The 144,179-nt window shown below is 37.2% G+C and overlaps 4 protein-coding genes across 5 annotated transcripts in view; 1 reads left to right on the plus strand and 3 right to left on the minus strand.

Moving 5' to 3' along the window:
* Nucleotides 1–7,266: 7,266 nt before the first annotated feature.
* Nucleotides 7,267–14,181, minus strand: TCF24 (transcription factor 24; the record flags this gene model as incomplete). The annotated part of the gene is made up of 3 exons (XM_082858332.1): nt 14,101–14,181; nt 13,085–13,497; nt 7,267–7,380 (listed from the first exon to the last, which is right to left on the minus strand). The coding sequence occupies exons 2-3, from the start codon at nt 13,472–13,474 to the stop codon at nt 7,267–7,269; spliced, it is 504 nt and encodes a 167-aa protein (XP_082714458.1). The 5' UTR covers nt 13,475–13,497; nt 14,101–14,181.
* A 220-nt stretch (nt 14,182–14,401) lies between these two features.
* Nucleotides 14,402–53,572, minus strand: PPP1R42 (protein phosphatase 1 regulatory subunit 42; the record flags this gene model as incomplete). Its single annotated transcript, XM_082859004.1, is given in 11 exon segments — nt 14,402–14,756; nt 14,949–15,278; nt 15,870–15,901; nt 15,903–15,948; nt 22,426–22,585; nt 29,274–29,405; nt 31,281–31,398; nt 47,654–47,770; nt 49,633–49,771; nt 51,177–51,343; nt 53,282–53,572. Coding segments are annotated over 11 exon segments (1,725 nt in total). The 5' UTR covers nt 53,411–53,572.
* Nucleotides 53,573–77,801: 24,229 nt separating this feature from the next.
* Nucleotides 77,802–93,873, minus strand: COPS5 (COP9 signalosome subunit 5). Of its 2 annotated transcripts, none has more exons than XM_082858671.1 (8): nt 93,667–93,873; nt 91,094–91,328; nt 89,997–90,125; nt 89,264–89,329; nt 88,646–88,731; nt 83,372–83,483; nt 79,698–79,846; nt 77,802–78,006 (listed from the first exon to the last, which is right to left on the minus strand). In XM_082858671.1, the coding sequence occupies exons 1-8, from the start codon at nt 93,807–93,809 to the stop codon at nt 77,922–77,924; spliced, it is 1,005 nt and encodes a 334-aa protein (XP_082714797.1). In that variant the 5' UTR covers nt 93,810–93,873; the 3' UTR covers nt 77,802–77,921. The 2 variants fall into 2 exon arrangements, with proteins under 2 accessions (XP_082714797.1, XP_082714798.1); XM_082858672.1 differs by having other exon boundaries at nt 93,659–93,787.
* Nucleotides 93,874–97,865: 3,992 nt separating this feature from the next.
* Nucleotides 97,866–144,179, plus strand: part of CSPP1 (centrosome and spindle pole associated protein 1) — a 115,319-nt gene continuing 69,005 nt past the window's right edge. Inside the window, exons 1-11 of the mRNA XM_082858650.1 lie at nt 97,866–97,974; nt 107,514–107,622; nt 109,070–109,169; nt 118,178–118,281; nt 124,437–124,517; nt 125,512–125,954; nt 132,489–132,587; nt 133,728–133,798; nt 139,909–140,002; nt 141,036–141,093; nt 143,033–143,241. Coding sequence (XP_082714776.1) covers nt 107,524–107,622; nt 109,070–109,169; nt 118,178–118,281; nt 124,437–124,517; nt 125,512–125,954; nt 132,489–132,587; nt 133,728–133,798; nt 139,909–140,002; nt 141,036–141,093; nt 143,033–143,241 — 1,358 coding nt within the window. The 5' untranslated portion in view covers nt 97,866–97,974; nt 107,514–107,523. The remainder of the gene's footprint in view (nt 97,975–107,513; nt 107,623–109,069; nt 109,170–118,177; nt 118,282–124,436; nt 124,518–125,511; nt 125,955–132,488; nt 132,588–133,727; nt 133,799–139,908; nt 140,003–141,035; nt 141,094–143,032; nt 143,242–144,179) is intronic.

Here is a 144,179-nt window from a genome sequence, read left to right on the forward strand (position 1 = left end):
GTAGGGGTTTCATAAGCCAAGTTAAGGGTTTAAACCTGCTCTTACATGATGGGGAACCACTGAATGGTTTTGCACAAGTAAATACATTACATCTTCAGGTTTGCATTTTTGATAGGTTACTTGGGTGCAGACAATACAGAAGGCAGGGAAAACTTCTAAGTTTACAGAGTGTGGGTGAAAGGTGATGAATACCTGCAATAATTATTCTCACAGACTTTTGTGAATGTACGTATATTATTAGTGAAATTCTTCAATGTGGAATTGCTAAGTCAGAACGTGTACACATAAAATATTGAGAGATACTGCAAAATTGTATTTAAAAAGCTTGTATACTCCAACAGTGCTATAATCCTCACTTCCCCACCCTCACCAAAAATGGGTATTTTACCTTTGTGTCATTCTTTTATTTCACATTTCTCCATTTAATATTAAAGGGAAAAAAAGGCAGGAGGATAAAAATTACGAAGATTAATTTTCATTAAAAACATACATGCTCAAGCATTATGGTTAAAACAAGTTAACTCTAGTATGCCAGAAAAATTAGTCATCATCACTTACCCATTTACCCCCCCAGTTTTATTGAGATATTATTGGCATATAACACTGTATAAGTTTAAGGGGTACAACATAATGATTTGATGTATATCAAGATGATTCCTACAAGTTTAGTTAACATCCATCACCTCACATAGTTATATATTGTTTCTTGCGATGAGAACTTTTAAGATCTACTCTCTTAGCAACTTTCAAATACACAATACAGTCTTGTTAACTATATTTACCATGCTCTCTATTACATCCCCAGGACTTATTTATAACTGGACAGTTTGTATCATTCTGATAGGTGAAATATGTTATTTCATTGCTTTTTAAATTTATATTTCTTATCATAGGTGAGTTGTGTGTCTTTTCATAAAGATATTGGCTGTTTGATTTCTTTTTATGAACCACTTACTCATATCATTTGTGGAATTTTCTACTGAATTGCTCGTCTTTTTAAATTCTGAGAGCTGCTTTTATATAGAGGAAATTACTACTGTGACTATCATCTGTTGTGACTTTTTTCTCTAGGTTTTTTTATTGTTTGTTTGTTTTTGTCTTTTCACCTTGTTTACGTTTTTTTCTTTTGTTTTATGAATTTATTTTATTATAGTCAAAATTACCCAGCTTTTCCTTTATGGCTTCTTGTGTTTTTGTGTCACGTTTCACCTTGCCATCTTTAACCTTCTTCTAACATCTACCCAGCCAGAGAAGACAAACCTGTCTTGCTTTGAGCTGCTGACATGTATTTTCTTAGCTATTATTTCACATCAACTTTGTGAGCCTAGGGGAAGAAAGAGATAAGGCAAGGGAAGTTTATTGAGGGCAAACACTAGTGCTTATTACAGTGAGTGATTGGCCTTGGCCTGAAGTCAGGTCTCTTTTCCAAGGCAGTCTCTCCTGTATGTCCCAGAACATCACACTTGTAGCCTGATGGGACACGGGTGGAACAGGCCTCCTCTTTCTGAAAGGAGGATATGGAAAGCTTCCTGCTTCCTACCTTTCTTCCGTCCCTTGACTCTCCTGTCTCTGCCGTTGCACCCCACTTTTTTTCTCTTGTTTATTGCCCACATTTCAAGAGGACTCTGGTCTAGGGGCCTACAGTCAGCAGGAGGTGCAGATGTGCTACACACAGAATAGAGACAGTCTTGCATGGGCCTTTAAAAATTATATAACTTAATTTTAAAAATTTGACCCACATGATATACCCATCTATGTAAAGTATTAAGATGCCTTATAATAGCACACATTTAAAGTTTTTTAATTGAGTGATTTCAGAACTTATTTGAAAATAAGGTTTAAAATCAGTTCTTATTTAGACCTCACATTGTTTTAAATGGCCCCCAGTTTTCAATGGCCATAAAAACAGAGACAAGTGATTTAAGCCCATCCCCAGACCTCCCCATGGACATAGTTCTTGGTCCTGAGAGGGCAGGAATGCGTGTTTCTTCAGGAACATTCATGTGCACAGGAAATGACTATTGACATAATCTTTAAGCCTAATAGTTAAGATTATTCTTCAGTTTATAATTTAAAAGCTTCTGACAGCTAAATGCTATGGTATAATTTATAATGAAAGAGTTTGAGTGATTGAGGTATATTTCACTGAGCTGGTTTCTCTTATGAGTTGAAACTAAGACTTGTGTAAACATAGGAAGGGAAGCCTTTCCCGGGTTTATGCAGTCGGGCAAGAATATTTAATGTCCCTCATTCCCAACTGTGCTGCAGTACCATCTGTGCTGTACTCAAAGTTTATAGGAAGCAAATCTATAGGATTTAAGGGGCATTTATTTTTTTCAGTAAAACAGTCATGTATAAGACCACGAGCCACCAGTATGTAACAAAATAAAAGTACATATTAATTTTCTTTGAGATATGCAATTTTATACTATTCCCCTAGTGCTCCTTTCAAACATTTGGAATCTTAGCTTTTGTATATTTTTGGTTACAATAACAAGAAAAACAAAACTAAGAAATCAAAAGTGTGTACCATGGAGAAAGACAGCAATAGTACACTACTAGCGGTAAGTCATCTGGGAAACTGTAGATATCACATCATGCATCAATGATTTTTTTTTAAAAAAAGAGTTTGTCATCAGATTAAGACAGAATCTGCCAATGCTGGAAGAGTTGAAGTTCATAGGTTTTCAAATAAATTACATGATTGATATAATTTGCAATGAGCTATACAGAGTTGGGAAAGAGCATTTAGATTAAACCCCTCTCTCAAAATAAGGTACCTACTACATGAATTTGGATCAGAAGCAATCTGTTTGACTTATCATTTCTTCTCCCTGCCAGCTAAGAATACAATTTTATATAAAGCCAGGAAGCAATTTGTCTTAAAAGATGCCAAATACAGTTCATGTGTTGATTTCTAAGGGAATTATGTTGGCCACGGTGGAGATGTTTTGTCTGTATTGGATTATTTCCTCAGAGTGGCACTATTGACACACCGAGGACTAAAGAAGAAGATTAAATACTGCTGGAAAATATATATAGAATTAACTCTATACCTCTCCCCCCCCCCCTAAACGAACAAACAAACCAAACCAAAAAAGAGATCTTACTAGAGCTTGCATAATTTCTCTCTGATAATAACTGGTTAGTTGCTTTTGTGAATATAAAATGAGGTCTTTTGAAAGAAGGATAAATTACTGAATAATTTAGCCTAAAAAGCAATTTCAACTAAAATACTGTGTATTTCAGTGAGGACAATCAGCATTTATTTATTTATTTATTTTGTACAGCTTCTTCTAAGTTTAAATAAAATCTCCATGAATAGATAAGAAAATTACTGTTTAGGATATCTGTAACTCTGCAGATTGAAGTAGTTGGGTCAAAAAACCCTTATCAAAATGTAAAATCAGTATTTTTTTTATCACCAAGTAACATGTGAAACAGATATCCTCACCTTTGTTCTATCCCAAACACCCACCTCCACCGTGGGACTTTTACTTTCCACTTCATTTCTTTTTGTTATTAAGTTTTTTTTTTTTTTTTTTCTATTGCGGTACGCGGGCCTCTCACTGCTGTGGCCTCTCCCGTTGCGCAGCACAGGCTCCGGACGCGCAGGCTCAGCGGCCATGGCTCACAGGCCCATCTGCTCCGCGGCACGTGGGATCTTCCCAGACCGGGGCACGAACCCGTGTCCCCTGCATCGGTAGGCGGACCGTCGACCACTGCACCACCAGGGAAGCCCAAGTTTGTTTTTTAAAACAGTTAACGTATATACTTTCTTTTTTCCATTTTTATTTATTTATTTCACATCTTTATTGGAGTATAAATGCTTCACAATGTTGTGTTAGTTTCTGTTGTATAACAAAGTGAATCAGCCATATGTACACATATACCCCCATATCCCCACCCTCTTGCGTCTCCCTCCCACCCTCCCTATCCCACCCCTCTAGGTGGTCACAAAGCACCCAGCTGATCTCCCTGTGCTATGCAGCAGCTTCCCACTAGCCATCCATTTTACATTTGGTGGTGTGTACATGTCCATGCCACTCTCTAACTTCATCCCAGCTTCCCCGTCCCCTCCACCCGTGCCCTCAAGTCCGGTCTCTACGTCTGTGTCTCTGTTCCTGCCCTGCCACTAGGTTCATCAGTACTGCTTTTTAAAATCCCATATATATGCATTAGCATACAGTATTTGTTTTTCTTTTTCTGACTTACTTCACTCTGTATGACAGATTCTAGGTCCATCCATCTCACTACAAATGACTCAATTTCGTTCCTTTTTATGGCTGAGTAATATTCCATTGTATATATGTGCCACATTTTCTTTATCCTTTCAACTGTTGATGGACATTTAGGTCACTTCCATGTCCTGGCTATTGTAAATAGTGCTGCAATGAACATTGTGGTACATGACTCTTTTTGAATTATGGTTTTCTCAGGGTATATGCCCAGTAGTGGGATTGCTGGGTCATATGGTAGTTCTATTTTTGAGTTTTTTAATGTAGCTTTACTGATATATAACTGACATACAATAAACTGCACTACAAGTATTTTTACAACCAGGAAAAGAAACAATATTTTAAAGTCTGTTGGAACTAGTTCTGCTTCTAAAAAGGTATTTCCTTATTCCCCCAAATTATCACTATAGAGGAATTGTAAATGTTTTTTTTGTGACTATTACTGAGAGAGGTGAATGAACTGACAGAAATTTAAGTGAGAACTTCCCTTGCAGATTATGGGATAATACTGTGATCCAAATATACCCCCCTCCCCGCCCTATTATATATACTCCACTAAGGACAGCATGCTGAAGAAGCTAATACCAAGTAGGTATCTATCTTCTAGAAAGATTTTCAAGTGTACCTTCATTATTTGTTAAATGACCATAGAGACAAATATAAATTTAGCAGACTAAATTACTTTTCAAATTAGTGCTTTATTTTATCTTATCCTTTATCTTGACCATGCACCATTAATCAAAACAGCATGCTCCTTGGAAACTTTGGGTGAAAATATGCAATTTCACCTCAGATTTCCCAACCTACCAAAAGCTGTTAGCGTATTTAGCAATTTAATAAAATGTTATGAAAACCTATGACAGAAATATAGTTCTTTGGCATTAAAACATTTGTAACTGGACAAGAAGAAATAAAAAGTAATACTGTTTAAGACAATGACTAATGATTTAACAGGAGGATTTAGAAAAGTCTGATAATTCAACAATAGTCTTAATTTTTCCCCAGTTAAATGCTTTAACAACTATAACCAAATAGATTATTAGCGATAAAACCATTTTTTTCTGAAATTCTTGCTAGCACATTTAGTGTTTACAGTTCAGTTCCAGGTAACTTTAAAGAAGTTCTGATTTCATACCTTAAGATAAAAGATTATTCTTAGCACTTTTTATTCCAATAACTTATGATAGTGAATGGCTGAATCCATCTCATTTTACTTTTTATTCCTTTCAATGGTATATGAGTAGGTAAATATACTCACAAATATTTAAATATACAAACATTTTTGCTACATATTAATATGTAGACAGCTTTCATTGTATGGCTTTTCTTTTAAAGACATGCTTTGGTCACATTACAAGGAGTATATTCACATTAAAATAATAAAAATTACAAACTAACTGTAAGACATGAGTCAAAACATGATCATCCTCGAATCAACTGAATGATAGTTTTTGCCTTCAGAAAGTCTTTTACTTCATTTCACTGCCAAAAGCTGGAGTTAAACGGAGGAGAAAATGAAATGGTGGTTCTGCTGCTATCTTAATTCAACCAAGTCCATTCATACACATTTCTATTTAATAATCTTGGATGAAACCCAGCAACTTTAAAACTGTGGGTTATCGAGAAATGAATGAACTTTACACCTGGACAGTGGACTAGTAAAGAGTGAGGAGGAAAACAAGAAAGGGAGATAAAAGGGAATCTAAATCAGCAAAGACATGACAAAAGAGACTGATGATTTCTTTTTTTCCAGGTGTCTCTGTTGCACCCTGTTGTTCTGAGATTCAGTGTGTTCCCTGACAAATGTCTCCACTTCGTAGCTAGGACCCCCAGGCTCCTGGCGAAACTGAAAGCACTGGTTCAGTCAGGCATAACAGCTGCTCCCTGGGCACTTCATGTGCAGGGTAGTGGGAGAGGCCCATAGCAGAGGGCTTTCCTTGCTTGTAGGTCCAAATCAGGGCATCCTGTATCACAGGATGGCCACTCTGTGTCCTCAGACCCCCTCAAGGTACAGATCAGCGCCAGAATTCCCAAGTCAGACAGGATTTCTCCCATTTCATAAGGGCCAAGTAGGTAGACTGTGAACAGCAACTGACATGGGGAGAAGGGACCTGGCCAAAGCTGTGACTGTGAAGGTTACGGGGGTTCGCTGGAGGCCCCTAACAGGCCTGAATGTGCCACTCTCTCTACAGGGCTACAGCTGCACCTGTTTACCTAGTCCGGGACCTCAAAGAGAGTGGGGTGGATATGGAGTGACCAGGGGGGAGGGTGACAAACCCTGCTGCCCAGTGACACCCGTCTGCTGTTCACACAGGGCTGCAGGGTTTCCCAATGCCTTCCACAATTTGGAAACATAATAAGATATTTAATAATACTCTAGGAAGGTGGCCAAGCCCTGGCCTAGGAAGCAAACCATTTCTAATACTCCAAGTTTTCTAAGAGGGAAAAATAGTTATAGAAGTTGCTGCATTGTCATATTACCTCAACAGTCTTTTCACACATATTCAGCTAAAACTGAATAAATGATCTCAAGCCTTCCAAGTGGAACGGCTTCTTAGACCAATATTAAGCACAGACTGGTTTTCACAAAAGTGAAATACTGGTGTTTTACAAACCCAGCTTTTATTTTTTTTAAACCAGGAAGATTGTATACATAGATATTAGCTTTTCAGTTTGTAACAGATATACTACAGAAAATGTGTGTATTCTTTGGATACATACACAATTCTTTGCTTTCCTATGTCTCTTTCTTTTTTTCCATTAGTTTCTCCTGCACTATATAGTAGTGACTCTCTCACACTGAATAGATAAGCTGTGTGTTTTACATTATTATTATTACATTATTTACCAGACTGATTATTTCATTCCACATTTATTTAGATTAGATAAATCTGAACATCCAACTATGGATTCACATGTAAACTTTCAGAAATGATGTTTGTTAGGTCTGATGTAATAAATATAGAACTATTTCATATCATTTAAAAACAACGACATCACTTTCTACCAGCCTCCCTCAGGGGAGAGCCTAAGGCTGTGAGTGTGTTGGAATATTGTCATGATTTATTTTTTCTCCAGAGACAGAATGCTTCAGAAACTGACCAGTAGCACCAATGTACAATCTTGATCGCATGGGCCATTTCTGAAAAAGAATATTTAAACAAGAATCCAAAAGTTAGTATCTGTGACAGATATAGTGTATAATAGTAATATTAAAAATTCCAAATACCTCAATGCAAATGCAATATCATGTAGCTAGTAACAATGATAATTATGAAGTCTAAGTGATGACACAAAAAAAGTTAATAATAAAAGTAAATAATGCTAATAATAAAATTATTAGTGCTAATAATAAAAGTAAAAACATACCCAGACTTTGGTTATAATTATATGAAATAATACGTGTGCATGTGGACCAGAACTGCAAAAAATCATGGAGAATGAATATATTTAAATGTAGGAAAATATATCTACCCACAATGTTTTAATGTTAAACTAAACCTAAAACAAAATTAAGCCTAAAACAAGATCCCTGGCTTTAAAAATATTTTTAAAAGTTATATGTAGGACTTCCCTGGTGGTGTAGTGGTTAAGAATCCATCTGCCAATGCAGGGCACACAGGTTCATCCCTGGTCCAGGAAGATCCAACATGCCACGGAGCAACTAAGCCCGTGCGCCACAACTACTGAGTCTGCTCTAGAGACTGCGAGCCACCGCTACTGAGCCCGTGTGCCACAACTACTGAAGCTTGCAGGCCTAGAGCCCGTGCTCCGCAATAAGAGAAGCCACCACAATGAGAAGCCCGCGCACCGCAACGAAGAGTAGCCCCCGAGTGCTGCAACTAGAGAAAACCCGCGCGCAGCAACAAAGACCCAACGCAGCCAAAAATAAATAAAAATTTTTAAAAATACTAAAAAAAAAAGTTATATGTGTTAAGTATTATGCATCTACATTTGTCAAAGGACTACAAGGAAAAGTGACTAATTCGACTATCTAAACATTTTATCTAGCTAAAAGCAATATCTTGAAGTTGCACATATTAGAATGTGTGGTGTTACATAGCTAGAACATCCAGGTTAAACGACTGCTTGTACTGGCATCACACAGCTCTAACCTTTCAGTAATCATCACATTTGTATTCTGATTGTGTCTTTTCTAAATTTACCTTTAAAATGGACAGCCTCTCAAACAATACAATCAATTTCCAAACAGGCACAATGATGAAAAAATATACTACATAGGTAGTACTTTTAAGATGGACTTTCTTTTTTTTTAAGAGAGGAGGGTCATATAATTTTAGTTCTAAGGTCCTTGGAATACTAATCAGAGAAATAGTGCTTTTTTTTTTTTTTTAATACAAAGATAAGTCCTTAGACAAAAAGAGTGCAACCTTTAGGTCAGCAGTGGGGTCCCACACTCTCCAGAGAGTAAATGATGCTGTGAGCAGCAGGCTCTTTTCACCAGCAAACATTCATGGGCAGACTGCTGGTTACACAGCACCATGAAATGTTCTTAAATGCCTCGCAGATGATCCACGGTGCTCAAACAGAGGTACAATTATTAACAATCCAAAGTCCGTAAGAGCTCTGGGTTTTCAACACAAGTTGCATATTAGAATCACATGGGAGCTTTAAAAAATACTGATGGCCAAGTCACACTCCAGGCCACTTAAATCAGAATGGACCTCTTTGGAGAAGTATAAGGTAGAGTCAGTTCTTATCTGGAATAATATAAGCCTTCCTTATACTTCCGAATACAGTTACTGTCACCTAAACTGGGATTCCAGATGTAGAATGTACCCACAGGAATAATAAGTAGGCATGTGATTTTTATTTCTCCAGATAGGATAAGTGAATTTAAGAGTCCTAAATTCAGATTATTCTGCTGGGAATCTACACTTTAACACAGATTAAATATAACATCTGTGTTACTTGGAATTTAAATGATCCATTCCTATATAATCTTCCTATAAACAAACTTGTATTTTATGTTTGATACAGTAATAAGACTGACACTGTGTTACTTATTTTTGCAAATCCATTTCAGGTTTTGTTTTTTTAAATCATAGATGTGAATTCTTGTACTTTCTGGGCATATCATGTTGATCCTATTCTTGGGATCCCTGCTACCAGTTGGTAACATTAAGTGTTTTAGAAACTAGCCTGGGATTTTTTTATATGTTTGGATTTGGCATTGTTAGATCAGATTTAAGGCCTGCATTATACTGAAAAATCTAGTGTCATGGTATTATGTATTGAATGTTTGTGTTCCCCCAAATTCATTTGTTGACGCTCTAATGCCCAACGTGATGATATTTGGGGAGGTAATTTTGGTTAGATGAGGTCATGAGGGTGGGTCTCTCATGATAGGGTTAGTGGCCTTTTAAGAAGGGGGAGAGCTCCCCTTCTTTGAGAAAGAGTTATGTCGGCCAGCTGCAAGACAGGAAGAGAGCTCTCACTAGGAAGTGAATTGGCCAGCACCTTGATCTTGGACTTTCCAGCCTCCAGAACTGTGAGAAAACAAATTTCTGTTGTTTAATCCACCTAGTCTATGGTATTTTGTTATTGCAGCCTGAGCAGACTAATATTCACATGTAGCAAATAGTGTAGCGTAGCGCATAGGTCATCAATTTCAAGTGCAGAATTTTAGGCATATTATAAACCAGTGCTTTTCAATCTTTTACATTCCTGCCACATTTTCATGAGCATAAAAATCTCATGCTCAAACCTCAAATGTAATGTGAGAATTCTACATTTGAAAATGTAGATAATAATTTGAGAATGTGAATTAAACACATCTAAGTATAAATAAAATAAAAATACTGCTGAATGCTCCCTGTTAGTTCTCTCTGCTACCTGGGTTCCACTGTACTGAGAATCACTCTAAATCATGCAACCAAGAGTGGAGACAAGTGAAGGCATCTGTTTTTTACAGCCTTGCTAGTATGTAAGTAATTTATGAAGCAAATCTAAAAATGTATATGTGGATTTTTGCTTGATTTTTCATGGACTTAATAAAACTTCCCTTTTTAATAACTTTGTGTCCCTGGATTTTCAAAACGTTTTCAAATGATTTTATTCAAATGAATTTAATGTAGATACATAAATAGTTTTAAGAGTCAGAAATAAAAATATAAATACAATATTGGTTAGGTTGCATGTCAGCCTCATGCCAAAAAAGCCAGGTGACTGATTTACATTTTACTTCTCAATGGTCTGTTTTAGCATTGTGTAGATTAACACAATCCTGACCTCTACTTTACCTAATAAGTCATACTTAAAATTATGTAGTTTCATTAGCTTAGAACAATCTAGCAAACTCATACAATTAACCAGAACTGAACCTGAAACTGAAGACTAAAAATATATTCCTGGTTTTTGGAGTTAAATGACTCCAAAATAACAAAACTTTGTATTTATTTTTTGAAATTATTGTTTATCTGTATTATCAACAATGATTCTCCAGGGGTAATGCAATTAATAAAGCCATCTGTGCTTTTCTTTCAATGTAAGTATCTGAGATATACCCCTGTTCCCTTGGAGAAGCACTGCCCTTTCAGACACTGGTGCTGATCAGAACTGCTCACATCCCAAAGGGATAAAAACTGCTGTTTTAGGCTATGCCCTGGGATTCCAGTCTCTTAAACCTTCCAGTTTCATTTGAGGTACTCATAATGTAAATTCCCAACAATGCTAACAGTGCTAAATCCCCACTACTGATAATAAGAACTGATGATTCAAAATTATGGCCTTGAAATAGTTGTTAATGGATCTTTGATCAAAGTAAAGACCCCCTTACGTTGTAAGGCAGAAAAAGTCATTTTGGAACACTCTTTAACTATGTAAACCAAAAAGTACAAATAATCAGAATATCTTTATTTCTTTGGCATTAGATTAATCAATGATAGACTTAATTTTTAAGCATTTTGGTAGTCTCTGTAAAATAATGTGTCACAGGCAGTTTCAATTATGTATGTAAAATCTCTTTCCTCTGCACCTCCACTGCATATGGTTATAGCCTCTCTTATGGCACATACTACATTCTCTCTTATAATACTGTTATTTATATTTCTGTCTTTGTCTCTATTATATGCTCATTTAGGGCAGGGATCGAGTCTTACCCTTAATTGCATTCACTCTCTTAACAGTGCTTTGCACAAAGCAGGCACTCAGTAAATGATTTTAAAATAGACTAGTCACTTGTTCAACCATCATCAATTTCATTTTTAAGAGGTAATCTTTGGCTTTCTTTCATTATCCCTAGAATTGTCTTTTAAAATAAAAATAATTGATTCAGAGGACAAATGAGATTTAATTTTTCTTTAAAGAGTTATATGACTACAAAAATATTTGGTACAGGAGTCAGGGCAAAAAAACTCTTGTTAAGCTTATTGTTACATGAAAATTATGGTTTTAACATTACTCATTCAAAAAAGCACTGCAAGAAACTAAGGTGAAAAACAACTGGATTTCTCATCTGATTTCTCTCTCCCACAAAGAGGCATTTAACAGATGTCTTTTGTATTAAAGCCTACTTAATGTTAAAATAAACTTCCTTAGAGTATAATGTCAAGTCAAAAGAAATCTAATATTAATGATATATTTGAATAGCAATCTAATGTACCTAATATCAATCTAATGTTAACATATTAGTAGCATCTAATATCAATAGTAATACAAAACCCCTTAATTAATAACGAATAACTTTCCAGCTGAGGTTATACAACACATGAATGGAATGGAATAATCTACCATAATTATGAATAAATGATATCTCAAATTTTTATACTTAATATTTGAACTAGTTTGAGTCTATCATCATGTTGATTAAATGTGCAAAGTAAATTTTATTAAACCTTACCACAGAATTTTAAGTTCAGTAAATATTAGAGGATGTACTTTACCCTCAATTGATACTGATTATTCAATAATTTATTGAACATTGATATCCATTTTGAACAGAAAACCTGATCAATGTAAGATTTGAAAACAATCAAATCTAGGAGAAAAGGATGATGAGAGTCTAAATACTGCAATATAGGTAATGAATCATAATAATATATACCGTATTAAACAAAAACCCTGACCACTCTACCTATATGTAATGAAAAAATACAAGAGGAAGTCTCTTGGATAATTTTGTACATTATGTAATTTGAATATTTAATCAGAACACAACATATATGCTAACTTATTATGAAAATCACATAAACTCATTATAGTTTTTCTAACATTCTTGGTGGTTGTCTAGTCCATGATCGTTAACCTTCATTAAAACGGACTGAACATTTACTGTGTGGGGACGCAGAATCGTCTCCTTTTGTTTTTACCAGCTTTACAAAAAATTTTCAACATTGGTTTCCTAGCATTAGTTAGGGGCAGATACTTCCGTCACCCCGTTTAATTCCTGAAACTTTTCAAATATTTGATAAACACCACAATGGTAACAATGATGTAAGCTTAAAACCCTCAAAGGCTCATAAATGTAACTCGGACACTAAAAATGATCAGGACGTGCAACCAAGCACCCCACCAGGCACCCGCAAGAAACTTCTCATCTAGGAAAGGAATCCTGTAGGTTGCATCCTATAAGGGGCTTGAGACTCCCCTACCCAAGCCAGCCCGGGTTTAAACCCTCTACCTGCAAACCGTCAAGGAGCAGCCTTGTGCAGTGTGGACCTCGCTACGGGTGCCTTCGCGGGCCAAGGTCGCTCTCCTGATCTGTTCCCCGCCTCACCCTGAAGGAGGGGTGAGAGCTGGGCGGTATCTGCCCAGGCGGGGGCAGACCCCGCGGTCAAGGTGCCATGCTCCCGGCCTCCGCTCCGCAGTGCGCCCTGCCCGCCTACCTTGACAGGGTGTAGGTAACCATCCCCGCGCAGGGCGCCCAGTCCGGGATCCGCCGGTGCGTCGGCGTCGTCCTGCAGGCTGCGAGTGAGGTGCGCGATGTAGGTGGTGGCCAGTAGCAGCACGTCCAGCTTGGACAGCTTGGTGTCCGGCGGCACCGACGGCAGCGTGCGCTGCAGCTCCAGGAAGGCGTGCCGCAGAGTCTGCACGCGGCTGCGCTCCCGCGCCGCGTTTGCAGCCGCCGGCCTCCCGCCCCCCGAGCGCGCGCCGCCGCCTGGGCCCGCCGGCCCCGGTCCGGTCCGTCCCTGGCTCGAGTCTCGGGTGGCGGCTACCGGTGGCGCGGGCTCGTTGCTGGCGATCAGGTGGCTGCCTGCGGGGCCGCCGCTGTCCATAGCGGCTTCCGGCGCCGCGCGCCCTGCAAAGGACGGAAGGCGCGGTGAGGCCGGGGCGCCGGTCGAGTTTAACCCGGGGAGGCGCAGCCCTCCCGCTCCCCCTGCGCGCCGTGCCCGGCCGTCCGACATGGCTCCAGGCGATCTCAGAGTTGGGCACCTTTTGACTGGGGCGCTTTTGCCTCCCGGCGTCTGGGGAGAGTGGTGGGGACCGAGTGTTCCTGGGCTGCTTGGAAGGATGAGGAGGAGCGCGGTGCCGGCTTTACTTTCCGCCGACAAATTAATCGGAAGGGCTACGCTACCGCGGAAAAAGATTTCGGAAGCACAGCTCCGGTTCGGAACTTGTTAGCGCTTCTGGAACGCTATCCCGCCTGTCCAGCAGTAAAGATGCAGCTGGTCAACTCGTGGAGCGTGGCGGGAAGCCCTGCCTCGCCAGGGCCAGCCGTGCCCACGCCGGCCGCCCTCGCACCATCAGCTCCCGAGGCCCGGGGACCTGAGGGGCGACGGCAGGAGCTCAGTGCAGTTTCTGCCGGAGAAGCGGGGGACCGGTGGCCTCTCCCGGGACTAAGGCACCCGCTACCCCTCCAAGCCCGGGAGCAGCGCGGCGGGGGTCGGACCGGGGCCCTCACCTTTCCTGGAGCGGCCGTACGAGGTTCGGCTCCGCTGCGAGAGCAGGCGAGGAGCGTCGAGCTGGGTCTGCGTGGCCAGGACCGCGCCGGTCACTCCATCCTCGTCCAGCCGAAGGCTACGGCCGCTTCCAGCCTGGGCCGGACGCGCCTTTTATGCGGGCTCCTGCGAGGCGAGGCGTGCGTGCTGGCCAAGCTCGGCGTGGGATGACCGCAGAAGGACCAGCTGACGTCCGCAGGCACCTGAGGTGCCGTGCAGGGGACTCAGTCCTCTCCGAGCAGCCCGTCCGCCTCGGGAGAGTCATTAATGCAACCGTCCGGCGGGGAGGGGCCGGGCCAGAGGGGGCGGGGCGTCTTCTTGGCCCCGCCCCTCCGCGTCCAGGTTCTCCCCGGGGCGGGACTCCGAGAGCCGCACGTCCAGCGCCCGCGGGGTTGGCGGCCGGCTGGGCCAGAGCCGCGGTCTGGGCTGTAGGACCCCAACGCGGCCTCGCAACTTAGCTCGTCTCGCCGCCGCCCTTCCGCCTCGGGCCCAGTCTGAGCTCCGGCACCTTCCAGGCCGGCGCCGAGCCGAGGCGGGAACGCGGCCGTTTTGTTGAGCGTGACGTAACTTTCTGTGAGGAACTGTGGAGTGTGCCGCCTCGAGGCGCTCACCTTTCACTCTACCACAAGGTAAATGTCTCCCGCTGCCCTAACTGCTTAAAGCGTAGTCCCTCCACCCTCGGGATTCCGTGACCAGTTTACTGAGCCGCCCAGAGATAAACTGCACTTAGCTCGAGCGCGCCCACTGTCTGTGGTACCTTAGGAAGTTCCCCCAGTCGCGGTCGCTTCTCCCCGAGGTTCCGGCGCCTCACCCGTCCCCCAGGGGCCCCCGCTTTGTTTCTCTATTTGGACGGATTTGGAGTTTCCCTGCGGGGAACTCGCCTGAAGTGTTTAGCCCTCGTGGCCCCCCCGGGGAGCGGGGACGGCGGCCGTGCGGGGAGGGGCTCTCTCCGGCCTCCTTGAGAAAAGGGGGCGCTGCCCCGCGAGGCCCATTCCCAGCCGCCCAGGAAGCCTGGGCCCTGGACGCCCCCCCGACCCTCTGTGGCTTCCGCCCGTTTGGACCCATCGCCTTCAGAAGTGAGGTCTGAGCGGACGCCCCGTATTTCCCAGCGACGTGATTAGTCCATCCTTGAAAACAGTGCCTGCGTGGGGAAGAGCAGGACGTTAAAACACCTTCTTTGCGGTCAAGACTGAATATCGAATTTAAAATAGCATTAATGAAACCGCTCTTCTATACCTGACATAATTTCATCCTTTACCATAGATTTTAAAATTGGAGCTACAGACTAGTGCATAGTAATGGTGGCACTTATTGTATTTGAGTGTAGAATTCCACACACTTTAAGTATACTAGTGAATCAAAAGAATCCTCAGGTTTTCATCTCAATTCCCATTCAGTAACTGTAGTTCGATTTACACTTTAGAAAGAAGCACACCAAAATACTATTGGTTCAAAAAAGGATTACTTTCTTTTGGTGAATGAGAAAGCACACCTTTATTTCCCCTGTGAATTGTATGTAATGAGGAATAAAGCAGTTGGAAAGCACTGTTTCGGATTCTATAAAGAAGCAAATCAAACAAGAACTCAAAAGGTTCTTATGTAATGAGATGCCATAAAGCTACAAACCACAAAGGATGATGTTGCCTAGTAATACTATAAAGGTAAAGAGTCACACGTTTCAGATCGCTTAAGGCTGAATTTACTGGTGTTTTACAAACACATTTTCTTTTACTTTTGAGTTATGAAGAAGGTGAGGTTCACATACATCGTTTTTTGTCAGCAAGCTTTCAGATTCCTTCAAAGAGAGATTCCTGTATTGACAGAGAAAAAACAAAACAAAACAGCGTTTAAATTATTTCAAAAATGAAGGTTATCCACAACAGGTAGCAAACATATATAATCTAGGACACAATAACAATAGTGAGGGCTAACGATTAGTTACTAAACTGTGCATCTTCTCAGGCTTGAAAGGAAGCAGAAACAAAGATTTTTTCCCCCTGAGGAAGGGAAGAATGTGGAAAATCTATGAGTTGGGAGCGATGTGGAAATAAGAATACTGGAGGGAAGGTGGGCCGACTAGGGTAGGCAAATTAGGTGCTCAGGGCTCCTTATGTTTTGCACCCTGGCACCTCACACACCTCACCCTAGCCTAGCCTGCTAGAGTCTCCTGCTGCTTTAGGAGGTGGGGTGGAGGTGCAGGCACAGCAGAGGCACTTCACTGCTAACAATGCCTGGCCAGTTGCCTGCTGAGTTGCCCAACAGTCAAGTTCCAAAGAAAGGACTGATGTAACAAGACCAGCCACTGCAGGCCACCCCCCTTGTCCTATCTGCTGCCACTCTAAGCAGCATCTCCGAATCCTCTGATGACTCTAGAGTAGTCCTAATTCCTGCAAGAAACCAGTATTTGCAATTAAATTCAAAATGGAAGATGAAAATCTTCAAATTTTCCACATTACATAAATTAGTAACAGGTACCTTATTTAGCACTTCTTAAGTGCTATAGTGCTTTACAAAAAGCACTTTATTTTCTCATTTTGTCTTTACAAAAACCCTTTGAGGACTTTACATTTACAGTCAAGAAAAATAAAGCTCAGAGGGTTGAAGTAACTTGTCCAAGGTCATATAGATAGTAAGTGGCAGAGACAGGAGTCAAGCCAGGCAGATTGACCCTAGCACTTGTGCTTTTTACCATACTATTCTATTTACTATTTGTAGGGTGTTTCATTATTTGCAAAACATTTTTTTTGTATCTGCTATCTCAATAACTTGACTCCCTATGAACAATCCAAATACTATTTTTATAGTATGTCTTTCTTTGGAGTTCTTGTCTAATCTGGTTTTAGAGTGCCGTTGATTTTATTTCACTGAGCGTGATGTAGGTCTTAAAATCATACTTATCTTTTTTCTAAATGTGTCAAATAGTTTGGCATCTTATCTTTATATTGTAAAATAATCACACATACCAGTGAAGAAAATATATTGTTTTGTTATATATCTATATCAATGGGTTTTATAGAGTTGGTGCTTTTTTTCACCTGTCAGCTACTTCCCTCATTGTTTAATTAAGGTATAATTTACAGACTTAAATTCACTCTTTTGAGTGTATAGTTCAGCAGTTTTGAAAAACACTAACAGTCATGTAACTGCTACCACAATAAAGATATGCAACATTTCATCACCCCCCCCCCAAAATTCCCTTGTGTTGACCCTTTGTAGTCAACCCCAGGTCCTCAGCAACTACCGATATTTTCTCTCTATAGTTTTGCCTTTGCCAGAATGTCATGGAATCATACAGTGTGTAGCCTTTTAAGTCTGTCTTCTTTATTTTATTTTTTTAACATCTTTATTGGAGTATAATTGCTTTATACTGTTGTGTTAGTTGCTCCTGTATAACAAAGTGAATCAGCTATACGTATACCTATATCCCCATATCCTCTCCCTCTGCGTCTCCCTCCCACCCTCCCTATCCCACCCCTCTAGGTGGTCACAAAGCGCCGAGCTGATCTCCCTGAAGTCTGGCTTCTTTTGCTTAGCATAATGCTTTTGAGGTCCATCCATGTTGTGTCATGTATTGCTAGTTCATTCCTTTTTAATACTGAGTAGTAGTATTCCATTGGATGGATGTACCACAGTTTGTTTATCCATTCCCTAGTTGAGAGACCTTTGGGTCGTTTCCAATTTTCGGTGATTATGAGTAAGCCACTGAAAACATTAGGGCTCAGATTTTTGTGTGAGTATAGGTTTTCATTCCACCTGGGGAAATACCTAGGAGTGGGACTGCTGAATGTGGTGTGTGTTTAACTTTGTGAGAATATGTCAAACTATTTTCCAAATTGGCTGAAATATTTTTTGCATTCCCACCAGTAGTGTGTGAGAGTTCCAGTTGCTCCATATCCTTGCTAGCATTACTTGATTTTTTTCTTCTTATTCACTTTAATGGACATTTTTAAAGAAAAAGACTTGATCCAATATTTAAAACATTTTAAAAATCAGATGATTTCACAATCTAGATATCTTGCTTGCTAGCTAGTCTCATTTCTCGCCTTCAACATGTCTGCCTGGCTATACTGTTTTGGAGCTGAGTAGCTGCAGGCTGCAGTTGCCTTTAGTTGCACATGTGCTCTCCAGTTTACCTCAGTCACATTCTCACCTGCTTCCCTTACTTTATCTGCCTGTACTTGAGGGTGTTTTTGAGACCCCCTTGCAGTGTAGTTAAGAGCTTGGCTTTTGCAGTCAATGACCTGGATACAGGTCCCAGCTCTGCCTCACGGCAATCCTGTGACTTTGGGCCCCTCTGACTGGGCTTCTGCAACACTCATTTTCCCCATGTATAAAATGGGGCTGATAGTATTCTTATCTCAAAGGGTCCTACTGTGTTTTATAATTTGTTTGGGTAATGAAGACTAAGCTTTCAAAGTAGACATTTTAAAATGGAAAATAACTAATACAATTTTTATAACTTAGATCTTACATAACTCTTGTTCACAGAGTAAGCCATTGACAGAGTTGAGACTAGAAGTCACAAAAGTGAGCTTACACTGTTCTAAAGAAACACTGTGTCGCTCACCACTATTGCTTTTTTTTGAGGGAGGTGGGGGTTGTCCTAATTTCAAAGGGTTCTTTGAGAACTGCAAACCAGAATCTTAATGTTATATCTACGTTACTGATACATAAATTTATTTTGCATATAAAAGTTAATTAGAGGTTAGGTTGAATACAGCAAAACTGAAGACATTTAGAGCTTTGCAGATGAGTTTATATAAGATCATTCCAGAGTTTTCATGACTAAAAGTCTTATCTAAGTTTTAAAAAATTCTTCTTGAAGCACATAGGAGATCTGTTGTTACAACTGTTCAAACATAACCTTAACAGTGGTAAAAACAAATTATTTGTACTGTTTTTAAAGGTCATTTTTTAACTCAAAGAAACGTAATGCTTCCATATTCTAACTAAAGGTAGTAGGTATTTTATAAATAGTTAAATAACATACAGTGAACATTTCCTATGAATTATGGGTCCCAGGGATTCACATTCCTTAAAGGTATCTGAAGCTAAGGACATTCTAACCCATATAGAAAGTTATTATTTTTACATTAAGAAAAGAGATGGATTGACTCTATTGACATCGCTTAGGCTTGAAAGATAGTTAATCAAGTAACAGTTTTCTTTTTTCGTTGTACAGTGCTGTATTCTCAGTGGATCTTATTTACAATATATAACTGCATTTAATGTCTATTTTTAAATTACTAAGGCTCAAGTACCTCCTAGCATGTTTGAAAAGAGAGGAAACATCTGTCAGAAGTATTTACTGTGACAAACATAGAAAGAAGCAATATGTGCACATTTTTTGTTTAATACATATGTTATTTTTAATTGAACAGTGAAGGCATTTGTTCAGAATCAGCCTTTAAATAAAAAATAGTGTTGAACTAATCTTTAATTAAAGTGTACGTTGATAGTATCAAGTTCAGTTTGAGGGTCAAAAGCAACGTCAATGAGTCTGACTTTTTCCTCCCTGTAGGGAAAGCAGGCTTGTGTAAATATACATGAGCACAGACTGCATGCATTTATAAAGGAGGTGGAAAACATTCCCCTGTCATTGGACAGATTTTGCTTCACTGTGTTCCACATAGGATACAGGCACAGCTTTCAGTGTGTAAACCGTAAAGGAGTGTGGGGCACATACTTTTAGCGTTTTGGAAGAAGCCTCTAAGCTCCTTTCCACCTCTAAACAGGCTCCCCACCTCGAATCTTAAATATAGACTGTAGGGGACTCTTCTGCTGATGCCAGCTCATTATCCTCCTTCAAGTAATTAAGGGAAGGAATTGGTTTAATCAACATTTTTAGAAACTAAAAATCTGTTCTTTACATTTGGGCCGCATATTTTGTTTTTAATACTTTACTAACCTTCTAATTTTATCCTCATTGTCTCTTAGCCTTACACTAAATTAGTAAAATGTTAGCAATAGGCATACCCTAACAATCTATTATCAAGAGCTTAATGAAATTCCGTAATATATTTGGTCATCTTTTATTAAAGAGAGGTAGAACTGATATTCCCATTTAATAAGATTTAGATCATTTGTGATACCAAAACAATATTTTGGCATGTCCTCAATGAAAATGTTACATGAGGAAATAAAAAATATTTAAAAGAAAATGTTTATGTAATACTTTTTCGCATTATAAAACTTAGGAATCAGGATTGAACATAATAAACTTCACTGATAGTGGCAGAAGCAGGGCATTCTTTATATTATTCTCACAGGAACCCCTCTATTCTGCTGGTTTCTTTAGGGTAGCCTATCTTAGTAGTACTTAGCAGTTAAAAATGCATTTAGCTCTGTGTTTAGTGTTCCTAGTTAGGAAAATGAGCATATAGTGATTTGTCAGTGCAGTCCAAGTGACTAGAGTTTTGCTTGGGGCTATAGAATATGTGGTATGTGCCATAGCTCGCCACTGATCTAACAGTGTGTGTGACAATGTACAGATTTACCAATATTGTTTTCTGAGGCTCTGTTCATTTTTATTATTTTCTTTTCCACCTTGATGATATACTAGCAAGACCTTTCAAAATGCTTGGCAAAGAAACAAGACTCAAGAACGCTGTTGTGGAATTGACGTGAGTTATGTAAATCTTTAAGAAACTAGGGCTTCCCTGGTGGCGCAGCGGTTGAGAGTCCGCCTGCCGATGCAGGGGACACGGGTTCATGCCCCGGTCCGGGAAGATCCGACATGCCGCGGAGTGGCTAGGCCCGTGAGCCATGGCCGCTGAGCCTGCGCGTCCGGAGCCTGTGCTCCGCAACGGGAGAGGCCGCAACAGTGAGAGGCCCGCATACCGCAAAAAAAAAAAAAGAAACTGTTGGGGTGCTATGAACAAACTGGCTATGGTTTTGATGGCAGTGATAATGGACATAATCAGTAAGGCAAATTCTCAGACAGCCTCTGTTTTTTATGTGTGTGAATGGAGAGGAGGCAAGACCAAAACTACGACTCCTTATATATCCTATCGCCTCTCCCCAGATAAAGCGTTTTCCAGACTCATAGGACTCTCTCTCCCTTAAGCCTCTCCTGGCAAGCCTAAGCCACTCTTCAGGGAATGGGGGTAGGGTAGTGCAGCACTGTTGTTCATGGGTCTTCTTCAGGAGGGCTCCATTAAGGAATGCTAAATCACCATCCCTTGACTGGACCCTGCAGAGAGGGTCTCGTGACAAACCCACGTGATCTTCATCAGGCAGTTCTGGAAAAAGGAAATCTATTCCAGAGTACATCCACTGGCTCTGATTGCTTTCTCAATGAAATACACTATTGCCCTTTATTATATTGTAGTGACTACTATGGTATGATTGGAAAGATCAATAGAGCAATCATTGTATTGATTATAAATGAAGAAAAGTTGAATGGATAATTTGTAGGATGTATGAGGATCTGGTTTATAACGCCCATAGCATTTATCGCAGTATATAGTAGCGGTATCACATTTGACTCTCACACTAACTTGTTGCAAGATCTTTGAGATCAGGACTATCTCATTTGAGTTTTTATTATATTGAGTATTGTCTGGCATATAGCAGGTGGCTGTTAGTTTTATGAATAAAGGAAGTTATTTTCTGGTATGATTTATCTTTACATCAGAGAAATAACATCTTTTTTAAAGATAAAAAAAGCAATTTTCTTCTCATTAGGAGACTCAGAGCTGATTCATAATGAGCTAAATTATGTATATACTCAAGGTTTAGAATAGTGATTCTTAAACTATTTTTTGGATCATAAATCTCTTTGAGAATCTAATGAAACTTCTAATGTATCCTTCAGGGACACCAGATTAAGAACCTTTGGTTTGGAGAAGTGGTGAAAGTAGCCTATCTCTGCAGTGCTCTGGCTTCTCCTCCTTTCTGCCACCAGATGCCCTGCTGTAGCCATCTACTCACTAATGGACCACCCATTATCATCTGGGCCTTGGGCTCCTTTGATATGATCCCTGCTCATTCAGACATCTTTACATGCTGCTTCTGGGACTTTCCTGAGTCACCTGCCCTACCTCAGTAGGTGTATCTAGTCTGTGACTCCCAGCTCTTCCTGAATCAACCCTTCCACTGCAACTTTATGACTGTTTGGGCCGATGAACAATAAACTCTTTTTTTTTGGTGCTTGGTCAAGAAGAATTGAGAACAGAGAACGAGGAGACAGACAGAGGGGCTCTCTTCCTCTGTGCTGTTGACAGTGAGGGTGTCCCATCCTCCCCCCAAAAGAAAAATCACACACAAAAATATTTGAAAGAACCTACCCCATGTCTTCAATAATTTTAGGGTTATCTTCTTGGGAGCTTTCTGGAGATGCATTTCCATTTGCAAGGCATCTTTGTGTATCAGAGAAAAAAACTAATTTTGGCTTACCCATCTGTGGGTAATAAACAGGAACTATGTGATACATTGTTTCAAAGTTACCTGTAACATACAAAGAATTAAAAGCATTCTGCTTTGAAACTAATAACTAAATTGCAAACATGGCATAGAAAAGCATTAGACTATCTAAAATTATGTTTTATGAAATGGAATTAGATGAGGTTATATAGACCCACAGCAAAACCAATAAAAAATTAATATCCAAGATAAAAATATCACAGACTTTCATACATGAGAACCTACACAGCAAAATTTATGGTCAACTCTCAGAGACAAAATGGGTATACCAACATTAATATAAATATTAACTGCCCTTGCATTTTGCTGTTATGAGTTTATTTTTTCAGTGTGTTTAACCTCTAGGGAGTAGATTAGTCAATTATAGTTTTTGTAATATGTTCATACCTTTATTTCCAAACTTAACATTCCACATCATTTCCCTGTTTAAAGATCCTCCTTCCTTTCCAGCAATGATTTCCTTTCAAGTGGAGACTGCCTTATTTGCCTCTAATTCCCAGGGCCTAGCATAGTCTTGGGCACATCTAAGATGCTCAACAAATGTTTATTAAATGACTAAATGAATATTTCCATCAAAGCACTACAAAAATAAATGCTGAATAAAACAAAACCAGTTCAACCAAAAAAAAAAAAAATGCTGAAGGGCATTCAGATATTTTGAATTTTGTTAAAGTGTTTGACTTTGCTTCTAATTTTGAGCTATATAGTTGTGTGACTATATTTAAGACAAGATTGTTTTATTGTAACATCCTTGAAGTCTGAGGTAATTTTACCATATAGAGCTCCAAATTTATAGGGCTACCAAAAATATGTAGTCAGGAAATACAAAGATGACTATCTTCCTAAGAATTCCTGTTCACTTATAATGTATTTGGTTGTACAGAGGTATCTTTAAATGGTTCGTCTTAGCTCTTCTAAAGACCTGAAGGTATATTGTAGATTTAAAAATATACACAGTATATCTTCTAGACTTTAAGTCATTCTTTCCATTTCTCCTGAATGGCAATAACAGACACTTTACATAAAGACTATAGTGTAAGCTATTGGCCACATACCTAAGGACAGAGTTATTGCGTGTTAAATACGTGTATCCAGGGATATCACAGGTTGTAAGCCTGGGAAGCTCAGAACTGTACCATTTGTTTGGATGGGGTTGGCAAATGTGTGTAGGTGGTGAGGAAGAAGGACATCTATAGATGGCCAAGAGAGGATAACTGAGTACTCCTGAGGAAAACTCACATAATTTCTATTACAGCTAGTCAGCTTTCAATTTCAGTTTAATTTTAATTTAATTGACCTTACAGTCTATTTTTCAATGTAGTAAATCATATAATCTATTTGAATACTTTTTTTTTTTTTTTTTTTTTTTGCCGTACGCGGGCCTCTCACTGTTGTGGCCTCTCCCGTTGCGGAGCACAGGCTCCGGACGCGCAGGCTCAGCGGCCATGGCTCACAGGCCTAGCCACTCCGCGGCATGTGGGATCTTCCCAGACCGGGGCACGAACCCGTATCCCCTGCATTGGCAGGTGGACTCTCAACCACTGCACCACCAGGGAAGCCCCTATTTGAATACTTTTAAAATTTCAAAGTTCTTTCATAATATAGTCTCATTTTTCTCCCTAGTTCCTTTTTTGTTTATAAAAATTATATGTTTACATATCACATATTTACACATTTGCAGATTTTTCTAAATTCCCACTAAACTGAAGTGAATTTCTACGTAGAGCAGACATTATTATCGTTGGGTCCAAGCATGATTTAGCCAGTCATCAGTAGAGTGGTCACTAGAAGCCAAAGCTGTTTGATGAAGTCAGATAACTGATTAATCACTGTCTCCCTGCTATCTTTGTGACCTTAGACAAGTTATTTCATCTTTCTAAAACTCAGCTTTCTCAGCTGCAAAATGGATATAATAATTATCTTTCCCACAAGTTAAAATGATTAAAGCAGTAGTGCGCATAAATATCTGAAATGTTTGGCACAATAAATATTAGCTCTCTTTTCTTCCCTTGCCCCCTCTTCTTGGCTTCCTAGACTGGAGTGCTTTCCATTTTAAATTATTAATGATTATCATGATAGCAACTACAACAAGGTATGAAATGATGCTTCTGTACTATATAACATTCTGTATGGCTTTTAAAAAAAATTGTGGTAGAAACACTTAACATGAAATCTACCCTGTTTATTTTTTAAGTGTACAATAAATACATTATTGTTGACTCTAGGTGCAACTTTGTACAGCAGACCTCTAGAGTTTATTCATCTTGCTTGACTGAAACTTTATGCCTGTTGATTAGTACCTCCCCATTTCTCCCACCACCGGTAGCCCTGGGCAGCCACCATTCCACTCTTTGATTCTATGAATTAGACTATTTTAGATACCTCATATATGTGGAATTATGCAATATTTGTCCTTCTGTGACTGGCTTATTTCATTCAGCATAATGTCCTCAAGGTTCATCCACATGGTTTCATATTACAGAATTTCCCTTTTTTAAGGCTGAATAGTATTCCATTGTTTGTATATACCTTATTTTCTTTATCCACTCATCTGTCAGTGGACATTTAGGTTTCTACATCTTGGTTATTGTGAATAGTACTGCAGTGAACATAGGAGGGTTAACATGTCTTCAAGATCCTGATTTCAGTTCTTTTGGATAAATAGTCAGAAGTGGGATTGCTGGATCATACGGTTATTCTATTTTAAAATACTGAGGCACTGCCATACTGTTTTTCACATTGGTTGCACCATTTTGCATTCCCACCGACAGTGTGCAAGGGTTCCAATTTTATCCATGTCCTCACCAACATTTTTTTTTTTGTCATTTGATAATAGCCATCCTGACAGGTATAAGGAAGTATCTCATTGTGTTTTTTTTAAAAATATTTATTTATTTATTTGGCTTTGCTGCGTCTTAGTTGCGGCATGCGGGATCTTTGATCTTCGTTGTGGCGTGCAGGATTTTTAGTTGCGGCATGCAGGATGTTTTTTTTAGTTGCAGCATGTGAACTCTTAGTTGTGGCACGTGGGATCTAGTTCCCTGACCAGGGATTGAACCAGGCCCCCTGCATTGGGAGTACAGAGTCTTAGCCACTGGACCACCAGGGAAGTCCCATCATTGTGTTTTTGATTTGACTTTCCCTGTTGATTAGTGACATTGAGCGTTTAAAAAATATACCTGTTGGCCATTTGTAGGTCTTCTTTGGAGATATGTCTATTGGAAATGCTGTTGGGAAAATGGCGCCAATTAACTTGCTTGACAAAGTGTTGCCACAAACCTTCAATTTGTATAAAATGCATTATCTGTGAAGCGCAATAAAGTAAAGCACAATGAAACAAGGTGTGCCTGAAATCACTTTATTTATTTATTGAAATACAGTTGATGTACAATATCTTGCTAGCTTCAGGAGTACCATGTAGTAATTTGACATTTGTATCATTGTGAAATGATGACCACCATAAGCCTAGTAACCATATGTCCTTGTGCAAAGTTATTATAATATTGTTGACCATATGCTTTGTGTTGTATATTACGTCCCTGTGGCTTATTCATTTTATAACTGGAGGTTTACCTCTTAATCCCCTTCACCTTTTTCATCCCGCTTCCCCGGCAACCACTGCTTCTCTGTTTCTATGAGTCTGTTTTTGTTTTGTTTTCTTTGTTTCATTTTTTCAATTCCACATATAAGTGAGATCATTCAGTGTTGGTCTTTCTCTTTCTGACTTATTTTACTTAGCATAATACCCTCTATATCCATCCATGTTGTCACAAATGGTAAGATTTTATTTTTATTTTTAATGGCTGAGTAATATTCCATTGTATATATCACAAATCTTCTCTATCCGTTCCTCTATTGAAGGATACTTAGGTTGCTTCCATATCTTGGTTATTGTAAATAATGCTGCAGTGGACATTGGTGTGTGTATATCTTTTTGAATTAATGTTTTTGTTTCCTTTGGGTAGATACCCAGAAGTGAAATTGCTAGATCATATGACAGTTCTATTTTTAATTTTTTGAGGAACTTCTGTACTGTTTACCATGATGGCTGCACCAATTTACAATTGTACCAGCAGTGCACCAGGGTTTCCTTTTCGCCACATCCTTGCCAACACTTCTTATTTGTTGTCTTTTTGATAATTGCCCTTCTGATAGGTGTAAGGTGGTATCTCATTGTGGTTTTGATTTGCATTACCCTGATGATTAGTGATGTTGAGCATCTTTTCATGTGTCTCTTGACCATCTGTATGTCTTCTTTGGAAAAATGTCTATTCAGGTCCTCTGCCCATTTTTTAATTGGGTTATTTGTTTTTCTGATACTGAGCTGTATGAGTTCTTTGTGTATTTTGGATATTAACCCCTTATCAGTCCTATCATTTGCAATTTTCTTCTCCCATTCAGTAGGCTGTCTTTTCACTATGTTGGTAGTCTCCTTCGCTATGCAAAAGCTTTTGAGTTTGATGTAATCCCATTTGTTTGTTTTTGCTTTTGTTTCCCTTGCCTGAGGAGACAGATCCAAAAAAATATTGCTAAGACCAGTGTCAAAGAGCTCACTGCCTATGTTTTCTTCTAGGAGTTTTATGGTTTTAGCTCTTACGTTTAAGCCTTTAATCCATTTTGAGTTTATTTTTGTATATGGTGTGAGAAACTGGTCCAGTTTGATTCTTTTGCATGTAGCTGTCTAGTCTTCCTCACACCATTTAATGAAGAGGTTGTCTTTTCCCCATTGCATATTCTTGCCTCCTTTGTTGTAGATTAATTGGCTATATAGGCGTTGGTTTATGTCTGGTCTCTCTATTCTGTTCCATTGATCTGTCTATTTTTGTGCCAGTACCATACTGTTTTGGTTACTGTAGCTTTGTAGTATACAGTAGTATACCCTTGAATGACACAGGTTTGAACTCCTCAAGTCCACTTTTATGTGGAGTTTTTTCTATAGTATATACTACAGTATTACACAATCTGAGGTTGGTTGAATCCTTGGATGCGGAACGAAGGATATGGAGGGCTGACTGTAAAGTTACATGCAGATTTTTGACTTTGGGGAGGGTCGGCACCCCTAACCCCCTCACTATTCAAGGGTCAACTGTAGTTTGAAATCAGGGAGTGTGATCCCTTTGGCTTTGTTCTTTCTCAACATTGCTTTGGTGGTACTTTGGCATCTTTGGGGTAATACTGAAAATATGCAAGTCCTTATCCTGAGTCTAGTTTTGCTCTTCACAGCCAGCCAGGTATAAGCAGAGGAGGAGAAATGCCTCCTGTCCATTTTATAGGTTTTAGATGTTGAGAAGTTCATATTGCCAACACAATATCATCACTCATGTGAATATTGTCAGCTTAAAAAGTCCAATTCTCTGAAATAATGTTAACAATTCATATTCAGGGGATACAATATGGCAAAATCATCAGAGCTTTCCATCTCTGCTTCTCTTCACCTCAACCTCCTAGTCCTAGAGTGATAGAGCTCCTAGGATATGCTATCTATGCATAAAGCCTCACTACACTGTTTTGGTTTCCGTTTCCCTGTTCCCCTGGTCTCACCTCTTTCTGTGTCTCCATCCCCTGTTAGCTGTGGAATTAGAAGACCATTAGCGTTCAAACACTGTCACGGAACAGAGCAAGGGCCTCATTTCAGCCTTGTGGACTATAGAATCTGTGAAGAGTGAATTCTAGGATACTCCCCAGTATGCTAAAGATGATTGTTACACATCATACTTAGCTACATTTAGTTTCATTAGTTAGGCAGGGGAGGTTGGTGTGTCCTTGTAACACAACCTTAGACATATTATAATCAAAATATTCAAATGTTGGGGTGTGTACTTAAGAAAGAGGACAGGCCACAGAGTATACGGAACATATGTGGTTGTGATACATTTTTAGTTTTTATCCTGATGAAAAATGTGATTTTTGCACTTTTGCTAAACAAATATACTTGTGAATTGTTTCACAAGTTACATAGCTGATTGTTGTTTCACCATTTATATAACTAGTGTCATGCACTTTTGCCAGATATAAAATTATACACTTTTCCCCACCCTCATGGCTCTCTGTTTATATAGCTGACATAGTTATACTCAATATGAACTAAACATAGCTTTTTTCATATATGGTAACTACCATTTTCATATATAAACATTATAGGAAAAATTTCCTAGGAATTGTAAACAAGTTAAAAAAAGCCCATAAAAATCTAAACAAACCCCCATTATTTTTTTGTTTGTTTATAGATTTATATTTTATTTATTGAATCAGTGATAAATAGTAATAGCTACAACTGTGATCTAAAAATCTAACAAACTAGAATTAACGTTGGGTACATTTCACCATATTTGTTCCATTTGCTTTACCTTAAATAGAAATAGTTTATATAAAAATTTATCTACTTTTAAATAAACACACTCTTTTTCTTATTTTTTCAGTGCTAGTTCATAACAACATTGTTTTTAAGACTTTTTGATAATGCAAAGCTTAATTTTTAATTTTGTAACAAGGATTCTAATATTAATGTGAACACAAAATCTTAAAACACACAATTTCAGAATTCAAAAATTACAAATATTCTCCATTCCATTCTATAGTTATGTGCCTTGGAGCACTTATATACACATGCATGTACCCACAAATACACCTTATTTCTGGTATTTTTTTTTGTTGAGTAGAATATTCTCTTTGCTAGTAGAAGTGATTAACTAATGAATGACAGTCTACTTACTTATGTGTGAGTTACTTATATCCTCGTTCTTACTGTTCCTTTTTTTGCTGATTTTCTTGGCATCTTTGGATGCTTTCCAATTCATTAGGAATTGTCTTTCCATATTTTTAATTTCTTTTCCATCAAGGAATTCTAGAGAAAATATATATGTTAAAAAATGTAGTATATAAATGCTATAAATGTTATGTATCAATACAGCATGAACATTATAAATACAATATATAAATATTATGTATACACATACAATATATATACCTCTGGTTTAGGACACATGAACAGCTACACGATAGGCTGAAATAAATTTATTTTTAAAATACCTTATTTACACAGCTTCTGTTTTTGTTGAGCTTTTATTTATTTTTAATTATTTTTTCTGATTTCAAAAAGAATATGTGCATATTATAAACAACTGAAACATGATGGAAAAAACATAAAAAGGCTCTGTAATTGCTATCCATATCTCTCCTTCCCATCACTAGCAAAGGTAATCATTATAAACAATTTGATGTATGGTCACCCTTCTTGGATCATAAAGTATTTTAAAAAACAAAAACGTCATATTCAACAAAAATTAAATATTATCTATTCATTTAAATAATTCTATGATTATTCATAGGAAAAAGTAAAATATATTTTGTTAATTTCATTAAGAAGTTTTATATATGTAACATGGTATTTTAAAAATACATACATTAATAATGCTTATTATATCCTAAGATATAGGATATAATAGGAATAATCGCATAGCTGGCCTCTTCGTTCTATGAAGTGAGATTTCAGTTATCTTTACATTTTGTTTCTTTAAAAAGTTTTGAAAATTGAGCATATTAAATAAGTTTGTGTGTTGTAAGATTTGGAAAATTCAAAGAAATGGAGAAAACAAAACATTGCCTGTATTCCACAACCAGAAATAATTACTGACAACCACGGATAACACTTTAGTATATTTCTTAGCATTGTTTTGTTTTCTAGATGTGTATTGTGTGTATATGTGTGTATTATATAAAAATGGAATTCTCTATTTATACAGTATCACATTTTACTTTTTAATATTGTATTGTGAGCATTTTACCACGTCTTTCTTTAAACACAATTTTTAATGACTGATAGTGTTCCAAGTACAAATATACGAGTAATTTACCTTTAAAAATATACATGACTGTTATTCCTGTGTATTCTCTGTTTCCTACTCTTGGCTGGTGGGGTAGAGGGTAGGTAAGGTGTGACTCTCACATATGTGTTTTGAAAAATCGTCTTGGATGTTTCTGATATACCTTCTGTCATCCCCTCTTTCCCCCAAGAGAACCACTGTACTAGCATTATGATTAACCAAGTTTACTATAGCTATGAGCTTTGAAGTGGTTTTGCCATACGTTAGTTTTTATACTCAAGTACAGCATGTCATAGAAACACTCTCACAAATCTCCTCTGTGAGAGGGCAGTGATTATCTCTCTGATACTGTATAACTTGGTACCTATTGAAGAGCATTGGTCCATTTCCCCTTATATAGTGCGGATTCAGGAATGTTATTATTTGTACGGATCTCATAAAGGGACTCCCCACCTTCTCCCCTTTAAAATGAAAGGAACTCCTGTATGTTCTTAAGGTGCCATTTGGCAAGTGTCAAGCAATGAAAACCTTGATCAGTTTTATCTACGGAACCAAGAGTCTCCAGATCTTCAGAGGATTTGTGCCAGTGAAAATTTGGCAAATGGCCAGCAAGTTCTACACATTTATGACTAACCATTTTTGTTGGTAACAGCCACATTTTCTTTTTAAAGAAAGAGTGTCTGATGTCTTAATTATTTCTGAACAGCAGATCTTTTTCATGTTTTATTTCTCAATTTTAACTTTTGCTTTTATTAAAATATCAAATTTAAAGTTGACCATTTTTGTAGATCCAGATGTCATATTCATATTTCTGAAGGCTTGCTGATAAATTAACTAAAGAGTTAACCAGCTCTCTTTCTCTAAGAAAATCATATTAATATAATATAAACATGTACCCAGTGATTTGGACACCAATATTAGTCTATCTCTGTATTTCGGTTTGAGACAAACAGGATTTCTGTTTAGATCCATTTTCCACAGCTTCGTCAACTTGTTCAGTAAACACTCCAAATCCTATCGTTAGAGAAGAAAAAAGCAAGACACAGGTATTTCATATTATCAATATTTCTTTCATGTCAGTTAACTGTTTTAAAAGGTAATTACTGTTTTCCATGGAGTTCTAGCTCAGTGCCAGGTACTTAGGTTACAATAAATGTTTATTTGATAAAATAGTCTATACTAATAATAGAGAGGACTAAAGATGAGGCAAAAAGTAGGGTCCTGAGTTGGGGGACCACAGAACTCTACTGTCACACTCCCTTAAATGGACCCAACCTGCAGCTCAGAAACCACTTTGCCTCTGGCTATCCATGCTACAGAAGATGCCCTGTTCTTAGTGGAGCTTATGGAAGTTTACAGATTAAGGCCATTATGGAGTAGTAAGTAAGCAGTCCATTGACATTACAAGCAATATTTATTGTTGCTTTTTCTTTTTAAAAAATCTGTTAAAAAAATATCAAAGGGGAAAATAGGAGGAAAAAAAAAAAACTTGTGTGCTTATCACCCAAAGATCACTTTTAATATGTTATGTATCCTTCTAGTTTTCTTTTTGAGCATAGGGATTTCCTTTTTAATTGTCATCATACTGTAGGTACAGTTTTGTTTTATGTACATCATAAACATTTGCATGTTTTAATAGCTCATAAGAAAATCAGCTTATTGATATTTAAAGGAATAATTAAGTTATTCCATGGTTGAAAATCCAAATAAATGTGAGAAAAACAGATTGATCGCCTTTAAGAACCAGCTGTCTCAGTTTGCCCTCTTCACCTCCTCTCTCTCCCTATTTGAATTTTTTTTCAATCCAATATCTCTGTCTCCAATGCCTTGTTTTTCTCTCATTCCTTTTCTTGCTTTCTCCCCTTCCTCATTTTTTATGTGTATATTTTACTTTATCTACTATTTTTTTAAAAATTAATTAATTTATTTATTTTTGGCTGCGTTGGGTCTTTGTTGGTGTGCGCGGGCTTTCTCTAGTTGTGGCGAGCAGGGGCTGCTCTTCGTTGCGGTGCGCGGGCTTCTCATTGCAGTGGCTTCTCTTATTGCAGAGCACAGGGTCTAGGCATGTGGACTTGTAGTTGTGGCATGTGGGCTCAGTAGTTGTGGCTCGCAGGCTCTAGATCGCAGGCTCAGTAGTTGTGGCACATGGGCTTTGTTGCTCCACGGCATGTGGGATCCTCCTGGACCAGGGCTCGAACCCGTGTCCCCTGCATTGGCAGGCGATTCTTAACCACTGCGCCAGCAGGGAAGTCCCTTAGCTACTATTTAATGGAAGTGAAATATACTTTATACTTTATTTCTTATATCAATATATGCCCCAAACTTAATCTGTAAAGAATTACTCAAAACAAGTAATGGAAAAACTTTTTCTACTCTATAGCCCATGATTGATTTGTAAAAATTCAGTGGCCACAGGCAGAAAAATAAGAAAAGGAAAAATACCTTCAGTAGGGCAAAAACATTACTTTAAAGCAAATGTTTTGCTAATATTAATAATAAATACTGATAATAACTAATTCTGTGGAGAGCTTTCTGGTTGTCAGAGCACTGCCGTATATGTGATGTTGTACACATCCAGGAGGATTGCATTTCTTTAGAATATGGGTATGAGGATTTCAAAGTTAGTAAAAGTTCCAGAGGATAGCAGCAGACAAACACCTATGATTCTTTTATCTGTTTTCCTCAAGCCAAGACCAAACTTATCATAGGGTATAAGGGAAAATTGGGAAATAAAAGTTATGGATTAATTCATACATATTCTTAATTGCAAAACTGAAAGTAATTGATAATGCATTGCCTGGTATTTTTATTCCCCATAGCATTTCCTCACCTGCAAAGCTTGATACCATTCAGCTTTGTATATCCATTTAATTTAACTATTTATACCTTCCATCTTATTCTTTGCTTGATCCATGTTTACTGTTGCTTAGATATTTCATTTTTCCACTTTTGGAAATTTTTCTTATGATAAGACTGCATTTACTCTTTAGGTTTTAGAAAATTTTTTTTTCTTACTATGAAGCTTTGACAGCAGTTCCCTTCTATATATTAAAAATCCTTCCCAAACTTTCATATCCAGGAGGTAACAAATATGGAACATCCAGATATGTGCCTGCATCTACATGAAGAAATGCTGTCTTTTGGGGAATAATTAGAAGAACAGCCAGATGTCCAGAACCCACTGCAGAGCACTTTAATCTTGCTGAGACCAATGTCTTCGTATATAAAATGGTGGCTCGAGTTCTGCCTACTTCATTATTCATCAGATATTGAGTCAAGGGCTAAGTTCTGTGCTAGACTCTAATGTATTCAAATAAATAATTTATGTGAAAAATATAAGGACTTGTTTTAAAAATATACAGGCAACCCTAAACTTTCTGACATTGCTTCTTACTATTTGACCTTAGGCAAGTCTGTATCCTCATTTATAAAGTAAGGATAATTAGGATTAGTTGTGGGATATAAAGTGCGTGGAACAAAGCAGGTAAAGAATACATGTGTTAATTCTCTTCCTCTTTGCCTGCTCTGCCACCCCTCAGTTAATTCCCTTTCTCTTAATTTTGGTCAGCAGAGAGCAAAAATTGTTGTAAGGGAGAATAAGCTTCTGATCCACTGACAAGTAATTGACTTCGTAAAAGAAAGCTCTCTTCAGAAGTTGTAACTTCATCCTTCAGTCCTGGGCCCTGGATTATGCCCTCTTCACAGCATTTGTTCCACAGCTTTTGATACAGCCATAATTATTTTATGTGAGAGTTTCACTGTATTTCTCTTGGTTTAAAAAACTCTAAGGGGGCTTCCCTGGTGGCGCAGTGGTTGAGAGTCCGCCTGCTGATGCAGGGGGCACGGGTTCGTGCCCCGGTCCGGGAAGATCCCACATGCCGCGGAGCGGCTGGGCCCGTGAGCCATGGCCGCTGAGCCTGCGCGTCCGGAGCTTGTGCTCCGCAACGCGAGAGGCCACAACAGTGAGGGGCCCGCGTACCGCAAAAAAAAAAAAAAAAAACTCTAAGGATGGAATTGTGCATTGCATCTTTGTACATCGTTGAATATGATGCCCATCATCCAAAAGTTAATAATAGCAGTAAGAGAACTTTAAATTTATATAGATAAAAAGAATCCTGTAGATTTTTGTTAATTGTTCCTCACTTGATGAATTATCCTCAACATACTCCTTCCAGTGTATGTTTATTTAAGACTAAACTAATCCTGTGCTGCAATATGATTACTCTTTGGATACGCTCTGGTTGTTCATTGCCTTCCTGTCTTTAATAAAATGCTTTCACTTTCCTGCCCTTCAATAAGTTACTAAAGGGAGCAGACACTTTTCTGGACAGTCTCTGTATGATAAATGATCATGTCACGCTATCACTTAGAGGAGTGCTGCAAAATACTAAAGAGCCAATTCTATTTCCCATGCAGGGTTGGTGCCTCAGCTCCTGTATAGGAGCCTGCTGCACTGGCAGTGCTCTCTCTACAATTAATGATGGCTGCTGATGAACCTGTATTGGACCAGAGTGCTCCAATCTTTATCGGAAACGTCTAGCCCAACTGTCCTAACTAAATCTAAAGACAGCCATTTGTCATCCCCCTGACTGCCTGTCATCATCTGCCTGGGAAAATCTATAATTTTTGGCTTGTTCCTGACTAAACTGTGGAGTGAATAAATTTATCTTTGGATTACTCTGCTTGTCAGGATCAATATTGAGCAGAGGTTGAATAAATTAGAAACTGGAAAAACATGACAGGCTGTAGTGGTTTGTTCATTTGTGTCTTATAAATCAAATATTTAGTTTATTTAAGAGGCAAGCGCGTCAAATTTTTGATTTCCACCATTCATTCTAAGATGCTTTACCTCATGATAAATGGTCATCAGAAAACCAATGAAGTAAATCACTGATATATCTGACTGTGAGATGAACTTTTCAGATCATTTTATTGATTTAGCAAACTTTGCAGAAATAAAAACTATAGGTAAAGATTAAAATTTTTTTCTTTCAAGTTTTTATACATTTTTGCAACCATGATATTTGACCTAATAGTGTCAGCAAGATATATAATGTTGGCCCTAGAAAAGTTCATGGCTCATCAAGCTACTTGTAGAACTCCAAGTTTTATTATAGTTATTAAAGAATTTAATATTTTAATACATTGCTGCATGCTTATTTAAAGGAGTTACAGAAAAAAAAGGAAAGAAATGTTAATCAAAAATAAATATCATTGAAACTAGAGCCGTAGAGTTAAAGAAGGGAGTTTCTAAAGTATGGAGTATTTGACTTACAACCTTTTTTTCTCCTCCTCAGTGATTGGTTTTGCCACCAGTTTTATTGGGGAGAACTGAGTCATCAAGCACAGAGTTTTCTCAGTTATCTGCCTTTGGTCTCACACTTCCTCTTCCATTCTCTTTCCGATTTTTATTAACAAAGGAAAAGTCCCACCTCTTTTCCCAAACTAATCAGTTCTCTCTATCCCTTCCCCTCTCCACAGGCCTCCTCCTCTTGGGATCATCTTTCTCTTGCATTTCCATTTCCAGTCTATCCCTCACCTCTGACTTTTATCCTCTTACATACCATCACTACACTTCTTGAGTCCAGACCAGTTCTTCTCAAACTTTTATGTCCTTACAAATCACCTAGAGATCTTGTTTAAATGCAGGTTTTGATTTATTAGGTCTGGGGCAGAAGCTGAGACTCTGCATTTCTGATGCTGATGCTGCTGGTTCTAAGACCACATTTGGAGTTATAAGAGTCTAGGTCACTGCCTCTGCTTCCTCAGTCACTGGGCATTCCTGCAGCCTGGTGCTTTTGGTCAGGCACTGCTAACATTATCATTGAGCTACACATTGACAATTTCGGACTCTTTTTTTTTTTTGGCCGCACCGCACTGCATGTGGGATCTTAGTTCCTTGACCAGATACCGACCCAGCACCCCCTGCTTTGGGAGTGTGGAGTTTTAACCACTGGAGCACCAGGGAACTCCCCGGACTTTCTTAGTCTCATTCTTTGGAGCAACTTACCCTATTGACCGCACCCTTTATGACTTTTCTTGCAGGCTCCCTGGATCCTGCATGAATCTTTGACCCACAAATAACAAACCTCTGGCCCTAGAAATCCCCAGTATATAAACAGGCTGCTTCCTAAAAGTTGCTTTTGAGAATGGAGAACACATCTTGTTAAAAAAAAACAGTGCTATGCCTGGTGGACTGTTGCCTGAATCAGCCCATAAAAATATTTAGTCAAGAAAAAGCCCAAAGAATATCTGTGCAGTGATAGTGCAATAAAACCTCCCTGTAATTTACCACCATGTTTCCCCAGCAGTGGAGCACCCTCTGGGGACAGAAGTAGGTGTCCCTGCAGCAGACCGTCAGGGATCAGTTCTCTTGCATCCTTTTCTATAATCTACACTTATTCCTTTCAAACAGTGTTTTTCTTCCATGGACCACAGAAGAATGTAAAGTCATGGTTAGAAAAACTTTTTTCTCCTGTAACCCACCACCTTCTCCATTTATAAGCAGACCCTTTACAGAAAAAGGATGGCCAGATTGATGGAAATAGTAAAACATCTATTACACCAAGGAAGGAAGGGTCATCTGTATGTGAGAGGAAGAACCAGATTTTGTGGGAAGCCACATTGAGCATTTTATCATACACTGTCTCCTCCCCTATCTAGGCAATCTCATCCATGATGACAGTTTCAGTGGGCACTTAACCAATATGCTGAAGACTCCCACATTCTTCTGTCCACTGAGCTCTGGCGTCATATAACCAATTGTCTTACTGATATTTTCTCTAGAACAGTTCAAAGACACCTCAGATTCTATGTGACCAAAACTCATGATCTCTCTCTCGCCTAAACCTGACTCTTGAGTTCCCTATTTTCCATTGTTCAAGGCAAAGCTATGGAACCATTCTTGACCTCTCCCTCTTCCACACTCCCTATATCCAACTCACCATCAAGTCTTGTCCACTTTACTTCCTAAACAGATTTCCAGTCTGTCGGCTCACTTCATTTTTACCTGTTCAAGTTTCCACCATCTCTCACTTCCTAACCAGCCTGGCCTCTTTCAGTCTATTCTCCACACTGTATCCACACTGATCTTTTTAAAATGCTAATCTATAATTACATCACCCCTGGCTTAAACACCTTCAGTGGCTCCCTACTGTTCTTGGATAAAGACAAAACTCTATCATGGCCTATGCAGCTCATCTGCCCACCAGCCTCTATTTGCGCTATGCTCCATCTTTACTGTCTCTGCTTCTCTTTCCTCATCTTTGTCATACTCTTACCTGCCCCAGGGCCTTTGCACATGTTATTCTCTTTACCTGGTAAGCCCTTCTGTTCTCTCAGAGGTCAGCTCAGCAATACCTTCCTAAGGGAAGCCTTCACTGGGCTCCCTAAGGCAAATCCCCCAGTTACAGGCTTTCAGAGCAACATACTTCTCCTTTGTTTCACTTGCCACGGATGCAATTTTACTTTTGTTTTGGGGTAATTACGTGCTTAACGTTTCTCTTCCTCTCAATGCCGAGAGCTCTTTGAGTCCATGGACTGTATCTGTTTTTTGTTGTTGTTGTTGTTGTTGCGGTACGCGGGCCTCTCACTGTTGTGGCCTCTCCCGTTGCGGATCACAGGCTCCGGACGCGCAGGCTCAGCGGCCATGGCTCACGGGCCCAGCCGCCCCGCGGCATGTGGGATCTTCCCGGGCCGGTGCACGCACCCGTGTCCCCTGCATTGGCAGGTGGACTCTCAACCACTGCGCCACCAGGGAAGCCCTGTATCTGCTTTTTGCTCACTATTGTCTCCCCCATTGTCTAGGAAGTGCTGCCACGTGGTAGGTGTTTTGAATGAATGAAGAAGAAGAAATAGTGAATGCATATATGATTGAATGGTTTAGAAGCAGGATAAGAATTTTAAACAAGAAATTATATGGAACTGTTTTGAAAAATTTGCTGGTTAGAGGTGCTGCAGACATAGAGAAAGAGAGGAAAGACAGGATTTATCTTCTATTTTTTTCCTCTACTCCTCTGCCATTCTCACCTTCTCCTCCCCCACCCCAAGTCTCTGCCCTGGACTTTGGACTAGGGAATAGGAGAGATGATGGCAGGGTTAGAGGATCTTGGGGGAAGGAGTCCTTGGCAGCTGTGAGTCTGTAGAAGTGAGAGGGAAGGGAATGAAATCCCAAACAGCAGGAAGGACAGAAGCCACTTGGCCCAGCTTCTTCCAGGTCCTTATGCAACCATCCTAAGTGATTATTATTTTTTTCATTTTTTTCTTTTTTCATGTATTTTCTGTAGATGCATATGAGGAACCTACAATGGCTATTTAAAGGCAGCTGGTCTAAGTGCTAAAAACCTTTGGTAATTATAGTGGTTTTGTTAGAATTCTCTAATGACGTCCACTTCTTTTTCCCCATGGCACAAAGCTGTCTGTTGTTGAAGACTCTTAGTTAGGATGGATGTCAGCGACTTTATGTATGGCACATTGAGCTTTCTCTCCCATGGCACAGGGTTTGATGTCAGCAGCTTTTGGGCAACTTCAATCAATGAGTATAAAGAATGGAAAATTTAAATCCAAAAAATGGAGACACTGATCCCAGGAATAGATACAGAGAAATAAGTTAATATTCTGATGCTAACATTCATGTCCTTTGACTAAGCCTTCAGAGGATGATTTAAAATGGACCACAAAAGCACATTTCCGATGACTCCTAGGCAAGTCTATATTCAGGCCTCCAAGAAGCTGTGTCTAGGCATTTTTAATTGCTTGTGTCTTCTTGCTGGAAGTAAAAGAACTTCAGATTTCATCCTCACTCCCTGAATATCTTTTCTCTATGGGAGGGAAAAGCAACTTTTGGCTTATCCCAGCCTCTGGAACTTGCTAAATGGTTTGCATTCCTTCCCCAGATAGTTGAATATTTTAAATTGTTCTTGTATTCATTCATTTTATAAACATGTAGTAGGTGTGTACTATGTGCCAGGCACTGGGCTGAGCTCTAGGGAATCCTGAAATCAACAAAAATTCCTTGCTCTTAAAGGCTCTCAGTCTAATGGGGGATATGGTGATATACAATAACAATGATATTAACCATTTGTTCCTTACCAGCCATTCACTGTTTTTTAAATTATGTTCTTTTTTTTTAATCAAAGCAATACAATCAACACAGTTAAAGAATCAAATAAGACCATAGGGTTTATAACAAAAAGTAAAGAGTACCTTTGGGCTTAAAACAAAACCACATTCAACTTCTTCAGCTGTTTCTTTCTTTCTTTTTTTTAAAAAAACATACATTTTATTTATTTTTATTTATTTTTGGCTGCATCAGGTCTTAGCAGCAGCAGGCGGGATCTTCCTTGAGGCATGCGGGATCTTTCGTTGCGGCACGTGGGCTTCTTTCTAGTCATGGCGTGCGCTTTTTCTCTTCTCTAGTTGTGGCATGCAGGCTCCAGGGCGCGTGGGCTCTGTAGTTGTGGCGTGCGGGTTCCAGAGCCCATGGGCTCTGTAGTTTGCGGCATGCAGGGTCGGGTCTCTAGTTAAGGTGCGCGAGCTCAGTAGTTGTGGTGGGCATGCTTAGTTGCCCCATCTTAGTTCCCCAACCAGGGATCGAACCCACGTTCCCTGCATTGCAAGGCGTATTCTTTACACTGGACCACCAGGGAAGTCCCCCTTCAGCTATTTCTATGCACACTTACCTCCACATTGCTAAATAACAACTGCTGTTTATTGATTTTTAAATCTTAGGTATTTACTGAATTCCTACTATGGAAGATGATGATTTAGTTTTCATAAGTATTACTCCAACCCCTACGACTCTTCCCTTCCTCCATCCTGTCAACAGAGTCATACTTAAATTAATAAGATTAATATCCATTGACCATATTACTAAGATCACTTAAGTATTGTTCAGAGCTAAACCACATAATGCACTATGGTTGTTTCTTATTTTCCCTAGAGTTAAAAATTGGTTGGTTATTTATTTGCTTAGTTTTCTATGTATTTATCACCAATTCAGCCTGAGGCAGCCTGGGCTAGTAGATGTTTTCCTAGGACATTCCTTCACTTCAAATTCCCTTCAGATTCTTTCTGGGAATTTCCTTAACCTTTCTTCTGTTTCCTAGATCCCATGTCTTCCCTCTTCCTATTTTCCTCTCCTGTTTAGGTGGAACACATTTTCCAAGAGCTGCCTAAAAAACGTATGTGGGACATAAATTTTTTTGAAACCTTGCATTTTTTAAATGTTTCATACCTCCATAATTGCTTGAAAAATTGACTGAATTTATAATTCTAGATAGAGAATATTTTTAACTCAAAAATTTGAAGACATTATTCTACTATCTTCCAGATTGAAAAGTCTGATGATTCTGATTCCATTTTGATTTCTGATTCTTTGCATTATGATCCTCTTTTCCTCTGTAGAAGCCTTTAGGAGCTCTTTACTCCTGGTGTTCTAAAAACTTTTAAGGATAGACCTGGGTGTGAGTCAGTTTTCATCCACTGTGCTGGCATTTGGGAGACTGTTTCAATCTGGAAACTCATGTCCTTTGGTTCTGGAGAATTTTTCTAATATTAAAATTAACTATTGAATTATAATTTACATATAACAAAATACATTTATTTAAATGACCAAACCATGTACATCCATACAATGACCACCAATCAAGAAAGAACATTTTCGGGCTTCCCTGGTGGCACAGTGGTTAAGAATCCACCGGCCAATGCAGGGGACATGGGTTCGAGCCCTGGCCTGGGAAGATCCCACATGCCGTGGAGCAACTAAGCGCATGCACCACAACTACTGAGCCTGCGCTCTAGAACCCATGAGCCACAACTACTGAAGCCTGCGTGCCTAGAGCCCGTGCTCTGCAACAAGAGAAGCCATGACAATGAGAAGTCCACGCACTGCAACGAAGAGTAGCCCCCACTTGCCGCAACTAGAGAAAGCCCACGCACAGCAATGAAGACCCAACACAGCCAAAAATAAAAATAAATAAATTAATTAATTAAAAAAAAAACATTTTCATCATCCCAAAAGATTCACTTATGGCCCTTTCCAGTCAGCCTCTTACCATTCCCATCAGGCAGCCATTGATCTGCTGTTACCATATACATTTGTTTTTACTTTTCAAGAGTTTCATATAAATGGGGTCATACTGCATGTACTCTTTTTTTTGTATGGCTTATTTCACTCAGTATAATCGGATTTTTATCAGTGTTGTTGTGTGCATCAGTAGTTTATTCTTTTTTATTGCTGAGTGATATCCCATTGTATGGAACACAGTTTGTTTCTCCATTCCCGTTTGAGGAAGATTTGGTTGTTTCCAAAATTACAGATAAAGTTACTATAAATATTTGCATACAGGTATTTGTGTGAACATAGGTTTTCATTTCACTTGGGTAAATACCTAAGAATGGGATTGCTGAGTCATATGGTAAGTGCATTTTTAACTCTATAAGAAACTGTTAAACTGTTTCCCAAAAAGGTTGTACCATTTTACATTTTCCTCAGCAATGAATGAGGGTTCCAGTTGCCCCACATCCTCATCCAAAATTGATGCTGCCAGTCTCTTTATTTTTAGCCATTCTAGTGGGTCTGTAGTGGTATCTCATCTTTGTTTTAATTTGTATTTCCCTGATGAATAATGATACTGAGTATCTTTTTTTTGTTTATTGACCATTAGTATATGCTCTTTTGTAAGTTTTTGTTGAAATCTTTAGCCCATTTTTAATGTGTTGCTTGTCTTCTTACCATAGAGTTGTAAAAGTTTTTAAAAATATATTTTGGATAAAAATTGTTTGTCAGGTACATGATAGCTAATATTTTCTCTCTGTGGTTCACTGTTTCATTAATAATGTCTTTCAAAAGGCAGGTTTTAAATTTTGATGAAGTCCAGTTTATCAATTTTTTATAAGTCATGTTTTTTGTGTTCTTTTAAAGAACTCAAATGTATGTTTTTTTTCTAGAACTTTTATTTTTTAGCAGTTAAATTTGGATATGTTATATTTTGAGTAAGTTTTTGTATATAGTATGAAGGGTGAAGGCTCACTATTTGGATGTCCAGTTGTTCCACCAGCATTTGTTGAAAAGATTATCCTTCCCTCATTGAATTATCTTAGAACCTCTGTAAAAAAAAAAATCAGTTGAACATAGGTATAGATTTATTTATAAAGTCTTTAATTTGTTTCCTTGATCTCTGTATCCATCGTATGCCAATACCATACTGTCTTGATTATTATAATGTTGAAGTCATGAAATCAGGTAGTGTAAGTTCTCCAACATTAATTCTTTTTACCAATATTGTTTTGGTATTTTAGGTCCTTTGCATTATCATGTAAATTTTAGAATCAGTTTGTCAATTAAAAAAAAATCTGCTGGGATTTTGACTGGGATTATGTTGAATGTATACATTAATTTGGAAAGAATTAGCACCTTAATAATATAGAGTCTTCCAGTCCATGAAAATGTTATTTCTCTTCATTTATTTAGGTCTTCTTTAATTTCTCCCAGTATTTTATAGTTTTTATTCTATAGCTCTTGCATGTATTTTCGTAAATTTATTACTGAGTATTTAATCTTTCTTGACATAAATTGTAAATGGTATTTTTAAAAAATGTCATTTTCCAGTTGTTCACTGCTAGTATGTGAGAATTGTTTTTTTGCATATTGACCTTGTATCCTATGACATTACTAAATTTGTAAGTTCTAATAGCTTTTTGTAGATTTGTGATTTTAAATATATATCCTATCATGTAGTCAGCAGATAAAGATAGTTTTACTTCTTCCATTCCAAACTGACTGTTGTTTCATTTTCTTGCCTATTGCGCTGGCTAAGCCTTCTATAGAGCACAGTAAACATCCTTGCTTTACTCCCTGTCTTGAGGGGGAAAGAATCCAGTCTTTAATCATCAAGTATGATATTTTTGTTGATTTTACATGAATGCCAATTATCAGGTTAAGTTCCCTTCTATTTATAATTTGTTGAACTTTTAAAAATGCATTTTGTGCATCTATTGAGATGATCATAGAATATTTCTCCTTTAATCTTTTTGGTGCATCACATTGATTTTTTAAAATATTTATTTATTTATTTGGTTGCACCAGGTCTTAGTTGAGGCAGGCGGGCTCCTTAGTTGCAGTATGTGGACTCCTTAGTTATGGCAGGTGGGCTCCCTAGTTGTGGCATGCAAACTCTTAGTTGTGGCATGCATGTGGGATCTAGTTCCCTGACCAGGGATCGAACCCAGGCTCACTGCATTGGGAGCGTGAAGTCTTATCCACTGTGCCACCAGGGAAGTCCCCGTCACGTTGATTTTTTGAATGTCAAACCAATCTTTGATTTCTGGGATAAATCTCACTTGGTCATTATGGATAATCTTTTTATATATTGCTGGACTTTTTTTAAAACTTAATTTATTTTTGGCTGCATTGGGTCTTTGTTGCTGCGCGTGGGCTTTCTCTAGTTGCGGCGAGTGGGGGCTCCTCTTCCTTGCGGTGTGCGGGCTTCTCATTGCAGTGACTTCTCTTGTTGCAGAGCACGGGCTCCTGGCGCGCGGGCTTCAGTAGTTGTGGCAGGCAGGCTCAGTAGTTGTGGCTCGTGGGCTCAGTGGTTGTGGCTCGTGGGCTCTAGAGCTCAGGCTCAGTAGTTATGGTGCATGGGCTTAGTTGCTCCGCAGCATGTGGGATCTTCCCAGACCAGGGCTCGAACCTGTGTCCCCTGCATTGGCAGCTGGATTCTTCACTACTGCGCCACCAGGGAAGTCCTATATTGCTGGATTTTATTTGATAATATTTTGGTAGGGACTTGTGAATCTATGTTCATGAGGGATATTGCTTTTATTTATTTTATTCATTGTAGTTTTCTTGCAATAGTGTTGGGGATAGGATGATGCTAGCATGATAACAGGAGTTGAGAAGTATTCCCTGCTTATCTATTTTTCTGAAGTAGTTTTTGTAATTTTGATATAATTTCCTTTTTAAGTATATGATAGAATACAGCAATGGAGCCATCTGGGCTTGGAGTTTTCTTTGTGGCAATGTTTTTACTTATAAATATGATTTATTTAATAGATTTATTTAATATGATTTATTTAATAGACACAGAGCTGTGATTTTTGAACCACAGCCTCTCTGGTTCAACTTCTTAACAAATTAAACGTGTCCCCTCTAACTTTGTTTTTAAGGTGTTTTAGCCTTTTAATTTTCCCTTCTCTTGTCCTTTAGTTTATATACTGACATTTCAGGTATGGGGAAGTATTTCATGAAAAGCCTGAAATTTCTCAATCCATAACATGGAAAGAAGTTTCTAACAGGTATGTGGGGCTTTGGTTACAAGAAAAAACAATGCAAACACCTGTTAAATACTCTGTTCTGAAATATGCAGAAAACACAGTTGACCAGACCTAATCTCACTATTGCCAGATTCAGTGCATTTCTATTAACCTCTTATCTGCCCTCATGTCAGCTACTCAACAGCATTCAAGTCAAGTGGCCATTCCCTCTTCCTTAAACCTCCTTTTTCTCTTGTCTTCTCCTACATCATTGACTCCTACTAGTGCCTTCTCATCTAAATGATCTCTAAATATTGGAGTGGCCTCATTTATTCTTTATCTTTGTCTGTCACCCTGTCCCAAGGCTCTAAATATCATTTAAATGCTGTTGACTCCCAAACTTTCCAATCTTGCTTTTCCTTTGAACTCCAGATGCCTACTTTACATGTGCATTTCAATATCAAATAGGCTTCTCAATAGAAGGAATTCTTTTATTCCTTCCCTTGTATCCCCCAACTTGTAAAGGCTACCACTGTCTCCTTAGTTCCTCACACAAAAACCTTGATTCTTGTTTTCTTTATTCCTACACATCCTACTAATCAGCAGATTCCATGAGTTCAATCTAAATATGCCTTCAATCCATCCACTCCTTTTTATCTCCAAGCAGCCGTCTTCTCTTAATCTTTGCTGTAGTCTCCCAACTGATCTCTTTGCTGTCATTCTTGTAACCCATTCTTCACATAGCTGATAGGGAAATCTTTAAAAAATATAATCTTTCCAGTGACTTTCTGTTGCACTTAGAATATAGTAAACTTCATGACCATGGCCTAAAAGGACCTTTATTCTAAGTGCAGTGACTTTCTGTTGCACTTAGAATATAGTCAATTTCATGACCATGGCCCCTATACCTTCCTTTCTAATCTCACGTTAACTTGGCCTTAGAGAATCATTGTAGGCAAAATAGCTTGGTTTTAATGTCATTCAGAAAAACTTCCTTTGGGAGTATTTATACGCTAGCATTTTTGTCCTGTTAAACTCTCCTCTTCTATTCAGAGTTTAAAGCATAATAGAATAAGACTTTAAAAGTAATGACAATAACTACATTGAATCTTGGTAATTATGATAATTAACAACTAACCAGATCTTTCAAGATATATTCAGCACTCATTACTGAACATTTGCCAAGCATTGTGCTTAGAACCTGGCCTTCAAAAACATTTAGGGAAAATACCTATCTTGCAGATTTGGGAGACCGGATTTCTCCACCATTCTCTCCCCAGGAAAGGTGAGCTGCTGTCTTTAGCCACTCTGTTCCCATTTCCCATGGGGTGAATGTTGAACACTGTGCACATCCCAGGTCCTCTCTACTTAATCAAATACCTAAACTCCAGGCTCTGTCACTTTGAATAGGATCATATATATAGTATACAGTATCTTATATAAGACTACCCATCTATCACAGTATGGATACAAATACTGTGAAATCATAGGAAAATTAAATAATTCTGATGAATACAAAATGCCCAGTGAAAAAGCATAGAAGAGCAGTCTAAAATTTAAAATATTTTGAATGCAGAATTTATCCCGTGAACTTCTTAATTCCTTCATGTTGTAAGTCGAAATGACTAATTGAGTCATGCTTCCTTATTTCTTTTTATTTTAAATATCTACCATGATTGTTTAATGGCATTTTGGATATTTGGGGGAATTCATTTGTAGTAGAATAATATTTCTTTTCATAATTATCTACTGCTTACAGTAGTTATGAGATGAGCCAGGTAATAGTCCTGAATTTGTAAACAAGACCAGGGGTAACTTTTTTAGGGTCAGATGATAGCTGTCTGAAAGTGGTTTTGAAATAAGAGCTCTGTTTATGGGAGAAAGAAGCCTATTCTTCCTTCTATGGTCCTATGTAAAGAAATTATGTCACAGGGCTTCCCTGATGGCGCAGTGGTTAAGAATCTGCCTGCCAATGCAGGGGATACAGGTTCGAGCTCTGGTCCAGGAAGATCCCATGTGCCATGGAGCAACTAAGCCTGTGCGCTGCAACTGCTGAGCCCGCGTGCCACAATTACTGAAGCCTGTGCACCTAGAGCCCGTGCTCTGCAACAAGAGAAGCCACCACAATGAGAAGACTGCACACCGCAATGAAGAGTAGCCCCCGCACGCTGCAACTAGAGAAGAGCCCATACGCAGCAACGAAGACCCAACACAGCCAATAATAAATAAATAAATAAATTTATTTTTTTAAAAAATTATATAATAGCCCACCTCATTGCCAAACCAGAAACTATGAGGTTTTGGCAATGGTTCAGCTCACAGATGACTGTTTCCAGGAAGCCTTCCCTAGCCCCAAGCTAAGTTAGTGATACCACAATACTTATGAAAACAGAATCACGTTGTAGTCTTATCACTTGTTGACCATGGGTTTTTTTTAATCTCTGGGACTCTACTCTTTCTTCCTCTGTTCTTTCAATACATGGAGTAGTATAGTGCGTGGCAAATGTCTAGGTGCCCAATACATGTTTGAATGAATGAGTAATGGAATGAATTTGGCATGATATGGCATAACATGACATGAATATAGCTAGTGCAAATTAGAATAAATGAAAGATCCAGGTGTTCCCCAAGGAGGAGCAGCTGGGAGAGAGTTCAAGTCTAGTCACAGTTACTAGAAACTCATTCGCTGGGAGAGCAGAGTTAAGGGGCAAGAAATCTAGTCTCCAGAGGGAAACATTTGATAGAAAAATAATATAGAGTGGAAAAAGTATATACTTCCTTCTCAGAGAAACATTTTTCTGTTGGTGAGGGATAGAGGCATTGGGGTATGGAAGAGAAAACCAGGTAAGACACAGAATTATGCAAATAAATGCATTAAGAAGTAAAGATTCATAAACTTGTTTTAGGACAAATTCAGAGTTGTTTTAAAATTAATACATTTTATAGTTATTTAGCAAAATAAGTATTTTCAATCACAATTTCATGTAAATATTAAAGAATTTTTCCTTTACCTTACCTTCACATGCAGAAGTTGGTTGTCAACTGCTATGAGCTGATTAAGATTCTCCAGTATTTCTAAGTCTCTTACATCATCAATATTATTATTGCTGATATTCAATATAGAGAGGGGTTTCTGTAAGAAAGGTAACTACATTAGGGTTAATAAATAGTCTAATTAAATACTATATATAGAAACCAGAAATCCTAATCTGTGAAAAATTAAAAATTTATCAGTTCAGGCTGTTTTGCTCTTTAGGCAAGAAAATAAAAATCCTTGGAGATTTTGTTTTTATGTCATACGTTTTTTCAGATGGAATTTTTAGAGCTATATAGTAATTGTAATGTAACTTACTATTTTTGTCTAAAGTTCCTTTGTAAGTCCAATTTCTCTTCCAAGATATAAGAGAAATTTATAGAAAGAAGCCAAGAAAGAAGCAAAGAGAGAACAAAGCTATCCCAATAAGCAAATGATAACACAATATAGAAAAAATGCTTATTTCAGTTCAAGCAAATTATCATTTTGTGTTAAATATCACTAAGATTAGGGAGAAATAATTTTTGTTTGTTTGTTTGGGGGTTGTTTTGGCCACACTGTGTGGCATGTGGGATCTTAGTTCCCAACCAGGGCTCGAACCCGCGCGCCATGCATTGGAAGCGTGGCATCTAACCACTGGACCGCCAGGGAAGTCCCTGGGAGAAATAGTTTTTATCTTTATTTTTCTAAATAGGAAACATGACCAAGAATTGAAAGAATATCTGATTTTTATTTTTATGTCTATCTCTCCATATAGTTTTCTCTTGGTAATCCATATGTTCAGAAACCAGTTAAAATAATAATTATCTAATTAACAAGAAGTTCAACATCAGCCGTTAATGAGAACATAAATATACAACAGAGCAATACTAAATCAGAGCCATCTTAAAATCTAAGGCCTGGGATTCTCTACCAAGATGGAGACTACCCACCCAGGTGTCCACACATGGCTAACCTTTAGAGAAGATACTTCCTGATACTTTTTAAGACCTGCTGTACAGCTTAAGAAGTATACCTTATATTTAGAATTTCAGAATCTGCTTGAATCTGCAAAAATGGGCAAGCAAAAACGTTTTCGGTCATAATCTGTAATAAAACTATCCATCTCCACAGTGGCATGAGTCTGCTTGGTTCAGCTGAGGTTGAGCTGAGACACAGTTGTTTCTATGGGATAGTAGGGAGGGTAGGACAGAAATCAGATCACTCCTTTCTTTTTCAATTTATAGCACTACCCCTCAATTGTTATAAATTTTGTTAAAAAAACCTTCTATTGCCCTCTGTTTTTGGGCCCTCTGAAGTAAAACCAATGAAATCTGTTCCATTTACATCCCTTGCTCCAGAATTGGAAGTAGCATATCCTATCAAATCTCATTTTGAGGATTGGCACCCTCTGGCTCCCTGCTTCTCAACTCATTGTGACACCTCTATGTGATTTGACCTGTTGTCAGGTGACAGCTGGAATCTCTTATCTCTGTTCCCAGTTCTACCTGCTTTGGATGAGGCAGAGCTGTACGTAATGCAACCTACAATCAAATCAGAATCCAGGGAGAAAATGACTTATCATTATAATGATTCTCTAGGTTGTTTAAATTTTTCCAAATAACTGTGCTTTCCTCTTTCCTGAGGCTTTTTTCCTAAAATTTTAAGTTTTGAGTCATCATGATCACACCAAGGTCAAAATAGGAATGAGTTAACATCTGTATTAGAACTTCATACTTTATATAGCCTTTTCGCATCCTTCTTTTGATCCTTCCAGTTACCCTAGGGGCAGGAATTATTATTCCCATTTTATAGCTGCTGAGTCTCTGAGAAATTATTTAGGAAAAATTAGTTTTAGCTCTCAAATTCTCAACTGGCCATATAAACATGCAGAGTATTACAACGTCCAGATATACCTTCCTTTTTTCACTATAAGCATTGATCACTATATTCTTTGTCAGAATACTCAAATTTGGCCTTACTGCCAGAGAATGAAGAGTTCTTGGATCAAACAGGAGCTTTTCTCCAAGGGGAAGCCTCTGACTCTCAACATGAAGCTCTCTTAGTCCTTCTAAGCCTTCTAAGCCTTCTATGACAGCAATGTAGTTGCCTCCCAGATATCTGCAAAATATAAACCATTTTTTTAAATTTATTTTTTTATACAGCAGGTTCTTATTAGTCATCCATTTTATACACCTCAGTGTATACATGTCAATCCCAATCTCCCAGTTCATCACACCACCACCACCATACCCTGTAAACCATTTTAAAATAGACATTCTGAGAGCATCATGGTCTAGAAGTGATAAAAACATAATAACAAAATCATGGAGCTGTGTGAAAATTATACAGTTGACCATTGAACATTGTTGGGGTGTGTGTGGTTAGGGGCGCTGACCTCCATGCAGTGGAAAATCTGCATAAAACTTATAGTGGGGACTCTGTATCTCTGGTTACTTTGCATCTGCAGATTCCACCAACTGTGGATCATGGCTCGTGTAGTCCTGTATTATTTACTATTGGAAAAAATCCATGTGTAAGTGGATCTGCACAGTTCAAACCTATGTTGGTCACGGGTCAACTGTACGTGCAGAATGTTCTCTTTATATTGAATCAATGAAAAGTTTATTTATTTGATTCTTACACTTAATTAAGTCTGAGAAATATTTATTTTTTTGAAGTGAGAGAAATAGTCCTGTCTACCAGTGCTCCTGTTGTGTTGAAGTGCATAGAATCACCTGGGTCATAGGTTTAAAAATGAAGATTTCTGAGCTTAACCTCCAGAGATTCTGATTTGGTTACCTAGGTTGGAACCCAGCAATCTGCATTTTTTAATTGACATATAGTTGATTTACAATATTGTTTTAGTTTCAGGTGTACAGCAAAGTGATTCAGTTATGTATATATATATTTTTCAGATTATTTTTCCATTATGGGTTATTATAAGATATTGAATATAATTCCCTGTGTTACACAGTAAAGCCTTGTTGCTGATCTGTTTTGTATAGCAATCTGAATTTTTAATAAGCATCTCCCACCCCAGTTATTTTCCCCATTCTGAGGCCCTTGACCTGCTTTTTGAGAATCACTGATCGTTCCTCCAATCTGGGGAAATTGGGTCCACTGGGCCTCATTGTTTAATTAAAATCATCATAGGTAGTAAATGCCTTTTACAATCAAATCTATATCAACGTTATCAGTTCTATGACCCTGCCTTTTTGAGATGTGTGATTCTAAAAGGTACAGAACTCATTTGGGTTCCATGGAAACTTTTTTCACCAGTTGAGCCTAAATAAGCAGGTTTCAGGTATGTATCCCTATAAGCCCTTAAGACAACTCACCCTCCTTCAAAAGAAGTTATCAGGGTTAATAAAACACAAATTGTCAAGTATTACATGTATAACAGTCTATTTAGTACTAATAATACTGCAAAAGAATAAAAATGAGGCAGATAAAGGAAATGCATGAATGCAAAAATATTACTGTAATGATGACAATTACATTACTTAGAAATAAAAGCACTTACAGTTTTTCCAGTTTCTTTAATGACCCGAGGTTCTCTATACATGAAATACAATTGTTTTGTAGGTATAAGTGGGTCAGATTTGTGGCATAATTCAGGTTAGTGATTTGACTAATACAGTTATCATACAAATATAAAACGCTAAGATTTTTGCAAAGAGAGAGGTCTTCCTAAAAGAAAAATAAAAACAGGTGATAATTTCTCCTGAAAACTTGTGTTTTTAAGAAAGTTTTTCACTTAATCATTCTACACATTTCGTTAAGGTTAATATAAAAGAATAGAATTCCTCTGTTCTTAGCACAGTCAAAACGAGACTAGAATGATTACAAAATTAGTTCTAGGTTTTAGTATTCTGTAACCTTATCAATAAAATTGTGCTTGTTAGGAAAGATTTTCTCAGGGCAAGCAGTTTTCCTTGGAAGCAATTAGGCTCCTCTGGAAGTTGAAGCATCTAAAAAATAATTGCTTCAACATTATGAATCAGGGCTTAATCTTTCTGTAGGATTGGAAATAAATTGGAAATAAATTGGAAATAAACTGAAAAACCACTGGAAGTCATCTAGATATTCAAGAACAATGGATTAATAGAGAAACTATGATAATGCTATTGAAGGGAATACCTTATAACCATTAATTATCCTTTAATTTCTTTAGTAATATCTTGTAGATCTCATAATAAAATAAAAACAGTATATTCAACATGACCCATTATTGTAAAATTATGTGAATACATTCCTAGAAAAAAGACTGAAAGGACATCACCTAAATGTTAATAGTGGTTTTCTCTGCACGGACGGATTACAAGTCAATTTCTTTCTTTTTATATTTATTTTATATGTATTTATATGTGTTTTTTAAATGAACACCACTTACTTTTGAGGTAAGAAAATAAAGGTATTTTAAAAAGTCTGTCATTTCTTGTGTGGTGGTAGAGTTAGTCTAGAGTAAGTAGGCAAGAGGTAAAGTGAAATTCTGCTCAAAAATATCTCAGCTTTCATTAAGTCAACAAGATTTTTAAAATACAGCCACATCTTAGGAACTGGTTGAATTATTTTAACCAGTTTGCTTTCCTCCTAACAGAGGTCCTCTACATTGAAGGAGCACTGATTGTGAGGAGCCAAAAGTACATTAAATAGAAGCTCTCTGGAGAAAGCTGTCTGTGGTGGTATGATGAGGCAGAGTTCTCTGGGCAATAAAAAGGAAACATGAGGTTTGGGCAGTTAGGGAAAAGGCTCACTTGGAAACTGGAAAGGAATATAGAATGGGAGCTGAAGAAGGTCTCTGCAAAAAAAAAAAACCCTGACTGTCTTAATTGACAATTTTGCCTGGAGCTTTTGTGTTTTTTTCATTCATTCATTCGTTCAGTAAATATTTATTAAAGCACTTAATATGAGTCGGGCACTGTACTGGATAGGGGATTTAGAGTGATGTGAAAAAAAAAAGACATGATCCCTGCCCTCATGTAGCTTATGCTTCCAAGAAAATTTTGCTTATCTGTAGTCTTTAGCATTTTATTGTAGACAATGGATACCAATACAAATGGCCTAAAAGGGTTATTGCTGCCTTTAAAATTTCCCAAATTATAGCCAAAAACTAGCTTAGCACAGAGAAAATTAGCTTAGCACAGAGTATATATCCAAGTTAACATAATCTTGTCTGATATAACTGACATGGTATAACCTACATTTATATAACCAGTCAAATTATGTGCAAAAAAGATGTCACTGTTCATGTTTTGAAATATGGTACTTACATATAATTCTTAATATTTTGATATGTTAAAAATTCATATTCCAAGGCTTTGGAATTATCCAAAACTAATTATCTTTGAAATTATTCCAGCATATACTTCTAAATCTAGTTTGCTACACTATAAAGAATTTTAGGGGAACATATGTATTTAACACATATATTTAACAATTACAATGGTGTATTTTATAGAGGCTTAATTTTTAAAGTTTAACATCACAAGCAGGAAACTAAAATAAAAACATAATATAAAGCTGACTAATCAAAATATAGTTAAAAAGAAAGTATGCCCTGATACCAGTTTCTAAACTTTACATTGTTAATTATATAAAAAGAGGAAATAATTTCACAGTTCTTACAATTGCATCTATATTTTTAGCTGAAAAATTTATATGAGTTATTTTCTTCAGGTATTGTAAAGTGGTTTCTTCTTTTCGGGATTTAAGATTGCTCTTTTTGGCAATTAGATCCAAGGTCAGTCGAACCATGATTTCTCTATAAATCAAACTCTTGGCAATAGCTCTCTTCTGGTACCATGTTAAGAAGCAGGTTTAGGTATTTTTTTATGCCCAACTTTCTAAAAATTAAAGAAAAAAAGTATTATGTACATAGCAATTTATTATTATTATTATTCTTTTTTCTTTTTTTTTTTTTTTGCGGTACGCGGGCCTCTGACTGTTGTGGCCTCTCCCGTTGCGGAGCACAGGCTCCGGACGCGCAGGCTCAGCGGCCATGGCTCACGGGCCCAGCCGCTCTGCGGCATGTGGGCTCTTCCCGGACCGGGGCACGAACCCGTGTCTCCTGCATCGGTAGGCAGACTCCCAACCACTGCGCCACCAGGGAAGCCCTAGGAAAAATTATTTTGACTCATTCTGTAATTTTCTTACATAAAACTGTTTGATAAACTAGTTCATAGACATTTTTAGGGATATTTAGGTTTTTTCTAAGTTTATAGCCTTAATTATTTTCATAAAAATATTTAAAACACCAAAATTGATTAAATCACTATACACATTCACTTTTACTTTTAAATCTTTTGCTCTCCCTAGTGTTGACTTGTTATTGTGGGCATCTCTTAAAGGATTATTTTTCTTTGAGTTGAAAATGACCTCAGTATCATTTAGTGTTCTCACATGAAGAAACTAAGGCCCAGAGATCTGTCTCAAACCACTCAAGTTAGTGACAGTTGAAAATGAGACCAAGTGTTCATATTTATTAGTCTCCCAAGTCAGAACACATGGTATGCAAACCTTGAGCATATTCACAGGACAGTGGTGAAAATACTTAAAAATGGAGCTGGCCTTGACATTTTATGTTACTACAACTGTAATCCAGAAGGAGGCAACATAATGCAGTGTTTCTCAATCCAGACTGCCTGGGTTCAAATTTTGGCTCCACTGCTCACTGGTTAGGCAATCTTGGGCATGTTACCTCAGGTTCTTATAAAAGTAGGATAATGGTACCTACTTGCAAGGGATATTGTGAGGATTACATGAGATAATCATGTACAGAGTACCTGGTATATAGGTCAATAAATGTTTGCTGTCATTATGCTACAATTGTTTTGTTCACAGATAACTGTTCATTATTTCACCTGGAATATATTAAGGCTGCTGAATAAGGAAAACATGCTATTAATAAAATATTGCTTTATGTAAGATATCCATAAGTTTGAGATAACCCATTGTTTTCAATCATCCAGAAAGTATAGCTATTTAAGTGATAAATATCCGAGTTTCCCCAATTGTGTTTTATATTCTCTTATTCAATATGTAACCAAAAATACAGTTTAAAATTAAGCATTTTTACTCCAATGTATCTGGAATTTCACCAACCAAACACCTCAATTTGTGTGGTATTCTGGACGTGAAATAAATGCTTAGGAGGAAAAAATGAATTCACTGAAAGATAAATTTGTGTTCTCACTCATTGACATATAATTACCCAGGCTATATTATATAAAATACCCACAATAAAGTATTTTAAGATATAGAATGTATCCTTAGGCTCTTCAGAATGCAAGATATAATCTACAGAATAAAATTATGAAATCTTCATAGATTTTTGAAATTTCCATAAATTCATTATCTTTATAATAAAAATTTAAGCTTATTGTTTACAGATGAAATTTCAAACATGACAAAATAATATTCTGAACAAAGTTTCTAGTTAAGTATAAGTAGCTTTTCTTAATCTGACCTTAAAAATATTTCATGATAAAGAATAACACCACACCCATGAATCCATAGGTCAGCTGAAAATATAAAACATTACAAATACATTTGAACCCCTCTATATCTTTCTCTTGCTCCATTCTCAAATTTAGGGTTTATTCTAAATTTAGACATCCCTATTCATGTCTTTATACTTTTGCTATAGATATGTGTGTATCTAAACAATACATGGTATCGTTTTTTACATTTTTACAGTCATAAATGGTATTATTTTGATTCCAACTTTCTTTTTTAAAAATATTTTGGTTGTGAGAATCATCAGAGTTGATGTGTATTAGCTCTAGGAAATATGCACTGCTGTATAAAATCCTATTGTAAGAAATGTATTTCTTCTGATGATAGATTTTTTTGTGTTTTAATTCTTTGCTTTTGCAGTGTTGCTTTTATGGTTCTTGTATATACAACATCTTTAGCACATGTGCAAGAGCTTCTTTAAGGTTTAAAACTAAGGATGGCTTTTCCTGACATTTTCAGCGTTACTGTATATTGCCAAATTGTTCTCCAAAAAATTTTACCACTGGCAGTTACGAGAGTTTCTGTTGCTCTACAATGTGGTTTACACCACTGTCAACCTTGATATTTGCAGTTTTTAACTTTTTGCCAATCTGATGGGTGTGATATATCTCATTGTTTTTCTTTTCTTAGAGATTTTTATTTATAAAAATGAAACAAAAATGGATTTGAATTTGCCATTCGATGAGAGTCTTTTCCTGTTATTGACCATGTGGAATTCCTTTTCTGTTAATTGTGGTTTCTTATATTTTGCCTATTTTTCCTTTTGGGTTCTGTTTCTATAAATAATTTTTAGATATGTGTGTATTTCTATCAGATACTAATATTTTATTGATTTTATAGTAGCAAATATCTATTTCCAAGCTGTAGCTTGTCTTTTCTCCTTGATTTTTCAGTTTGGTTTTAATGGCATCTTATAAAAAGTGGAAGCCGTATTTTTTAATATAGTAAAATGTATCAAGAAATTTTTTGCTCATGTTTTAAGCTTTTTGTAGCTTATTACGTAACTCCTTCCCTATCCTAATTTTAAGAGAAAGACCTATATTTTCTTCTAAATATATTAAAGTTTTGCTTTGCACGTTTTGGTCTTAATCTAGAATTGATTAATGTATAAGAAGTGAGATAGAGACTTAATTTTATTTTTTTCTTATGGAGAACCAATTATCCCAGCATATATGCATGGTTCATTTCTCTTCTATCGATTTATGTATCTATCCCCAGGTCAACCCTGTCTAAATTAGTACAGCTTAATAATATCGCTCCACCTTGGTTAGTCTTGGTTCTTAACTCTTTTTTATTTTCCAATTTTTTTATTGTGGTAAAATATAAAATTTACCATCTTAACCATGTTATAAGTGTACAGTTCAGTTTTACTAAGTACATTTATAATATTATACAACCATTGCCACAATCTATCTCCAGTATTCTTTTCACCTTGCAAAACTGAAATTCTATCCCTGTTAAACAATAATTCTCCATTCTCCCTCCTCCCCCCGGCCCAGGTAACCACCATTCTATTTTGTCTCTATGATTTTGATGACTCTAAGAACCTCATATAAGTAGAATAATATTTTATTTTTGTGACTAAGTTTATTTCACTTAGCATAATATGCTCAAGGTTCATCCTTATTGTAGCATAAGTCAGAATTTCCTTCCTTTTTATGATTGAATAATATTCCATTGTATGTATTTACCAGATTTTGCTTACCATTCACCCATCTGTGGATATTTGGGTTGCTTCCATGTTTTAGCTATTGTGAATAATGCTGCTGTGAACATGGTGTACAAATATCTCTTCGAGACTGTGTTTTCAATTCTTTTTGGTATATATACAGAAGCAGAATTGCTGGGTCTTATGGTAATTCTACTTCTAATTTTCTGAGTAACTGCTATATTGTTTTCCACAGTGGCTTTACCATTTTACATTCCAACCAACAGTGCACAAATGTTCCAATAACTCCACATCCTTGCTAACACTTGTTATTATCTGTATTTTTGATAGTAGCCATCCTAATGGGCATGATGTGGTATCTCATTGTGGTTTTGATATGCATTTCCCTAATGATTAGTGATGTTGAGCATCTTTTCATGTGCTTATTGGCCATTTGTATATCTTCTTTGAAGAAATGTGTATTCAAGTCCTTTGCCCGTTTTTTAATCAGGTTGTTTTCTTGTTAAGTTGTAGACCCCTATCAAGTGTATGATTTGCAAATATTTTCAAGTTCTTTGCCCACTTGAGGTTTAAGAGTTCTCTATATATTCTGGATATCAATCCCTTATCAGATATATGACTTGCAAATATTTTTTCCCATTCTCTGTATTGTCTTTTTATTCTGTTGATAGCACAAATTTAAAAAATTTTCATGAACTATAATTTGCCTATTTTTAATTTTGCTGCCTGTGTCAATGATGTCATTTCTAAGAAATCATTGCCAAATCCAGTACTGTGAAGCTTTTGCTCTGTGTTTTCTTGTAAGAGTTTTACAGTTTTAGGCCTTACATTAGGGTCTTTGATCCATTTTGAGTTAATCTGTGTATATGGTGTTAAATAAGGGTCCAACTTCATTCTTTGCATGTGGATATCCAGCTTTCCCAGCCTCATTTGTTGAAAAGACTGTCCTTTCCCCATTGAATGGTCTTGACATCCGTGTCAAAAATCATTTGACTGTATATGTCAGGTTTATTTCTACGCTTTCTGTTTTATTCCACTGGTTTATATCTCTGTCTTTATGCCAGTACCATGCTGTTTTGATTACTATAGCTTTGTAGTAATCAGGAAGTACAAGTCCTCTAGCTTTGTTCTTCTTTTTCAAAATTGTTTTGGATATTTGGATCTCTTGAGATTCCTTATGAATTTTAGGATACATTTTTCTATTTCTGCAAAAAAACAAAACAAAAAAAACCAAACCCATCTTTGGGATTTAGATAAGACTTGCATTGAATCTGTAGATCACTTTGGGTATTATTGACATCTTAAACAATATTAAGTCTTCCAGTCCCTGAAGAGGGGATATGTTTTATTTATGTCTTCTTTAAAATTTTTCAACAGTGTTTTGTAGTTTTCAGTGAATAAATCTTTCACCTCTTTGGTTAGTTCCTAGGTGTTTCATTCTTTTTGGTGCTACCGAAAATGGAATTTTTAAAAAATTTCCTTTTCAGGTTGTTCATTGTTTGTGTATAGACACACAACTGGTATTTGTTTGTTGACTTTGTATCCTGATACTTTGCTGGATTCACTTATTGGTTCTAACATTTTTGTGTGTGTGTATGTAGTCTTTAGAGTTTCTACATATAAGATCATATCATCTGCAAACAGAGATAATTTTACTTCTTTCTTTCCATTTTGGATGCCTTTTATTTCTTTTTCCTGCCAAATATTTCTGGCTAGAACTTCCAGTGTGATGTTGAACAGAAGTGGTGAAAGTGAGCATTCTTGCCTTAGAGGAAATGCTTTCAGTCTTTCACCATTAAGTCTGATGTTCACTTTGGGTTTTTCATATATAGCTTTTATTATGTTGAGGTAGTTTCCTTCTATTACTAGGTAGTTGAGTGTTTTTATTGTGAAAATTCAGGTTGTTGAATTTTGTAAAATGTTTTTTCTGCATTATGTGTTTTTTTCCTTTCATTCTGTTAATGTAGTATGTTATGTTCATCAGTTTTTACATGTTGACCATCCTTGTATTCTAGGAATAAAACTCACTTATTCATGGTGTATAATCTTTTTAATATGCTGCTGAATTTGGTTTGGTAGTGTTTTGTTGAGGATTTTAGCGTCAGTGTTTATAAGGGATATTGGTCTATAGTTTCCTTTTGTTGTAGTCTTTGTCTGGCTTTGGTATCACAGTAATGCTGCCCTCACAGAATGAGTAAGAATGTGTTTGTTTCTCTTCAAAGTTTGGAAAAGTTGGAGAAGGATTGGTGTTTTTCATAAAATGTTTCATAGAATTCACCAGTGAAGCCATCAGAGCCAAGGCTTTTCTTTGTTGGGAGGTTTTGGATTACTGATTCAATTTCCTTCCTAGTTGTAAGTCTATTCAGAGTTTTTATTTCTTTTTTAAAATAAATTTATTTATTTATTTTTATTTTTGGCTGCGTTGGGTCTTCATTGCTCTGCGTGGGCTTTCTCTAGTTGCAGTGAGCAGGGGCCACTCTTCATTGCAGTGCGCAGGCCTCTCATTGTGGTGGCTTCTCTTGTTGCGGAACACGGACTCCAGGCGCGCAGGCCTCAGCAGTTGTGGCACACGGGCTCTGTAGTCGTGGCTTGCGGGCTCTAGAGCACAGGCTCAGCAGCCATGGCACACGGGCTTAGCTGCTCTGCGGCATGTGGGATCTTCCAAGACCAGGGCTCGAACCCGTGTCCCCTGCACTGGCAGGCGGACTCCCGACTACTGCTCCACCAGGGAAGCCCCAGATTTTTTATTTCTTCATGATTTAGTGTTGGTAGGCTTTGTGTTTCTAGGAATTTTCCCATTTCATCTAGTAATCCAAATTTTGGCATACAATTGTTCATAGTACTTGCATAATCCTTTTCATTTCTGTAGAATTGGTAGTAACATCCCTGCTTTCATTTCTCATTTTAGTTATTTGCGTCTTCTTTTTTTCTTAGTCCATCTAGCTAAGACTTTGTCAATTTTGTTGATCTTTTCAAAGAACCAGCTTTTGGTTTCATTGGTTTTCTCTCTATTATATTCTCTATTTCATTTATTTATGCTCTAGTCTTTATTATTTTCTTCTTTCTGCTAGCCTTGGCTTAGTTATTTTTCTAGTTCCTTAAGTTGTAAAGTTAGCTTGTTGATTTGAGATCTTTCTTGTTTTTTCTGTCAGCATTTATAGCTATAAATTTCCCTCTTAGAATTGCTTTTCCTGTGTCCCATAAGTTTTGGTATGTTGTGTTGTCATTTTCACTCATCTCTCAGAATTTTCTAATTTCTCTTGTGATTTATTGTTTGATCCATAAATGCGTTGCTTATTGTTAATTTTCCAATTTTCTTTTTGTTACTGATCTTTAACTTTATCCCATTGTGGTTGGAGAAGATACTTCGTATTATATCTATCTTTTAAAATCTATTGAAATTTAATTTGTGGCCTAAGGTATGGTTTATCCTGGAAAATGTCTCATGTGCATTTCAGAAGAATGTGCTTGCTGTTGTTGTTGGGTAGAACGTCCTGTATATATCTGTTAGACCTAGTTTCTTTTTTGTGTTGTTTAAGACCTCTATTTCCTTACTTTTGTTTGGTTGTTTTATCCATTATTGAGAATAGAATATTGAAGTCTACAATTATTACTGTAGAACTGTAATAATTTCTCTCTTCAGTTGTCAGTTTTTGCTTCATATATTGTGTTTTGATGGTTTTTCATTAGGTGCATAAATGTTTATCTCTGTCATCTTGTTACTTATTTTCTATATGTCTTATACTGTTTTTGCTCCTCATTTTCTGTCTTCCTGTCTTATTTTTGTTGAGTTGATTTTTTGCAGTGAAACTAAATTCTTTTCTCATTTCCTTTTGTGTATATTCCAGAGCTATTTTCTGTGTGGTTACTATGGGGTTACATTTACATGTGGTTACATTTACCATCCTAAAGTTATATCATTCTAATTTGATTTATGCCAGTTTAACCTAAATAACACATAAAACTTTGTGTCTTTAATAGCTCTGTCCCCACCTTTTTGGTTGTTGATCTCACAAAATTACATCTTTATACATTGTGTACCCAAAAATATAAACTAACAATTCTTTTAAATGCATTAGTCACTTAAATTATTTAACAAAATGTGGAGTTACAAACGAAAGTTACAATACTACCAGATTTTAGACTCATTGCTTTTTAAATGTATTAGTCTGTTAAATCACGTAGAAAAACAGAAAGTGGAATTACTAACCATTTTTACAAAAATACTAGCTTTTGTAGTTCCCCTTGTTTTTACATTTGTTGAGATCTTTATTTCTTCTTGTGGCTTCAACTTACTATCTAGTGTTCTTTCATTTTACCTTGCTGGACTCCCTTGAGCGTTATTGCAGGGCAAGTCTAGTGTAATGAACTCTCTCAGCTTTTGTTTCTCTGGCAATGTCTTTATTTTTGCCTCACTTTTGGAGGACAGTTTTGTCGATATTGGATTCTTTGTTGGCAGGTTGTTTTCTTTAGCACTTTGAATATATTGGCTCACTGTCTTCTGACCTGAAAGTTTCTGATGAATAACGTGCTGATAATCTTATTAAGGATTCCTTATATGTGATGAGTTATTTCTTGCTGCTTTCAAGATTCTTTGTCTTTTGAAAATTTGATTGTAATGTGTCTCAGTGTGGGTCTCTTTGAGTACATTTTACTTGGAGTTCATTGAGCTTCTTGCATGTTTAGAGTTATGTTTTTCATCAAGTTAGGGAAGTTTCGGCCATTATTTCTTCAAATATTCTCTCCTCCCTCTCTCTCTCTCTCTCTCCCTCCTCCCCTCCTCCCTCCCTCCTTTCTGGGACTCCCACAGTGCATATGTTGGTCTGCTTGATGCTGTCTCACAGGTTCCTTAGGCTCTGTTCATTTTTCTTCAATACTTTTCAGCTCCAGAATTTCTCTTTAGTATTTATATGTTTATTGATATTTCCATTTTGTTCATACATTATTTTCTTGACTTTCTCTACTGCTTTAGATTTTTGAGCATCTTTTAGACAGTTGTTTTAAAGTCTTTGTCTAGTATATCTGCCACTGGGTCTTTTTCAGGGACAATTTCTGATTATGTAGTTTTTTTTTTTTTTTAATAAACTTTAAAAAAATACTTAGGCTGCGCTGGGTCTTAGTTGTGGCATGCGGGATCTTTGTTGTGGCATGTGGGATCCTTTAGTTGCAACATATGAACGCTTAGTTGCAGCATGCATATGGGATCTAGTTCCCCCACCAGGTTCTGAACCCGGGCTCCCCACGTTGGGAACATGGAGTCTTACCCACTGGACCACCAGGGAAGTCCCTGATTATGTATTTTTGAATAGACCATACTTTCCCATTTCTTTGTATGCCTTGGTTTTTGTTGTTGTTGTTGTTGTGGAAAACTGGACATTTTAATTTAATAATGTGGTAGCTCTGAAAATCAGATTCTCCTCCTTCCCCAGAATTTGCTGTTTTTGGTTATTGTTTTTTTGTTTTTTTTAATTGTTACAGGCTATCTCTGTGCTGGGGATCAGCCTGAGGTATAAACTTAAGGTCTTCTCAGGTCTTTTCGAAGTCTGAACCTTTCTTTTGGCATGTACAGGTCACTTTCTGTTTTTCCCTTTATGTGGAGCTGCTTTTGAATGCCCTAGTGTTTAATGTCTGGTTTCCAAAAGGGGAAAAAGAGAAAAGTAAAGGAAGAGGGGGGAAATAATGGGCAGTAACCCTTTACATCCTTCTGGAAGTCACTTCAGCCAGAGGGAGTGGGGCTTGCAACAGTGGGGAGAGGTACAGCCTCTTTGTCTGCATCTCTGTGATCAGAAGCAGCAATGAATGATAAGCGGGCAGATCCTCAATATTTGGTGGATAGTGCTTTTTGCCCACTTGGCTCCTGTAAGCTGTGTGCAAGATGCTCCAGAAGTCCCTGCACAGCTTCCTGCCACAAGGTTGGGTGTGGGGGATGGGCAGCTATTGCAGAGGTAAGATCTGAAACTGACCAACATGAACCACAGCTTATGCAGTCTATTGCCTAAGCCTTCCCCTGGAAGTTGTAAGCATTCAGCAGACTCCAGCATTCTAAAATAGTTAACAGCAGACAGGTTCTGCCAGTGCAGCTGTTGTTTAGGTGGGGAGACAGATGCTCCCTATTCTGGCATATTCCCAGAATCCTCTCCTCCCTGACTCTTCCATATACATTTTAAAATCAACTTGTCATGTTCCATGAAAAATCCTGTCAGAATTTTGTTAGGAATTGCATTGAATTTATAAATAATTTGTGAAGCACTAACATCTCTCTAATACTGAGTTATCATTTCCATCACTATGGTATGTCTCTCCTTTTTTGGAGTGCTTCTTTAATGACTTTCAGTAGTTTTATAATTTTCTCCTAATTAAGGCCATGCATAATGGTTTTTTTTAGAGTCATTTTTAGGGATCATATATTTTTGTTTATATTGCAAATGTCATTCTTTTAGGAATTACATTCTCTGTAGCTAATGTGTCGAAATGCAATATTTTAAAATTATTTAAATATTTAAAGTATTTTAAAAATATTTCTTTGGCCCATATTTTAAAATTTTAGATACTTTTCTAGAAATTTCAAATATATTTTTTACACGATAACTGTGGTAAAAATGCACATCGTAAAAAGGTTATACATCCCAGGGTTTCTCCCTTACAGCTGAGGCAGGAGATTGCTGTGCAGGTGGCCATGCAGGAGCAAGCCTATACTATGAAGGAAGCAATGCCCTTTGGGAGTAACTTTTACTAATGGGAGACAGGAACCATGAATGATTTATTCTCCCTTCTTTCCCCCATAGACTTTTAAGAGACACAGCCATTTCAAAAGGTCCCTCTGAAAACATGCTGCAGACTTCTGCCTTACACATTCTCTTATATTTGCTCTCCTTCCATCTCTGTCTCATTCCTTTTTTCCCTCTCTCTTCCTTCCCTGAGATTACAGCCTCCCAAAAAGTGTTATCACATGAGTTTTTCCTTCAGGCTCTGTTTTCTAACCTGGGCTAAAACAGAAATTTTAGATCATCTGAATCCTCATGAATGACCATGCTATAAATGGACTTTGTCTCTAGGTTCCAGTGCACAAATTGGTGTCTGTATAGAAGTAAATTTCTCTCAGACAACTAGAAAAGGAAAGAGGCTAATGTAATATATAAGTGAAGTATTTATTAAACTAGGGGAAGGCCAATGGACCTCATCAACAAGCTATAGGCAAACTTTCCAGGGGTTTGAATGTGGAAAGGGAGAGAATTGAACCCATAACACACAATGATAGAGACTGTTAACTCAAAAGAATGTGCATTATAGCAATCAAATCCACAAGAAAGGAGTTGGTTTCATCAAAACACCACCATTCATGTTGTTAATAGAATATTAAACTTTATTGGTACTATAGTTTGTTTCAGAGATATTATAAGCTTCAGGAGTTTAAACTGAAATAATTATGTCAACACTTGTGAGATGTCCTTGATTTTCTTTTAAAAGTGGTTCATTATTTTCTAAAGTTTGGGAAACTGCTTTTCCATAATTTTTGCCTACTACGTATCTCTGTACTCTCAGGGCTCCATTTGCTAGGATGTCTCTAGCTCTCCAGATCGCTAGTGGGGACAGCTTAGAGCTGCTATACAAGTGCTTTGGAAATCCATTTTAGTAGACCCCTTGGCTTTCATCATTTGGGGCTCCTACTGGCTAGATGCGGGGGACCTTTCCGAATTCAGTTTGTATATTTCCCTTAGGTAGCCCCAAACCCAGTGGCTTACAGATGCTCTAAATCGCCGGCTGTGAGGCTTTCCTCTTTTCAAACCCACAAATCCCGCTTCCTCAGCTTCTTGGCTACCACTCCACCCGTGTCTCCCTCCCCTAGAGCTGTTTCCCAACCTTGCCTGATTCTAGCCCTTTGTTTAAAATACAGACTTTCAGACTTTTTCTGGAAATTCTTGATGCCAGGAGATCTTACTGGCAGGTAAGTTTGAGAAACATGGCTGTAGGGTTTCCTCGGTTCCCACACTTCTCCCTTGAGGGCATCTCACCGTTCGCGGGATGAGCCGGGTCAGTAACTCAGGTTTGGTAAATTTCGCGGGTGCCCGGCCTCCTCGGCAGCAGGTGCGGTTGCTGGGCGACCAGACAGACGCGTCTGGTCGGCCGCGGCTCACAGGAAATCTCGCGAGGTCTCCGGAAGCGCTCTCCTCTGTGTCCTAGCCCGGGCCCAGCGCTCTGTGTCTTGGCGGCCGGGGGTTGATGGGAGCCCCTAGGCAGGGTACGAGTGGAGGTTGGTTAGGGGGATGAGGCCGTAAGGCATCGGTCACATTAGCGTTTTCGTAGACCAACCAGTAGCCAGAACAATTTTTGGCAGGTCACCATTTCCCCCTACTGGATTATCCTTGCCATCAGCTTTGAATGTTTTAGTGCCCAGTTACCACGTTTTCCCAATAATAGGGCAGGAAACGAATTGTCTGAATCAAATTCAGACATACTTCACCTTTCCTCTGATAAAATCCAAACTCCTTAGGGTGGCATTCCAGTCCGGTTATAATGACCAGCCTCACTGCTTGCCTCTTTCCCTCTTCAGTATTTACAATCTGGCACTTGGCCCAGTACTAAAAAAATTTTACCCTCTCTCTCCTGCTGCTCAGGGTAGCAATAGGACACACCTTTCCTCCTTAATATTTGTTTTCCCTTTTAAGATTCAAGGACTCAGCTTGGAATTGGTGCATTTTTTCTGAAGCCTTCCTAGGTCATGTTAAGTGATGCTTTTTTCTGCCCCCCAAACAACTGGGATATGGTAACTTCTTTAGCATAGCACTTAACACACTACTGTCTGTTTGTTACCCATATCTCCAATAAGATGGTAAATTCTTTGAGGGTAAGGATTATGTCTTTTACCTTGCTATTCCCAGGACCTGGCAAAGTGCTTTGTACATTAGCAGTCACTCCCAAACATTTAGAAAATATATAGTTTACAAATGAAGGAGAACAACAGTAGAACAAGTGGAAAGGCTTGTCATTAGGGGTACGGTAAAGTGAGCAATCTGAATTAAGGGACAGTACAAACCGGAAAACCGTAATAGCTCTGATCTTTAGGGTGGGGGCACTCTGGAAAATCATAGCTGTTCCTTGAACAAAGAAGTGTCAGAGTAGGAGATTTTTAGAATTACAAAGAGGCTTAGAGCCCACGTGGACAGTCCAATGTGCCATTTTGCAGATAAGGAAATTCTCAGGCCTAGAAAGAGAAAAGAAATATGCTGAAGGTGACACCTGAGGTAGCAGAGAGAGAATTTACCCTTGAGCCCCTAATTTCAAGCACAGGTCCCCCTTCCTTATATCTCACTGATTGTTGCAGTAAGAGTAGCCTAGAAAGAGGGACAGGGGCATGGGGACAGATATCCTAACCCCATTCAGGACACTGTTGCTAATGTCTAGTTGTGAAGCAGTGTTGGCCTGTATTAGGGTGAAGGCAAAGAAAATGACAAGGGATGAACAAATTTAGGAGGCATCTTGAAGCATGATTTAATAAAGAGAGATTGGATAGGATAAAGGGAGGGAGAAGTTGAAGATAATTCCTGGGTGTTAAGTAGAATAAAGGAACAATACTGGAGAAATTGGAGAGGGAGGCAAGTAATTTGGGGGGAAGTGAATGAATTTCCATTTACACATGTTAAACTTGAGGTGAGATAGGTTTAATAGTTTCCAGAATAGAACTAATCATTGAAACCATAGGGTCATAAATGGTGGTGAGGAAGAAAGTGGGGAAAAGAGAAATAGTAAGTTAATAACTATGCCAACTAGTTTGGATGGAAGAGGGAAGCAAAGCTAGTTAAGATATCAGAGAAAGATTTATCAGAGGTGAGATTTGTTCTGAGAAGAACAAATAATAATTCAGTGATTTAGAAACCAGTAAATTAGATTCAGGTACTAGGGAATGAAAGAATTTAAGAAGAGTACCTAACAGAATAAACAGCTACAGAAGGATATGACAAAGTAAAAGAATGATCAAAACAATATGGTTAAAACACTACAGCACAAATCAGGTGCCCGTCTTATCTATTTTAAAGGTCATTCATTTGGGAACAATAGATCCAGCACTATATGCAGGGCCATCCTATTGCTCTGTGTAGCTGTCATTTAACTTGCTGCTAACATTACTTTACTGGAAACATGTTTAGCAATGCCTCATTGAAAACCAGTTGCTCTGTTAATCTTTGTTTTATAACAGTTTCATATGTCATTGTAAAGAGGAGTATGATCTCATTTGTGGTAAAATTATATACATATTTAAATGTCTGAAAGGATATATGTCTATGTCTATACATGTATAGGTTTAGATGTAGAGCTGTAGATCTATACCTGTATCTATATCCCAAAATATTTAATAGTGGCGGGATTATGACTGTTTATTTTTCCTTCTTTTTTTTTTTTTTTTGTGGTACGTGGGCCTCTCACTGCTGTGGCCCCTCCCGTTGCGGAGCACAGGCTCCGGATGTGCAGGCTCAGCGGCCATGGCTCACGGGCCCAGCCACTCCGCGGCATGTGGGATCTTCCCGGACCAGGGCATGAACCCGTGTCCCCTGCATTGGCAGGCGGACTCTCAACCACTGCGCCACCAGGGAGCCCTATTTTTCCTTCTTTTTTAGTAATCAGGTTTTTAAGAATGATAACATTGTATTCTGAAAGTTCATTTCGGATTCTGCTGTTTGTAGAATTGAAAATCTCTTTGTGACAGCTAGTTTTTAAAATACTTTAAAACGGTTGAATTGCTAATTAATTTTTTAATGCAACAAGTTTGAGACAGTATTTTCTCATTAAGATGTGAAATATAATTCCTGTCTAGTGACACACAGTGTTAAACAGTCATCTGTGTATTTTCTAATATGGCAGAAATCTGGCAAACTGCAAGAAATACTTGTCTTCAGTGCCACATCTGTAAGTTCAGCATATAATACTCTTTAAGATTTACACTTTGACAGATGTTGAGAAATTTGTATTTGTTAAAAAAAAATGTGAGGCCTTGAGAATAATTTTAAAAGACACTCGTTGGAAGAATATGCTAAAGAGCACATTTTCTGAAGCCTCCAGTAGTTTCCAAGTAACTTTAGACAGAAACACATTTTTTATTTAGAATATTGTTCTGTGTATCTTTGTCAATTAGTATGTTTCCTGACCTTCTAGAGTACATACTACACAGAAAACACTTTAATTATTCCTTTCATTGAAAAACCAACAAATTAAAGGGCCCAGATATGTATATCATCACATAACTCCATACAGAAATATGATCATTTATTGGAGTTAGCTCCTCTTTTTGTTTTGACCTTGTAGACTGGTAAATATTAGTAAGTATGGTAGGCAGACTTCCAACATGGTGTCAATGATTTCACCTCTTGGGATTCATGCCCTTGTGTGAACCCCTCCCCTTCAGTGTGGAATAGATTTAGTGACTTGTTGTAAGCAATAGAATAAGGCAAAGTTGATGAGATACCATTTCTGCGATTTGATTACAAAAGATTCTGTCTTGCTAGCAAACTCTCTATTGCATTTTTTGGCGTGCACTCTTTGATAGAGCAAGCTGTCACTTAGTAGAGCTCCATGTGGCAAGGAACTGAGGATGGTCTCTAGCCAACAGCTAGTAAGGAACTGAGACTCTCAGTCCAATGAGAAACTAAATGTCAACAACTACTGTTTAAGCTTGGAAGTCAGTCCTTCCCCAGTTGAGCTTTCAGATGAGACCTATTCCACACCTTTATTACAGCCTCATGAGGGACCCTAAAGCAGAGAACTCAAATTCCTGACCCATAAAATCTGTGAAATAATAAATGTGTGTTACTTGAAGCCACTAAGTTTTGGGGTAATTTTTTATGCAATAATAACTAACTAATACAGGGGACAATGGAAAACCTTTTTAAGGAGGGAAATTTTACTTAGAAATTTGGGACATGATTCCCATTTTCATAGGACCTTCTGAGGGGAAGCTCAGAGGAGAGAAATGAAGGTGATGATAGGAGGTTGTAGCTTAGCTGGAACAAAAGATTTTAAAATAAGTATCCATTTATAAAAGCTCTAAGTTGTAGAGTCTACAAAGGAAGCCTTTTGTTCAGGAATGAGGCAGTTTCCATCCAAGGCTTGATTACTCTTGATTTCTGTAACCTAGTCATGATCGTTAAATTGAGAGCTTCATGGGTTTTTAATGGCTTGATGTACACAATATGGGCACCAATAATAAATAATTTCTTTAAAACTTAACTTAGTAATTAAATGATTACTTAAACAATTTATGTCATTTATTATATAATGTATTCTATAAATGTAAATGATGATTATACAGGTTTTGTATAAAACAATCCAAGGTATTTCTCATGAGTTCCAGACCTATGCATGCAACCAGCTGCTGGACATTCATTCCACTTGAATATGAATGTCCTAGAGGGAAAAAACCCTGCACCTGTCAAGAACTGAACTCGTTTCTATCCTGCACAAATGTGATCTGCCTCCTCTAGTTCCTGTCTTGCCCACAGTTCTGCCCTGCTACTCAGAGTAGAGCCTGAGTACTCTCTCATATACTAGTGCCCCCACGTTGGGTCACATCAAGTCCACTTAATCTCAGAAGCGACTGTCAAATCCAGCAGTCTCTCCATGCTCCCATCAGTACCTAAGAATGGCCATGAAAGGACTTGGACAAGTTCTATTAATTTTTTAAAAGTTCTATTTTAGTACACAAAATTTTCTCAAGTTGTATTTTTAAAGTTCTATTAGATGTGACTGTAAATTAAAGGATCTAGGCTGAAAATCAGTTTCATTACCTGAAAGTAACATTTATGTCTAAATATATTTTAGAGTAAAATTGTTTTCTGAAAAGTATTTTTGTAAACATTGCCACAGATATTCTAATTGATTATTCAGGAATGAAGATTTCTGAAAAATCTATCGTCAGTAGAGCCTAACACTTTAGTTTGAGTCTTTGAGGAAGCATTTGCAAGAAAGGGACTTATAATTTTGGAAAAAGTTTAGATTAGGTTTCAGGAACGGATCATTACTTATGTTTTAGGGATTTTAAAAAAAATTGTCTTTCGAAACAAGGGTGGGGAACCTCTGTCTTCTAATAGAGATCCAAGACACTGCTTAAGTTTATCAGGCCAATAATAAGTTCAGCAAAAGTTTAATTAGTTGGTGATGGATTGAAGCTAAGAGTGAAACTCAGCTATGTAATACACTATAGTCTTATATTTTGCAAAACAATTTGTTAAAATCAGTGAAAACATCTTGTATATTTGTATTTAACTGCTTTATTTTTTTGGCTCCTGTCTGTTTTTTGGTTAGCTTGTTTGAAAAGAGTTCCATTCTTTCATGCTTGTTTTTGAAAATGGCTGGTGTTTTTTTTTACTACTGTGTATAGCCATTTGCATATTTCTGCGGTTGTGATCCTTGATTGAAAAATTTAAAAAAAACTTTTCACTCTTGTTTTAAATCTGTTAAGAAGTTTGTGAAAAGATTTTCATTTTATCGTAATCTTATGGTGAAACAAGTCAGCTTCCCATAAAAAGGGATAAACATTTAATTTTGTTATCCTAAAAACACATATTGTTAATGTTTCTTAAAAGCAAATTGAAATGTCCATTGCATTTATTTCTTCATTGAACAGATATTTACCAACTGCCTACCATGTGCCATTGTTCAAGGTGCTAAGGATGCCGAAGGTATTCTGATCAAGTCCCCATCCCTGTGGCACTTACCATCCAGGAAGGGGAGACAGATAGTGAAAAAGTAAACAATTCAATGGTCAAGATGATTTCAGGTTGTGGTACATTCTGTGAAGGAAATGAATAGGATAAAATGACTGTATAACTGGGGTATAGAAGTAAGGAAGAAGGAGGGAAGGAGAGAGGTGTTTTCTTTAGATGAGAGAGACAGGCTAGGCCTCTCTGAAAGCAGAATTTGAGCTGAGACTTGAAGAATGAACAGCTTAAAGAGCCAGGCCTTTGAGAGCCTGTGAGGAAGTGTTCCAGGCCCGGGAAGCAGCCAGTGTGAGGGCTCGGAGTTGGGAAAGAGCTGGATGAGCATAAGGACCCCAGGACACTGTGGCTGGAGCAGTGTGGAGGGGGAGAACAGAATGAGAGGAAAGCAGGAAATAGATCAGCCTTTAGGCCACAGTGATAAATTTGGATTTTGGTTTATAGCAGCATTTAGGTCATAAGGCAGAAGGCAAATTTTTCTTTTGTTAGTGAGAAAAATTATATTACATTTAGAGTTTGAAGGAAAGAACAGTGGCCACTTATTATTATAAGTTGAAATTCAAAGTCTTGGTTGAAATGTAATGTTCTTTTTTTTTTTTGCGGTTCGCGGGCCTCTCACTGTTGTGGCCTCTCCCGTTGCGGAGCACAGGCTCCGGACGCGCAGGCTCAGCGGCCATGGCTCACGGGCCTAGCCACTCCACAGCATGTGGGATCTTCCTGGACCGGGACACGAACCCGTGTCCCCTGAATCGGCAGGCGGACTCTCAACCACTGCGCCACCAGGGAAGCCCTGTTCTTCTTTTTTTTTAATGTAATGTTCTTCTAGTGTGATATTAATGTGATGAATATAGTATCATCAAAGGTGTTCTTAGAAATCTGGTAGCAGGAGCCACCAGAAAATATTACATTAGAAAATAAAATTTCTACTTGTGCTCCCAAATCTCTAATTTAATAGAGCTTTTGTTTCAGTTTTGCTCTTTACTGAAATAGGTAAAACACTTTTTAAATTGAGTTACAGTTGATGTACAGTATTATATAAGTTACAGGTATACAATATAACAAATTTTAAAGGTTATATTCCATTTATAGTTATTATAAAATATTAGCTATATTCCCTGTGTTGTATATCATGTAGCTTATTTTATACATAATAGTTTGTACCTCTTAATCCCCTATCCTTCATTACCCCTTCCCCCTTCCCTCTCCCCACTGGTAACCACTAGTTTGTTCTCTATATCTGTGAGTCTGCTTTTTGTTTTATTCGCTAGTCTGTTGTATTTTTTAGATTTCACATACAAGTGATATCACACAGTATTTCTCTATCTGACTTATTTCTCTTAGCATAACACCCTCCAAGTCCATCCATGTTGTTGCAAATGACAAAGTTTCATTGGTTTTAATGGCTGAGTTGTATTCCATTGTGTGTGTATGTATGTATATATCTAAATGTACACATACAAACACCACATCTTCTTTATCCATTCACCTGTTGATTGATAGATAGGTCACTTCCATATTGTATTGCCAATTACATATTGGCAATTGTAAATAATGCCACTATGAACATTGGGGTGCAATTAGTGTTTTTGTTTTTTTCAGATATGTACACAGGAGTGGAATTGCTGGGTTATATAGTAGTTCTGTTTATTTTTTATTTTTTAAATATTTATTTATTTATTTTTGGCTGCGTTGGGTCTTCGTTGCTGTGCGTGGGCTTTCTCTAGTTGTGGCGAGCGGGGGCTACTCTTTGTTGCAGTGTGCGGGCTTCTCATTGTGGTGGCTTCTTTTGTTGCGGAGCATGGGCTCAGTAGTTGTGGCTCGTGGGCTCTAGCAGGCTCAGTAGTTGTGGCGCACAGGCTTATCTGCTCCACTGCATGTGGGATCTTCCCAGACCAGGGCTCAAACCTGCGTCCCCTGCATTGGCAGGCACATTCTTAACCAGTGTACCACCAGGGAAGCCCTGTTTTTTTTTAAAAATAATTTCAGTTATTTTTATTTTCTTTATTTTTTTTGGCTGTGTTGGGTCTTAGTTGTGGCACGCAAGATCTTTGTTGAGGCATGTGGGCTCTTTGTTGTGGCATGTGGGTTTCCTCTCTGTAGTTGTGGCGTGAGGGCTCCAGGGCATGTGGGCCCTGTAGTTTGCAGCATGTGGGCTCTCTCGTTGAGGCGTGCAAGCTCAGAAGTTGTGGTGTGCGGGCTTAGTTGCCCCGTGGCATGTGGGATCCTAGTTCCCCGACCAGGGATTGCACCCGTGTCCCCTGTATTGGAAGGCAGACTCCTTACCACTGGACCACCGGGGAAGTCCTGGTAGTTCTGTTTTTAGCTTTTTGAGAAATCTCCATACTGTTTTCCACAGTAGGGTAAAGCACTTGTTAATAAACTATTTTTAGATCTTGGGATAACTAGAAGTCCATGGTGTTGATGTCTGCCTAAATAAATTACCATTGCAACAGGCCACAGTTCCTTAGTTTTAAGTAATGTAGTGTTTTACCTTGAATATTAAGACCAGTTAGAAAGTTTAAAAATAATCTCCCCTAGAAAGTGGTATTTGTGTATAATTCTCACATCAGTGGCATATCAAGTTAACTTCTCTGAAGGTATAGAACTTTTCAGATGACTGTAATTATTCAACACGGTATGCCCTCATACGTAAGATCATAAATTAGTTTTTTATTTAGTCTAATTTTTGTTACTTTATTTAAGCCCAGAATCTTAATAGCCTCAATTATATTAGAAACACATGCAAGAAATGATAGAAGGATTACATATGAGTTGAAGTAAAAGATTAAAGCTAAATACATACATGTTTTAAAGGACTTATTTAGTGTTGTCAATCATGCAAAGAGTAAATTGAAGTTTATTCAAATAATAAATCGAGCATGGAGTATAAAGTCGAAAATTCTAGGAACAAAAATGAATCATTTAAATAAAACATTTATTTGCAGATGAGCTTGTAGAAACTAAATTTTCAGGAAGGTAAGTAGTTTGTTATGCTTTGTAATGGTAAGCAAATTCATAGTTATATGATAGATATTTATAACCCTCTATAACCTAACATAAAAGTCACAAAGCTCTGTTCTTGACAATATATTTCTTTATGCATATGCCTCTTAGGTTATGAAAAGTACAACTGTAGTTCATCAAAATGTGCCCCAAGGCACAATACCATTTTACTCAGTCATTAGAAAGTTTAGCATAATTGCCTAGTATAATCCAAAGAAAATATGAGTACTGACATCAGGGACTCTCCAATTTGTTACGCAATTGTTCCATAATTTTTGGCACCAAGATAATCCACATTTGAAAAAGCAATTAATCATTGGTGTTAGTTATCAAGCTATGATTTTAGCTGTTTCCTCCCAAATTTGACCTGAAATGACAGAGTTCCTTATTTTATTTTTGTAATATTCTGATTTCTGAGATCAAAAGTTTAAATATGCCAGTCTGGTTACAGTTGACCTGAGTTTTGTGTAACTAATTTTCTAAAATAAGTAGATCACAACTTTTTACTTATAAAGATAAATGGTATTTCTTCCAGTAATATTTGGATAAAAGGTTTAGAAATTTTTAGAAACTTACAGACTGATTACCTCAGAACAAATTACTTGAAGTCCTTAAACTAGCACTTGGCCCTAAGAAGGTAAATTTATTTGCTGCTAAAGATATTTGCTGTATTGAAAATTGACCAGAATGAGAGAACACAAAACTAGATTTTTAATTTTCAAATGCAGTGACATAGACACATCAATTATTAAACAGTGAATGAAATAATTACCCCGTCGTAATTTGAACATAATCAACTTTTATTTTATATCATATGGATGAGCAAAACCAGAGCCATCATTCCATGTAGTATATTTTTATATCTTCAAAAAACAAAAAAAAATTGCTCACCCATGTATGTATCTTTGGAGTTTATAGTTAAAACAATCCAGAAATTTAGAAAGAAACCTTGGAAACTCAACAGTCTGTGTTCAGTTCATTTCAGTCAGCTACATGTGGATACAATGCAGACTTAGCAATATAAAAGAACTCTTCTCTGCATGCATGACTTACGCATCTGTACCTCATCACTCATAGAACAGTTTTTGGAAACTCTGAACCTCTGCAGTATGTAGCATTCCAACTCCCAAACAGTTCCTCTGATTCGTTGTAAAGTTACTTATGTTCCTGCAATCTTCTGTGTTTATTTTCAAGTGGCTGCACTATAGGGCAGTTTATTATTCTATTATGCAATGCAGTGATTTTTCAAAATCCTGAATACCAGGTAGTCATACTAATTTGTGACAACAATCTTCAGACTTGATCCCTCAAATGGAGCACGTGATGTTTGGTCTCAGAGCCAATTTTCCAAATTCAGAAACAATGGAGCACAAATGGTTTCTCTGCCCCTGTTGGCTCTTTGTTCTTGGCAGTACTACTGATTTCAAAATAACAACTTGTGTGGTGTCTTATTGTTAATCAATAAATAAAATGTGTGAATGACATACTTATATAACTGGACAGTATAACCTAAAAATGATACTAAATGCATAAATTCTCAACAATATATAGCAAAGTTAATGTTGTTGATTTGTTTGGAACTGGGACCTTGAGATATTAAAACAATCTGGAAAAGCTGGAACATCCTTGATTCTGGGATCTCGCTGTACCTTTATCTGGTCCCAATCCTCAACCCATATCCACTGACTTCTCTATCTCTGCTCCAGCCTGTGCTTCTGGCTCCAGTTTTATTACTTGGACATTGGGATTAAGTTTTTGATGATGATTGACATTTCCTGTATATTATCACCATAGAGCTTGAGAAATTATCTCTGAAAAAATTTGAAGCTGAACAAAAACCAGACTTCACTTAGAAAATGGCCTTTTCAGCTCCTGAATAGCTCAAGGCTGTAAGATAACACTTTGCAGGAAAAAGCAATGCCAATTCATGAGTTAGTTTCTGAATGATGGCTGCAAATTGACCCTTGATTTCCTAAAATCTCAGTATTATGAATTAGAGCACTTATATCAAAAGTGATCATGACAATACATTAAAACTTAAAGATATACTTTAAAAATATTTATAAAGGTTCTTGCTTTTAATAAAGTAACTGCATTTACAATAGAATGCAAATACTCTTTTGTGGGGCTATTTTTGCGTGGGCTGGACTGTTAAGCAGAGGGGACGTTGTTGGTTGCTCTGTAGTATCCATTTAGCCTTAGTGTGTAGTAGTCATGAATTTTGGGTGTTACTGACCCCACTCCCAGCTCCAGGAGTTACCCTTAATTGGTCTAAGCCAGTCACTATATATATATAATCCTAGGAGTGGGCTCATGACCCAAGTTAGACCAATCAGAGTGAAGTAAGAACCTTACTTTGAAAACCATGAGCAGCTTTTTCCCTGTGACTGGATGGTGTGGTGTACAGCCAATGTGGAGGAATCCAGCTTGAGGTTTAGGTCAACATGTGGAGGGCAGAGCTGTGAGAACCATTACTGGAAGCTTAATCCAACTATGCCTAAGCCAAATAAGTGTTTGGACTCTGAAGTTAGGTGAACCAACAAATTCTCTTTGTTTAAGCAACTGTTTTTGTTTGTTTTTGTCATTACTTGCAACCAAGGCATCATAACCGAAATACTGAGTCCAGTGAAGTTAGGACTGACAAGTTTTCTTTTTCTGGCAATTCCCTGTTGTTAGCATAGGCATTTTCCATCACACCAAGATATCTTAATTGATTAGATCACCAATGTCAAATTAAATGTGGATAACAGTCAAGTCTTGGAATGAAAACTGCTAGTATGTTTTCATGGTAACTTCAGTGACTCACTCTTTCATGTCAAAACTTCAATCCTTCAATCATGTCTGTCAGAGAAACCTCAATGAGCTTGTTATTGTTCCTAATTGAATGGCTCGGTATGAGCTGGTATCACTGAAGGCTGTGGCAGTAAACACAGCTTTTAGCTGCTCACTGGAGGCAGTCATGATTTTTTTTAAAAAGGCCTAAAAATGGAGGTGAGGTTGAGCCATCTGAAATTGGGATGCCTGCTTTTATTTAAAGGGATATAAAATGAGACCAGAAACGCTACTATATCATCAGCTGTCTGAGAAAGTATTTGGATACTAATGTTAACTGGCATCCTTATCTTACCAAAGACCCCTCTTTGCTAAATCTAATCAAAAACTTTTAGACTTTGTTTTCCTTGACCTCTGGGCCACATGTGAAGTCACCTCTTGTGGTCTCCTCTTCCTCTGACCATTTTAAATTTGATGTTTGCCATATCTTGGGCCCTCTTCTCAGTCTTTATTTCCACAAAGCATCTCATCTGATCTCATCCAGCCCTCGACCACAGCTTTCTTAACAGAGTGCTCTTAGAAATATCCGTCTAGTACATTTCTGTTGTTTAAAACTCTTTTAACTCCCTATTGCTGTTAGGATAAAGTCCAAAAGGCCCCTGCAGAATCTATGCTCATCTTAATGAATAAAGTCATCTCTTGTCTCTCCCCACGTACTACTCAACACTCTCAGATCTAAATGAATCTCAGTTCTTGAAGGTTCTAAGTTCTTGCTCTCTGCCTCAGGCCTTCCACATATCGCTGTACTCTTTGTTTAGAAAGTAATAGCTTCTCTTACGCTTTTTCTGGCTAGTCTTCCTATCTTTCAAATTTCAGCTTAACGTCAGGTCACTTGCTTCAGGAAGCCTACCTGGGTAACTCCTCTCTGGGGTAAGTGTTCCTCCTGAGAGTTCCCCAGCACACTTTATTTCTCCCTTCACAGCAGTATACTCAGGTTCTTGTTAACTTAGCCACCACTGGAAGTTCTGTGAGGACAGTGGCCAGGTCTGTCTTGTTCAGAATATCTCGAGAGTAAAACCGGGCCTGGTACAGTAAAGGCACTTGGTGAATATTTGAATGACTAGATACCTGTGCTAGGCTCTGTCTCAAATTTAAGTTATTTGATTTTCAGGAAAATAATTTATGGTGTGACAGTGTTTCACAGGAACTTAAAAATGTTACATTAAATTGTATTTTTACTAACAGACTATCAAAAGAAGGTTTAGGCAAATTGAAAAGTGGCTCTGATAATATGGCAGTGAAATGCTGCAATCTTTTGACTAATTTATATAGGCAAGACTTTAAAAAACAGAAAGGTTCTAACAATATTTCTTTCTCTCATATTTAAGAACATTAAAGGATACTAGAAAAATAATGTAACCCTCCCACAAACAATGAAAGAACCATTTTATTTTAAAGAATTTTATTATAGAATGTTAATATTTAGGATACTTCAGAGCACCTTATTCCTCTAATCAGATTTTTGGTAACTGGTTTCAAAGTGTTACTTGAGTATTTTTCTCATACTGGCTTTCAGGCAAAAGTACTACTTAGTGATTTTTTAAGAGATGTTAATTTGATTAAACAGTTTATCCTTAATAACCTGAGACATCAATCCATGGATAGCTTCTATGGTAGTTTTACAGCTGGAAAGAAAAAAACACATCACATAATGTCACAAGAACTGAGAACTATTTCAAACATGCAAATCCCCCCTCCCCCATTTCCATCCTTGCACCCAAATAATGATTTTTGGTCCTATTCATACTCCGCAAAATATACTATACCAATTTATAGTTTACTCTTTATGGTATACTATAGTGATTTTTAGCCTTCTGCATGTCTTTTGATCATTTCACTACTTACTAACACCTTCCCAAGAGAATGACAATGTAAAATTTGATATAATTCATAACAGTTAATTTTGTTATTTGTCAGAAGGTTTGGGAAAAGTTCTGTTTTAGAAGGTTACCGAAATTATTTATAGTTTATAATTATAGATTGATTCCAATGTTACATTAAAATCTGCTATTCCTTGTTGTTCATTACTTAGAATAATTTTTAAAAATGATTTTAATGAATCTTATGCTTTTTTTCCTGAAATAATCACAAACATCCTTCAAACAATTCAAAGCCACAGTTAGGTTAGTGGGTGAAGGACTTACATTTTAAAACTGATAAAAAGACAAAAACAAAAAAACACAATAAAAACCCACCAAAATTCAGAAGAGATGCAATTCTTGTAAAGTTATCCCCAGAAGGAAAATTTTCTACTTTTGTACTACTACTTTTCTCCTTCCTACTTTTCTTCTTATATAACTACATTCCCACAGTGAAATTTTTGCTTCATAAGAAATCGAGATGTAAATGCAGATAAAATTAGACACTAAAAAATCAGACACATGTAAAGACAGATGAGCAAAATGACATACTCAGAGCAAGTATCAAAAGTAAGACCTAATGCCAAAGAAAAATGTAATTTTTATCCAGGCTACTACCTCTATACCTTTTAAAAACCCATGGAGAAGAAGGGAATGAGATCATTCTAACCCAAGATGGCTTCTACTCCTAATACACTTTGCACCCTCCCTTCTCTCTTTTCTTTCCTATCAACTAGTCCAGTTTTTCTTAAAATGGATACCAAGGTACTGGTTTACATAGATGTCAACATAGTCTTCCTTTCCTCTCTACCCCTAATTATCACATTAAAATTCAAATTTTTGTGAAAGTAAATGTTATTTAGTAGTCTTCCCAATCCTGTATGCATCTAAAGGACCACATAATTATTTCATGAGTTATCAGAGAACACAGCCCAACTTTGTTCCTAACAAATTCTTGTAGTGAAATTTGGGATACTCAATTACTGTATAAAGGATTATTTCAGAAAAATAAGAGATACAATCACTTCTCTGATATTTAGGGGTTTAAAACTTTATAAAAATTTGAAATTTGATAAACTTAAATCCTAGTTTAATCCTTCAGATGATGATTAGGTTAGAATAGCTGAGGACATCCTTTTGCCATGTTTTGTTTTTGTTTTTGTTTAAAGATCCAGCAATGGATTGGTTTTCTTTCTTACACTTTCTAGCTGAACTTGGAAAAGGTGACTGCAAGTTTTTCATAACATTACCTAGACCCTTAACAGCCTTTAATGTACCTACTGTCTCCTAAATTTTCAAAGTCAAAACCTGCATTTGAGAACTCTTAAAGGTCCAAATAAGTTAATATTCAGGTACAATTGTAAGTTATAAGTTTAACCGTAAGGAATTTGAATCCTGTTATTTGAAAATCTTGAAAGAAAAAAAGTTAGAGGTAGGAATAGATTTGCTTAACTTACCTGTCTCGTGTAGCTTTGGCAAGTTTGTCTTCTGACTTTCGGTCATGTGTTTCTAGACCCAACATGAAACTCCCTCGTCCCAGCTGGGCTTCTGACTGTTCTAATTTTTCAGACAAATCAAAGACCTGACCAGTGGTATAGTCTGCATTCTGTGGGGAAAATGATATTGTGTCAATGTATGATACTAGTCTATCATTAAAAAAGTATGTAAATTTTCTTCCATATAGAACGTTTCATTTACAAATAATTCCACTATGAAATCTAAGTGGATAGTCAGTGAAGGAAGAAGTCAAATTATACTTGCAAAAACTGATTCCAAAGCTCAGGCAGTTCAAGTGTAGAGTTTTTCACCTTTTATAATTTCAAGATTAAATTTGGAATTGTTCTTTTTGACTGCTTAAATCTAATATTTGTTATTATGAGAGGCTTTGAAGTACACAGATCTGACTCCAGGTTCTGGCCTGCTGCAGATTAGCTGGGGGGCCTTGGGAGAACTCCTTTACTTTTCTGTGCCTTCAAGTCTTCTTGTGAAAATGGGGGAGGAAGGTGATAATTTCTATCTTAAAGCTATGTGAAGTGATGTATATAAAGCTCGTAGGACTGTCAATGACACCTGGTAAAGCCTTAATAATTGTTAGCTAATTTTGTTACTTTTTCATGTTGAACTTCCAGAATTAGTATTTATGACAGTATTTTAAAAATTACATTTGTTTTAGCTTTTCTGATTATAAAATTAATAGTTATACAGAAAATGTGGAAAATGTAGAGCAGTATTAAAAAAAAAAAGGAAATACCTACAATCCCTCCACCTAGCTATAGCCATAGTTATATTTTAGAGTATTGCTGTACACTCACAGGGACACCCACATTTAGTAAGCTGAAATATTATATATGCTGTTACTATTTCATACATTTTAAAAACAAAAAAATTAATAATTACATATGTATACTTAACTGTAATATTTTTAAAAAACATTTTACTGGAATATCTTTATTTTATTCTATTTGCTCAGTCTGTAAAATAGTGTATAGGAAATACAGTTCAATCACAAGACATTTAAAAACATTATTTGCTGTCATCATAGTTACTACAAAGAGCCCTTTAAAATGCTACCAGCTTTCCAGTGATTTTACAAACTTATGATATTTTTAAAAAGATGCAATTATATTCTGGATCTAAATGGTTTAGGCCACCAATACATTCTCCCCCACAGATTTGGAGAAAACACTAATATTTGTAGACTATGTCACATTTGGAAGATTTAGCTCAAGCCAATAAAAATGTAGGATGGCAGAAAGAGTTATACTATTAAAATGAAAAAATAAATCAATTACATTTCAAACACACAGAGAAATAATATAAATCAGAAAATAAATTTTTTCTTGTAGCTTTTAGATTACATGCTTTAGCTGGGGAAAGAGATGAACATATATTTATATATTTTTTCTTAGAATGCTTAGTAATGCAATGTACTAGGTATAAAACTACAAAAAAGGAGGAAATATAATTTAACCTTTTCTTGATTATTAATGTCCTCAATATATGCAGTTCTGGAATACAGGGACAGCCATAGGCTGAGTAAACAGGATTGTATGCTTTTTTTTTAAATAAATTTATTTATTTTATTTATTTATTTTTGGCTGCATTGGGTCTTTGTTGCTGCCCACGGGCTTTCTCTAGTTGCAGCAAGCGGGGGCTACTCTTCGTTGCAGTGCGTGGGCTTCTCATTGCAGTGGCTTCTGTTGTTGCGGAGCACGGGTTCTAGGTGTGCGGGCTTCAGTAGCTGTGGCATGCAGGCTCAGTAGTTGTGGCGCACGGGCTTAGTTGCTCCGTGGCATGTGGGATCTTCCTGGACCAGGGCTCCAACCCGTGTCCCCTGCATTGGCAGGCGGATTCTTAACCACTGTGCCACCAGGGAAGCCCAGAGCTGTATGCTTTTATACAAAGGTTCAGAAAGCTCCAGTCTTACTGTTTCCTCCCCTTGCCATCATGTGTCACTTCTGGCTGCTATTAGTATACTTGCCTCTAAGGAAACACCACACATGGGGCATTTAGCCATGCCTGGTACATAGGAAGCATTTAATAAATGTTTGCTATTATGATCACTCTCTTTCCTTCTAATTTGCTATTTCTGACCGTTGAGGATAAGAAATAACGGGGTCTTCCCTGGTGGCGCAGTGGTTGAGAGTCCGCCTGCTGATGCAGGGGACACGGGTTCGTGCCCTGGTCCGGGAGGATCCTACATGCCGTGGAGCGGCTGGGCCCATGAGCCATGGCCGCTGAGCCTGCGCGTCCGGAGCCTGTGCTTCGCAACGGGAGGCCACAACAGTGAGAGGCCCGCGTACCGCAAAAAAAAAAAAAAAAAAAGAAATAACAGGAAGCTTGTCAGAATTATATTTAAAACCATAGTAAATATGCTCAAGTGAGGTCTTTTCCCATGAATACAATGAATCAAACAAACAATAATTTATTGAGGCTTTACTATATGCCTAGTACTTTGCTAATTACTTTATATATAAATATTTCATATAATCTCAGTGTACTTAACAATGTGGGTACTATTATCATTAGACTAGAAAAGCTTAGTCACATTACATAATGTTGTGAAGGTCACACACAGCTAGTAAAGTGGCAGAGTTGTTTCTGAACTGAGTTTATTTTAGTCCAAATTTTGTGGTTCTAACCACTATGTTATACTGTGCTATATGAAGTAGCTTACTTAAAAAGAAAAAAAAAGTAAAAAATCCAAAACAAAACTGTTCCTTACTAAGCTCTAGATAGAAGTTTGTTAAATAAATATTCTTCTAAATGTTAGATTTTAATGATATATTCACTACTATTTTTTTTTTTTTTCTGCTTAGCATCTGCTGCTTTAAGGTAGTGATATTCTGATTTCCTTCTGAGGACATTTCTTAGTCCACATGCTCCTGAGAGTTTCTTCTACCCCAGCCCAGCAGTAAAGCACTTGCCCTGGCCCATGAACTCATGGTGTTCATGCCCTTCACCCAGAGCAGGTTTAAGGATGGGCATGTGACCTACAAAACTCCAGACACAATGAGGCTTTGCCTGGGAATATGTGGGGCTATGTGTGTATCTTGGTCTTTTCAGTGTGAAACTGAGAGGCTGGGAGATCTACGCTAATGCTGCCATCTTGGTTTCACATGAAGTCTGAAACTGAAGCCAACTGACTTGAAATCAAAGCTGAGAGAGGAAGACCAAGACCTCATAATATTGTCTGAATGCAAATTTAGGTTGTGCGTGAAGTAAGCCCTACTCCTGCACTTTGCAGTTTACATGATTCTCTTTTTTGTTTAAGCCAGCTTGGTTGGGTCTCCTGTCACTTGTAACCAGAGACCTACCTGACATACACAACAAAAAACAGTATTTGTATTTTTCTCTCTGTAAGTCTGTTCAAGGCAGGGGGAGACCTCACCCTCATCTGGCCACTATATTTGTATATATATTAGGCTTAGTCTCAGTGGTACACAACACAGATCTTGGCTTGGCCTAGTATCACAATCCACCTCTGGTCATATAGAATCTGCCCCCAGGCCTAATTAATATATTGGCCAAGTCAGATATAGCCTTTCCATGAAAAAGAGTTTCAGATATTAAACAACTTACGTAGATTGATAAAAAATTCAAACACATTCCTTGCAAGTATAGTACTTACAGTAAGCAAGCTAGAGGAACTCAGCGTATTCACCCAGTATTTATTCCACAAAAGCTCAAGCAATTTGCGATCCAAAGAGGATTTGAAATATGAGACTTCTAAGGCATAATATCTATGAAACAAAAGCACAAATATAGTGAGTGAAAAAAATTCAACCACATCATATAAAGGTTATGGCCAAATTTAAGTGAATTACATTTCATATCCAAATAGTCATATTTTAATTTTTAGTCTAATAGAATAACAGGTAAACACGGTTTCCTTACTCTTTAGGGGTATGGTTTCAAATCTGATAACTAAATAAACATTGTTGTTATATTTCTCCCCTCTGTAGAGCCCAGAAATTCCCAAGAAATTATCAAGAACTAATCAACACTTCTGAATGACATATGTTTATCCATGTCATTGAGTTCATAAATTCCGGCCAATAGCACACAAACTTAATGAACTACCTCTCTAGGGTCAACTATAACTTTTGTTAGGCTTTTAAAAATATCAAAAATATGTAACTGATTCACTTTGCTGTACACCTGAAACTAACACAACATTGTAAATCAACTATACTCCGATAAAAATTAAAAAACAAAAACAAAGGAAAAGCTCCTGAAAATGTCATGTGGACTCCCCATTCCTCCCATTTTAATCCCCTAATAAGGACCTACTGCTTTTTGGAAAAGCAAACTTTAAGGTAGGTCCTTAAGCCACATAAAAGAATTACTGCTGCTTCCAAAGGTACCTAATTTATAATCAGGGATAGCAAGGAAAATTTGGTTAAATGTCTGAAATATATATATATATATATATATATATATATAAATAAATTTTTTTTGGCAGTATGCGGGCCTCTCACTGCTGTGGCCTCTCCCGTTGCAGAGCACAGGCTCCGGACACACAGGCTCAGCGGCCATGGCTCACGGGCCCAGCCACTCCACGGCATGTGGGATCTTCTCGGACTGGGGCACGAACCCGTGTCCCCTGCATCGGCAGGCGTACTCTCAACCACTGCGCCACCAGGGAAGCCCTGAAACATATATATTTTTTTAAAGTAATAAATATTTAAATATCACAGGGGCTTCCCTGGTGGCGCAGTGGTTGAGAACCAGCCTGCCGGTGCAGGGGACATGGGTTCGATTCCTGGTCCGGGAAGATCCCACATGCCATGGACCAACTAAGCCCGTGTGTCACAACTACTGAGCCTGTGCTCTAGAGCCTGAGAGCCACAACTACTGAAGCCCGCATGCCTAGAGCCCGTGCTCTGCAACAAGAGAAGCCACTGCAATGAGACGCCCGCGCACCGCAATGAAGAGTAGCCCCTGCTCGCTGCAACTAGAGAAAGCTCGTGCGCAGCAACAAAGACCCAAGGCAGCCAAAATTAAATAAATAAAATAAATTTATAAAAAAATAAATAAAAATAATAAATATCTCATTATGTTCTGTACATCAGTGGATACAAAGAAACACAAGGGACTTGCTTACCTTAAGGAGCTTACCATTTTTATGGGAAATGTGGGGTGAATCCACAAAATGTTAAATATATAATGATATATGTTGAATAACAAGTGGTGCTATGGTGCATATTTAAAATTAATCACCTGCCAATTGAATGTTAGAGATAATGAGTACTCTTAGTATAGACAGAACTGCCTGAGAAGCCCCAGGGAAAAGGCAGAATTTAGAGTAACCCTTACATGAGTCTATAGTGTGGATATGCTGAGAACGAGGAGGTAGTATTAGGCAGAGAGCACTGACTCACAAAAAGGAAAGTCGTGAAGGGAATAATAAGTTAATCAGTTTGCCTGGACAGTTTAGCAGGAGCAGAAGAATTATGTGAAGGGAAACCTAGAAAGCTATGTTGGGGTCTAGCTGGCAGAGGACATTACATAAAAGGCTAAGAAATGATCTTCTAGGTACTTGGGACTCATAGAAGTGTTTGAGCAGATCAATGATATAGCCAAAGAGGTGGTTTAGAAAGCTGGCTGTGGTAAGATGTGTTAAAGGAGACAAAATGGAGGCAGGGATACCACAAGGGATGCCACAGCAGCGTGGCAGATGTGAGGAGAAAGGCTTACACTCAGGTTGGTGGTGTAAAAGATAAGCACACATGGATATGACAAAAAATTCTTGTTCAGGAGTGAAGAAATAAAAAAAGAGTAAGAATTTAAAGATAATTCTAAGTAAAGGCTTGTTCAAGATTAAGATACCCATGCATATGTGTATATGAAAGGGACATAGCTGTAGTGAAATGTGGAAGTGGAATAGTGTATTTCTTGAGCACTTATTATGTCCTGGTGCTTTACATACATTCTCATTTATTCTTTCCTACAACCATACAAGGAAGGATTTATTATTCCCATTCTACAGACAAAGAAACAACTCTAGAGAGTAAAGACCTTGTTCAAAGCCACAGAATTAGAAAGTAGCAGCAAAAGGATATGTTATGTCTATTATCAAAACCTCACGGTCTTAATTGTTATATCCAGAGTGTAGACATTTAAGACATTGTTTAAGAAGTGAGGCCCTGGGAGTTGAGGGGGTTAGGTATGGGGAGAGGAGGCAGGGGCTCAAGTGGAAAGGTCAGTTTTAGAAAGGAGGGGTTGTACCTCTGATACTTCAGGGAAAGAGACATGAGAGGATGAGCACAGCAACAGATATTCAGATTTATAAAGGATGGAAAATAAGGGAACTCAAACTTGAGGGTCTAGAATAGACTTTCATGTTTTAAAATATATGGACCACCTTAATGTTATTACTGTTTTAATTCCGTAGGTTGATGCAATGAAAATTTTTGGTCTACTATGTAGTGATTAGCTGCAAATCTCAGTAGCAGAGTTGAAAACAAGGAGAATATTCAAAATTATTCGTGGAGCTAAAGCCTCATCTTCTGTATGGGAAGTCAATAATAGATACTGCCTAGAACTGAAAATCAAGAAGTAGCACTATCAGCATGCTGTCTGAAGATACGGGGTAAATACTTAAACAGAATAACTATAATAGTTTAAGTGACTGCCTCTGGGAGATGCAAAAGGAAATGGTACAAGATTGTTTATTTTATAATAAATTTCACAGAACCATTTGACTCTTTAAACTATGTGCCTGTATAACACTGATAACATACAAGCTAATTTAAAAAACACTTTGTGTCCTATTTTTACTAAGCCTCTTCAAAGTTAAATATATTTAGTATCTATATTAGATTCTATGTTTAAAACAAACTTTGGATTATGATCTAGAATTTAATGTAGAAAAGAAAAAAAAAGATCAATATAAACTACAAATAATAGCTCATTGTCAAATAAGTTAGGAAATGGATATATAATGAGCCTGTACAAAACCCCTGCTCTTTCAACTTGGCACTATATTTCATTAATGATTTGAAATAAAAATAAATTAAGCAACTTATTTGCCCTATGAAAAAGTTTACTCTTTATTTAGGAACTGATCCTAAGTAAGAGAGTATCTTTGAATATCCTAGTTATTCCAGGTTCAAAATTCTACGCTCTAGCAGTGCAGGTAGCTAGAATGCAGTAACTCCTCTTTGATAGGCTTATATTTCAGAAAAACAGGAAATGCAGATTTGTTTGGATACAGAAAGCACAGACTCCCGCAGTCTTTTTTTGTTTCAAAAGCTGCTGCTGTTGGTGATAGAAGTAGAGCAGGTATTAAAGGTATAAGCTTTTGATACCACAACTCAATATAAATGAAAAAAATTGTTAACTCTGAAAATTAAAGTATCACGGCAAAGGTTTCCATGCTTAGGAGCAATTCTCTCAAACAGGAATGGTTTAAGTTCTTTTCAGTAGAGCAAATTAAGTGATTTAATTCCAAACCTCTCATTGAAAAATAAAACAGAATCCTTTTTTTCCAGAAGTATGTCAGGGATGACTGAAAACCAGATCTATTTAAAAATTAAATTTTAGAAATTCTATAATTTTCTAAGAATTTCTAAACACAAAAATAAGCAGTAGTAGCACATGGGTAGTTAAGGTATTCCTTGAAGTGGGATGGGAGGTATGGACAAAGGGACACTAGTAATCATTTAGGCAACATTTTTCCTTTTTTTTGGGGGGGGGTGCCCACCCTTCTATGTGCCATGTCCTATTTTAAATGTTAGGATTCAGCAGTGAATTGATTCTACTCTCATGAAGTTCACATTCTAATGAGGTCAGTAACAACGAAACAAAAACATATAAGGTGGTGACAAGTGCTAAGAAGAAAAATAAAGCAGGGAAAGGTAACACTGAGTGACAAGAAGGTGCTAATTTAAATAGGGTGATCAATGAACATTCTCTGTTAAGGTGACCCTTAAACAGACACTGGTTGATTGAAATAGTGAGTCACATGGAAATAAGGAAGGATGCTCCAGGCAGAGGGATCAGCAAGTGCAAAGGCCCTGAGGCAGGAGCCTGCCTAGTACATCTGATAAACCATAATGAGGCCACTATGGCTGGAATGGAGAGAGCAAAGGCTCAGTGACAGGAAATGAGCTCAGAGAGATGGTGGGAGCCAGACTACATAGGGTTGTGTGGTCCATGGTAAGCACTATAGATCTTATTCTTAGTGAGACGGGAAGTTATTCTGAGAAGGAGGAACATGGTCTAACTCACATTTTAATAGAATCTGTCTGGCTGACAAAAGACCTTTAAGGGGTGGGGTAAAGGTCAGAAGGAGGAAGACCACCTAGAAGGCTAGTGCTTTGATTTAAGCTCCAGATGGCTGTGGCTTGGATCAAGGTGATAGTAAGAGAGGTGGTAAGATACATTTAGAAGGTGGAGATGACTGTCTTCATTGGTTTAGCAGTTTAAAAAATTGAGATGTATACAATAATTCACATACCATAAAATTCACTATTTTAAAGGAGTATATGATTAAGTAGTTTTTAGTGTGGCTTCTTTAACTTTTGGAGTGAAACTGTTTGGGGAGAATTTTTGCTAAGTGGAAACTGGATACATTGAAGGCTGCAGAAATGCCAGTATCAGGCTGGCCCTGAATACAACTTCTCTCAACTGTTAAATTCATTAACGGGCCAAGTGTCTGGTACATTGATGAAGTGTTTATGTATGTGTGAAAGGTAAATAACATGTTAGATTAAAACAATTATTAATAAAATTCAAACATCATCCTAAATTTGTATATTCTTACTATTATTTTAAAAGATTATGAAATGCATTTCATCTGAACTTTTTTTCTTATCTATAAATTTAGGGGCTTGGTCTGGATGATCTCTAAGGTTTCTTATGATGATTTTGGCATCAGATACATTTTAAAATTACTTACTGTTTGCAGTGTACACCAAAGTCTTCTATTTTATTAAGTGGGATAGTCTGGTACTCAGAAGGTCCTTCATCAGGAGGCTTGTAGCCCTAAACAAAAATGAAGAAAATAGAAGATTTAAACAAAACAAAACAGAGGAAAAACATATTTTCTATGCAGCTTTCTATTTATAGAAACATTAATTTTGGGGAGCCAAATACTCCCCAAAATATTAAGTATGTTGCTTATACCCTCCCTCAACCCCATTTGGTGGCTGAAGGCTGGATTTGGCTTATAGATTCATTTTTCTTGTCCTCAGGTGATACATACTTTTGCTCATATCTATTTCAGATTGCATGGAAGGAAGTAGATGGATTTAACTTGTTTCTCTAGTACCCATCAGAATGCCATGGACATACAAATACTTATTAACAAATGAAGACTGCTTTTGAAATAAAATTAACAATATGCAGCACAAGTGTATTGTCTTTTGCTAAGGGCAATTTGTGGTAGTTGGACTTCTATTTTGTAAATATTGTTAAATTATTTTAGGACAAAATGAGATACCATAACACATCTTTAAAAATAAATCACATATTTAAAATTTAAAAAACTATAGGGACTTATAATTTTTAAAATTACCTTTGGGTATGTCCTAAAGGCTCCAAGATTCACTTTCCCTGCAGATATTGTTCTTGTTGGGTCAATCTACAAGAAAGATATATTTAATATCTGCTGATTATAAAATCACTATATACTTCTATTTGTTTAAACATTATAAGCCTAGAAATACCTATGTACATATAACACTATATGCACACACACACATAATTAAAAATAATCATATAATAGGGAAAAAAAAAACCAAATTGAAAAACCATGGAAGTTCAACAGAATGGTTAAGTATAGAAATCTCATCGTTAATTTAGAGATTAGATCTAGTTATTATATTATTTAAGAGTATTAATTGAAGATTTGCTCATCTTTTTCAAGTTTTTTTTTCTTTAATAGATGAACAATTTCTACCTTCCTCATAGTAACCTGGATTGCATCTAAAACACTGAGCAGTGCAAGAGCTGCTCTAGCAATTCCTGATTTAATCAATTCAGTCAACATTGACTGAATGCCTACTATGTGCAGGGAACTGAGATATAGATGCTGTGTATACCCATCATCTTACAGAGTGGGGGAAGAGATGCAGAGAGGTTAAGTAACTTGTTCAAAGTTCCAGCTACAAAGAGGTGGAATTCAGATTCAAGCTTAGGCAGACTGACACCAGAGCCTTGCTCTTTACCACACTGTTTTTATTTCTCTGTATACTTGCTTTAGTAAATCTTCATGAAAATTAATTAAAAGTGGTTGTAAAAATACTTACTACCACGGCTACAAATGGTTCCTGGAACTGCTGATTGAGCATCTGAGTACTAACATCAATCCCAGAAAGCCAGCAGCCATAGCCAGGGTGGCTATGATACCAGCCAATTGCATTTTCAAGGCGGCCGACCTAACAAATGAAGAGGGCAAAAGAGCTTGAAGTTCCTGTTTAATCTTAGAGACACCTGTGATTTGTCTGTTTACATAGTCTTACAGTAAAATAATAGTATTCAGAATAGTTAAAGCATATGCTGCTTTTAAATTTAAAAAAATATATATTTTAGATAATACATGCCCAAGGCACAAAATTAATAAGATACCCGTACAATAAGGTTATTCAGTCTCCTTACCACCTCCTTCCCCTCAACCAGTTTCTCAGCCCAGATGTTACTACTGTAGGCAGCTGCTTACATACCTGTCTTCTAGAGCTATTCTTTGCATATAGAATATATAGTCTTTGCATTTATGTAGATTAATAAGAACACACAATGGCATACCACCTACAGTGTTCTACACTTTACTTTTTCACTCAACAAAACATTCTGGGGTTTGTTTCATATAAATAAATATATAGATAACTAGTTCTTATTTTTTTTAAAGGCTGGCTAGCAGTTCATTGTATGGATGATTTAATCATCTTGATATCCAGGTACATTTAGGTTGTTTCCAAATTTTTGGTTTTAAATACACACACACACATAATGAATGTGAGAATTGTAAAAAAATTTTTAAATTGAGATATAATCGACACATATTAGTTCAGATGTACAACATAATGATTCGATATATGTACATACTGTGAAATGATCACCAAAATAAGTGTAGTTAGTTAACATCCATCACCACACACAGTTACAAATTTTTTTTTCTTGTGATGAGAATTTTTAAGATCTATTCTCCTGAGTGAAAATTTATTTTAAAAAATCCATGCTAATCTCATATACATTATATATAGTTGAGAATAACTTAAAATATAAACTTTAATGTAGTAACTTAAAATATAAACTTTAATGTAGAGAGAACAGTTTTAAATTTAGAAACTCAAAAGTAACTGTGAGACTCTTGCAGTTACCAAATTTTAAGGAACAGCATTTTTACCTGTTTGGCATTTTCTATGTATGCGGCCATGTACTCATATGCAGCAGCCTGAGCATTTACTCGGGTTTCAGTGCCCTCTACAGGCAAAGCAAAACTGTCCATAATGATCATGGTTTCACCATCCACCTTTCCCAGCATCAAGCCCATCACTTCCAAGTTGCCTCCTGATCTGGCATGCATCACCATTTTCAGTAGAGCCAATGCTGAGATTTTGCAGTACTTAAAGTAATGGTGACTACAAAACAAAGCATGGTGTAATTAACTTTCTTATATAAGTACAATTTCAATACAAGTTTTTGCGGAGATTAACAAATAAGTATTGAAGGAATTTATATTGATGGAATGGGGAGAAAATGTAGAATGTGGGAAAGAAAAAGGAAGTAGAAAAGGACAGAGTTCTGGAAGGGGGATGGAAAATGTAGAATGTGGGAAAGAAAAAGGAAGTAGAAAAGGACAGAGTTCTGGAAGGGGGATGTCATAATGTGGCAAAGTACTTCCCACGGGGGGAAGGGAAAAGTATGAAATAGTTTTAAAATATGCTATTCAAGTAGATAGGAGGGAATTACATGACCAGTTCAATAGACTTTTTCTCCATTACTTTTGGAATCACCAAATCTCGGTTTCTGAATCTGGTTGGATGACTGTGCTTCATTACTCTTGGGCCTAACCTTCTGGCCTGACACTTAAGAATGTGGGCTCTGACATCCATCTGCCTAGGTTTGCATCCTTGCACTGCCATGTCCTAGCTGTGACCTTGAGACAACCACTTAACATCTGTGCCTGTTTTCATAGAGCTATTGTTAGGAGGAAATGGAGTAAATGAAATAACGTATATAAAGTGCTTATCTTAGTGCCTGACACATACTAAAACTTTTTAAGTGCGGGCTGTTATTAGCATTATTAACCAATCTTTTACAGTACTCTCAAAGAACAGTGTGTTGAAGGTTGTGGCTTCTCTCTGTGGTATTAGCCTCAAAATGCAAAATGTAGCCTTAATATCTTTAATTCTACTATGATGGCTATTTCAGTTTGTCATCTGTGGATGTGACCAAACTACTGTTGAATAAAATTACATTTCAGTCTCACTGATGGAGCTCAAGACAGCTAGGATGAATATAACTAGAGATACAATCACACAGTGAGGCAAGCTGATAGTTTCCAAATATTTAACAGGCTATATCAACCTAAGTGCACAGCCTGTTATAGAAATAGCAGACGACCAGGCAAACTAACCAGTCTGTAAAGAGTGGTCAGTGTCTTTGAGAAGCCTTTTTAAGATGTCTGCCCACAGATTTCAATCACGACTGAAAAATATGGAGACCTGGTCTTGGGAGTCAAGATATGAATTAAAATCTTCGCTCCTCTATCTACTGGGGAAAAAAAGACAGACACAGTTATTGTGCTTCTATTACATACATTCTAGACCTTTTTTTATACATGACCTCATCTAATCTTTATGACATAATTAACCAGGTAGGTCTTATTTCTGTTTTACAGATTAAAAAAATGAAGATAAGTAAATTTTGTAGGGTCAATCAACTAATTAGTGACAGTTGTGAGATTTGATCTTAGGTCTGACTGTTGCTCACTTAAGAGTTCGCTGCCTCAGTGTAATCATGAAATAAGTTATTTACTATATTTGCTTGTTTTCATATATGCAAAAAAGGAATAAAAATACAGCACTGGGTTGTCATGAAGATTTAATGACATGGAAATTCGTAGCTCAATGCTCAGCCCGTAGTAATTACTCAGTAAACGTTGCTGAATCCGAATACTGACAGTTAAAGTTTGCCTTGTAAAAAACTGAGACAGATGAAATATGTTTTTTTTTGTTGACCACTACTTTCCTGTCTATCCATTAGAGAGACTGTGCTCCTTTTACTCTCTCCCTAACAATATCTGCTCTCAGAAAAGGATAAATGCTGTGGGTAAAGAATCCTCTACCTGTCATCACTCCCAGGGACACAGGAGTTTTGCTAAGGGGCTAAGAATCTTAAGGTCTTTTGATATAATTTCTGGCTTATGTGAACTGGTGGAGTAACATTTTGGGAGACTGACCAGAGCCTCGTTGTGTTTCTGAAATAATTACCAGCAATCAAAAAACAATTAGAGATCTAAAAGATTATAGGCTAGCTTTTAAAGAGATAAAGAAGATAGCTGCAGTCTCCAGCCTGAGATAAAGAAGATAGCTGCAGTCTCCAGCCTGAGATCGGCGGAAGATCCCAACAAAGTATATATCGACACAGGGTTCAAGGCAGAGTGTGGAGCATATTGTGACAATACGGGTGTTGAGAAGTGAAAGCCCAAATCACCGCTTGTCGTTTTCCTCTTCCATTCTCTCAAGGCAAACGGGTAAAAGAGACAGAAAGGGGAATCAACCAAGCCCCAGTGGAGGGTCTTAGGCTCTACTTGCGGGGATAAAAAGGTAAAGCAAAATTTCTCAGACGCTTACTCTTTCTCCTCCCTGCACATGAAAAGACAAGCTTTCTATCTCCTCCAACTCCCACTCCCCCTGGGTCTCTTAGACTCCCGCCACCCCGCCCTCCCCTGCGTTTCGCCAGGGACCTCCTCACTCCTTAGTCCAGGGCTTCGCCGCCAGAATTTCTTGCTGCTGTTTCTTGTCGTATTTGTAGATTTCATCGATACTCTGGGCTTCCTGCATGTTGTTGGCTAATTCCCACGTTTTCTGGGCCATACCACTCCCGGAAGCCGCCATCGCCGAGGAATCGGAGAAGCTGTTGCCTCCACAATCTAGACGCAACTTTACCTCGCTGGGTTTCCGGTTGTGGGCTCCGGGCCCGCCCCAGCACAGGTGCAAACCCGCACTAGACTTTCGAGGCCGCCATGACACCTAGCACCGGAGGTGAAGTTGGTACGGACCATTCGGGAATGGCGGGGGTCCTTCGAGAACGCGACGGTATAAACAGCAGTTACGCAATAGTAGAGACAGAGGAATCTTTTTATGGCTGAAATGAGAACGCATGATCTTGGAAAGTTGTACGTGTGAATTAGGACAAAAACGGTGATTACGCGGGGAATGGTATAGCCTCCCGCACCGGAAGAAGGGCATGTAACGTTATGCCAGAAACTGGAATTCGTTCGGACTGCGCAGGCTCGGCTTCCGCCATGTTAAAAATGGGTGGATCCTTAAGCTGGGACGGGGGAGAGAAGCATTTTTGTGTGGGTGTATGTACTTTAAACGAAATAAGTTTGTTGAAAGACTTAGAAAAAATAAAGGATGTCTGTGGAAAAACTGACATGTAAGTGGTTCTGAATGCTGGTTTTGAGAGAATAACACGTGAATCACTGCACATGAGTAAAATCCTGAGGGCGGGTGCTGGCCGGGCCCTAGACTTCTCTAGAGGGGCGTTCTCTGGCGTTCCGAGGGGGCTGTGGAAACTGGTGGATCGCTGTGGTCATGTCGGTTGGCGCTTTTGTAAAAAGTAACATCTATGCGAGCTGTTGGTGTACTGAAAGTGTCCGGTACCCAGTTCTTAAAATAGTTCACAGTTTAATCTTCTGCACTAATCTATAGAACCACCTCTTGTCCCCGAGGCCGGATTAGTCTACGGGGACTATTTGTTGTCATCCAAGAGTTAATACAGTGTTTAACCATTTCATTTATTTGCTGCTTTTTGGTATTCTTCCTCTCTTGCTTTCCGCCACTCCACACTAGATTCCAAGCTCCAAATCACAGGAACCAGGTCTCTTATTCCTTGTTTTATCCGTAACACCTACCACAGATGTTCAGGAATGTTTTGGCTGGGAAAAAAGAGGAAAAAAAGCATCACAGTTCACCTCTCCCGCTTCATCTTTCTTTAGTTACCCTGAAACTTTGCATAAGTGGTCAGCATTGCCTGAAGTGCTCTCCCCTTACTTTTCTGACTGGGAGCTCATATTAATATTTAAAAACACAGATCAGCGATCTCTACCATGCAGTCTTTCTTGACTTTCTTCTCTCTCCAGTAATCTTCCTTCCACGGTGTCTCTAAATGTCTGTAGGTGCTTCTGTAACTGTTACATTGCATTGAAATAATGTATTTGTTTACTTGGAAGTATTTTTTTCACTGTAAGTTTCAGAGTGCAGGGCACTCCGCTCTGAGTTGTATCCGCTACTCCTAAAAAGCTGTGTGACATTTAGTTAAGACAAAAACATTAGAATTATGGAGTCCACACCCCCGCCTGAGGTTTTTGACATTAACGTCCAGTTGAAGATAATTTGTCTTTCAAACCCTCATACAAAGTATTTTTCCTCTCTTCTTACTTTGTCTTCAGCAGTTAGCTAACTTACAAGATCGAGAATGGTTAACAGAGCTTTTCCAACAAAGCAACGTCAGTATGCAGAAAATGCTCCCAGAAATTGATCAGAATAAGGACCGCATGTTGGAGATCTTGGAAGGAAAGGGACTGAGTTTCTTACTCCCACTCCTCAAATTGGAGAAGGAACTGTTAAAGCAAATAAAGTTGGATCCATCCCCTCAAACCATATATAAGTGGATTAAAGACAACATGTCTTCCAAACTTCATGTAGGTAAAAGATCTGTGAACATCTTAATGCCTAGCATCTTATATTTCTAGTGAAGTAAACCCACTCAGTGATGAAACAGAGTCTTCCTCTGCTCCTTCCAAAGAACAGAGCAGGAAAAACAAGCCAGTAATGCAGAAATTCGTTCATGATCACGTTGAGCTACAAGTCACTGCCCTCTATGCGCTTCAGGTGCACTGATACAAGAGCAACTTCCCAAAAGGCATGTTACTCTGTGTTTTTTTCACTTCTATGACATGGAAATTACTTAAGAAGATGCTTTCTTGGCTTGGAAAGAAGATATAACCCAAGAGTTTACAGGGAAAGGCAAGGCTTTGTTCCAGTTGAATCAGTGGCTAACCTGGCTAGAAACTGCTGAAGAAGAATCAGAGGAAGAAGCTGACTAAAAGAACCAGCCAAAGCCTTAAGTTGTGCAAAACATACTGTTGCTGTGATGTAACTGCACTTGACCTAACCACTGTGAAAATTCATTCCACTGTAATGTTTTCACAATATTTAAAGCACATCAATTAGTATTTCCTTCTGCGTAAGGTTTTTTTGTAGTGTAATGTCTTAATCATAGGCTACCATCAAATATTTTAGGAGTATCTTCAATGTTTAGATAGTATATTAGCAGCATGCAGTAATTACATTGTAATTTCTCAGGCGGAGGCAGTCTATTGCAAGGACCTTCTTTGCTGCCAGTTATCATAGGCTGTTTTAAGTTAGAAAACGGAAGAGCAACAATGAATACTGTAGAAATGCACTTTGCTCAGTAATACTTGAGTTGTTGCAATATTTGATTATCCATTTGGTTGTTACAGAAAAATTCTTAACTGTAATTGATAGTTGCTGCCGTAATAGTATATTGCCTGTATTTCTACCTTTAGTGATGGTTTTTTTGTTTTTTTTTAGTGATGGGTTTTATGTGCTAGATTTTTTTTAAAGTTTTATTTTTTATTCACCAAACTACTTGGTTTTTTTTAAATTATGTCTTTTGCTTGTAGTGTCTTGTTGTAGAAAGCCTTACTCATCTCACAGTTACAGTCTCCTTTATTTTATTTTATTTTATTTTTTGCGGTACACGGGCCTCTCACTGTTGTGGCCTCTCCTGTTGCAGAGCACAGGCTCCGGACAGGCAGGCTCAGCGGCCATGGCTCACAGGCTGAGCCGCTCCGCAGCATGTGGGATCTTCCCGGACCGGGGCACGAACCCGTGTCCCCTGCATCAGCAGGCGGACTCTCAACCACTGCGCCACCAGGGAAGCCCCGTATGTGCTAGATTTTAATAACCTTGAGCCTGGGCAGGTGCACAAGTCTTTTTAAAAGAAACATGGTTTACTTGCACAAAACTGATCAGTTTTGAGAGATCGTAAATGCCCTTGAAGTGGTCTTTGTGGTTGTGAAACAGATGGTGGGAATTTGAATTGCTCCCTCTTATTATAGTATTGAAATTAAGTCTACTTAATTTATCAAGTATATATACTTGATATATTATATATATATACTATATATACTTGTATCTATCAATAAACATTGTGATACTTGAAAAAAAAACCGTTTGGTTTAGAATTATGAACCATTAGAATTATGGAGTCCACACACCCACCTGAGGTTTTTGACATTAACTTACATTTGAAGATAATTTGTCTTTCAAACCCTTATACAAAGTAACTTAAGATAAAGGACTCTTAGTCCCACTGTCCTGGGAAGCTAGAGATCTCTTTTCTAGCGGTAGTATATGGCCACTAAATATTGGGTGAACTGAATATGTTGAAATTAGTAGTAAAAGCCTAGGACAAAACGTTGACCCGACTGCTGGGAGAGCAGTGATGACCCGGAGAGGTATGCCAACAGTTTTTCTATCACTACCAAACCTACCCTTCCCCCGCCGCCCCAGCCCCCCGCCCCCCCACCAAGCTCTGACCCAGGCCGGCTGGGGCTTGGAAGGTTTGGAGGGGACAGAATCAATTTAGCCTGGGGACGTGTCCCCCACGGTTTAACAGTCTCCAGGCGGAGCAGGGGAACCAGGTGGCTGAGTACCCAGGCCAGGTATAGGCGAGCCCTGGGAACTGCCGGGCGTCCTGCGGCCTCCAGGTCGGCAGGGGGCGCCCCCGGACGCGTGGCCTTGTCCCGCGGCCGTAGTGGGGCGGGGCCGCGCTTGGCCGTTGGCGAAGGGCGGGCGGAGGGCTCGGCCTGAGAGGTGGAGTCCGGGCCAGGCAGCCAGTCGCCCTGTTTCTGCGCTAGGCGACCGCCGCCACTTCTTCGGACCGCGAAGAGCCGCGCTGGAGCGCTGTGCGTCTCCCCCACGCAAGCCCGGGAGCCCGCTTTCCTGAGTTAGAGTCCGTCGGCCGCAGGTGGGGAGCGGGCCTGGTGGGGTGTGGCCGGGGCTGGGTTCTCGGCCCTGGGGAGAGGGCAGGGCTTCGCCGTGGGCGGATGTCTCGCGGCGGCCGGGCTGGCCGAGGTCCCGGGGAATGGGGTCACGGGGTTGGGGTGGAGGTAGCGGTTCCCCGCCGACTGAGGTCTCGCGGCCGCCGGGCTAGGGGCGGTGCCCGAGTTACGGGGTTGGAGTCTAGCAGCAGCAGGGCCGAGGGACCCGGGACCGGGACGAGGCTCACTGTGCGTGAGGGTCTCGCTGTTGCAATGCCGGCCCGGGGCGGTGCCTTGGTTGTGCGGTCTGGACTCGGGTCTGGACCCCGGGGCCGCAGCTGCAGCCACAGCCTCGGGTGCTGTTGAGACCCGGTTGCCTGACAACGCGCTGACGCTTCCTAAGGAAGCCGCCACCCACAGTGCCCACAGACCAGTTGTGCCTCGGTTTTCGTGCCTTACCTCCCCATCAGCCGCCCTCCGCTGCTTGGCTAAGCCTCCGAAGCACCTTTCCTTTTACTCGGTGCGGGTTAGTGGTTAACGTTTATTGAGTGCTTGTGCACCTAACGCTGCTTCTCAGTGATTTGCTTTGCAAGTAAAATTTAATTACCACAGCCCTGTGAGGTCGGTGCTGTTATTAATCCTGTTTCCCTTCGGCTCCTTGAGCTTGAACCTCTTCTTTCTAATTGTCTTGATTTTGGCATTGTTACCTGGGATTGGAATCCCTTTTTTAGTAAATGTTAGCAATGGGACTCATCTTTTGAGAGGGGGTGGCTCTCAAGATTATAGGATTAAGAAGTTTAACTTAGATTTTTGGGAAGACTAATTTCTTTTTTTTCTTTCTTTTTTTGTTGGGGGGAGACTAATTTCTAAAGTAAACCACTACCTAGTTTCTAAACACCTCAGGAAATGCTAGAGCCAAATAGTAACCAATATGCGTTTGTAAAAAGCCAATTATCCTCAGAGAGGTTCGACTTTATATGAAAGAATGGCTTTTCATGTTGACAAGCAAAAAGGAATCCCATGGTAACCAATAGGCTGCTGCTTTCTTTTCTGCATATTTTTTCTTACTAGGAGTAAACTGACTTTCTGCTGGTTAAGTTTATGCTGAATGCTCCCTAGGGATGAAATTTTGGGTCTCCTGCAGTACAGATAACCTACTGGAAGGGAGGTAAATTGATAGGGTAAATTGAAAACAGGTGCTTTCAGTATAGTGTTTCTCAAATGAAGTTTTTAGACATGTGATTTAACTATTTCAAACTTTGAGAAGATTTCAGATTATCCCTTTAACGTCATTCTCACTTAAGTTCTGATTACTTTCCAGAGTGGGAGATAGAAGTGTTTGAATAAATGTTTCGGCAATTTTGCATAACCAAAGGTTATCTAATTTATGTTACTGTCCTTAGTCACCATTAATGATGTATTGTTAACAGCTGCTAACAGACTTAGTTGTGCCTTTATATATTTGCGCTCTCTCTGTATCCTGATCCTCAACCTCCTTTCTCCCCCCAGTAACATGGTATTTACTTCTTAGCAACATTTAGAGGGTTTTGTCAAAATTTGTATGTGCCCTTGGAAGTTGCTCATGTGGATGTCATCTGCCAGGAGAAAAAGATTGGGCACCTTTCATTTGGTGGAAAGATCTCCAGATGGTTGGGAAATGAGAAACATAGTTCTGGTTCAGCTCATCCCTCCCTCTCTTTCTTCTAAGGCTTTTTCACAGGCTTCCCCCTGCACCCCACAGCCATATGTAATCACACCCTGCTACTCTGTTCTCCTATGTTAGGGTCTCTTTCCTGACAACCTCTTCTTTTATAGCTTTAAAGATTATTTAAAAAACTGTTAACCCTTTTTTCTCCAACCTGGACTCTACTCTGAATTCCAGACTTATTCAAATTGTTTTCTTGATTCTGCTACTGGGTCCTATATGGGTGGGTATCAGTCCCTAACTCTCAGTCTGGCTAGACTGAGCCACTGTGACAGGGGACATAATCTTGCCCAAATTTGAGGGCAAGGATCATATTTTATACTTTTCATCCCCCTAACATCTTGAACAGTGTCCACCTTTGGGATGGGAGTTATTTTCCATTCCTAATTCTATAGAGGGGTGGAAATTTGCATTTCACTGGAGAGGGCAAAGGATGGGAGCAACATTTCCCCTTCTCTTTGTGATTGGTGAGATTGGGAAAAGGAATTGGGCATACTCAGTTCTTTCTGGATCCTCTCTGTTTATTAGATTGACTCAGGCTTTGCAGAATGATTATGTTCTGGTCTACTTATATTTTCATCTATATAATAAGCACGAAGGGCCTAAGTTTAAGATTTAAAGATGTTGATTTGGATTATGATAAACAAGTATCAATTATTGTCTATTTGAATCCCAATGTATTTTGGAGGCTTTTAAAAAAAAGTGAGTACTGATGTATACAAAGACTTTAACTGAGTTAACCCAATAAAATGTACTTAGAATATTCCTTTCCCCTAATGAGAATTAATAAAACAGCTATGATTTATTGATTTCTAAGTGTCAAAGGTGCCATACATTTTGTATCATTTTTTCTTCATAGCAACTCTAGAGTAGATACTTTCATTTTACAGATGAAGAAACTGAGGGATAGAGAGGTTAAGGAACACATTGAGGTCAATCACGTAGAGTCATGAAATTGGTTTCAAATAGGTTTCAATAGGTCTTTCAGTTAAACTGATTTTCTGAAAACTATTTATCATCTACATACTATGTACACAGCTACTAGGGGGGAAAAAACCTGGTAATAATATCTTGGAAAAAGTGTGAGTGATGTTATATTGTAGAGTGAAGAATAAAGAATCCCATTTAGGTTTCCTTAAGCTGATCTTTCTTATAACTTAATCTTTAAATTGTAAACATTTTTACTTTATTTTGTACTTAGGTTGTATCCATTAATTCAATTTCTGTGATTCATTAAGTAATTCTTGAATAATTTTGTAGTTGAAATATGTTTTATATAAGTTGTCACATGTGTTTAGGAGTGAGAAGGAGAAAAATGGCCATGACAGCTAGAGGATGGCCTGTACTATCACCAAGGGCTTGATGTTGCTGGGAACTGGCCTGACAATACTGCTTAGTCTTGGTGTTCTTCTGTTGAAGATAAGCAATTGCACAGAAAATCAACATCAGACAAAGTTGCTCTGTGTCCATGATGGAGCAAGAGAAAAACAGTACCACTCCATAGTTATGTCCAAACATAGACGAAACATGAATGTTGTCCCAGCCACAAAATGCCAGACACCTCTCCCAACTGATTATGATTGCTGCTGCTTTACCTAGTTACAGCTTCGCTGTGGGTGAGATTTACTAAGATGTCCAATCAAAGAATTACGCTCACTTCCTGACAGCATTTAATCCTGAGCAGAGCTCTGCTCCCTTAAACCCTCCCCCAAATCACCTAATACAAGCCCCAAACCTGTAAGTCTTTTCTAACACCTTCTTAATAAGATACTCCAGAGTACCCCATGGTGGGCATTGACGTCTCGCAATGCAATGAGTAATAAATCCAACTAGTTTAACTATAGTAGTGTTCCTGGTATTCTTTGTCTGGAGGGCATTGCCAGGAGAAAGGTTATTAGTATCTTTGACTCTTCAATTTAGTATTAGAGATACTATATTCTAATCGGATTAGACAGGGCAAAATTAGAGATAATTAAATATGTACTTATATCTGATAAATTTCATGTTTTAGCTATGGCATGTTTTATGCTCACTACCACTGTTTAAAAATGTGTTTTATTGCTGTGATTACTGTTATGTGAAATCAATTCTAGAATTTATAATTGATGTTAAATTATTATAGTACAGGGAAATTCAAGTATCTATAAATTCAAAGTCTGGTTAAAACTAAGAAGTGAACATGTTAAACTAATAATTGTTAACAGACGTTAGATAGCTCAGAGTGAAAGAGGCCTGTTAAACATTTTTTTTTTAGATTTCATGACGTTTCTGTTTAAATTCTTCATGAAATCTTATAGCAAATTATATTATTATATATGTATTATCCCACCATTATCTTTTATTTTTTTCAGACATAAAATATTTAGGGAAATTAGGGGATTTTAAGAAGTGATTTTCTTTAACTTGAAAACTCTGCTGTTGAACTGTTTTGAATTTTTACTAGGAAAAATCTTTTGTGACAAATTGCACTTTAAAAATGGCTAAAGTATATTAACTTTTCTTGGTTTGTAATATATTTTGCTAAGGCCATATTTTAAAATCATTGTTCTTTTTGGAAGTAAATAATAGAATGAAGTTCACGTTATGTACTACTTAACCGATATAAGTTTCAATACATTTCTTTTAGGTAAAACTTGCTTTTCTACATTTTACAAATTATTATTGTCCTCCAAACGTTAAATTCAGTGGATGCTTTTTTCTCTAGCTCTTGCATTTGATATTGTTTACTACTTTTTTTCTCGTATCTTTTTTTTTTCCTCTGCAAATTATTTTGACTGGGTTTTGCTTTATATCCTCTTTTAATTATTCCTCCTTTGTACTTTTTTTCCAGCTTCAATTCTTCTGTTTCCCCCTCAAGTTAACATTCCCATCATTTAGTTCTGGGTCATCTTTTTTCACTGTATACCTTCATTTACCACAGCTTCAACTATTATTTTTAAAATTGTTGACTTTTAAATAAACATTTCTAATGTGGTTCTCTTGAATTTGAGTCTTGAATCTGCTGGACATTTCCATTAGCATGTCTGACTAGCTGTAACTTAACACAGCTAAAGCAAACCTTTCCACACCAGCCAGCTTCTTTTGACTTATTTTTGTCCAGAATTCTGTTCACGTTTAGTTTCCAGGACTTAAAACCTGGCTCCTTTCTTGCCACACATTGAATTAGTCAGTAAGTTTTATGGGTTTTTGAAAGATGTATTTAAAAAAAAATTAATTTCAATGAGGAAAGGATAGATAGTCTTTTCAAAAAATGGTGCTGAAATAATTTCCATATGCAAACAAAATTGAACCTTGATGACCTTGCCTTACACCGTTTGCAAAAACTAACTTGAAATGGATCATAGGTATAAGATGTAAGAAATAATGCATGTAAGAGAGAAACTTATAAAAATTCTAAAAGAAAACATAGAAGAAAATATTTGTGATCTCAGGTTAGGCAAAAACTTACATAGGATACAAAAAGCACAAACAACTGATTAAAAATTGATGAAAAATGGATAAATTGAATTTCATAAAATTTAAAAACTTTTGCTCTTAAGAAGACATCACCACACATGTTTATAGCAGCTTTATTTATAATTGCCAAAATCTGGAAGCAGCCAAGCTAGCCTTCAGTGGGGTAAAGGAATGGATAAATCGTGGTACATCCAGACAGTGGAATACTATTCAGCACTACAAAGAAATGAACTAGCAAGCCATGAAAAGACAATGAGAAACCTTAGTAGTACGTGTAAGTGAAATAAGCCAATCTGAATAGGCTATATACTGTATGGTTACAACCATATGACATTCTGGAAAAGGCAAAACTATGGAGACATTAAAAAGGTCAGTGATTGCCAGAGATTAGAGGGGAGGGAGGAGTGAATAGGTGGAACACAGAGTACTTTCAGGGCAGTGAAACAACTCTATATGATATAGTAAAGGTGGATACGTAGCGTACGTGTGTCCAGACCCATAGAATGTTCAACACCAAGAGTGAACCCTGATTTAAACTGTGGACTTAAGGTGATAATGATGTGACAATGTAGGTTCATCAGTTGTAACATGTGCCATTCTGATGGAGGATATTGATAATGGGGGAGACTATGCATGAGTCAGGGCAGTGGATATATGGGAAACCTGTACCATATGCTCAGTTTTGATGTGAAGCTAAACCTGCTCTAAAAAATAAAGTATTAAAAAAAGACATTATTAAGAAAATTTTAAAACAAACCACAGACTTGGAGAAAATATTTACAAAACATGTTTGATGAAGGACTTGTATCCAGTGTACATAAAATTTTTTTTTACATCTCAATAAGAAAACAGTTTTAAAAATGGGCAGAAGATTTGAAGACTTTGTGCCAATGGTTATATATATGGATATAGGAATAACAACATGAAAAGATGCTAAACATCATAGTCATTAGAGAAATGCAAATTAAAACCACAATGAGATACTTCTATATACCCGATAGAATGGCTATAAAAAGACTGAATATACCAAGCATTAGTGAGGATGTATAGAAATTACAATCCTTATACGCTGCTGGTTGGAATGAGAGGAACAGTTTGGCAGTTTCTCACAGCGTTAAACAGAGTTACAGATAACTCAGCAATTCCATTCCTAGGTATCTATCAAAGAGAATTGAAAACACACAGAAGCCTCTGCATAGATGTTCATAGCAGTATTATTATTTAAAAAAATTTATTTATTTATTTTTGGCTGCGTTGGGTCTTGGTTGTTGTGCGTGGGCTTTCTCTAGTTTCAGTGAGCGGAGCCTACTCCTTGTTGCCGTGCATGGGCTTCTCATTGCGGTGGCTTCTCTTGTTGTGGAGCACGGGCTTTAGGCGCGCAGGCTTCACTAGTTGTGTCACGTGGGCTCAGTAGTTGTGGCTCGCAGGCTCTAGAGTGCAGGCTCAGTAGTTGTGGCGCACAGGCTTAGTTGCTCTGTGGCATGTGGGATCTTCCCACACCAGGGCTCGAACCCGTGTCCCCTGCATTGGCAGGTGGATTCTTAACCACTGCGCCACCAGGGAAGCCCCAATAGCAGCATTATTCTTAAGTAAGCCCCAAAATAGAAGCAACTCAAATGTCTAGCAATGTGTGAATAATAAACAAAATATGATATTTCCATATAATTGAATACTATTTAGTAATAAAAAACAACTACTTACTGATAGATGCAATACAGGGATGAATCTTGGAAACATTACATTAAGTTAAAGAAGCCAACATAAAAGACTACATCTTATATGATCCATTTATATTACATTTCCAGATTAGGCAAAATTATAGAGACAGAAAACATCTTACAGTGCCTGAGCCAGGGGTGGGAGTGAAGCTGGACTATAAAGGAGCATGAGAGAACTTTTTTGGGTGATGGAAGTATGCTTGTGGTAATAATTGTACAACTGTATGAATTTACTAAAACTTATGGAACCTTTCACTAAAATGGGTGAATTTTATGGCATATAAGTTGTTCCTCAAAAAATCAACAACTTGGGGCTTCCCTGGTGGCACAGTGGTTGAGAGTCCGCCTGCCGATGCAGGGGACACGAGTTCGTGTCCCGGTCTGGGAAGATCCCACATGCCACAGAGCGGCTGGGCCCATGAGCCATGGCCGCTGAGCCTGCGCATCCAGAGCCTGCGCTCTGCAATGGGAGAGGCCACAACAGTGAGAGGCCCACGTACCACAAAAAAAATAAAATAAAATAAACAACTTACGATTTTAAAAATCCAAGACTTACTGAAAAGAAATAATTCATGAGTTCTTACTAATAATAAGCTGAAAATAAATATGGACAAAGGAAGGGCTCTTTAGAATAGAATGATTAGTGCCAACTTGTAAATATATATGGAGGGAGTGGTGGAATTGGAAAGTCAGCATTTTGCAGGCATCTAGAATCAAAGATTCGATCAATAAAGAATCACCAATTGATGCTAAATCTTGGAAATTTTCATCAGGAGCAGGATATTTGCATGGCCTAAAAATATCTTTTTATAGACCACTTATTAGTTACAAGGAAACAGTAATGCAGAAATCAGTCTTGACCACCATGTGATAAAAAATAACATCACTAGTAAAGAGCAGGTGGACATGTGTCTCTAATTGTTGACACCTTTAGGACACATCACCACCTATGTAATATTTCTTCTGATAATGCATAACCTGAATTTACTCGTGAAGAAACATCAGGCAGACTGCAAATAGGACTGTTCTATTAAAAAGAGTGGGTGGGGCTTCCCTGGTGGCGCAGTGGTTGAGAGTCCGCCTGCCGATGCAGGGGACACGGGTTCGTGCCCCGGCCTGGGAGGATCCCACGTGCCGCGGAGCGGCTGGGCCCGCGGGCCATGGCCGCTGGGCCTGTGCGTCCGGAGCCTGTGCTCCGCAACGGGAGAGGCCACAACGGTGAGAGGCCCGCGTAATGCAAAAAAAAAAAAAAAAAAAAGAGTGGGTGGGCGGTGGGCGGTATCAAAAAATATTAGTGTCATAAAAGACAAAGTAAGGGTGTAGAAATGTTCCAAATTAAAGAAGGCTAAAGAGACGTAACAATGAAATGCTGTACCCAATCTAGACTGGCTCCTGAACTGGAGAGAGAGAAAAATATGCTGTAGAGGACACTATTAGGTCAGGTGACAACACTGGAACATGGACAGTAGATTAAAAAATCAATGTTACTGAAGTTGAGAAATACATTGAGTTTATGTCAGAGAATAATCTTTTTTAAAAATTTTTAATTTTTTTAAACTTATTTATTTTTGGCTGCATTGGGTCTTTGTTGCTGTGCGCGGGCTTTCTCTAGTTGCAGCGAGCAGGGGCTACTCTTCGTTGCAGCGTGCAGGCTTCTCGTTGTGGTGGCTTCTCTTGTTGCGGAGTACGGGACTCTAGGCACACGGGCTTCAGTAGTTGTGGCACGTGGGCTCAGTAGTTGTGGCTCGCAGGCCCTAGAGGGCAGGCTCAGTAGTTGTAGTTCACAGGCTTAGTTGCTCTGCAGCATGTGGAATCTTCTCGCACCAGGGCTCGAACCCGTGTCCCCTGCATTGGCTGTCGGATCCTTAACCACTGCACCACCAGGGAAGCCAGAGAATAATTCTTTTTTTTTTTTTTTTTTTTTGCTGTACGCGGGCCTCTCCTGTTGCGGAGCGAAGGCTCCGGACGCGCAGGCTCAGCGGCCATGGCTTACGGGCCCAGCCGCTCTGCGGCATTTGGGATCTTCCCGGACCAGGGCACGAACCGTGTCCCCTGCATTGGCAGGCGGACTCTCAACCACTGTGCCACCAGGGAAGCCCCTGAGAATAATTCTTCATACACACTGAAACGTTTAGGGGTAAAGGACTAGGATATATGTAATTCACCCTCTGAATGACCTTAGAAAAAATTGTGTAAAGAGAACAAACTTGTGTGCACAAAGGTAAAGCAAGTGTTGCAAAATCTTAGCAATAGGGAATGGATAAGGAGTATGCAGGTGTTCTTTATACTATTCATATTGTAACATTTTTGTAAGTTCAAAATTACCTCCAAATAGTAAAAGAAACTTTAAAAAAAAGTGCTTTGACTTCAGGGATTTTTTTGTGTATATGTGTGGATGGTGGTGATGGTTCATTTTCTTTTTTATTTCTTATATTTTAAAGTAGGTTGTAGGTTTTGGGGGGAGTTAGGATTGAAAGCAGGTAGGCAAATTTCATTCAAGCTTGTTTGAAGTTCTCAATTTGATAACTGAGATTGAATACTAAATGTAGACTAAGCCTGTGTGTTAATAATTAGCCTAAAGATATTCTGATACAGCTATGTTCACTGAAGGGTTTTAAAAAATTTATTAAAAAATTTTGTTTTTTAGTATCTGCAACATGACTGATAATTTGGATGAATTTATTGAAGAGCGAAAAGCCAAATTGGCCAGAGACAAAACAGAATTGGAAAGTGATCCACCTTACATGGAAATGAAGGTAATTCAATTTTTTAATGAGTCAGTATCTTAAACATTTTTGAAATCTACAAAAGTACATTTATTAGAATAGTTTTTTTGTGTGTATTTTTCAGAATATACATTTGTTAAAAAGTTTCTGAAAGCAGTGTCTGAAAAAGCTTTCCTACATTTGATAGTTATTGAGACTGTGCTGGGCTCTGAGAATATAGCACTAATCTAGACAAATGTGGCACTTTCTGTCATGGGCTCAGTGTATGTAATAAGGTATAGAATGTAGATTAATCTGTGCCATATGGTCCATCCTAATTAGAGTAACCGTATATATTGGCTTGCGCAAGACAGTTCTGCTTTGCTTGTTGTCCCAGTGTGTCGTCTGGTTTAAGCATTTGTCCTGGACAAAGTTATCCTGATTGAAATGATAAAAAATATGGACACCCTAATTATATAGGAATTTTACCCATATAGCTAATATTTATCATGGGCTAACTATGGATGAGGCATAGTCTTTAGAGGTTACATTGATACTTTGCATGAATCTATGAGATAAGTAGTTATTATTGTCATTTTCCAAATGAGTAAACTGAGGCATGGTGACGTTAAGTAATGAGACTTAGGTGACAGAGTTAGTAGAACTAGGCTTTGATCCCTGGCAGCCTGAATCCAGTGCTTGTTCTCTTCACCGTCGCACAAGTTTGCTTTCCTTCTGTAATATCTGCCTTTTACAAGGAGCTGTGCCAAGGACTTCACATGTATTACATCATTGAATCATAAAATCCCAGTGAAGTAGGCTGAATTTTTGTTGTTTTACAGATCCAGTAAGTGAGGCTTAAAAGGGTTAAGTAATTTGTCCAGGTACACACAGTAGTGGATTCAAGATTGGAACCTTTATGTGTCCAGCTCCACAGTTTATGCTCTTGACCACTCTCCAGTACTTAGGACTAACTGACAGTGTACAGCTTTATTATAATTTCTAATATTATAGTAGATAGGTAATAATCTTTAAGTCTTAGGTCAAGTATCACCCTCTCAATCAGGCCTTGCACTCCCTCCCTCATCATTTCTGGGACTCCTCACACTGTTCTGTTTCTTTCTATTGCTCCTCTGTATCACTCACTACATATAACATAATCTAATTACATATTATGTTTATTGTTTGTCGCCACAGTAGTTTATAAGCTCTGTGATGGCAGAGATTCTTTTGTATTTTTTTCACTCATATGTTTTTGATGCCCAGGACAGTGCCTGTTTCAGAAACTCAGTGAGTATTTGTTGATAAGTCAGTGAGCTAAATAATAGAACATTGCAATATTAAATACCTTTGGTTAACTCCTCAAACCTTACATTTAAATCTCTTCTATGGTGTACCATGTAATTTCATCAAGTTGTTTAATAAAAGTACTGAGATGAATTGTAAATTTTGTGGGTTTTTTCCCCCTCTGATTTTGTAAATATTATGTCTCTTTCAGGGAACATCATCAGAGAAGCTTTCTGAAAACAGTAAAATATTAATCTCCATGGCTAAGGAAAACATACCACCAAATAGTCAACAGACCAAGGGTTCCTTAGGTATGTCATTAGGTGTGCTAAACTGATTTTAAGATATTCTTATCCGGCTGTCATGAAAGAGCTTTGTCTTGTCAGAAAAAAAGGTAAATTTGGAATCCTAGTAAATAACTCTTTCCTTTCTGGAATCTTACATGTGACAGTATGGTCTACATATGAAATATAACGTATACTGAGAACCTTCTTCCCATTTTAACTGCTATTGTCTTGGTTATGATTTATAGAAATCATAGCAATAAGTATGTATCAAAATTGAAAATTTTGAATGGAATGTGTGTGTGAGAGAGAAAGTGTATTAATTGTGGAATAAACGTGGTGGACTTGTTTTTATTTAAAAATCAAAGACATATGCTTAAGGGATACAAAATACTATTGATAACTATATTAGAATTGTAAATAAGTTAATATTTAGCTATATTGAGTCTTTGGTTATGGTTTGGCATGAAAATATTTGGGAAACTTTACCTCATTTTGGCTTGTTGGTAGGTGTACATTTTTTTTTTAAAGAAAATGTATGAATATTTTAAAAGTGTATCTTGTGAATTACTGATGACGACTGAAACTTTCACATAATGGAAGTCAAATATGATGAGTTGCATTTGGTTAAAGCATTGTTCTCATGTGGATGATTTTTCATGGCCATGGGTTTACTCCTAAATTGTTAGCTGCTTTGCATTTGTATTCCACTGGGAATACAAGGGGATGTTGGCCAAGAAACTGAGCAGATAGTGGGCTCTCTGTCTCTACTAGAAAAACAGCTCAAAGTGAATGCCATACTTTTAGTATCTCATATATAGATAATGCTTTCTATTCTGAGTCTGTTACAAATTATTGGCCAATATACAGGTTTAGTAAATTTAAGCATTATATTTTGGTTAAGTGCCTTAATCTCTAAGGCACTCAGTTTCTTTATCTGTAACATAAAGAAGTTGGATTATCTTCTAGCCCTAAATTTTTATGGATTGAAAAATTTAATTATTCCAACAGGTAATGTCTTTAAAAGTTAGATAGTACGTTCTCTCAAGCACTAAGGTCAGACAGAATGACTGAAATTCTGGAGTTACAGGTTGCTTTGGACTGCGGCTCTCATGCCTTTGCAACCCGGCACAAGTTATTTAAGCTCTTTGTTTCCTCATCTTAAGAATTGCATCTATCTTAAAAGGTTATTGTGGCAATAATTGAATACATATGAAAAGATGACTGGCACATAATTGGTGGATAATAAATTTTAATTTCCTGACTTCTTTCACATTTTTTTAAACTAGGTTTTTGATTTTTAAGAATTATATTAAAAATTATTCTTTGACTATTACATTCACAAATGATGGAGAGTTTAAAGTCCAACTTACAGTCAGTGACTTCTCCCTCTTCCTTAATTGGTATCCCTTAGGGCTCTATCCTAGGCCTCCTTTTCATTTCATATACTTCCTGAATGACTCATTCACTCACAGGGCTTTATTTCATCAGTGCGTTCACTATTCCTAAATCTCTATCCCTAGTTCCCATTGCTTTTATGAACTCCAGACCCATATATCTAATATTTTAATATCTGTCCTTGGATGTTGTGAGCTTAGAATCAACATGTGCAAAATGAACTTTACTCCTCTCAAACTTTTACTGAGCTGGCTGCATGGTCATCCTCGACTCCTCTCTTCCTTTTTGTATCCCATAGCAAATAATTATGTAGTTCAGCTGATTCTAACACCTGAACCTCAAATAAGTTTACTGTTCTCTAATTCCACAGAGGTTATTTTATGTAGGCCTCCACTGTCTTTCACTGGCATTTTTTTCTAGTGTTCTTTTTGTTTTACAGTCTAGCCTCCTGAATTAAATCTCTGCACTGCCTGTTGATATCCTTCCAAAAACCAAATGTGATCATGTTAGTCCCTGCTTCAAACCCTTCAATGGCTTCTTGTTTCCTGTATGATAATTTTACTCTTTTATTACTTTTACCGGATTATGGTGGCTGTTCCTGCCTTGTGCTCCTGTGACATTGGCTCTCCCCTTGAAGGAAAGTTTTGAACTTGTTCAGCTCTCTGTTTTACCGCAATGGCACACCAGTTTTCCTGCCATTGTCTATTCATTGCTTAACACAGTGTCTGGCATTTTGGTGCTTAGAGAAGATATTTTGAATGAATGAATGAAGGTCCCCATTGCAAAAATAAACAGTTCTGTTAGGTGTGTAGAATTTAATTTTTATGGATTGTTTCTTTTATTGCCAACTGAAGTAATAATTATTTTTGATGCACATTGAATCTTACTAAAGAATAATATATAATTTGTCTAATTTTGTACCTTATTAGCCTTCAGTTACTGATTTCTTGTGTGAATAATTGTGGCCTTCAGGTTAGGCCAAATACTTAATTTTTGACATTAGGAAAAATGTAAAATAATTGGGCAACAGAGAGTTTTCCTTAAGTGGTCTCACCTAGGAATTATAAAACAAGCTGGTCTAAAAAACAAACTGGTCTAAAATTATATATTGAATTAAAGCTCTGTGATACCGTACTTTGAGTAATTAAGCATAGTAGCTATCAGTAATATATAAACTGGCAATGTTTGTTTTAGCCAATGAAGACAGTCTATTAATAGTTCATTGTACAGCTATCCCGTCAGTGGTACAGCTGTCATGTACCACTACATTTTTATGGTTTTGTAAATTCATTTCTGTTAGATGATGATATTCATGGATAATGCTTATCCACTGTGGCTCCTTCTTCCAACATTTATATAACACCTCTCATAAAAGGATTTGAGGAGCATTACAATGACTTCTGACACCAACTACCCAGATTTAGACCAGACTTCACAGATTAAGACTTCTACAAGTCTTAATCTCCAAGACTTCTCTTACTTCAGATACCAGCTGCAAGTTTGGGGTCCACAGGCCACCCTCACTCCTTATTTATTTATTTAATTTTTTGGCTGGATTAGGTCTTAGTTGCCACACGCAGGATCTTCCTTGTGGCACATGGGATCTTTTGTTGCGGTGTGTGGGCTTCTCTCTAGTTGTGGCGTGCTGGCTTCAGAGCGCGCAGGCTCAGTAGTTGTGGTGTGTGGGCTCTAGTTGTGGCGCATGATCTCTGTAGTTGTGGTGTGTGGGCTCCAGAGTGTGTGAGCTCAGTAGGTTGCAGTGCGCGGGCTTAGTTGCCCTGCAGCCTGTGGGATCTTAGTTCCCTGTCCAGGGATCAAACTCGCATCCCGTGCATTGGAAGGCAGATTCTTAACCACTGGACCACCAGGGAAGTCCCCATCCTCACTTCTGACCAGCTGTTTCCACCACCTCCTCAAGTTTGATAACTCACTAGAATGACTCTCAGAGCTCAGGAAAGTGCTATACTTATTATTACAGTTTTATTATAGCAAAAGGATACAAATCAGCCAGCCAAAGGGGGAGATACATAGGGCCTGGTCTGGCAGCGTCCAAATATGAAGCTTCTATCAGCCTCAGGGATCTGTCACCCTCCTAGCACATCAGTATGTGACAGTATAGAGTATTGCCAACCACGATGTTCACCTGAGCTTTGGTGTCCAGAATTTTTACTGGAGTTTCATTGTGTGGGCATATGAATGATTGAATCATTGTCCATATGTCTAAGTCTCTAGACCTTCTACTTTCCTGAGGTCAGGCTGATGTCACATGGGTCAGAGGTCCAACCCTCCAATTACATGTTTGATCTTTTTGGTGTGACCAGTCCCCATTTGTGTCATCTCTTTGGCATAAACTATCTAGGGGCTTGTGAGTCACCTTATTAGTATCAACTAAGAGGTATGTTCTGGGGACCTATCATGAGTAACAAAGACACTCTCATCACTCAGAAAGTTCCAGGAATTTAGAAGTTACCTCCCAGAAACCAGAGACAGAGGCTAGCCAGATTCTTTATTATATACAGCATGTACGTGGTTTAGTCCGTATAAGCTGATGAAATGGTGTCCTTGATAAGGAGTTTGTTAGAATAACTGAGATTTAATGAAATTATGAAAGAATCAGCTGAAAATGATCTGTAAAAGCAAATGATATCTTCCATCTCTCTAAATCATTTCTAGGCATAATATTTGTGGTTCTTTTATTTAAAAAATTCTTAGACGTCTCTTACTTAGCTCATTTTCATGTTTAATAACAATTATTGAAGAGAAATGCTTACATTAATCTTTTAAGTTTAGTTCAATCATACCTCAGTTAAAGATCATCTCCTAATCCTTTCTCTTCTTTAGAGAAGTTGAACATTTTCCCTTAGACTGGTTGAGCATTATTCCTTTGATTTTGATGTGTTATATCCTGGAAGACATTTTTAATAAATGAAATAATGCAGTTAATACTTCCAACATTTTTTCATACATAAATATATTTTGACCCAACATTCATAGATTTTCTGCAGTGCTTTTGAAATGTAGTTCCTGGCTCAGTGACAAGGATGAGAGCATTACTGTATTTGGGGTTTTTCCCCCTGTATTTTCCATTAAAGAAATAAAGGAAAACATGAACATGGTAAAAAATTACAAAGAACAGAGAAGTATATAGCCTGAGAATTCGTGATCCTCCCAACCTTGTCCTCTATTCTCTCTTGTTAAGCAGTTTCTTGTGTACAGTTTTATGACTATACTGTGCACACATGTATATAGCCCTCTCTTCTCTTTCTGTATATGGTAGCATAGGTCGTGTTGTGCGTTTGAAGATACCACTTTTGTGACGTATAGTATAGGGATGTGACCATGACCTCTTGAGACTAAAAAGCAACTTAATGCATCTGTTGAGAGACCTGGAGCAGCTACTGTCTGCTGCTAAGGTTTCCACTACAGGCTGGCTGTTGGCTACTGTCTGGAACTTAGCTTGTAAATCGTTTCCTACACCTATAGAAAGAGTGGCTCATTGTGCCTAAACTGTTTGTACAAACCACATGGTTTATGCAGAATACCTGCTTTCTGTCTGCAGAGTCTGGAATTTTGGTCCGTACTAGGAAGAGGGTGCCTAGGTGACCAGCTCCCATTAAAAACCTTGGGCACTGAGTAATGAGCTTCCCTGGTAAACAACACTTCACGTGTGTTGTCACAACTTGTTGCTGCAGGAATTAAGCGTGTCCTGTGTGATTCCATTGGGGAAGAACTCTTGGAAGTTTGCACCTAGTTTCCTCTGGACTTCGCTCCATGTACCTTTTCCCTTTGTTAATTTTGCTCTATAATCTTTCATGGTAATAAGCCATAATTGTGAGTATAATGACTTCTGTGTCCTGTGAGTCCTATCAAATCACCAAGCCTGGGGATGGCTTTGAAGACTACCAACACAATCCTTTTCAGTCTTTTTTTTTTTTTTCTGGTTCCTTTTTAGCTCCCTCACCTCTAAACTTTGGACTACAGAATCCATCTTTAACGTTTGTATTCCCTAGGTATTTTTTAATCCATCCACCGTTTCTAGGCAATATCTCTCACTCATATCAAAATGCCATTGATCAGCCCTCCAGCCTCCAGAATGCACTAGATTTATTTTAGCTTTCATGCTCTGAAGTCATGTTTTGTAAATCTGCAAGCAAAAAATGACAAATTATCTAAGTAAGAAAAAAGATTTTATTCTTGTTACTAGAAATTATTTGGTATGATTTTTAAAAATTCATTTTAAATACAATTATGCTCATGGAGACTTGGAAAAGAAAGAATTATAAGGAAGGAAAATTACATTGTTGTAATTTTAAAAAAATACCAGAAAAAGATTAAAAAAATAGTATCAGAAAAGAAGCAACAGCAGAATTTCCCATTGCAGAGTCACTCTAGAGTTGAGACTAAGCTAAAAAATTACAGTTAATATAAAGATTTTGGAAAATAGACAAAAGGAAATTGTTGTTTTTACTGATTTTTAGTTGTACTTTTAATTGTCATTCCTTGTAGCATATCTAGTCTTAGGTTTCTCTTATTACAAACTAAATCCCAGACATTCTACCTCTTTGCTTCAGTTTGTACAAGTCAAATGGATCCTTTGTAATAATGTCTTTATAGCTGAAGTTTGAGTACAATGTTCTCCTCAAAGTAGCTGCATCTGTTAAGTCACCTGCTTAGGGAAAGGCTTATTATTATTTCCTATATTTTGTCCTTTGATTATTTTTACTTAATACTTTATCATGGTAATATAATAATGAAAAGAAGAAACTGTTTCATGGTAATTTGTAAACTATTTATTATGAGTGCTATGTTAGAAGGTAAATTAATTTTAAAAAGATTATACACTGTAGTTTTAAATATTTAACCCACAGCCAGTATGGAAACCAAATACTTCTAATCGCTGTAGTTCTGAAACATAATGTTAACTTAGAGTCACTGATGTTGTTCTTGGTGAAGTGGCATCACTTCAAATGACCCTAAGATGACACTAATGCTTTATTTGCCACTAGAACCATGAGAAGACAACTGCTCTGAAAAGGTAAGTCTCACCATATTTCTCAGCTCATTAAGTCAGTTAGGATGTCATTGAACAGAACATTTAAATTGTTCCATATAGTTCTTAATTTTATTTCTATGACCTACGTCTAATACCATAAAATATTGGTACCAAATGACAAAAATAAGAATTAAAAAGTTAGTATTTTCTGTTGCCTAAACCTTCAATTAATAAAATTATAAATAATTCCGAAGGCATTATGTATTCTTACTTGTGTTTTAAGACAATTATTACAAATACTATTTGAATCAATAGTAAAAAGCAAATACTCATGATAAATAAAATTGAACTTCGTATGAACGATAATTATAGGTGAAAATGAACCAGATTTTTCTTTCTTTTCTTCTGCATAAATCCACCAAGCAGAGCTGAAAATCAGCAGTAAAAGCCACCTTAAATACATGACTTAAAAAGCTGTAAATTACTTGTTCCGCCGAGTAGGAAAGCTGAGCATATTGCAGGGTGCATCACCCTTGTAGCATTGTTTTCTTTTCCCCTTTGACACAATAGAGCATCCACTGTGATCCTGTATAACGAGAGATGCGTAACTCTGGTTACTAGTTATTACACTTACTTTTTCTATACAATCAGACCACTAGAAGCAGAAATGAAATACTAAGAATAGTGTTCTTTCTCTATTCTTCCTCTTACTCACGCATGCATTCATATATTCTTTTACATGTTTATTCAGTGAACATTTTTTGAGTACAAGTTGTGTGCCAGGAATTATAAAATTGAATAAACATGGACCTTGCCTTCACTGATTTTATAGTTTAATTTCATATATGATACTCCATTCTGAATGTGAGAATCAAACCATTTTTCTCTTTAGGCTTGAATTCTGTATCTTTAAAAATAAGGTTTTTAAATTTCCTTTGTGAGGAAAGAATGCCTTTCTAGGATGATTTAAAGTTCCAACCATATGGAATGCTTTAGATTCTTTTGGAAGAGAGTTGGGAGCATGAGTGAGAGGTGTCTCTAAGGAATCCTCTGTTATACCCTCTGTCATCAGGAGTTAAGCAGGCCAAAAGTGTTTATGAAGAGAATTCAGGTGTTTATGGTAGAAAGGGGAATTTAGTATTGTATAAAATAGACATCCATTTATATTTATACTACTTTGGCATTTTTGCCCCTGAAATATTTTAGTGATATAATAAAGCAGTGATATGACACAGTCATGATAAGTTTCCATCATTTAGCTGCATTGTGAGGAATAAGGCACAAAAAATGGTAATATCCTTATTGGTTTGTTACCTACAGTCAGTTGTTTCATCTATATTTCTTGTAGCTGACTCTTTAAGGAAACTTTTTATTTTGTTCAGAAATAATATTTTATACTATAGTATTGCATAGTGGGACTAAAAAAAGCGAGAGGGGCTTCACAAATCGAAATACTCATCTGATACCTGTGCTTCTTGATATAACATTTTACTATTAAAAATAATTAAAAGTATGTAATTTGATTTTAACAGTTTTATTGAAATATAATTTATATAACATAAACTTTACCCATTTAAATTGTACAATTCAGTTGTTTTCAGTGTATTTACAAGTTGTGCAGCCATCACTGTTGTCATCACCCCAAAATATAATTTGATTTTTAAACTCTTGAATAAGGAAACCCTACTCAAAATGGAAGTTTTTCTTAAAAAACTAAGATTCTTTTACAGAGTTTCTGTTGGGATTATGAAAAAACTCTGGAAATGGTTAATGGTGGTAGTTGCACATTTTGAATGTACTTAATGCCAGTGAATTGTATGCTTGAAAATGGTTAAAATGGTAAATCTTATATCATGTACGTTTTATCACAATAAAAGTTAATATCCATTTATATGAAATCAGAATTGGTGGCTTAACTTTAAAAGTTTTTGGAAATTTCAGCCTAAGCCATGCAAGGCTCTAACAGTTTTTTTCAAACATGTTGTATTCAGTACCCTGTGATAAACCATAATGGAAAGGAATATGAAAAAGTATATATATGTATAACCGAATCACTTTGCTGTACAGCAGAAATTAACACAACATTGTAAATCAAGTATACTTCAGTAAAATTTTAAAAATTATAACACGGATATCCTTATAAGTTAAAAAATCACATTATTAATTTTCACAGACTGAAAAACAGACATTAAGGTTGTAGGTATTTTAAAAGAAATTTCAATAGAATTAAATGAAGAAGTAAAGGTAATTGGCTTTTCTCTAATTTTGTTTGCAAGATGGCAAACAATGCAGAACCATTTATCTAAAGGGGAAGAAGTAAATATAACACACGCACACTGTAATAGAAAGATATCTTTTTACAGATATATAAAAGTCTCTGGAAGGAAACACAGACACAGCAATGTTGGTTGTTTTGGGCAGGAGAACTGGGTGGCAGGGGTTCATGGGAGGGAGGGATATTTTCCATTATGTGAATGTATTACCTATTGAAACATTTCAAATGAAAAATTTATTATCCTGATCCAACTCTCAGAATCAACATGACCGTGTTCCTTCCTACTGTGCTTTGTTACAGGAGATTGTATTAAAATTGAGATTGGGTTGAAAATGAGCTACATTGCTTAAGAAGTTGTTTTCTTTCTAGGAATTGATTATGGATTAAGTTTACCACTTGGGGAAGACTATGAACGGAAGAAACATAAACTGAAAGAAGAATTGCGGCAAGATTACAGACGCTATCTTACTCAGGTAATGAGTTCTACTAACTAGTTTTATGCTTCAGAATTTACCTCCTAAATTTGTTTTCCTAAGGTTTTAGTCATATGCATTAATTTTTAGGTTTTTAATGGTATCTAGCAATGGGTATTGTAGCAAAAGTTAAGTGATACATATACACATACACATTGATAGAGAAAAAACGGTGCTGAGAACTGGTGCCATGGAATAACAGACTCTTGACCTTTTAAGTAGGGCAGTGGGTTCCAGTTGTGCATGAGATTGTAAATTCTTTTTGTTCATGTTTTGTGTCAAGTTGTCATGGTTTAAAATATCCCGGTTATGATTTCCTACTACTCTCCTCTGCTCAGCCATATATTAATATGACATGTGGAGTTCTAGCTGCTAATTATTTTCCTATGAGCGCTTATAAAACTTCCTTCAGCATATTTCCTTAACCACAAGTCTTTGCTTTATAGTTTAATCTATTTACTTTATAGTTTAATCCATTTGCTTAGTGGAACTCTTGTTTTAAGTATATTTTGTTAAATTATATAATAGCTAAACTAATGATTTATTGTAAGTTTTTTTTATTTTTAAACATCTTTATTGGAGTATAATTGCTTTACAATGGTGTGTTAGTTTCTGCTTTATAACAAAGTGAATCAGCTATACATATAGATATATCCCCATATATCCTCCCTCTTGTGTCTCCCTCCCACCCTCCCTATTCCACCCCTCTAGGTGGTCACAAAGCACCGAGCTAATCTCTCTGTGCTATGTGGCTGCTTCCCACTAGCTAGCTATTTTACATTTAGTAGTGTGTATATGTCCATGCCACTTATTGTAAGTTTTAAAATGCAATTTACTTACTAGGCTATAAATGTATCTAAACAGTCATGATGTTTCTAGTCATCCCAAGATATTCTTTAGTTTTTTCTACTTTATAATGTTTATTCCAAATGTATAAATGGTCTCTTATTTATTCTGATTTGTACATAGAGAGAAAGGACTTTGAATACATTTTACCAATGGTTTGTTTCCCTTGACTTTAGGGTATTACACAAGCAAAAAGAAAGGTAGGGCTGCCTGCAAAATGCTCTCCTTTAATTGTTTTGTTTTGTTTTAGATCGAGTAGCTTGTAATCATTTGCATTTATGATATTGTTATACTCAAACTAAGAAGAAAAATAGCTTTATTTGTGATTCAGAGACTTTTGAATGGCACCATTTTGGTTTCTTGCTTTTAGCAAAATGACATTCTGTAGATTATAAGTTTCCATTAATACAATCAAGTATTCTTTTTGATTCCTGCTTTGCATTTGTTTTTGTTGCTTTCTTATTCATCTTTTAGAAATACTCAGCAGCTATTGTAAGTCCATTTGTTTTCAGCATGCTAGTTTTTGTTCTTCAAAATAATTATAATTGTGCTAATCACATTAAGATTAATAAAATAATGGAATATTCAGGATATTCTAAGATATTTTTGAACTGTGTGCTGTCAGTCTGGATTACTCAATATTTTTGCACCCAAACTTGTGGATTACATTTGTAAATTTATATTGGAAAACAAAACGTTTTATAAAACTATTTTTAAAATGAATCTTACACATCCATTCATCATACAACCAACACTTTCTAAACACTTATGAAAATAAATCTGGTATGAATCCTGTCTTCAGGGGGCTTAGCATCTAGTTGTAGAGATAACATTCATACAATTCAGAAAGTGGTAACTCTTAACAAGACAGATAAAATGATCAGGAAGGGCCTCAAGGTGTTATTTTGTAAGACATTATAGGGTAGGTAGAATTTGGATGTTCTAGAGGGTGAATATTTTAGAGGGTGAGGAGAGGAAGCTTTTCAGATGGAGAGTAGTAGAATGAAGAAGGACTTGGAGGGCAGACTTTAGTTGTGTATGCATGAGACATATTAGCTTAACCAGCCTGACTGAGTTACAGTAGATGTTTTTTTTTTGAGAGTAGTAAGATATAATGATGTAGGTAGATAGAATAGGATAGATTAGAAGGCAGTAGATTTTTAACTTGATATATATGATAGTTGTGAACCATTATATCTGCTTGAGCAGCTTGTGAGGAGCTTGATAAATTTGCTTTTGGATAGTTAGTTCTTCATGTTAGACACTGTTATTGTCTTAAATTACTGCTATAGATTTTTAAAAAATATTTATTTGGCTGAGCTGAGTCTTAGTTGCAGCATGCGGGATCTTCATTGTGGCATGCTAACTCTTAGTTGTGGCATGTGGGATCTAGTTCCCTGACCAGGGATTGAACCTGGGGTCCCTGCACTGGGAGCGCGGAGTCTTAGCCACTGGACCAGCAGGGAAGTCCCAGATTTTTGACTGATCTCCTTGCACTGATTTTCATTGCATTCTCCGTGCTACTTTCCAGAATGATCCTGTTCTTACTGATTTAAATACTTCAGTGTCTCCTCACTGCCTTCAGGATAAAAATCCAAATTCCTTAGCTGTGACACATGAAGTCTTTCATGTTCCAGCCTGCCTCCCTGGCCTTGTGCCTCATTATCCTCTCCCCTTCCCTACTGCTACTTATTGGGTGGAGTTTTCCTCTGATAGCTACTATTTTCACTTGTGGGTTTTACATTACTTTATAGATACAAGATTTTAAAAAAGAATGGCAGTGGGAGGTATAAGAAGAAATTGCCTTTATGAAGCACAAATCTTTAAATTCAAAGGGATGTGAAGGAGTTTTTGGTGTTGGATTGTTAAGAATATGGTTGTGGTAGAGGAACAGTCGTTTCTTAATATGACAGAGACAGTTTTTGGTTGACATCTGAGAAGGCGGGAGTGGAGAGGAAAGCAAGGGAAAAAGAAAATTCCATAGGACATGGGGAGGTGGCTGCAGTAGCTTCCTTGATCCCTGGAATATGTACAGTTTACAAGTCCCATTCTTTCTGGATTTCTTGTGGCTTCCAGACTTTTGGTTTGCATGGATATTTAAATTAAAAAGTAATCAAATCTTGAAATTTTGCCAAGAAGAGCCACTAAAACAAATAACTACCATCTTCTTTCTAGTTTTTAGAATAAAAGACACTTGACCATCTAACAACACACAAAGAACTCAGGAGAAGTTTTTAAACTGAATCAGTAAATTTATATTTCTAGCCCAGACCTCTCTCCTGAACCTACAAGTCTTCTAGTTGGTGCCTATTTGACATTTTCACTTAGAAATCTAGTGGGTATCTTGTGTGGAACATGTCTAAAAGGGAACTGCAAATTTCCAGTTTTCCTACTCCCATTCCCTAGAAGCGTGTAATATCTGTAGCTTATTCTTTTTACTTTTTTATTTTTTGGTCATAGCACTTACCACCTTCTAACATACCATATAATTACTCTTCATTATGTTTATTATTTCTTGTCAATTTCACCTGCTGGAATGTAAGCTTCAGGAAGGCCAAGATCTTTTGTTCACTGATGAGTCCCAGATGTATTAAACAGTTTAGACATATTAGGCACTCAATATTTACTAAATTAATGAGTGAATGATTAAAATTCAGCATTTTGAAAAACTCACTGTATTGTCCTTATTGTTAATTTTTTTCATTTTATTGAAAAGTACAAACATTATCCTGGACCCATGTTGGGAGTGGGGAATTGCCTAATGAAGGAGTAAGGATGCAGTATCTCTGTATTTCCAAGATTGGAACTCTGAATGTGTTTTTTGGTACATGTATAACTCTACAAAGTGGCTAGGTTTACAGTGTACTTTGGTATATAGGGATCAAACTGACTCAGGGATCTAGTCATGTGACATATTGTTTTCTTGACAAATAAGCTTAGAATTTTGTATTACTAACTTTCAAATTAGCTTTTGTAGCACAACTTATTTGTAAATTCAGATTTAACGAAACTTTATTAATCAGTTTTATTAATTACTTTGTTCCTGTAATGTTTTGAATGTAACTCTATTGTAGTACATTATATTGTAGTTATTTGTTTCCATGTTTGTTTCTTCAACTGAATTTTAAATCTCTTAAGTATAGGGAACGTATGTTTATGGTTGTCTCCCTACTACCTATAAAAGTAACTGGAAGGTATTAGATAGTCAGTAATTGCTTGTTTTATTAATAAATAAAAGACATGAAATTAGGTTAATAAGTATTGATTGATTTAATCCTCATAACCTAGTGATGTAGGTGCCATTATTCCTGTTCTACAAAGAAACGGAGGCAGAGAAGTTAAGTAGCTTATCCAGATTATATGACTACTAAGGAACAGTAGCAGAAAGTTGGTGGTTGTGTATATTTTTTACAAATCCCTTGTGTTTGTTTTACAGTGTTCAAAGAGATTTTACATTTCTTTATCCTCCTTGATCCTATACCAGCTTTGGTAAGGCAGAGCAGATACCATTCTCATTTTACAGAAGAAGAAAGTCTGGGTCAGGGAGGTTAAGTGACTTGCTCAGTGTTGCACAACTGAGAAATGCTGGGGCTGGTCTTAGAGCCCAGGTCTTTGGATTCCTAGTCTGATGCTCTGTCCGCCACACTGTGTTACCTAAATGCTTAATGAGCAAGAATGGAGAGGCACATAGAGAAATAATGTTTGTAGTTTATGTCTTCTGGCATTTAAATAGATATCCACTAATATAATTATAGGGAAATTAGAAAATTCTCTTTTTTTCCTAATTACTTCTGGTATAGTCTCTATACATTTGTAGTTTCTATTTTCATCTCCATTTCATTCTGTTGGTCTGTATAATGTAATAATTTAGAATATAGAATGTAAAGACATTTATGAAACATTTTATAAAGGCAATTAGGTAATATTTTTTTTTAATATGTATATATACAGAAAAATTTTCTATCCACGAGTGAAACAGATCCATCTTCTCTGGGAGTTTCTCTTCCTATTGGTGAGAGGTTATCTGCCAAGGTAGGTCGATAGGAGTAGTAATTGTTGGTAGCAGTTTTATGAGGCATCAAAATCATGAAAGAACATACTCTTGATTTAAATGCAAACAAGATTACATCATATCCCGTACTTGATTTTTTCAAAATGTGTGGAGTCTCCAGTGCTGTTGAAACAAGGTTTTTTGAATGTTACATTTGTAGCCATGTAATATGATATATTTCTTTAATATAATGATTAACTGAATATTCAGAATTCGGTTTTTTTCAGTATTGGTTTCTAAGCTATAAAGTTCATGCTATATGACACAATTATCAGTGAGATGAGCGGATGAGAGAGTATACTGAGCTTTTATGTAGGTGACATCTGGGGCTATTTGAATGTGTGTTCCCATCACAAATACATGTACATAATCTGAACAGGGCATAGTGATTAAGCACTGTACACCTCTTGTAGAGACTCAAATTCCCAAGCTAGATCACAGTCATGACACACTATGTAAGACAAATGGACAGTTAAGTTTCAAAAGACAGCCTCGCTCTTTTAATACTTTTTTTTTTTAGATTGTTTCAATGATGTTGAAGGTATTAGGGCTTAAGAACATTTACTAATGCAACATGTTTGTATTTCAACAGAACATTTACGTTATAATATTTTACCTTTTTATGTTTAAAATATAACAAGGATATTTCCTTAAACTTGGGAAAAAAATGGTTAGAAGCAGGTCTTTCAGGAGTGGGGTGGGGGACTGGAGGCAAGAGATGTCCCTGAGAAGGAAAGTAGGACAGTAACCTGGTCAGATCTTGGAAACATGCTAATGATAGACCTCCTGGCAAACGCATTCATATACTTACTAGTGGGAGAGATTTATTTGCGAATGCTTTTGGAAGAGTGCACCTGGATTGTCTAGGATTGATGTTGGTAAACAAACCTAGAATTCAGGGACTTACAGGGCATGGCTCCTAGGAAGGTATCATCTAAGCCAGGTAACTACTGGCATATAAAATGGAGGTGTTTCATAATCAAAGCCACTCCCTTAGTATTAGAGACCTCATGTGCTAATCTGGACTTAAGCATGTAGTAAATCTTATTTTAATGTGGCAAGAATGGACGTGGGGAATTGCATTGGTGGTCTCGGACCTCTTCCTGCTTCTCCTGTGCCTTACAGCTACTTCTGTCCTTGAAAATATTAGTAAAGCTTGATTCTGGGTAAGATCTCTGATTTGTATGAGTCTGATTTGACATTAGGTACTTTTTCCTGATGTTGAAGTTAACGTTGCCTTTTGGTTTTCTATTTGAAGGAAAGGTTGAAACTTGAACGCAACAAAGAATACAATCAATTTCTCAGGGATAAGGAAGAATCCACGGAAAAGTTCAGACAGGTAGGAAAGAGTACTGAGGTAGGTTTTGCTTTTAAAGTAAAGCTTTAACACCACAGGTTGAATATTTGTCCTTACTTGAAAATATTTTTATATTATTAGACATTTCACTTAGTTTTCATATAAATATTTAAAAAGTTAAGCCAAATTGAACCAAACACAGGACATTTAAATTTTGAATTTTGTAAATGGTTTTATCTCATATTGAAGAACTTACCCCACTTTTTTTTTTTTTTTTTTTTTGCGGTATGTGCGCCTCTCACTGTTGTGGCCTCTCCCGTTGCGGAGCACAGGCTCCGGACGCGCAGGCTCAACAGCCATGGCTCACGGGGCTAGCCGCTCCGCGGCATGTGGAATCTTCCCAGACCAGGGCACGAACGCATGTCCCCTGCATCGGCAGGTGGACTCTTAACCACTGTGCCACCAGGGAAGCCCGAACTTACCCTACTTTTTAACTTCATGGAGGAGATTTAATTTTAGAGATTGGTTTTAAGTGACGTTTGTTTATTTTTAAATGATTTTTTTATATTGACAATTTCTAGCAATGTGTGTGGTGTTTATATATATATATATATATATATATATATATATATATATTTTTTTTTAACCCAAATTTAAGGGTGGTTGATGTTACTAGGGCCAAAAAAATTTACTACCTTCTATATTCTTTGTGTTGAGAAGGAATTTAATGTGAAATATTTTGAAGCAATATTTAACTGCCAAAATATGCCTAATATCTCCCTGGCATAGTTTATCCTCTCTTTTTGTAGCCATCTATCCATATTACTGTTACCTATTTATTTGGTATTTATTAAGTTTTATTAAAGGATAACACTTCCTTGAAGGTTTTTTTCTTAAAGATAAGATGTTTCTTATGGGTGATTAAGCTTTAGAGTTGAGACAGTAAATAGATGAAGATCATTTGAGAGTTTAATTGCCTTTTAAGAAATAGCATCTCTTTAAGATCTTTTTCTTCTTTTTTTTTTTAATTGGCCAGCACAAGAATCAAAGAAGTAAAAAACCTATTAGTCAGGTTAAACCTGATTTACCTTCACAAATGCAGTCATCTTGGGAAAATTCAGAGGGTCCTAGGAAAGATGTCTTAACTCCTTCAGAGGCATACGAAGAGCTTCTAAACCAAAGACGACTAGAAGAGGACAGATACCGAAAACTAGATGATGAAATTGAATTAAGGAATAATAGAAGAGTCATTAAAAAAACTAATGAAGAAGTGGGCATTTCCAATAAAAAACATCAGAGGTTTGTCAGCAAGACTGACATTCCAGATAGAAGATTTCACAGGTTTAATGAGGATCGTGCTTTGGATAAACAGTATTATAGACCAGGCCAAGATCCTGAAGTAAGTGAAGAAATGGACGAGAGGTTTAGATATGAAAGTGATTTTGATAGAAGACTTTTGAGAGTGTATACAAATGACAGGTATTTACAACTTCATTTTTATCTTCTTTATTTGCTTAATATTATTCTTGTTACTTTTTATCATTATGTTAAGGAGACACAGTTTCATTTGATTTACATGATGCTTCAGTTTTAAGTTACACCATAATTTTATGTGCCACTGTAGGAACAAAGAAAACAACCCAAGATGGGGAGAAAGGGGCCCCATTAAAAAGCTGGGACACTGAAAGGCTACAACCTTTATATAAACTTAAATGGGAAATAGACTTTCCCACAGAAAAAGACAGCAAAAAAACTTCCACTGTCAACCTTGGCACTGAGTGGAGGGAGTAAAAAGGAACTTCCCTGAGAATTTGAGCTGTAAGCCAGTACTGATTCAGGTTTTCAGTCTGAATTCATGCTGCCAGTACTGTACAAAACAATGCTGAGGCGAGAATTCAGAGTTATCTCATATCCATAGTGCCCCTAGGTGACTGGCAGGAGAAAAATAACTTCTCCCTGCAATACGTGACTTACAGCCAGGTCCAAGGCTCTCCTGGTTTCAGATGTTAAAATATGGGGGGGAAAAAAGACACCTTAAAACCGATGAAATACAGTTTATTCCTTTAATATTTCTATGCTCTAAGTACTTTTATCAACTTTTTTTGTTTTTAAGTTACTTATTGAATGTTTATTTTAGTGATATGGCACTAAGTTTTTTTGATCAGATTTTTAGATGCTTTTCAGTTCCTTTGCATGTTGTTTCTATGACACTATTTGTAATTTATTAATTGCTACAATGGGGTCTTATTAAGTCATTTGTCTTAATACTTAAAACTTGCTATATTTTAATCTAACTTTTGATTTGGAGATAAAAAATATGGTAGGATCTGATATTTTCATTGACTAGTTAACCTGTAGGGATTAAATATAAATGTTGAGCAGTTCATGGGACCTGTTTCATTCATTAGTCCAAATAGATTATTTTTGTAGTATTTTAGAAAATTTTCTGAGACATAATGCTACATGTTCATTATTCTAATTACTAAATAATCATACAAAGCCTTTGCAGTTCTTTGTCATCTACTCTTTATTCTTTAGTTATTACGTCCTGCTCATCCAATCTTTTTAATATTCACCCTGATTTAGGTAATTTGACTGAAGGATTAGAATTTTGTAATGCCCATTATAGTTTATCTCTGATTTGAATCTAATTGTACTTCAGAAAATGTTCTGAATTCTGTAACGTGTTATATTTGAAAATGTTTGTATCTGGAGGTAGTCAAAGGCTACCTGAACTCCAAGAAGTTTCAGTTAGAGAAATACAGATATTCTTGGACTCTTGGTACTGCCTTATTTGTACATGAGAACTTTTTTTTTCTTATGGTGTCAGTTTACCTTTAGAGTATAATGTAATGCATATCTTTTAAGTTTGGAATTTCAAAAAACTTATGATGGTTGTTGCTTTGTTTTTAATATATTATTTTTGTAATTACACCCTGTGATAATTTTATACATGAGCTAACAAATCAATTTCAGCCTAATTATTTGAGAACAGCCTTATTTTCTTATGTATCCCATGAACGAAATGAACTGTTTCTATATATAATCTTCCCCAAGTAGTAGTTTAAGAATAGATTAAATATGTAGATGAGTGAGAATAATTCGTTATACATTTTAATGTTTTTACAATATTTCTTAAAAATGTAAATCATTATTATACATCTTGTTAATGTGTAAACTCTTACATCTCTAATTGTAAGGTTTTTCACATATGTCTCAGTGGCAGGTGAGGTTAAAATTGGATTTCTATATTTCAGATTTGGAGATTTCTAAAAGAAAAGATTTCACATTGAACATTAATTAGATTTATTTAGGAGGCAGAGTGGTTACTAGGAAAAATGACTTTACTTGTTAGTGAAATTTTTGAGACTAAAGAAATGTGTAACTTCATTTGATCTCTTGATTTAACTATTTATTCTTAAAACAGTTGTTTCTTGGTATCCAAGGGGGATCGATTCCAGGATCCCTCATGGATATCAAAATCTTTGGATGCTCAAGTCCCTTATGTAAACTGGTGTAGTGTTTGTGTGTCATCTATGCACATCCTCCCTTATGCTTTAAATCATCTCTAGTTTACTTATAATATCTAATATAAATGCTCTGTAAATAGTTATAAGTGCTATATATTGATAAGTAGTTACCTGTGTGTGGGAAATTCAAATTTTGCCTTTTGGAGCTTTCTGGAATTTTTTCCCCCAAAATATTTTCTATACAAATTGGTTGACTCCACGGATGCAGAACCTACAGATATGGAGGGCTGACTATATACTGAGAAGTACAAAATTTTTCTTCATTCTTCTAAATTTCCCGTGTTCTCTTTTTTCCTTCTAATAGTCAACATGTGATAAATTCCAGTTTTGATTTTTAGTAATTTTTGATTTTTAGGTTTTTGGTCTCAGTTCTTTTCTAATTACCCTATAAACTTTTCCATATATCATTATGTATTTATTAATGAAATATTTTCCCCACTTTTGGAAGGATAACGCCCAGGAATGATTTTACTTTCCTAAACTAATCATTAATCACTGGCAAGTGTTTTAAAATAGTTAACAGAATGGTTAGCACTTAGCTCAACAGTTGCATTCTGTGTGTGTGTGTGTGTGCGCGCGCGCGCGCGTGCCTGTGTGTATTGTTTGATACATATTTACCAATTTAAGTAAAGTTACAATGTTTTAGGAGCTTTCTAAAGTTGAATATAATAGTATATCTTATAATACTTTGAAATTTATATGCTTTTAAAAAAGATAGTCATCCTAGTCTTTATTATTTAACTTGAACTGTAGAAGTTAATATATTACCTTATTATGTTTTACTTTATAACCAATGTTAATGAGTAAAAGAAATTTTTAGCCTTAAAGAATGCTGTTTTTTAAATTGTTTATGTGATTAATTCAGTTAGCACTTCCAGGCTGTTTTACTCTTGATATTTGTTAGTTTGTAATCTTGCTAGTTATGTAACAAAATTCTGAAATTCCACTCCATCTGAAATTAGAATCTGAGATAGAATTAGAATCTGACTCAGTAGATTGAGTGCTCGCTTACTTAGTGTAGGACATTCTAAGAAGTGTGCATGCTTAATATGTAAGGTATAAATGAGGAGAACTAGCTTATTAGAACATGAGTTATTTAACTTGATATTACTTTTTTTCTTGTAGTAGTTACTTTTCATTTATACTTGGAAGGACCATTTTTATACTAATTATTTTCCCCACTTTAAAGATGGAGTCAATATTAGAAAAACACTGTTATTGAATTAAAGTAATGTAAAAGAACAGAAAACACTGAGAAAAATGGTGACCAACATTTTAAAAAATAAATAAATTAATTAATTAATTTAGGCTGTGTTGGGCCGTCGTTTCTGTGCATGGGCTTTCTCTAGTTGTGGCAAGTGGGGGCCACTCTTCACTGCAGTGCATGGGCCTCTCACTGTCGCGGCCTCTCTTGTTGTGAAGCACAAGCTCTAGACACGCAGGCTCAGTAGTTGTGGCTCATGGGCCTAGTTGCTCTGCGGCATGTGGGGTCCTCCCAGACCAGGGCTCGAACCCGTGTCCCCTGCATTGGCAGGCAGATTCTCAACCACCGCGCCACCAGGGAAGCCCCGTGACCAACATTTAACAGCTCAGTAGTTTTCTTTTAATTTCTATAGTTGAGAGTAACCCTAATAGCAGAATTCATTCACATTAGAGAAATTTTTACTATGAAACCAGGTGATGTAACCATTATGAATTGGATGATTTCTTTTAAGTAAGGAGGAATTTGATTCTTTCTCCCTGTAAGTTGTGTCAGGACCAACAGATGGTAAATATTTTATTTTTATAATATGGCATTCTTTTTTTTTTTTTTTTTTTTTGCGGTACGCGGGCCTCTCACTTTTGTGGCCTCTCCCGCTGCGGAGCACAGGCTCCGGACGCGCAGGCTCAGCGGCCATGGCTCATGGGCCTAGCCGCTCCGTGGCATGTGGGATCTTCCCAGACCGGGGCACGAACCCATGTCCCCTGCATCGGCAGGCGGACTCTCAACCACTGCGCCACCAGGGAAGCCCTGTCATTCTTGATAGCATAAACATTGTAAATTTACTTCTGAAGTAGTTATTTTGATTCTGTGGTTTATTAATGAAAAAGATACATTATTATCATTTAGGAGTTGTTCATTCACATTTAAATTAGCTGAAAATACCTGTGGTTTTAAACAACTTGCTTTTCTTCTGTAAGAGTAATTTTTTTAAAGATAAACTTGTGTTAATTTTAAAAATTAATTAATTTTAAAATTTTTGGCTGTGTTGGGTCTTCGTTGCTGCACGCGGGCTTTCTCTAGTTGCAGCGAGCGGGGGCTCCTCTTTGTTGAGGTGTGCGGGCTTCTCATTGTGGTGGCTTCCTTTGTTGCAGAGCACGGGCTCTAGGCGCACAGGCTTCAGTAGTTGTGGCGCGTGAGCTCAGTAGTTGTGGCTCGCGGACTCTATAGAGTGCAGGCTCAGTAGTTGTGGCGCACGGGCCTCGTTACTCCACTGCATGTGGGATCTTCCTGGACTAGGGCTCGAACCCGTGTCCCCTGCATTGGCAGGCGGATGCTTAACTACTGCGCCGCCAGGGAAGTCCCTCATGTTAATTTTTAGAGTAAACTTGGCTTCTAGCCTATATCTGGTTTCTTTGGGCATTGAGATTTGAACCTAGTTAACTAGAATTACTGACCCGTTTCTTCAAGGAAGTAGAAAAAGCTTTTTCCGTTTAACTTAACTTTACCTTTTTTATTGTTGGTAGGATGGTGAAACTATTTTACAATTATTTTATTCCCTCAGTCAAATCTGATTTGCTATGTGAAAGGAAATAAATTCTTCCTTTTATGAGGTCTGTCCGTTTCTGAAAAAACTTTCCTAGCATGTGCCAAAATTCTGGACTCCCTGAAGGAAAGCAGGTGTTCAGCATAAACTCTATTGCTTGTACCAACAGTTTAGGCACAGTGGGTCACTCTTACCAGTTCTGAGAATGGTGGACTCCTCCCAAAATCTATGTTCTCAGGTGCCAGCTAAGGGCCAGTCTTGCAAACAGGGCTTTCTAAGGGTAAGCAATCTCAGGCATGCTTTGTTTACTCTTTTCTACACATGTGTATTTATATAGATGCAGTATAAATAAATCTGGTTACCTGGCTTTGTTAATTACAAATTTGAATTTAAGTTTATATTTACCTGTTCTTTAAGTGGTAGAAATAAGGAATGACACTAAACTGATGTGTCAGTTTAAAAGAGAGATTTGAGCACTTAGGCTTTAGATATAAAATCAGCTGTGTTTTGATAAATTGAAATAAGTTTGAAATTCTTTTTTGAAAGGGATTGGGGAGGATTCTGTTTTAGATATGGATAAAAAATGGAAGCCATTTATCTGTCATGCCACAGGTCATACATTATTAAGGTTACAGTTCTGGGTAGTCTTTTCTCCATAGGTGATATTGACAATATATGATAGAAACAAAGAGGATTTTATATGCTGGCTCTGTGGAGAGTGATAAGTGCCTTTTCTTCTAAAAATTGCTGTTTTTCTTAACGTGATAATTCAATTCACCTAAAATATTGAACAATACTGTAACAACCTTATTTCTTACCAGTGGTCCTCATGAGAGACAATATAGTTTGTTAACTCAAGAGCCATGCAAAGAAATATGACTTATGAAATGCTGATTTTCATGGGTGCTGATAAATGTTGGTGTGAAAAGTCATGTTGGTTTCTCTGGTATGAGAAATTAAATTTTCCATGTTTGCCAAGTGGAAAAAAGATTAACTGAAAAACATTTAAAAGTTATTTTCTGAAAAGCATTCTTAAGAAAATAAAACAAATTCTAATCTTTCTTTTTGTTGTTCATGACCTTGTGAATAAAGTGAACTAACTTTCTACCCATGTTTATAATGTTCTGTATTCACCTATTGCTAATATTTAGTATTTCATGTGGTTTACAGTGTTAGCAAATGTTGTGGCTTGCTACATTTGATTTAATTTAATGGTAAGACTGCTGCTGTACTTTTAAGTTAAAAAGGTTTGTATATTCAGTGAAATAATTCCCAGAATCTATGAATTTTGATTAAAAAATGATCTCATTTTGAAATTTGACTATTATCTTCATGAGGGCTAGGACCATGTCCACATACCCAGTACCTAGATTAGTACTTGGCATGTAGTTGGTACTCAGTAAATATTCTTTGAATAAGTGAATAATAAAAACGTCTTATTAGTATTTGCATAGCTTTGATATTAAAAATTTCTAAAAGTTATATTGAAATAGTTTATAATAACCTCCCTTTGATTTAAAGACTAGTGAATCTAAACTCTTAGTGTCTCTTATTAACCAGCAGATCATACTTGAGTCAAATGTCATTTGAATTAATTTTAGAATGTATTTACAGTAAAACTTCATTGTAACACTTTGTTCCCTTTAATATTTCCAACATCAAATGTAAAAACACCAAAGAGATAAGAAAAGTCCACTGTATGTGGAACAAGCTCTGTAAGCTAATGTGTTTTTAAGGATGTACGGGAACAGACGAGGGAATGTGCCTCCTATGGAGTATGGTGGTGATGTCACAGAACAGTCAAACATACGGGTTTCATCTGCTGGAAATCAAAGGTATAGTATGTAATATAAATTCTGCCCTTCAGTCGTTGTACTGTAAAACAGCAACTGCTAAAACTGGCTTGCTGGAAAACTAGAAAGTTATAGTATGTTAACAGCCTCCCTTATTAGTGAGAAAGGAATTAGGGAGAAAGGGGGAGGGGAGAATTGTGTTACATGAAACTTTATGGTACTTTACAGCATTCTTCTGAAGAGCAAGTTTTGATTATAAAGTGTGCCAAGGTGTTCTGAGTCCCTATCATTATAAAGTATATATATTTGTTTGAACTAATGAAAGGAGAAATAAGTGTATAATTTAATGGACTAAAAATCAATTTAAAATATCTTGGAGTTACAGAGATGACATAACTTGAAATAAATTGAAAATGTTCTTATGAGTTTTCTTTTCAAAACTTTGTTTTTGATTTTCAACATATTGAGTAGATAACGTTTATGCTTACTTTGTAAAATTAGTACTCATACATAATTGTGTCATGTTGAAAAAAAGGAAATGATATGCATTTTATATTCATGTTCTCTTTCTGTAGTTTTTATCATTTTGGTGGCTTTATTGTGTTGTACGTAAGGATAAGTGATTCCGAATTTATAGTGCATAATGAAGATAATATTGTCATGTGTCAGGAAAGGTGTCTATTTTCTTTGAAGAAAAGTAACACATAAAAATCCTTGAGATACAGAATTTGCTATTTGAGTCTAATTAATTAAATTTTCTTTGAGAGAGTTGTCTTTTTTTTTTCCTTGTTTCTTTTAAGGAAGGAGTTTTTTAGAGATGATCTTCTTTTCAAAGTGCGGGTACAGATATCATCCTTCTTTTTTAGGATTTATTTATGTGTACTTATATTCATTTTCCTTACTTGGGTAACTGTTCTTATGAAAAAGGGTTTTATTGGGAATCTATAGAGTTAGTGAAGCTGGCTGAAGATAAAGGTCACATATTTATAGAGCCTGAATGCATTGGGTTCCCACTGTATAAAGAGATAAAATGCCATGATTTTACATTAACTTTAAAAACATATAACTATTATAGTGTCCATAGTACTTTGAAAGGCCAATAACTCATACCTGCATTTCACTCTAAATTTTTGTTTCCTGAAAATTATTTGGGTTTTAATTCTTTTTGTTTTTTGTTTTTAGCGCTCGAGACAATGAACCATCCAAACCTACTAATCGAGAGATGTGTAGTCCTTTTGCGGGGATGCTCTTTGGTATGTACAAAAACCTCCAGTTGATTAGACTTTTGTGGAGTGTCTTATAAAAGGTCTTCGTGAGAACTCAGTGTTGTAATTAATACCACTCTTACTAATAATAGAAAACATTTCTCTAGTGCTTACTTTGTGATAGGCACTATGCTAAACATTTAGCATATTATATAGCTATTATAATTATTTAGTGTATTATATAGCTCTGTGTATAATTTTAAAGCTAAAAAACTTTTATTTAGTGATGAACTTTCTATTGATGATAAATATTAATTTCAGTAAAATCTTTTAAATTCATATTTCACTTTGTCATAGTGTTGGCTATTTCTTTTTTTTTTTAATTAATTAATTAATTTATTTTTGGCTGTGTTGGGTCTTTGTTTCTGTGCGAGGGCTTTCTCCAGTTGCGGCGAGCGGGAGCCACTCTTCATCATGGTGCGCGGGCCTCTCACTGTCGCGGCCTCTCCCGTTGGCAGAGCACAGGCTCCAGATGCGCAGGCTCAGTAGCTGTGGCCCACGGGCTTAGTTGCTCCATGGCATGTGGGATCTTCCCAGACCAGGGCTCGAACCCATGTCCCCTGCATTGGCAGGCAGACTCCCAACAACTGCGCCACCAGGGAAGCCCTTGGCTATTTCTTATATTCTATTTTATATGTGATAATTTCTTTCTTCATTTTTTTTCTTCTTTAGCTAGCACAAAACTGCCTTACATTTCAGTTCCCCTGAACTAAACCTTTTTATCCTTTGATAAACATCCTTTCCCATGTTCTTTCCATGTAGTTTCTGAGAAAGCGTTTTGTTCAAATAATGATTATAATCCAGATTTTCTATTTATTTTGTCAGAAATGAAGGTCATCGCTTAAGATAAGCATGTTGATTTGCTATATTAACTTGTCACATTTAATTTGAGAAACAGTGTGAAGAGAGCATACTTCCTGTATGTAACTTTAAGTAGAAAAGTGGTCTCTTCTTTGTGTAAAACTATCAGAAAAAATTGCCTGAAATTTTGTTTCACTGAAGTATATGAAGAAATTAGATAGTTTAGATTCATTCAACCTAAAAGCAGTCAGGAATTTAAATTTTGGCTTAGAGATGTATAATTGCATGATATTCTCAGACTTTTGTTTCCTTGAAATGGCTATTATGAGAAAAATGGCATAACACCTAGAGTTTTATTCTAGTGTAATGTCTTTGAGTGAGAATTGACCAATTTAGCCTATCAATAAGTCAGAGTAAGGGCTTGCTTCTTATGACGTATTTTGTTAAACATGGTAAAAATTGGAGAAATGGCTTTCTGTGTTGAGAATGCTAGTGACAAATAATTTTATCAATAAATGGATTACCCTGATATTTTAAAGATGAATGGCATGAATTTATCATTAATGCAATCAGGAATTATAGATTAATGTTTGATAATAGAGTCATGTTTGGAATAGACTATTAAACTCTTTGTTAATTCAGTGATTTATCTCACGGTTGTATCTTTTTCCCCCAGCCTAAATTTGTGTGTCCCCTTAGGGAGCTTACTCTCTCCAGAGGCAGCACATTCCAACTTCACGTGGCTCTGATTGTTGAAGTATTCTCATTTCAATTGAACTGAAATTTGTCTTCCTATAATTTTGCCCCAAGGACCTTGTTTGGAGCCTTTTTGCTTTATTTAAAGAATTAGGACAGCTCACTGCTGAGAGCAAAAATAATATGGGGTTTCTAACAGAATCATGGGTCATTTAGAAGTATGTTTTAACATTTCCAAATACTTGGGGATTTTCCTGCTTTTTGACATTGACTGCTTGCTTAATTCCCTTATGGTCTGAGAAAATAATTTGTAAATTTCAATTATTTCAAATTTGAATTTTTTAAATGAAACTTTAAAAAGTGACTCAGAATATAGTCTTTCTTGGTGAATGTTTAATGTGTACTTGAAAGAGTGTGCATTGTGTGGTTGTTGAGTGTAGTGGTTTATAAATGTCAGTTAAGCCGATTGGTTGATAGTGATGTTCATGTTTTGTACATATTTAATGACTTTTAACTGTTCTTCTACCAGTTGTTTAGAGAGAAGTGTTAAATTCTCTGACTGTGGGGCCTGGAGAGATTTTCTCAGTGTTCCTGCACCTCCCTCAGTTTTTAGCAAGACCTGCCAGCCCGTGACAGAAGAGGTTGTCTCTCTTGCCACACTTTTCCTTCCTCAGCAGTAGATTGCTGTAGCAAAGCTGGCCCTGTGCATTTGGTTCTCAGAAATGAGTATCAGTGTTCCTGCCCCTCCTCAGAGTGGTAGCCAAACTCTCCTTTATGCCTGTGGAGGATCTTTTTTTTTTAATAAATTTATTTATTTATTTTTTGGCTGTGTTGGGTCTTTGTTGCTGCGCACAGGCTTTCTCTAGTTGCAGCGAGTGGGGGCTACTCTTTGTTGTGGTGTGCTGGTTTCTCATTGTGGTGGCTTCTCGTTGTGGAGTATGGGCTCTAGGCACTCAGGCTTCAGTAGTTGTGGCACGTGGGCTTCAGTAGTGGCTCGCGGGCTCTAGAGCGCAGGCTCAGTAGTTGTGGCGCACGGGCTTAGTTGCTCCGCGGCATGTGGGATCTTCCCAGGCCAGGGCTCAAACCCGTGTCCCTTGCTTTGGCAGGCTGATTCTTAACCACTGCACCACCAGGGAAGCCCTGTGGAGGATCTTATATGTGAGAATTTCCTGCTCTTCCCCTAACAGTAGCAGACCTTTCTATGAGTGCAGAATGCTGGGTCCAAGGTTTTCTGCCCTTCAACCAATAGATTACTTTATATGAGAGAAGAGTCTGGAATGTGGGCATTGGTTTTCTGTTGGTTTGTTTGTTTTGCCTCAGAATGGTGTCTTTTAGATGTCTTGCGTTGCCCCATCTTCGGTCTCATAAACATCTGGTAGGGGCAGCAAGTGAGTGCAGATTCCCCTTCTGCATTGCTATTCCAATCCACAGAAAGCCTTTAAGAATTCATTAGCGTTTCAGTTATTTTCTTTTTACCTACTTCTAAGGTAGCTGCCTATTTCTCTGTACTCTGGTAAAGGTAAAACCCTTGGGTTGTCCCATCTTTCTATGGATTGGTTTTTATACCCTTTGGAATTTAGTTTACATGGTTGCTTGTAACCTCAGCTCTCTGATGGGCTTTTTAAAAGTTTTGATTTTGTAGGTGATTGAGCTTTTTTCCGTTGTGGGGTATGAGCGATGTTCTCTTGTGGCTTTCTAGTTTCTAAGCAGAAGTAGGACTCCCCATTTAGTTCTTTATAATAGTTTCCATTTCCTCCTCATTATATTACTGTTTTCATTTAAATATTTGGGCATAGTTATGATAGCTGTTCTAACATCTTTGTTGTTACGTCATCTCTGTTGTTTATGTGATTTTTCTTTCAATTGATTAACTTTTCTAATCACTGTATTGGGTTTCTATTGCTGCATCACAGATTAGCACAAATTTAGTGACTCAAAACATCACACATGGGCTTCCCTGGTGGCGCAGTGGTTGAGAGTCTGCCTGTCGATGCAGGGGACACGGGTTCGTGCCCCGGTTCGGGAAGATCCCACGTGCTGCGGAGCGGTTAAGCCCGTGAGCCATGGCCGCTGAGCCTGCGTGTCCGGCGCCTGTGCTCCGCAACGGGAGAGGCCACAACAGTGAGAGGCCCGCATACCGCAAAAAAAAACAAAAAACATCACACATTATCTGAATTTCTGTGGGTCATGAATTTTGTTGGGTCTTTTGCTCAGGATCTCATAAGGCTATAGTTAGGGTGTCAGCCAGGCTGTTTTTCATCTGTAGGCTTATGAGGGAAGAAGCCCCTTCATATTTTTCACTAAATTCATTTCCTTGTGGCTGTATAACTAAGGGCCCTGGTTTCTTACTGGATCTGCTGGAGACTGCCCTCAGTTCCTGGAGGCCATCTGCTGTTTCTTGCCACATGGGCTTCCTCACCAAGGCCAGCAAGGAGAATCTCTAAACTCAGTGAGGGCTTTTATCTGATTATATCAGACTCACCCAAGATAATCTCCCTTTCGATAATTCGAAATTGATTTGGGCCTTAATTACATACATCTGTAGATTTCTTTCACCTTTGCCATAGTCATTGGCTAGATGCAAGTCATAGGTCCTGCCCACACTCGGGGAAGGTTTATACAGGGAGTCAGCGCTAGAAGGCAGTGAACATAGGATCTGTCTTCGAATTTTGCCTACCACAGTCATGTTTTTCTGTTACTTAAGGACCAGTCTTTCAGAGGCCTTATTTTAAATCTAAACTTAGCTGGGACATCTAGAGTAGCCTTCGCTCGAGGAAGATTGTTCAGCCTTCCTGCTACAGAGTGACCTTTCTCAGGCTCTTCCCTGAATACCCTTAGAGGATCACCGAGAACTCCAGTCTAGCTGCCTGGAGCTTAAATTTCTCTCCACTTTGTTTGAGGAGGTCTGAGAATTCAGTTTATGTGTCCTCCGTAATTTTTTGCCCAGCCTAATGGAATTTCACTCTGCATACACAGACTAGTACACAGTCAAGTTTGAAGGAATGCCTTTACAGATTTCTAAAGCCCTTTTTACGCTTCTTTTTCAATCTTTGCCCTAAACTTCTAGTCATTTTAGCTTTCCTGAATTTTGATCTTTTTTTTTTTGCGGTACGCGGGCCTCTCACTTTTGTGGCCTCTCCCGCTGCGGAGCACAGGCTCCGGACGCGCAGGCTCAGCAGCCATGGCTCACGGGCCTCACCGCTCCGCGGCATGTGGGATCTTCCCGGACAGGGGCACGAACCCGTGTCCTCTGCATCGGCAGGCGGACTCTCAACCACTGCGCCACCAGGGAAGCCCCTGAATTTTGATCTTTATCTGCTCAATTTAACATAGTTTCCCAGCTTTGTTTGGATTTTTCCTTCCCTGTATCCATGGAGATTGCATGCAGGTAGAAACGGGTGCCTGAAGGGCTCACCTCATTTATTTAACTTCTCTCAGGTATTACAGTTGTGTGCTACCTGTTGTCCAGTGTCCAGTATCTGAAAAACAGTTATTTCATATATTTTGCCTAATTTTATTACTATTTTTTTAATGGAGGGAGGCTGAGTTTTGTGTTTAACTCCATCATGATCAGAAGCCGAATGGATATATCTACTTTGATTGTAAAACATTATTATTAACCTTAATGTAATTTATGTTACCCTTTGGGAGCTTCACTGTTGCTGACATCTGTCCTTAATGGGCAAATTCAGATGCTGTGTGTCCAACTGATGGTTGGGAGACTAATAATTAAGGTAGTAGAGAAATTTCTGGTTTGGTTGCATTTTTGATAACCCTGTGATTTGTGTAATGTTCCAGATTTTGCATATCTAGATTAAGAGGTTATTTTATGTTACTAACATGCAATAATAATAATTTTCTGTGGCTCTAAGGTGCTTGCATGACTGGATTTTCATGTAAGTGATACCAGAACCAGAGGTTTATATATTTTTTTCTGTAGAATTGAGGTAACTATTGAAGTTTTTTGAGCAATGTGTCATCATGATTAGTGTTGTATTTTAAGATAGTTAGTCTTACATAAGTGTGCTGGTTGTATTGGAGTAGGGAGGGGGGGGAGGAGTTCCAGAGACTAGTTAAAAGGTTATTGCTGCAATTCAGGTAAAATACAGAGAGTTCCTATCGAAGGCTGATGGCCATGAGAATAGAGAAGAGGGTCCTCACATGAAGTAAATAAGAAAGCATGAACCATAAAAGTTACAGTGGAGTTTTGAGGCTCGATTATTTGGCCAGTAACAGAAAACAAAGAAGGGCGATTGCTTTTGAGATGTTCATTTTGAACACACTTGTTAAAGTTAAGGGTCTTGTGGGAGGTGTTAGTGGAGATATCCTGATCTTTGGAAAATGGGGATAGGAGTTAGAATATTCTCTTATTTAGAAGTTTGGGAAGGATTAATGTGTCTTGGTTTGACACATAGTAGTTATTCAAAAATTATGAAACTAGTTGAATAGGTAATGATACATATGATTTACCTTCTATATTTGCTGCATATGTAGTAATTATACTCTTTGATATAATTAAAAATGGAGATTAAAAAATTGACTTTCCAGTTACATGTGTTGCTTAAGAGTTAAGACTGCATTTTTTTCTTACCACTTTCTAGGAGGTGAAGATCGAGAACTTATTCAGAGAAGGAAAGAGAAATATAGACAAGAACTGTTGGAACAAATGGCTGAACAACAGAAGAACAAGAGACGGTAATGAAAGGTTTGCATTTTAAAAAGATGTTTTGAATTTAGATACGTTTGTTTAAAATGACATAGTGGTGACTATTACATGGTAAAATAAGGGGATATTTTTCCTAATACGATTCAGTATTTGTAAATCATTCTATTTCAGTCTCCACATTGTAAATCAGCCAGGGTAATAGAACAGATACCATGTGGGTGTTCATTTTCTTTATCATAGGTAACAAAGGAGACTATGTGTTCATCCTATAACAGGCCTTGTACATACTTTCATTAATTTCTTCAGTTTTAGGGTAGCATTTAATGCTATCTACATGCCCACTGTATTATCCCATATATAGTAGCAAATATAAAATAAAAGTATTTTGTCTTTTAACAATGAAATGGTAAGCACACGTATACATGCTGTATAAAAATAATCATGATAGATCCACAGATATTTATATTGTATACAAGTCTCAGAGTTTGTAATCTTTCATGTAGAAATACCTGTGAAATATTAATTCCAGTTTAAAATTAGGGATAGATATCTTGGTTCTAAGATAATTTGAGACCTGTCATCTTTTAGTTTTGTTTTTTTTTCTAAGAGGAAGCCAATATCTACTGTCTGATATTAGCCATCTTTAACATCATTTTCTTAAAAACTCTTACTGGAAAGTATTGTATTAATTTTTCATTTTTTTACCCTCCTTTTTGTGAACTGAAGATATACATGAACCTTATAAAAAGTTTCTTATTTGTTCCACTAAGTAAAGATTTTGTTTTACTTCTCTACTTTATTCTGTGTGAATTCCTTAGACTTTGAAGTATCCCAGGCACTGGTTTAGAGATATTTATTCCAGGGCAGTTTACATGTGAATATTAGTTTACTTTGCACCAAATCCGAAAATTTAGTTTTCAGAATTATTTAAGACTTTATTGTCAGTTAAAGAAATTACTTGTTTTTGGAGATGTTATTGCATGGACTTTGTGTGTAAGGTTGTTTCAGTAATGATAGTGTTTATTATAACTTTTTAATATATAAAACTTTAATTTTGTTTAGAGAAAAAGATTTGGATCTCAGGGTTGCAGCTTCTGGAGCACAAGACCCTGAGAAATCGGTAAGGGTTCCTGCCGTCTTTTAATGTTTAATCTTTCATTCAAATAAGCCTCAAATATAGTGGCAGGTGGAGATAGAACATATTGGGGAAAATGTATGAGTAGACCAGTTTGAACAGTAATAAACTAAATTCAGTTCTCATAAAACATTAAGTCCTAACTCTTACTTGTTTACTTCTCTAAGATAATTTTTCCTTTTTCATGTGTGCGTTTTTAAAGTTTCTTGTAAATTATTCCTTTCCACTTTATTTACATGCACTATTCCATGCACTGTTTTAGTTTAATTTACAATGGATGTTAATAATTTTTTTCATTGTATCATGACCATTTTCCTTATATTAGAGGAATTTCCAAAGGAACTGAAATCTTTAATTCTAGGCCTTAAGCATTTTAGTAGTTTTTACTTAATGTAAATCTAGAGGTAATAACCTTATTTTTACTTTAATTCTTCAATTTTCATAATTGGAATGAATTACACATATCATCGCAGTTGAGTAAGGAGAAGGTAATAATTTATTACTCTTTTCAAAGGATACTTTTTTTTTTTAGCTGAGTGTGTAGAATTTATTTGCTAAGGCAAGTTTTTGTTTCATCTTTAATGATTAAGAAACTTTAATTTCATTAAAAAGTTCATTCTTAAAAAGAATATAGCAACTTAAAATTACTCAGCTGTAGGCAACTTTTGTCTTTTTCTTATGCTAAGTATATATCCTGTGGATTATTTATTTTAAAAAGTTTAATACTGCACCAGCATCACTCCCAGTGTGCTTTTTGACTGCTCATAGAGTAAAACTTTTAGATTAATCTGAGAAATCATTCCTGAGAAATTAAATATGCTGGGGAAAAAAGGATGAATTCCAAAACTGAATATATTTTCCTCTGTCAATAAATACCTTTGAAATAGTTTTGACAATCAGAAATTTCCTTTTCAAATCTTGAACTTTTTAATGTAATATGGTGGCATGTTAAACTTTGCATTTATAGTTACCTTAGTGTTTGATGGACCTTCTTATCTATATTTAAATGAAACAACCTTTGGAGTGTCAAGTTGCTTTATGAGAATAAATAAATAAAACTATTAGATATAATATGTAGACCATTACTTTTGGGTTTACTTTTGATGTACACATCTTAGAAAAGGACACGTAAATGATGTTTTGGAGCGAGAGTAAGCAAACTGTAGCCTGTGGCCAAATCCACTTGCTGCCTATTTTTGTAAAGTTTTATTGCAGCACTCCCTCGTTCATTTGCTTACATATTGTTTTGGTCTACTTTAGTAGTTGTGAAGAGACCACATGGCCTGCAAAGCCTGATATATTTACTAGCCGGCTCTTTACAGAAAACCTGTGCTCACACTGATCTAGAGAATACTTTGATGTTAGAATACTTTGATGGCAATTGGTAGTGGAGCAGCATAGTCTTGTAGTATAATAGAGTTTTGGTTTTTTTTTTTTTTTGTGGTACGCGGACCTCTCACTGTTGTGGCCTCTCCCGTTGCGGAGCACAGGCTCTGGACGCACAGGCTCAGTAGTTGCGGCTCATGGGCCTAGCCGCTCCGCGGCATGAGGGATCTTCCTGGACCGGGGCACGAACCCGTGTCCCCTGCATCGGCAGGCAGAGTCTCAACCACTGTGCCACCAGGGAAGCCCCCAGTATAATAGAGTTTTATATTTAGAATTAATATCTGGCTCTAGTCTTTGCTTGATTTTTTATGAATGGTGAGACCTTAGGTGATTTATGTACTTGCATGGAGTCTCAATTACCTCTTTTATAAAATAAGAATTGGATCTTTAAAATCTCTTAGTTATAGCTGTAAAATTCTGTTATTCTATGTCTAACTTAAGTGCCTGCTGGCAGTCTGGGATAGAGGGTCTTTGGAGATCCCTTCCACCTTTAAATTTATGATTACATGCAACAAACAGATTTTTTTCTTTATTTTAGCCTGATAGACTAAAGCAGTTTAGTGTGACACCAAGATACTTCGAAGAGACGATACCACCTGAAAGACCCAGAGTAGCTTTCCAGACACCTCTCCCTCCTTTGTCTGCCCCATCTGTCCCACCCATCCCATCAGTTTACTCCATCCCATCTCAAAATGAAGATTTGCACAATGGACCCAGCAGCACCCTTGGTGAAATGGTGCCTCCCAGGTGCTTGTTTAAAATGTTTTGTGTTTGGGAATTAGGTAAGGTATCATTATATTGTATATTCAGAAGGATTTGCTGAAGCAGGTAATGTTATCCTTCAGAGATTTTTGTGCAGTTAAAGGCTTTTGTCAAATAATTTCTATTGAAATTTGTTTCCATTGTTGATCTTTTCTCAGTTATTATAAAAACAAGGAAAATCCTTATAACATTCTTTTGCTGTTTAAAGATGCTTCAGTATTTTTAAAATGCATGACTAAGTATATTTATTATTTAGTTTTAGGTCATATTTTGGAATATCTGTTTAACATATAAAACCTAGCCATTTTCAATTTTGTAATTTCCACTTGGCAAACATTGAATACTTTCTTCAGTTAATGTAGAAAAAGTTTCTAATGTGACTGTTTTATATATATTACTTTATTTTAGTTTCTGTTTCCTTCAACTCTTTCTCTGTGATTACTTACAGGCTATGCAACTCAAATACCTGAAATAAAGTGTTGAGATTATAAAACCTGTATTTAGGTATTAGGGTAAAGATTTGACTTCCATAGGTAAAAAGCATTGTGCTATTCTGGACTAAACATAAAGAAAATCCTGTTAACATTGGTATTTTCTGGTCTATACTTTCTTCTCTTAGTAGGATTTTCTCTTATTTTTGCTTACTATTAATGTATTAATTGTAGGATTGCATTTAATCAGATGTTTTTCCTTTTTAACATTGATATTGTAGGATCGCATTTAATCAGTTGCTTTTCCTTTTTAACATTATTTTCTGGGCTATACGTTCCTTTAGGACTTGGTATTATCTTTTATTTACTGCTAACGAATTGTAGGACCATGTTTACTGTATTTATCAGGTGTTTTGTTTGTTTCATCTAATGGCTTCCTGACTCAAAGGACTAGGCGGGATTGGAATTACAAAGGATGGTATGGTGATTTTA

Source organism: Leucopleurus acutus, assembly GCF_964270905.1.
Source record: "Leucopleurus acutus genome assembly, chromosome: 17".
NCBI classification, from domain to species: domain Eukaryota; kingdom Metazoa; phylum Chordata; class Mammalia; order Artiodactyla; family Delphinidae; genus Leucopleurus; species Leucopleurus acutus.

Excerpts from the sequence above, each read along its gene's own strand:
- COPS5 (XM_082858671.1), bottom strand. The coding sequence starts at position 93,809 with ATGGCGGCTTCCGGGAGTGGTATGGCCCAGAAAACGTGGGAATTAGCC. Across the intron at positions 91,329-93,666 it reads GCGAAGCCCTGGACTAAGGA|TCACCATTACTTTAAGTACT; the intron begins GTGAGGAGGTCC and ends TTTGTTTTGTAG. Across the intron at positions 83,484-88,645 it reads TTTGGTGTACACTGCAAACA|ATATTATGCCTTAGAAGTCT; the intron begins GTAAGTAATTTT and ends TTTGTTTCATAG.